This window comes from Numenius arquata, chromosome 1, assembly GCF_964106895.1.
Source record: "Numenius arquata chromosome 1, bNumArq3.hap1.1, whole genome shotgun sequence".
Lineage (NCBI taxonomy): Eukaryota > Metazoa > Chordata > Aves > Charadriiformes > Scolopacidae > Numenius > Numenius arquata.
In genome coordinates, this window is record NC_133576.1 from 69,031,409 (window position 1) to 69,139,578 (window position 108,170).

The 108,170-nt window shown below is 40.7% G+C and overlaps 1 protein-coding gene across 2 annotated transcripts; it reads left to right on the top strand.

Annotated features, from left to right (window-relative positions):
- Positions 1 to 47,995: 47,995 nt before the first annotated feature.
- On the top strand, positions 47,996 to 103,848 carry UBE3A (ubiquitin protein ligase E3A). Of its 2 annotated transcripts, XM_074144578.1 has the most exons (13): positions 47,996 to 48,305; positions 57,194 to 57,261; positions 65,168 to 65,286; positions 69,165 to 69,209; positions 80,155 to 80,465; positions 84,891 to 86,146; positions 93,888 to 94,032; positions 97,723 to 97,928; positions 100,045 to 100,209; positions 100,582 to 100,737; positions 100,833 to 100,906; positions 101,839 to 101,982; positions 102,196 to 103,848. In XM_074144578.1, exons 3-13 carry the CDS (start codon positions 65,267 to 65,269, stop codon positions 102,314 to 102,316), a joined length of 2,643 nt encoding a protein of 880 aa, XP_074000679.1. In that variant the 5' UTR covers positions 47,996 to 48,305; positions 57,194 to 57,261; positions 65,168 to 65,266; the 3' UTR covers positions 102,317 to 103,848. The 2 variants fall into 2 exon arrangements, with proteins under 2 accessions (XP_074000679.1, XP_074000755.1); XM_074144654.1 differs by lacking the exons at positions 47,996 to 48,305; positions 57,194 to 57,261; positions 65,168 to 65,286; positions 69,165 to 69,209; positions 84,891 to 86,146 and having other exon boundaries at positions 80,161 to 80,465; positions 93,892 to 94,032; positions 102,196 to 103,842.
- Positions 103,849 to 108,170: the final 4,322 nt, after the last annotated feature.

Sequence of the window (108,170 nt, forward strand, 5' to 3'; positions counted from 1 at the left end):
AAAAGTCATAAACCTGCTCCAGAGCTACCTAGATAGACAGACAGACAGATAGATAGATAGATCCCTTCTCTAAAACAGTATTTTTAATACAGTCATTCCTTAAAAGCTTAAGATGCATAAAATTCATTAAAATAAAGGGAGCAGAAGTCCATTGCCTTACACTGAATCCCTTGCCCTAGGCTGCAGAGCCAGACTAGGTTTATGGTGTGTGTTTGAGGCAGGCAGGACCCCCAACCTTATGGCATTCAAATAAGGTCATAGTGAAGCACAGGTCCCCACTGTGAGGGCACAGCCACCGGCCATCACTGCCCTCAGCTCAGCCAAGTGACTGGACTTGTGGCTTTTGCCTGCTGTGCTGAACAACCTCACCTCCCTCCCAGGAGCTGCTCTCGGCCAAGCAGCAATGGTTGCTGGCACCTCTGGCTCTCACTGCAGGACCAGCTCCTGCAGTGCAGCCCCCTTGCAGGTCTGGATGCAGGGCCCCTATGATCTCATCCTGTTCAAGAATTTTCATAAATCCCAAGAGGCATCTGGCTGTATCTTTACATGCCTAAATAGCCTCATTAATCTGATCAATGAATAAGGAGGACTTGCTGTCTGTACAAGTAACATAAAAGAATGGTGCCTCTTAGCATATTAAGCATTATTGAGTGCTCCTTGTCCTAACATCTGAAACGCCCAACAGGAACACCTGATGGGCACAGGTTTATCCACCCAATTTCAGCTACACCTGGCCTTGGCCTGGAAAAGCACAAGAAAAACACGAGTGCTGTTGGAGGAGGAAAATTTTCAGGTGAGTCACTGAAGTTCTGTGAAAACTAAGAAAGGGAAAAAATGTAACAGCAAATCCCTACAAGAATAGGTTTAATGATCTTGTTTCTCGGGCAATTCATAGATTGTGTCATTAAAAACCCCAGCCTGAAGCTCTGTTCCCCCAGCCCTCTCCTGGCTTTCTGCTCTCCTCTGCTTTCTGGTCCCTGTGTAAGGAGTATATATTTTGGTCAAGGATAGTGCTGACACAGTGGCACCTACCAGCTGTCCAAATGCTGGCATGGGCAGCTGGGCAAGCCAACAGCCCTCGAGCTGTGCAGCTTCAGCTGGGAGTCTGGCAGAGATGGAGATGCAGAATAACTAACATCGCTTTAAAGGAGAGAAAGTTCTTCTGAATTGATTCCCTGTTGTTTTTAATCACTAGCAGCATTTGCCTTTGTTTTTGTTTTCTCTTCCCTATCCCTTTTAAGGCCCATCCTACTCTCACTGTCATCATGGTCCCTACTGAGGACCAGCATAGTTTACAGTAAAACTTAACCTTTCAATTCATCACTGACAATACAGTGGTTAAAAACTCAAACACCCAATCAGAAAGTCACACAAAGGCTTGAAGCTTTTGAAGTTGTTGGCAGAATGCTGTGCTGATAAGATGTGGTGGGTTTACCTTGGCTGGCTGCCAGACGCCCACCCAGCCGTTCTCTCACTCCCCCTCCTCAGCAGGACAGGGGGAGAAAATAAGATGGAAAAGCTCATGGGTTAAGATAAAGACAATTTAATAAGAAACCTAAAAGCTGTGCACAGAAGCAAAACAAAAAGACAAATTTATTCACTATTTCCCATTAGAAGGCAGGTGCCCAGCCACTCCCTGGGAAGCAGGACCTCAGTACATGAAGTAATTGCATGTCATAACCATGATGTCTTCTCATTCTCTTCCTTTCCCTCAACTTTTATTGCTGAGTACAATGTAATATGATACAGAATATCCCTTTGATCAGCTGTCTCTCCCAACCTTTTGCCCACCAAAACCTACTGGTCTTTTTTTGGGTGAGGGGGTTGGAGAGACAGCCTTGACACTGCAGTCACTGCTCAGCAGTAGCCAAAACACTGGGGTCTTATCAGTACTCTTTCAGCCACAAACGCAAAGCCCAGTACCATACAGGCTGGTGTGAATAAAGCTAACTTAATCCCAGCCAGTCCCTGTAAGTAAGAGCTGCAAGAATCTAACTAGCTATTTTACAAAAGAAAATAAAAAAATAAAAAATAATAATAAAAAAACCAACCACCACCCTGCCTGTTCTGTAAACAAGCCTACTACAGAATAACACACTCCTACAACTAATCCAACTTCATAGGTGGTTACTCAATTCATTTACTTGCAATTTACGCAATAAAGTAGAACAATCTCCATAGCTGAGATTTACACATCCTCTGACATGGACATCTGGAAGTTGAAAAAGATCTTTTATGAGTCTGTGGGATAATGGTTCTTCTTGTACATAGTACACTCAAAAATATAGGTGGATTGTTTTCCTGTCATTTCTTTATGCAACAGCAACTACAAGCTGATAAGACTTTCATGTGGAAGGAATGTCCAACTGGAGAAATGACACAGAAAGGCTTAAACCCCACAGACTGTCACTGAATCCTTTTTCGCTCTAGAAGCATGAGTACCCGCAGAGCTGGATGAGCTCTAAAGGCAATCAGATGCTGTGCACTGGCCAGACAAGTCCTCAGGAGCACCACAGCTCCTCTACATGCTCAAATGGGATTTTGCACTGCAAAGCTACAGATGGAACAAAATCCAGCACCTTTCCCTGGAAAGGGGGGAAAAAAATCTCTCAGATGTAGTAAACACTGAGGACTTTGGTCTTAGTATAGACTTAGCAAAGACTGGCACTATTTTCTAAATAGCAAAGCCTAGCTGAAGCCAGATGGTGTACCAACAATGAGAAAAAAAGGCTAAACCCGGAAACGGCCTAAAACCATGGCGAGCAAGGCATAGTTTCACCTCACTTAGCACATTCATGCTGGAAACGCAGCATTTCCAGGTCTCACTGTAGCTGCCAGAGAGGCACTTCTGAAAGCTAGTCAGACCTTATGTTGGCTGATTTCCCTTTTGGGTTTGCCTATCCCTCTCCATCGATGATGGAGATGGCATAGCAGGGCAGCAGCACTGACCATGGATTCTGTCTCACTCTGGCACCTAATTTTAAGGCGTGCCAAGTCAGAGCCAGCCCACTGAGTGAGTTTTTTTCATGCTTAATTTCATCTTGATGACTAACAAATGAAAGCATGAGAGTCTTAAGTGATAGCTACTCTCCTTTGAACTTGGCTAATAGTGGGCTCTGCAATGAGCAAAGAAATTACACATGGGTAGTGAGAGGAAAAGCAGCAGCTCAAATTGAGGGCACTGCACCGAGGGCATGCTACATTGCTAGAACATTCACACACTGGAAGCTAATCATCAAAAGTCGTCTTAATCGTTTACCTTTGGTGGCCCTCTCAAAACTGAATAAATGTTCATTCACTGCCTGGTAATAGCTGACAAAGTTCTGGATACTGGAACAAAGCATTCAGTCCTATTTAGTTATATTCTGGAAAGCTATTTATGTCTATTTTTCTCTTTTTTATTATTATTAACACTGCCCCATTAAGAAGCATGATAATCATTTACAAACTAAAGAAGTGGTAAATGTGTCTGGGTGCAAAATTTATTAGTGAGAGGCTATTGCCTGGTGTGACAGAGATTGGTGTAATTCCTAATTTTTCACACAAAGCCTTACTTCCAATAGGGAATTGTTGAAAATGTTGATAAATCTTTGCTATGATATATTTAAAGGCTGTTGTTGAACACTGCAAGACATAAATCAGAGAAGGTGGTATTTTTAACTAGTAAATAAAAAGTAAATGAAAATATCATCACATAGATTTAGAGGGTGTTTGACAACAAGGACCTGTGAGTGATTTTTTTTTTTACTGGTAAGAGCTCTAGATGGGAAACAACAAATACTGGAAGTCCATATTGTGACCCTGCATTTCTAAGACAACACCCTGTCACCAAAACATGAATTATGGCCACCTCCAACTGAGAAAAATGACAGAATCTGGCACGCATCATGAATAAACATCCACTCTGCTCAATTGTAAAAGAATCTGGAGGACAAAGCACAAAGTGGTTTGGAAGGATGGGATCAGATGGACCTATTCAGAGAGCTTAGAGTCTGCCCTAAGCAAAGGAGAAATCTTAGACTTATGTGAACAAAGGAAAGCAAAGAAAATAAAAACAAAGCCGAGGATGTGCTGGCTGGAAAGCACCAAGCTCAAACTGTAAACAGAAATAATAAGAAGCTGCAATTTGCCACTATGAGTGAGTAGTGTCCATATTATTTTTGGATGTGCAGTGTGAGAATTATCTAATCTAGAAATTCCCCTCCTACCAGTAAAATGCAAATTTGACTCCACAGGCATAACCTTCAGGATGTGCAGCGTGGTTTTTCCATGTGTTGCAAATTGAGATTTAACAGCACCAGGTCAAGGTGCCCACAGGTGACCATCTTGAACCTCCCTTTCTTTTCTGTTACCAGTTTTAAATGCTGGAGCAACACTGCTCTGCAGCCCCTCTCTGACACAGGTCCACCTAGGGCACAGGGCTGTTGGGAGAGGAAGACACAGGATAATGTCCTCCTACCATTGCTCAGTCTGCACATGTGGCCAAGGCAGGTCTGGTTACCATCAGCATGCAGTCAAAATCTATCAAGCAAGACAGTCATTTTTACTCTTTAAAGGCATGCAGGGCAGCTTTCTCTGGATTGGACCATGCACAACTAAATTTCCAGTTCTGCTGGAATGTATCCAAACTACGGAAGTCATTTCACGAACACCTTTGCCATATGGGCTATTTAAGATGTTTAAAAACTAATTTGAAATATCAAGCTTTTATATCTTGAAGTTTGTTCTCAGGTCCTTCCTACGTTAAGGAAGGTGTTCCTTACCAGCAGGAACATCAGAAAGCATCTTCTGGAAGAAGAGTTACCTAGAACAGCTGAGCCTTTTGGTTCAATAGTGCCATAAGCATTAGACTAAGCCTAGGTTTTCTGCCAGGAAACATCTTGTCTGAGACATATATGTATTCTGATACACGTATTACATTCCAGAGCCTACAGTGAAAAGTAAAATTTGCCCTTCCCTATGGAAGATGGTGGATTCCACGCAAATTCCATGTTATTGCATTTTTAAAAGGGTCAAATACCCACTTTTTCTACTGCCATGCATTGAACTATCCAGCTTTTGTTGTTCAAAATCAAATTCTTCCCATGGAGTGGTGAAAAACTGTAAGAGTGGAGTCCCTTGGATGGAAAAAACTAATAAATCCCACATTTTTAGTAAGTAAGCCCAAATTTTTACTGTAAAGTCATTTAATAGCGCAAGGAAGGGTATAAGGCCATTAAGTCAGTGTAGCTGTATCTTCTGTTCTATTTTCTTCCTTTTTAAAATAAACACAGATAGGCTTTTTATTAGCACTGATTTCCTAGCTGGGGGAAAGGATGGGGGAAAGTTAAATTGAGTTGGCTTCATTAGAATGCTGTTTGCATAATTATTGAGATTATGCAGCTGTTACTATCTGCAGGTGTTAAGTGCTGGGCAAGACTTTTGTGTCACTACTATGAAAATTTTAAAACCCAAATTTTTAGTAGCAACACTGTGGACTTTTAAGTATTTTAGGTAAGGTTCCATTTCTGTCTATTTTTGGTCTACTTATGGGTTCACATGCTTGTAACAACTAAAATACTTCTTGTACTGTGACGCAGCAGTCGCAGCAGGAGAGCGAGGGACATTAATTCCTTCAATCTGCCCCTGAACAATGTATGACCTCTCTCTGTCTCTCCACACCCTTTGTAAAAAGTACTTTTATACTATCACCTCGAGAGACTGTGACCTGGTTTGACTTCTTAGCATCCACAAGGCATGGTACAGGCAAGGGGAAGGCTCAGAGGGGGCCATTTATTCATGTGAACGTTACAGGTTGCAATTAGCCTGTGCACTGAAGGAAACAAGCCTAACGCAATCAGACAGTCTGTCTGCATGCCCATTTTTCCTTAGCAACTTCTGAACACACTGGGCAATTTCCACTGGACTGGGGCAGTAGTAGTCTCAGCTGCACTTAATAGATATTTCATCAAGACAGGTGGTAAAGAAAATGAGAGAAACCTATTAATGATGGAGGAATGGCAGGAAGAGTTCAGCCATTTTTTTGTTTCATTTGGTAGCTTTGCCTTTATTTTCTCAGTCTCTTTCATAGCTATAGCTTTAAAAAAACATTTTACGTATTCTCACAGAAAACTGCTTTGTGAACCCTGCCGTTCACTTTTCCACGCCTCTCAAAGGCCATTTCTCCCCCATTAGTCCATTTTAGCTCTGTTTAGAGCCATCTTTTAAAAGATACTGTCTTGCCTCCCCTGTCAGGTCAGCCTCTGGTCTTCCCCCAGTTATGAACCAGTGTTCATAACTCCCCCCTACAACTCCATGTTGGATGCCGATGACCGCTGCCATCTGAAACACACCGTTGCTCCTGCCTTCTGCCCTTTGCTGAACACCCCTGAGATGGAGCCCTTGCCTCTCCCAGGGTGGCCCTCTCTAAGGCTGACCAGAGAAAAAACTCTTTTCTGAATCAAAATGTAAAGAAATCATAAGGTTTTATGGGTATTTCCATGGAAATGTTTAACTTACAGTCAAAACATGACATTTTCTCTGAAATTTTGGCCTGGAGTATTGCTGTGTTTCACGACAGCACTGATTCAGGAGCCTCTTTTTTCTGCTTCTGCTATGGGGTGAGCAACCAGCTAAGATGATCCATCCCACAGGACAACCCAGCCCCCCACATGAAGAAGTCCTTGAACCCTGGCTGTGTGGTCATTTCCTAGAACCTGCCTTTTGACACCAAAAATCTGCTGTGAGGAGAAGGCATTTTTCATGAAACAGTATAATTTAGCAAAGCACAAGCTTTCCATCAATAACACCTTAGATACTTTTTTTTTTTTCACACCAATTTCCTAGTCCCAAAACCTTTCCCTTGGGTCATTTTGAGGGAAAGGCATGAGGATGCACAGGAGCCGCAGGCAGAGCTGACAAACTGCTTCCAGCCTAACCCACTAACAGAGCCTGCATCACTTCAGAACAGTTAAACCCACTGCCACTTGCTTTAATTGAGTAGGTATCCAAAAGGAGTTTTTTTAAGATGCAGCAATGGCATCATTTCACAGTATGTTGATTACATTCCGGGTGAGATTCCTTCATCCATGTGCCTAAATGTGAGTTAGGGTGGGGTTAGTGCCACTGCCAGCTTTGAGATGCCTTCAGCTGCTGCTCCAGAGCGATCCGGGTCTCCCACTGGTCCCATGCCACACCTGCCAGTGAAGGTATCTCAGATACCTGTACTGAGGGGCCTGAATGAAGCCCTTGAACTCCACTGAGCAGAAGAGGGCTTGGACACCTGGTTCACAGCTGGCTGACCACATGTACACATCTAACTACAAATTGCTGAACTTCGGAGCTGAAGCCCATACTATGCCTTTAGTCCAATGCTATTTAGACCCAATTTGATGACATTGCTAATCTCCATGTTTGCAATGCTCTATTCTGAGTGAAGCTGGGGCCACAGCGCCCAATAGCAAATCACAGTCCAGTCTCTTTGGGGAGCCAAACTCTTCCCAGCACTGCTGGAGGAGCACACACTGCAACAGTGTGATGTTCAGATGCTGAGCTTCCCCTCTCCTCTTACTCCAGGTCTGCACCATGCCTAATTTACACCCCCGACACTGACAAATTCCTCTCCCAAACAAGGTGCTCTCCAGGGGCTGATCTATTCTAGTCACAGCAGAACTCAAGCAACAGAATATGTCTTCTCTAACTCCGCCAGACAAGCATTTTGCATTTTATGAGGGGCAATTTATAATGGCTCTCGGCTGAGCTGAGAGCCAGCAATCTGATTTCAGACAGGGGAAGACTCAGGTGATGAAGGAGTGCCTCATCACTCCAGAGCCTTAGAAAAATACCCAGCCACTTTCCAAGAAGAAGACTTTTGAAGTGCCTCACCCAGGTTGCTGATGGGTACCCTGACTTGGACTCTTTGCTCCCACATGCGTCTGGCGTTGGTCCCAGTATTCAGAGAGACATGCATGGGTGGAGAGTGACCCTGGACCCCAAGCCCACCTGGGGCATCGCCCTGCTCCTCCTGCCACCACCTGGCAGGGAGTCAGCCCTGGTCTCCTGGGCCACTTTGGCCCCTTCCCCTTTGGCAGTATCTCACAGGCATCTCCTCACTGGCCCTAAAATGATCTGCCTCAAATATTTTTTCTAACAATCTTGTCCCATTCCCACCAAAGTTAATGGGAGCACCACATGAGTTAAAGAGAAGGCCAGAGCCTGTGGCAAGAACCCAGCCCCATGAGTGCACACGGGCTCTACAGGGTTTGGGCACCCAACAACTCTTTTCCTTAAACCAATTATTTTATATTAGGCTTAATGAACAACAGAAAAAATAGCAATGGGTTTGGCCCACCCATGGTATGTTTTGCACGTCTTGTCTTCCACACAGAGTCACCTTCATTGCTGTTTCATAATGTCGGAAATCGAGTTTACTGTTAGGACATGCTGAGTAGATGAAGCACAATTTGGAGGAGAGATTGAAGTGGCTCCATAAGGAGAGCTCTCAGGCTAAGAGGAAATCACAGGTGAGGTTCCTCAAGGAAAACTGGTTTGGGGCAATCTCGGGGAGCATCTTAGCAATGGCCTTCAGTCTGAATGCAGACACATGTGTTTGGACATCAGTGACAGCTCAAACTTTCCCATCATTAGCTCCTTAGAGGAATAAAAAAATGCCTGGTAAGACTAATGTACAGGTGAGCCTCACCCAGCACAGCACCCTGCTTCTACTCACCCCCCTTCACAAGGAGGGACACCTCTGCCCAGAGAGGTGATGGAGTCTCCATCTCTGGAGACATTCAAAACCCACCTGGACAAGTTCCTATGTAACCTGCTCCAGGAGGACCTGCTTTGGCAGGGGGGTTGGACTAGATGATCTCCAGAGGTCCCTTCCAACCCCATATCGTTCTGCGATTCTGTGATTCTGTGAAATGCCCAAATCCTGTGCGGGGCTGCCAGGAGGGCCAGCGATGGGGAGCCAGCCCAACAAGCAGAGACCCAGAGAGCCTGGGTTGTTTATCCTGCAGAGGAGAGGCAGAGGGGGATGTGATTGCTTTCCTAGAAACGCCTGCCGGAGGGCAGAGGAGCTTCTCACCCCAAAAGACAATGCTGGCACAAGGCTAAACGCCTATGAATAACTGAGTCTGGAAACTCAGTCGGATCGAGAGGGGGGATTCAGCACCAGATTTCCCACAGGACAACAGGAGAAACAGTCTAAACTTCCCAGTCGGAGCCTGCTACGGTTACAAAAGCACAAGTGTGTCAGTGGGGTGAGCAGACAAGGGAGGTTAGGCTGGCAGGAAAAGCCAGGATTTTGGGATGGAAAAAAAATGAGCAGGTTTTCAGGTGGAGAAGCCCTTCTTCAGGGCATTTTGTTAACATCAGGAGTGCTCTGCAGATGGAAAACAAATGAGGGGCTGACATAAGCAGGGTAGTGCACAGCTTTGCCCTTTCCTGGTCTGCCCTGTGTGCCCCTACCAGTGTCATTGATATCCCAGCAGTAAGATGATTACTTTTATCTTCATGCTTTATCTTCTTTGCCTGTTTTAAAATGCAAAATCACCAAGGATTAAATTTGTAACTATACAATTGTGGACATTTCTGATGTCCCGCGTTGAAGACAATTATCCCGTTTACATCCCCGTCACTAGACCAGCAAGATCCCCAGCTACCCATCATCTTCTGTGTGCAGTGCAGCATTTCTGCTCGCTTGTCACTCTGGTGTCTGAGCTTCTTTATCGTAGTATCTGCATATCTCTGCAGTGATACTTCAGTTGCGTGCCAGGCACAGCTCTGCCATACCGCATGGAAAACAAAGCTCTCCTATAGCCTTTCTCCAGGCTGAAAAGTACCCCTGAAAGCCTCTAAAAGAGAATAAGGATGTAACTTGCTTCTAGTCGAAATTGCCTACTTTCAAATTGCTTATGGTTAATTTATGTACTGAGGGAAAAAAAAAGTACAGCTCCTCTGATATTTAATATTAATTTTGTATCTATATAACATCATAAGGACCTATATATTGAATAAATAAAGCGTGGGCAGGTATAGTCATGATTTAATCCCACAAAATTATGTCATGATTAAATCACTAAATTATTACTCATGATCTAAACCTACTAAACCCTGCAGTGCAGGAACATTAGCGAGCCCAGCTAAAGCTTGCGTCCTCCTACCCTCAGAGGTGCCCATTCACCTCATCGCCCACCCTAAAGCTGTGTGCCAGGTACGGCAGCGTGGCGCCCAGAGGCTGCTGCGGGCGCAGCTCTCACAGCAATGCTCTCCTCCAGGTTTACAGCAAATTTCCGTCCCCTGCCATCTTTATGAAAATAAACCACTCTCACTCTTATTCCCAAGTGGAAATGTTCTTCTGAGGTGGTGTATTTAATTTTTAAGTAATAGCCTGCGGTGGCTTTTTCCAAGGGCCCTATACTACTGCCTGGGAGTGGTTTTATTTGGTGGGTGAACAGTGACATCTGCTGGGAAAGTCCCTGGGAGGCGGACTGGGCCCAGCACCCCTACATCCCCTGAATCCCTGCATCCCCACATCCCTCCCTCCCCTTGTCTCACCTGCCAGTGGGGCAGACAGGACTCTTCCACCACCCACAGGGCTCATGAGCTGCACGCCATTCATTCAGGATAGGCACAATTAAGCCTATACATTAATTACCTGTCTGACTATATCAATGAGCAATTGATAAAATTCATGAGATTTGTATCTTTTTTTTTTTTTTTAATTGCTTTTTTAAGTGCTAAAGGTTGCATGCGTGTCCGGGGCCAGGGATGGTGGCACGCAGTGGCTGAGCAATCGGAGCTTCTACCCTTGCATCCCGCTGAGCATTTCAGTCCTTCATCTCTCTCCCACCCAGCACTCCTGTTTTCCCCACTGCCTCCCCTTTTGTTATATTATATTTACAATAGGGCTTATTTAAAAGTGAAATGTCCCAGGAGAATTGCAGGCAGTAACTGATAGTGAGGGCTGTGTTACTCCAGACACTGGGGTGCCCCTTCAGCCGGAACGCAGCGCATGTCTGATGTCCCATACAAATAGTATGATGTCACACTCTCTTTAAAGTTTTCCCTCCCCCCAAAAAAGAGCTTTATGTTAGGAAAAATACTATCTGCTACTTCAAGCGAAGCGCTGGGCCTGAAATGTGGCAAGCTGTGCACTTTATTGGTTTCTTTGGGGCATTAGCAATACACCTCTCCAAATTATTATGACATTAAAATGCATAAATGCAGGATCCAGACACCATATAGGACCTTTATTATGGTCAGCAGCCCTCTGACTGTATGATGGTGGCTAGGTGACTTTGCAAGAGCTCTGTCCCCCATTTTCCCTTTTTATTTCTGAAGTGCCCATGGAGAGAGGCCAATGGGTGCAAGTCCAGCACTAGGCACCAGAGATACACCTTGTATGTTCATTTAACTCTTCTGACCCAGTTTTCCCATGTTATTGGTAACACAAGAGCTATTGTAATTTAAGAGTACCAGCTCATGCTGATCATTATGTAACTTTAAAAAAGAACATCACTTTTGGTTTGAGCCTAAACACCTCCTGCTGAGGGGAAACTGAGCTGCTCACCATACTGGGCTGTTCCTTCTGGCATAGAATATGTTGGTGCACAGGGTGCTCACCTTCAGATGGAGGAAGAGGAATCATAGAGAATCATAAGAGAATCATAGAATGGTTTAGGTTGGAAGGTACCTTTAAAATCATCTAGTTCCAACCCCCCCTTCCATGGGCAGGGACACCTCCCACTAGACCCAGTTGCTCAAAGCCCCATCCAGCCTGGCCTTAAACACTTCCAGGGATGGGGCATCCACAACTTCTCTGGGCAACCTGTTCCAGTGCCTCACCACCCTCATAGTGAAAAATTTCTTCCTGATATCTAATCTAAATGTACCTTCTTTCAGTTTGAAGCCATTAACCCTTTCCTATCACTACATGCCCTTGTAAAACATCCCTCTCCAGCTCTCCTGCAGGCTCCCTTCAGATACTGGAAAGCCACTATAAGGTTACCCCAGAGTCTTCTCTTTTCCAGGCTGAACAACCCCAGCTTTCTCAGCCTGTCCTCATAGGAGAGGTGCTTCAGCCCTCTTATCAGCTTTGTGGTCCTCCTCTGGACTTGCTCCAACAGGTCCACAGCCTTCTCGTGCTGAGGACTCAAAATGCAGTGCACGTGAACTTGTTTTGCTGCAAGAACACATGTGATCCCAGCAGAGGGCAAATTTGCCCTCAGCTCAAGCTGACTCACGCCCACCACAGAGCCCCCATTGTCCAGCCCTCCCTCTCCAGATCTCCCTGACCTCCCACCCCAAGGCTCAGCTGCCCTCCGACCCCTCATCACAACCCCAGCAGAGATTTCCAATCTGGAGAACCCACAGCTCTGTCTCACCTCCCTTAGAGCCCTGCTAACATCACCCTGTTAAAATACTTCCAGGAATCATGTTTCTTTCCTTCTTCTGAGTGTGCCTGCTGCCCAAGGAAACACAATCCAAAATAAATATGCTGTTCAGAGAGAAGAGAAGCCCTTACCAAGTGCATAACTCAGCAAGTAATTTATATACTTCCCTCTGCAAAATCAAATAATGCCTTACAAAACCCAGGGCGTGAAGCTGGAGCTGTTCACCAGGCCATAAATCATGTGAGCAGAAGAGGAAGCGATGGCAGATTGTGTGCATGTGCCACACAGGTGATTGCCACCCTGCAGCTCCCTCCCACACCTGAGCACACTGGTACTCGGCATCCCCAGCTGAAGATGGATGGCATCCACTGGCCTCCAAGGGCTGAAGCAAGTGGCAGATGCTCCCTGATGCTGAGGAGGAAGCACAGGATCATCCCCCATGGGGTCCCCAGTGGAGGACTTGGGCAGTGTGCCACTGCTGGCCCAGAGGAATACAGCCTTTCCCAGCAGGCGTACGCTTCACCCAGATGTGTATACAGGTAATGTATCCAGAACGATGCTCTATCCCTGTGCTGCTGTCCACCTCCTTCCCATGCTGGTTGGGTTCGTTGCATAGGGTGTTGCTCATGAGGCTCTGGTCTTGTGGAGGATACAGGCAAAGCACGAATTTTAAATAAGAGTTTTCTGGAGAAGGTAGCTCTGAATGACTCCTCCAATTGTAGCCCCCGAGCCTTGTGACTTAAAGACACGATAACATAAGACAACTTACTTTTTTGCTCCATTTATCAAAACCCAAGCCAAAAAAAGACCTGGAGATGTCTCAAGAAAGTTGAGAAACATCCTCAGCGAAGCTACCGAGAAAGGTCTGCAACAAGGCAAACACAGCAAAGTGGGGTGAAATGTTCAAAGCTGGGAAGAAGCAGATGGGAAGCAAGTGAGGGACCTTGGGAGAGGCAGAGAAATAGGGGGAAAGGAAGACGTTGGAGGCACTGGGGAAGAGAGAGCCTGTGAAGGAAAGAAATACTGAAATAAGAGACAGTCTACAAGCTCATTTTTAATTTTCTTAACTTGGCAGGGTGTTTTTCACCTGCAGTTACATATGAAACTATAATTTTTAGCTAAAAGGAAAAAAAAATTAAACCCACCTGGCTTTCTGTTTGTGATCTAGAGAAGGAAACCAAAGATTTCCAAAGAATTTAAAGTAAAACCTTGCAAAAGATTCTTTGGAAAAAACCTTCATTTTCATATTACTCCTCTGTGACTCTTCCCACATAGCTGAGCACATTCATATGAATCACCAGTTTACACTGAAGGGTAAACACCCAGCTCGCAGCACTGAGAGGGAAAGCTGGGACAGCCAGAGCCACAGCCTTGCTTATTTTAGACCACAGAGCTGGAGCTGCCACAGGGGGTGTCAGGAAGCCCTTTGCCCCTCATGCACTGATACAGGGGAAAATCTGATGGGGACTCACAAGGAAAAGACAACTGAATGAAGCAGTTAAGGAAGCACCTGTAAATCAATGTTTTTGCACAGGCACGACTAACATCCCTTTCTGCAAAGTAATCACCATGCATATGTGAGGCAAAACCTGCAGTTTACAGCAAGTAAAATGACTGCTAAACAGCTCTGCACCAAGAAGGAGGATGAGTAACTGAGCCCCAGAGAACAAGTATGGATGCATGTGTTTGGGTGTGCATTCAAATTTAGCATACCGACGATAGCACTACTGCCAAGCAGTCAAAATCTTGAAGTTAGCACCAAAGAAAATGAGGTTTAAGAAACAGTCTGGGGAGCCTTTCTGCTCTTTGTGCCATTACCATATATACCAACTTCGTGTTTTCAAGCTTTTCCCACCAGCTAGGCAGGGTGGACTCTCTTTCGTACACTGAAACGAGAGATATGCTGGTGTTTCCTTTGATTCTAGCAGCTTTATAAAGCCAGAGCACTGTTAGCTGGTGACCAGAGAGTAAGAAATGGCAGGCTTTACTCCCTGTTAGAGCAGGAGTAACTTCACCAATGGACCAGAGAGAAACAGAAGCAATAAACAGCCTCCTCTGATCACGGACAAAAAGAAAACCCAAAGCAACATCATGTGGAAAGTGAAGTGGAAGGGTAAAATGCTGCAATTCTGAAACATGGTGTGAAATAGGGACTTAAATGTTTCTCCACTCCTCTGTCATAATTAGCAGCTCCGGAAGAGAAACCCCTGGCCAGCCACCCCAGACTATGTTGTGAAAGGAGCGACTTCTAAGGATTTATGTGAGGCAGCTGGGGTATTTGCACACTCCCGATTACATCTAACTTTCAATACAGCTTGGTCATGTTCTATTTTATGCTCTGCTTTGACATGTTTGAAGTCCAGAAACGAAGAACAGAAGTATATATGCTGGGATTGTAACAGGCTCGCTCTCTATGCTAAATTTCAGAGCTACTCTACTGCTGCTAAGCACTCAGGAGCCTGCCTGGTTGAAGTGAAAGCTCAAAGCTTTTTTTAAATTCATGAGCACTGGTTGTACTCACACCGAGTCTCCTTATCCATAGTTCACCACACTAAGAATACCTTGTCCCTGGAGTATTGTCCCTAATAGTAACTTGACATGAGTCCTGCCCGTGACACCCTCATTGCTCCCAAGGGGTTGCATTCTCCCAGATTGCCATGATAAATAATCCAAAACAAGCCTTGAAAGCACTGAACAAAAAGCTTCCCAGCACACCCAGCTAGCATAGACGCAGCTCAGGCATGGTGCTTCTGCGATCTTCACTGCTACAAGCACCTCAGCATTGCCTCGTGGTGTAGTACTCTCAGCACTACGGACGGCCTTCTGAAATACAGGGATTTCATCCTTCCCACAAGGAGAGGTTAGATAATGAGCTCCAGTCTTACAGTGACTTACTCCCACTGCAACAACTGCTCTTAGAAATGTTAACTCTGTCTGAGCGGACTGGATAAAGGGAAAGGAGGTAGGTAATGGTGACGCATGGAATCAAGCCTGGCTCTTGCACTAACAAGTTCATTTTCTCCCTCTCCTCTCTTCTGCAGTCTCCTTTCATAAGGGAATGGCCCAGCTGGACTGGCTTTCTTTTCTTCTTCAAAGTGAAAACTCACTTCAAAGTGAAGTTCCTCTGTTGTTGACATCCAAGCCACTTTTTTCCCATCTTAAGCTATGGGGCCAATGCACACAGAACATACCAAAGGAGCAGCAAACACTCTCCATTTTCTTCTTCACCTAACTTCAGAAGAAAGAGCAGGTGTGAGGAGCTGTGTTGGTATCAGCATCTAAGACCTTATAACCTCCTGGGAAGGGAAGGGAAGGGAAGGGAAGGGAAGGGAAGGGAAGGGAAGGGAAGGGAAGGGAAGGGAAGGGAAGGGAAGGGAAGGGAAGGGAAGGGAAGGGAAGACTTCATTAAGGGTCATTCTTTTTGAGTTTGACCAGTATGGGAAAGTCTCATTGGTCTCACTGCCACTATCAAACACGCACTTTATGTCTTCAAACTCTCCCCAGTCAACAGGCAGGGTAGACGCTTTCTTAAAATGAAATAACAGATACTCAGGCATTTGCTTTGATTCTAGCAACTTCTAAGAAGGCCAAATATTTTTTTAAAAAACAAAAAAGAGTAGGCAGGCTCCTGTTTTCCTGAAGCCAGGAGGATGGCATGATTTCACCAAAGGACCAGAAAGAAGCATTAAGCAGTCCCTTCTGATCATGTTTCTGTACCTTGTTTCTGCACCTTTTTTCTGCTGCCTTCAAGCAGTTCGACTGGTGGATTTAACTTCCAGCACTCATGAGCAGATGGTACTAAGGTGGGAAAACATTCCTGGTGTAACAGCCTATACGCTTTTCAACAGCTTTCATAATATGTGATACAGAGTGACACGGAGCTGCAAGGGGAAAAAAACTACCAAGCTAAAGGCAAAAGCATATGTGTAAGTGTAAGTTGCGGCTATCTGTAGGTAATGAAACAACACAGGAGTGATGTCCTTTCTCTTCCTCCACTCCCACTCAGGTGTCCAAGCACAGCCATGTATGATATGTCTGGATGTTCTCATGGCTTTCCAACTCCGGAGGTATCTCCAGAATCATATGTAGGTATGATTAATACATGTCCTTAACGCAGTTGGGACAGCAGTGATAAACAACTGTCAGATATTCTTAAAAAACAAGAATATCTTTTAAAAGTGCTTTCACACTCAAGATATGAAATATGAACTCACAATAACTAGAAATACACAAGATGTGAGCTTGCCTCTTATTAGTAGTGAATGATCACTTCTACAACAAAATAGAAAAAAATCAAAGTGCAGGAAGATTACATTTTGAGTTCACTATCAATGTGATAGAGATGAAAAATTCAGTCTATTAATTACATCATGCTTCTGGTGGATGAGACAACTACTTCATTTTAAGCAAAGCAATTTCTGTGTCTTTGACTACAGCTATTTCCCAGATAAGTGCTTTTTAAAACTGTTAACCATTCACTGACAGTAGAAAGATGGTTTGTATTTCAATAACAATCTCTCATCAGCAAAACAATGAAAAGGAATTGAATTGCTCAGTGCAATGCCATAAAATAAATGCAGAACAAAGCATTTTTTTAAAAATGGAACAACTTGGAACAAATTAGGGTAGGTATTCCTCCAGGAAATCCCATGAAGTTCAAAGTGAGTGTAAGTTGGTACACTTGTGTAACATCATCTATCAGTCCAAGACTGGAAAGAGATTCTTATAGATCTTACCTTCTGTGTTGGGAATAAGGATCAACTTTGAGTAGTACATAACCAAAATATGCCACCTCTCTTTCCCTTTTTCACCCTGGAGTCCAGTAACAGGAGTTAGCTTCATAGTTTATACCTACTTGGATATATAACTCACTGCAAGCTCCATGACTGGTTATCAGTTTTGCAACTTGTGCAACTAGTATGTCTCTTTTGATGACTGGATGGATGGTTTTACTGTGTTTTTCAAGAAATACTGGTTTTATGAATCACGAAGATAGTGTCTCTTTAAATATCTAAAAACCCTTTTTAAGATCTTTTAAAAATATATTGACACTTCAATACTTAGCTTGGTCTTTCCTTGAAGATGTATTTTTAACACCAGGCTCCATGTCAAGCAACTAATGACACAAGGTTCAGCTATCCTTGTCTGGTCAAAATACTAAAACTTCTTAGCTAACATATTCAACATGCTTTTAAAAACAGATTTTTATCTTTACTTAGACAACCCTGAAGAAAAAGCATATCATTAAAGAAACAAATAGTACTAGGAAATTTAGCAATGTTATAATTCATAATTTGTTCTGGAGTCATGCTCCCATGAGCTCCAGTTCTTCAAATATGAGAATGAGGCTAACCTTGATGGTTTTAGCTCCAATAAAACTATGAGGCTGAGGAGCATGACTAATAAACATACAAATTGCTGGCTCCTTCCATGTTAAAATGACGTATATAAAACAGAGAGTATATAGGGCCCTGGGCATGAAGCTTGCATCCTCAGTTTCCTGCCATTAAAGCATTGCTGCAGTAGGTTAGAGCAGAGCCTTCAGGCTGTTTTGGAGGTTGGAAGCTCAAAAAGTCACACATCATCATCATCACCACAATAGCAATAAGAGTAAGAGCAGCAACAACAGTCACAGATCCAGAGGGCAGCCCATGATGCCCAGCTCTGCCATGGGGCTGCCTCCAGCCTGCCCTAGAGGCAGCCAGCTCTGAGCCATCTGAACAGGACTGCTTTGCACAACCTGGTTTGCCATGGGGATGGCCTGCCCTGCATCATTTAGTGGTCACCTACTGGTTTGTCTGCACTAGTAAAATAGGACAGGCCGGGGGTCTCTGACACTGAGGCCAAACAGCAAAGCCCAGCTCTCCCCTGCGTGGCAAACCCCTCTCCTCCTAAAATCAGGGCGGCCGTATCCAGACTGCCTGGTAGAAAGTGTCTTTGGCGTATGCCGCTCTCCTCACGGCACCCAGTGTCTGTGGCTTGTAGTCAGTATGGGCCAAAACCATGCCAGTAACTGGGCTAACCCACCCAAGCAGTGTAGGGAACTACAGGCCAGTGCTCAAACTTATGCCCCAACCCTTAGGAGCACGGATGTAGCTCAGATACCCAGCTAATGGGCCCCTTGCCCCTTGCCCCCTTGCCCGATCTGTGCCAGGGAGCCTCAGACCCATTGCCTCATCTTATAGGAGTATAAAACTCACATGATATCAGAAAAGCAGAGCTGCCTCAGGACCACCAGAAGCCTGAGCTTGTGAGCTGGTGGGAAAACAGGCAGATCTTCACTGGAGTTAGGCTTTCCAACAGCTTAATGGTCCAGGAATTGCAGGCATTTGGCATGGCTAAAATATATATCCAAACTAGCCAGGCATTGCCTATACCTCTCTGTAGACATGTATGTTGCACTGAAGGGAATGATCCAGAGGGGAATGCAACAGGAAATGAAATAACCTGACAGCACTGTAGGAAGAAAAAAAAATTGACCTTGAAGGTCCAGAGAGGTAAGGGAAGCAGTGAAGAAAGTTCTCCAGATATTTTGAATCAACAACCATAAATCGTTAGAACAAAGTGCTGCGGCACTGCTCTTGATGTAAAATCTGGCAGCCTGTTGCCATATCAACACAGTGCAGGAGACTCAGAGGGAACAGCTTGAGCCATGAGCACAGAAGAAAGGCATCGGCTTTTTTTTTTTTTAATTATTTTTCCAAGTGAGCGTGCTGCTTGTGAAAAGTACCACAAATGACAGCTCCAGAAGCTGTAGGGCTTTACGTCTCTTTTCCCGTACCTGGCATTAGCAACAGTGGGACATGTGGCACCCAACCCACCCCACGCTGGTGAATGAACAGACCCCTGAACTACAGCTCATATACTATAAGTCTTAAACCTAACAGCAGTGATGTTGAAGAAAACAGCAGCTAAATGTCAAAGAAAAAGGTGTGAGAGCAAAGGCGATCCCTGTGGGTCTTTCAAGCTGCCCATGTGGAATAACATGTGGGAATAACGGAGCTGAACCCAAATTTTCCAAGAGTTGTTAGGTTCATCCCAAGCCACTCAAAGGGCAAACTGCTGTTACACATATTACCCAAGAAAATGTTATTTGTGTTATTCTGAAGGAATCTCCAAAAAGCCAAGGCAGGAATTGGGTCTCCACACCTACTCAGGTCTTAGTCTTTTTTTTACTCATTTAGCAGGATTTTCTGATGTCTTAGGTATGAGCCAGTGACAACTGATTTTTTGTCATGTAGACTACAATCCCTGCTGTAATCATGTACCTGGAATGAAAAAGAAGTAAGGAAGTATTTTTAAAGAAAAAGATAATAGCTTTTAAAATAAACAATCTGACAGCCATCTGATCATTCCTGAAATAGGACTGATCTTAGTCTGTCTGCCTTACTGCTATCAACCCCAGGTGTTCAGGTATTTCCCACATCCTTCCTTCAGGGGAAAGTTGTTGTAAACTGGGACACCAGCAGCTGTTGCATCCTACCAAAATACCAAAAATATTTTCTTAACATCAGTCATTTCACTCTACTAGTCAGTGCTGAGTAGCTGTCAAACCAGCTAGTATCATTTATTTCCCCCCTACCTTAGCCACAGCTGGAGAGCCTCGAAGAGGGCCTGCCTCCAAGCTTTGCTATGGCTGGGAGACCCCTGCCTGTGGATGCTGAATGATAATCAACCTGAGATGTGCCCATTAAATACTCTGGGTTCAAAGAACTATTTTTTTATCAGAAACATGCTTTACTGGAAAATGCCTGGCCAGTGCATGGACTGTGGCCACCTGTTGTCAAATCACCCTAAGCTTTGCCAGAAGTACTTCCATCTTAAAAGCCCAAATGTGCTATGTTTTATTTTTCCCACTCTTCAATCTTATGTATGAGATCAGTCAACAATACACACAGAAATTATTTTTCAAATAACGTGGTGTATACTCATCCCATTATAATGCCATTGTAAGTGACAGTGAACCATTGTTCCACAGGTAAGCGCAAGAAGGAGCAGGGACTCAAATAGGCCCAGCATCCCATGACTTCTACAATTCCTAAAGTCTGAGTCACATTACCCCATGGCTTTCTAGAGAAGCAAAACTGGAACTTCCATGAGATGTCTGCTTGATCTGATACACTCTTTAAGTATTTAACATCAGCTTAACATAGCACTTCAGCTAGAGAGTGAGAGAGGCTGTTATTTAAATAGTGAGTAAAGGTTTTGTCTGGTCTCAAGAATTAACTCCAGAAGTAACCACCAAAGCCTAACTCTTCTGTTGAAAGTTGTTGTGTTTTGCCCTCCAGACCCATGCAGCTCCTGGTCAAGATGGAGCAGAGCATTTGCAATTTCTAAGATGGCCTCAGGGGGCAACTGTCCATTGGGACAGGTTATGTACTGGGGGAAAGCTGTTTCACAATGTAGAAAACAGAGCTGCTCCAAAAAAAGGTGGTTATTTCATTATAGCACTTTAATAGAGCCCCTTTATCTTTAATAAAAAAAGTATGTGCACCTAATACACCATTTAGAATATCAACTACTTGTGCAGTGCAAAAATATTACTCTCAATTGCTTAACTAAAATACAGCTCAGCTCGCATATATGTGGTTTGTCTGCTCTCCAGTGCATGGACCTACCCCCTGAAAACTCAGATAAATATGCACAGGAGACAGGACCAAATTTCCCCAGGTCTTTCACACAGCAAAAATGTCAAACAAGTTGCGTTTTCATCAGCTGGCATATGTCCATAAACATATAGGCATCTCTCCAACGCTAAGTGAAGCCTTTAAGAGCTTTCTGTCAAATTTGGTGAGCTCCATGTTGAGTCACTTACCCACTCCTGTGTCAGTAAACGCCTGTCTAAACCAGGGATACTAAGAAAGCACCACTTACCTGTACGAAGCAGATCATCTTTAAGCTATGACAAAACATATCATTATGTTTATCCATTACTGATGTTTCCATTTACCAACACAGGGAGGCTGAGACACTCAGGCTTAGTGAGTTGCCAGGGCTTACCTAGAGCTATAGTTTCTAACCAGTGATGTGGGCTTCAGAGGTGAGGAATGAGCATATCACACCTGAACCATAGCCCAGTGCCCAAGATAGCAGCCCAATGCAGGCTCCACAGGGACTGGTTGGGTTCAGGGACATGGCTATGAAAACTGGGGGCCACTGTTCTGCTGGAGCACATGGACCCATAGGTCCATGTGTCAGAAGAACTTAAGTCTAAGGGGGTTATTTTGGTTTTAAAAATTATAATCTATTTACCTCGCTAAAAAAACACAAATGTTCCAAGAAATTATTATCGGAAGTCAAGTTTTCAGCAGACACTTTTTTTTTCTCCTAAGCAACTTAAATTCTTCTCTTCTTTCTTTTGAAACCAATGTGTGTTATGTTGCTTTGGATCTACACACGGCCAAAAGGCATGTGGAGTTTGACCTGCCACCTGCAAGCACAGATAATACTCCATTTCTCTCCAGTACTATTTTTGGATTTCCTTCCCTAACCAACCACCAAGTGACAAACTGACTGACAAACAGGCTTTTCACTGGAAAGTCAGAAACAAAAAACTATTTCATAGAATCATAGAATGGTTAGAGTTGGAAGGGACCTTAAAGATCATCTAGTTCCAACCCCCCTGCCATGGGCAGGGGCACCTCCACTAGAGCAGGTTGCTCAAAGCCCCATCCAGCCTGGCCTTAAACACTTCCAGGGATGGGGCATCCACAACTTCCCTGGGCAACCTGTTCCAGTGCTTCACTACCCTTACAGTAAAGAATTTCACTAAGCTTTGTGTAGTCTAAAACTCCAAACAGAGCTTGGGGGTGCCAATGATAAATTTTCAGGCAGTCAGCTGGGGCCAATCTTAGCCCAAAGTTAGCGAAGAGCAGCAATTTCAGAAATTAGCAAGCCAAGTGTTGCCTCCAACACCCAGAAGGAAATATCAACTAGACACACACTGCCTGATCTTTATCCCCAAAAAGTATTTGAACCCCTCACTCTGGTCCGTATTCCCAGACAAGATATTTCTGCTGGAGTTATGTACATAACCCAGGTCAGCCTTTTCCCATGAAAAAACAGGGAGGAGAAAGGACTTCCCTCAACCCTGTTTAGCAAATAGACAAGTGGCCTTTCCTCTAATATATTTAGGTTTGAGTATCTCTTTTATTGACAAACCACTTAACACAAAGAATGAGATCTTTATTGGAATAAAGGTTCAAAACTGGTTTGCATAGGCTAACGATTCATACTGCAAGCCAAAGGCAGAGGCAGACTCACCTCCCTTAGCTCATTTCCATCTCTCCCTTCCTCCCTCACCCAGGAGTGTGACCGAATGAGAATTTAGCCCATGATCCCCCGCTGGTTCTCACCAAAAAAGTCAGTTAGCACAAGGATTTTAAATGAAGCAGAACACAGATTTTAAAACAGAGAAATGCCTTGACTGCTCACAGGTGCAAGAGGGTACTTCAGTAAGTTCTTGCCCTTTCCTGGCTCTTTTTTCACATGAGAACTGATGTGAGAGACATGTTGTAGGAAGACCCAGAGGCTGGAGTGACTTGGTTTGCAGCAACGTCTATTCTGAGAATCCCTCGGGGCTTGGATAGGAGTGGGAGCCTGATTAGCTCAGAAGGCTCTCCATGCTTGAACATAATCCCAAAGTAGTTCTAGGCAATCCTGGGATGTTATGGGCAGGTACTGACAAACCTGGACCCGTTCCACTCGCTGGGATGGGAAGGATGGGAGCGTGGTGTGGATGGAAGCTGGCTCAGAGATGCTGGATAACTGCATTAACCCAGAGTTGAACCCGAGGTCTACTCTGAAAACACTTGGCTTTGCTCGGTACTAACACAGGTTTACGGCTTCAGAGCTAAACCTGTAAATCCATACGGGGCGGGACACTTTGCGGATTGACAGACTCCAGCAGTTTGGTATCTTTGCTATCTTCTGTCTTACACTGTAGGTGCCCAGAAACTGGGGCAATGCCTAAGCTGTGAAGGTAGCCCCTGAGAATTACCTGCTGAGTAAGAGCTGTACAGCACAAGAGGCATTTTTACAGGTGTGTATCTAGGGAAGGGACATTTTAAGGCAAGTCCAAGAGGGCAGCTGTTCGCATCCTGTTGCTGCTCAACTGTGGGACTGCTGAGCATTTTCTGTAACATAATCTGAGCAGAGGCCAGGATCCACCAAGATTAATATAGTTTGTTTCTTGACTTTTCTGAACTGTGGCTTAATGAAATAAATTGGAATAGATTGGACAGAGTTGGCTAAGTGCCCAACACAAGCCCGCCGTCACTGGGGGAAGAGTAGCATGCATCAGTATGAGAGGCTACAGGCTTCTGCTGCCAAGGGTTTTATTATAACGCTCCTGATTTACTGGGGTCAGGCTTGGTGGGTGTCTGACTCTGCAGCTCCATCTCTTGGCAAACATTAGGTAACGAACGTACTGCAAAGACTTTTCATGCAGAGATGCGTGATAAATACTTCTCAGTATAAAATACTCCTCATTTCCTTAGCAATAATGGAGGGACATAACGCTCACCTAAAATAGAAGAGGGAATTCTCTCGTGTACTTCCTTCAGTGTTTGTTATGTTATCAACTGTTGCCCTGGAAACAGAGTCCCCAAGTCAGAAACCGGCAATTCAGAGGGAAGCAGCTGGGGTTTTTTCAAATGTTTTAAAAATATATAATTACATTTTTTAACCTGTTACTATTTTTTGGTCATGAGAATTGCCTAAGAAATTCCGGGATAAGCATTTTTATTAATAAAAAAAAGTTTGGAATGTTCCTTTCTGATCAGCCACTTTGCCCCTGTGGTCGCTGATGTAATCATGAAATACACAGCTATGTTGTTCTCCTTGTTTGTAAGTCAGTATTTCTAATGAAAAAGAAATTCCCTGAAATTATCAATCAATTACTATTATTTGCTGCACTGTGGCCTTCTGCAGCCTGTATGACTGATGAGCTGATCAACATCTGTGCTTCCGAGTGAACCTTAGTGATTTATCCTAGTTGATGAAGTGGTTTTGCTGTAAGTACTGACTAGTCAAGCCAAAGATTTTGAGACTCACTAATAAATCATCGTAATTCCTTGATCTGACCTGGATTTAAAGTGTTTTAAAAATGGACAATACTAAAAAATACAAGATAACTCAAGTTATCTTGTAACAAATACAGATAAACTCAGGCTCTGGTAATGGAGAGGAATAAAATGCAGATATAAAACAGTCTTGGGCAGTCAAGTGACAAAAGATTTTTTGTTGAGAAGATTTGAAAATGAATAAGGAAACAGGAGAGTGAAAATGGTGGGAGGCAAAAACTTTTAAGTAAACCAGGAGAGGAGCTTGGATGAGATACCAGCAAAGCAAGATGCCATCACAGATGAATGCAGCGTTTTCAAACAGAAGATGGTGCTTTCTGAGAGGAAAAATATGAACTACATCTTCTGGCTTCTAAATTTAACTGTCAAGAGTCAGAAAAACACTCGGGTGTCACTGTAGGCATTTTGTCAGAGACGTCTTGCAGTGATAAAAAAAGGAATAGTTAGGAAGGAAAAAGAATGGAACAGAGAGGCAATACTGAAAATATTTTTTATTACCCCAACTTAGTGCATCATGAGCAGTTGTGGACACCTTGAGAAGGACAAACCAGAAATGAAATGAGTTCAGAAATGACAATGAAAATAATTAGAGACATGAAAAGCTTCTAGATGAGTAGTAAAATCAAACCTGTTCACTTCAGAGAAGGGAAAAGATAAAGGTGTTTAAAATAATGAATGGCACCAAAGAAAGTGAGTCCTGTTCATCATTTCCCATCACACATAAGCAGGAAGGCATCTGCTGAAAATAAAAGGCAAAGGGTAAAAAGCAGTAATTTCCCACAGCATACAACTGGCTGGTGCAGTTCCTTCCCACCAGAGGCAACCGAGGCCAGGAGTTTCGTGCATTAAAAGGGAATGGAAATGTGCATGGAAAAAAGAGAATACGTTAAGTGCTAAAAATAAACTTGTGATTTGATTTTAATGGAGCTTATCTTCCAGCATAGGCTGCAGGACATAAAGCAGTCTTTGAGGGTGGGTGAAGCAAACTTTTTCCCCTCAGAGGAGATTCTTTTTAACTACCTTGCTCCAGTGTTTCTCAGACCTTTCACTGCCGGACCTGACACTTCCTACATCCCCGGAGAGGTTCCTGGAGCAGATGCAGAAGTGGCTGGTTACGGAGTAGCACGTCCTGCTCTACTGCACCAGCAAATGGAGAAAAGCTGGGAGAAGCTAAATGTGACCACGGGGAGAGAAAAAGAGACAGAGTTTGCAAGAGCGCAAAAAATTAAAACCAGCCCCACAGTTTGGATCAGTTCCTAAGCAGCCAAATTTTCAGGGAGTGATACTCCACTTGGAAATTAGCAGGGGAAAACACAGAGAAGCTCTGAGCACAGTGCTTTTCAGGGAAGATTATTAAACTGAGAGCAGCCATTGAAGAAAAATTTCACTGGCCGTGCAAAGCAGAAGAGCCGTGAGTAACCCGGGAAGCACCGAGGGCAGCAGGAGATGGCAGTTGCCTGAGTGAAACCTGGAGATGGTGTCTGGAGAGGAACAAAGATACTCCATATTTCCCTAACCAGTCTCAGTTTCACTCCTGTATGATCACACACGGTAACTTATACTCACTCCATTTATAACTTTTATTGACAGTTTTCCTATGTTGTTGCTATAATTGAAACACACTGTAAGAACAGATACATTCATTACATTTTTTCTTAGTGGCTTGGCTAAAACTGAATCTTTTTTGACTTTTTTTGAAGGCATGAAATAGAACGATAGGACCAGTTTTGGCATATGTGCCATATCCCACTTCTTTCAGCATACTCTGAGTTAAAATTTGCAGCAGGCCCACTGTGCTGCTCCCAGGGACTGTATGAACAAGATGGGATGCTTTACCACTTCTGGGGATGCCAAGCAGGAATCCTTCTCTCCCCATTGCTTACTGAGGGACTCAAAACAGGCCAAACACCTAACCTAGGAACAAAGTTTGTGGCTGAAAAGAGGTGGTATAAAACACATGCAAGTTTTCAGTACTTCAGAAATGTTCCAACTTCTTCCTTGTTTCAGCATGTTTTGAGAGATTTTCTCTCTCTTCCAAAGTAGCACAGGTTCTGAAGTCTGCTATGACTTGAATTTAAACGATACTCTTGTGTGTGTAGGGATGGAAGTTTCTAACCAGTCATTTTTCCCCTCACAGCATTGCTTCTGCCCCACAGTTCTTATTTTTGTGATACTTAAACTCTGCTTCTCTCACCTGATCTTCTAATGACTCTTCACCTCCAGCTAGCTTGGTTAATTGCGCAGTCACTCTGTTCGCAGAATTAAGTGTGACATAGGTTTTTATGAAACTAACTTTTTCTTGAGTAGCATTTCCAAAAGCCTACGTGAAAAAATTCACTTGATGCCTCTATCTACGCATTATGTGTGTTTCTTTTTGCTTAGTAACTTGAAATTCCATTGCATATGAGAACATTCATTGTCAAGCGGTTTTCCTTTCCCTTAAAGGTATGTAAATCATTACTTGCTACAAGTTCTTCTATAAAGGGCAAGCTACTGTTCTGAGAGCCATGCACTCTCTCTGAGATTTCTCCCATTTCTGCATAAGAGTTCACCCTCTGAGCACAGCCAAAGAGGAGAGCCAGGCAGACCAGCAGGGAAAAATAGCCAAGCACGGCCTGGGAAGAATTTTACACACTTCTCTCTGGTCCCTCAATACGTACTGACAAAAGCAAATACAGCTGAGAACACCATCAACCTGATCTGCTCTTTGATTTTAATTTTTTTGTATAAGGGGGCTGTTCCGGTACACAGATAAATTACCAGAAAGTTGATGAGGTTTTGCAATAGGCAACATAAACTTTGAACCAGTGCTTAGAATGGTTGGCATTTACATACATACAGAGATATTTTGCTGTCCAGAACCGGGCAGGGAATATTAACCAGCTGAAATACTTATTCACAGACCTTTCACAATCCGGTTCTGAGTCTGCATAAGACTTTTCAAGACGATCAGAGATAGGTACAAGGATTTCAGTTAAAAAAACTGTAAAGTCAAAAGTCTTTAAGCAGCTTGGAGAGTATAAAACTTTTTGAAAAGATGAAGAAAGTCAATGAAACAGAAAGGACAAGCTTGTCTATGTGACCATCTCCAGCTCAAAATTCTCTGCTGACCCCAGTAAGATACAGTGTAGATTTAAAACAAAAAAAATGAAACAAGATGAGTCTGATATCTTCAGCCTCTGCAATGGCATCAGCTGGAATTGCACAGATGCTCTCATATCACTTGGTTCTGCATCCCTGCTCCCCATAGCCAGATGATGTGCTTTCCTGAGTTTTTTTGAAGTTCAGCTGAGACGGGCAGCTTGAGTTAAAAACTTAATCCAGGGAAGACCAAAGTGACTGTGGCAGAGTGTGAGCATGTGCGTGAATTCTGAAAGGAAAAGCAGAAGTAAGATCCCTTCCATCACTGCTCATCCTTAGGTTTGCCTCCCGGACACCCCACTCAAAGACTTGGAGTTGGCCTTGGGTATACAGGTAACATGGAGCAGGGGAGGGGGGGACTTTCTTCCCTATCCATGCCTTTAACAAGTAACAACTCCTCCATCTGGACAGCTTGCATCTGAGTAAATAAATGCAGCTCAGCAGTTAGGGGACTGTGGAACTTGGGAACTAAGACTTCAGTGAAACCCATCACATTTGAAGGAAATTAATTTGCTTTGCCGAGCCTACTTGACTTGACTTTTCTGAAATAGAAAAATTGACCAGCTAAGCCAGAATGTAAATTTACAAAGTGATTTGGAGAAACTAAAAAGTACTTTTGAAAACCAGAAAGAAAATAACAAGAGGGAAAATTATAATGTACCAATTAAAGTGGAATTAGAGTTGACCGTGCTAATGCAGGATTCTTTTTATTTCGTTTTTCTAGGAGTCTTCAAAAATATTGAAATTTAGTGTCAGCACCTCAGATGGCAGCAAGAATGACAACAATAATAAAAAACCACCAAATTTCAAATAAGCAGGAGAAAAAGTCTGGTCTTTTAGCTTTTAGTCACTGTATTAATAGTTCATATTCATTAAAATTCATAGCAATTTCAATGGGATCATAACTTCATTGCATTTTTTAAAATCAACAACCAGTAGAGTCCTATGACAGTGCCTTAGGCTCATGAAAGAGGCTGATAGGAGTCAAAAATACGTTTGCATTTTGTCAATGTTAGCTGCCATCACTTCCACTTCTGAATCAAAACTAGCACATGTGCACACACGCACGCATGGATATACGTCCTTATATATTTTTCATAATTACTTCCTTCCTCACAAAAAAAAAAAAATATGGTGGTTTTGTGTTGTTTTACCATTTTACCAATGCAGAATATTAGTAAACACTGAATTGGTTCGCCCCTGAGCCTCAGTAAGGCAGATTAAGATCCAGCAGAAGAAAGAGAAGCGCTTTAAAGTGATAGTTTGTAAGAGAATCATGTGCAGCCTGTTCACAGATCCTAAAACAGGCTTTTGGGATCTCAAGGTTATGCACATATTTTGACAACAAAGAATTCAACTCTGAAAAAGAAAGCCCACACCCTTTAAGGATGAAAGAAAATCTTACAGCTCTGTTCCTACAAAACTGTTTGAAATGGTTAAAAAAAAAAAAAAATATATATATATATATAAAAATAAAGACAAAGGCTCGAGCTTCCCAGTGTGACTGCAGCCAGCCCAGCTGCAGGGCCAGACCTGGAAGGACATACAGCTGTCTCAAAATCTGGAAGGAAACAAGGTGTGCCTGGCATCCTTAACCCAGGAGCTTTTGGCTGTCCCCGTGGCCCCTCGCCTGCTCCTTGCACCTCGCTGTGCCTTTCAGACCCACCACAACAAGCCAGCCCCCAGCAAAAGTCCAAAGCCTCATCACCTCCCTGCGCTGGGCAGAAACTTCAGTCCTGGGGCTTTTGAGGGAGCGGCAGCAGCTCGGGGAAAGGGAGGGAAGGGGGGAAAGGCTGCTGTGTCAGTGTATAACGCTTGGCATCCCGTTGCAGGGAGTGAGACAGCAAAGTCGGCTGTGGTCGAGCCTAATCCTCACCAGCAAGGGGGAGAGCAGCAAAGAGAAAACTGGGGGGAAAACAGCAGGGTTTTCCCCTCAGCAACACTGATACTTGAAAGCATAAAGATATACATTATTTTTTTGGACCGTAGAGACACTTAGCAGAAGCCAAGGATTATTAGTGCGGAGGAGTTCGGAAGAGGCTGTAAGCGCTTTGGGAGGATCCTAAACTGAGTGCGAACCTAGTAAATCACTGATCAGCTGTGAGAGGGAAGCTGCAGTGATTTATTTTAGCTGAAAAGTGTTTTTATAAGCTTATAGGCTTCCTGGGACCTTTGCTTACTGCAATGACCATCATTGCGGCAGTGTTCAAGGCACCTGCTGTCTTCACCTCCTGCTTCTCTCTGCAGAGGGTATGACACAGGCACTTCTGTTTTCAATGCTCATGATTATTTTGCCTGAGAAACTGAGTGTGAGGGGACTTAAACCCTCTTTTGGGAGGCTCTCAGCCCAAAATAAATAAAATAATAGCAAAATACACCAACTGAAGCTATCAGAAAGGCCTCCATGATTTCTACCTGTGCTTTCTGAAAGTTCAAAGCACTGTGGACTCAAATGTGCATGCCCATCTGGTGGGATGGCCCAGCCCCACAAATCAGGACCCAGCTGGTGACCGTCAACAAAGAAGGGAAACAGAAATTACAGGCTCAAAGACAGGAATCCAGAGAGGGGGCCCCAAAACACCCACATGGCGCCTATTATACTGCAAAGACATCCAGCAGTCACCACCAGCAGGAATCCTGCCCAGATGTGTTAAGCAATTCCCTACTGATATAGATTGCATCAGCTCTCTGGATACAGCTAAATCACACCAGTGATTTTTGCTGTCCTTGAAACTTTAAAATACACAGTAAAAGCTTTTTTTTTTTTTTTTTTACCATTGTTAAAAATCAGATCGCCCCATATGTTTTATATTTTCAGTTCATTTGCTGGGATGGAGAATACCTTTGGGCAAAGTCTTTGTTTCCTTAAACTTAACTCAGCTGTACTACCCATACAGATGAGCAGTTTTCAGAAATAAGGTACAGATAAGCCCAGCAATAAGTACAGACTATAGTTTCTTTGCCGTGTAGATGGTTTCTTTCCTCATTACAGCACAGCCTTTTCGGTTTCAGTGTGCTTTGTACCCAGTTTATGCAGTGGTTCCCTGTTTCTTCAGCACTCCTCAACCTCAAAATTAGGGTTAGGCGGCAGCGAAGCTGGAAGACTGCTCTGACCACCCCTGCTTGCACACATTGCTTCAAATAATCTCCTGCGTAGAAAAATCCCTCCCAGTCAGAGAGCGGCTTCCCTCCAGTGGCAGCTCATGCAAAGGGATTTTGTGAGGAGCCAAGAGAACCCCACCCCCCCCCACCCCCCCCCAAAAAAAAAACCCTAGCCACTGTGCATCAAAAAAGAGAGTGCAAGGTCGAAACAGCACCTGCCCTGTGCTGCCTTTCTGCCTGAGAGAGGAGGCAGCCCCCCTGCGCGCAGGGCGCTGGGCTGGGGAGAGTGAAGGAGGCAGGTGCCGGTGGCGGCACGGTCACACAGGCATGCCAAGGGCTTTGGCCATGTCCAGCTGCCACCCTCCGCGTTAACTCTTGCTCCCTCGGAAGGGACGGGAAAAGCCAAGCCTGGAGAGGAGCCGGCAACAACAGGGCTGTCTAAAAGGTCACCTTGGAAGAACAGGGTGTTCTCTTGCCTCGGCCCCCTGCCTGCCACCCACACTCCCTCCCCACTACCCCTCTGACTCCCACATCCTCCCCAGGCCTGCCAAAGGATCCTACTTTACACATCTTGCTTGTCCTTCAGCAGCCTTACCAACATCCACAGCCTCGGCCCCAGCAAGGTCTCCTCAAAGTGACCATCACATGCCAGATGCGCTCCCTTTTGCCTCGAGCAGCATTTCTAAAGCTTTGGGATGCTTCAGGCTGAGCATCCCTACAAGCACTGTGTAAGGAGACATCTGATTTGGATGTGGAGTGGATGGGGATCAGCATAGTGTGCAGGGTCTGGGGAAGGCAGGGAGCGGATGAGAACCAGCAGCTGAAGCAGGAAAAGGCAAAGAAGACAAGGAGGGCAAAATGGGGGACACAGGTTTGGAGGCTGGCAAGGCCATGAGGGAAAAAAAACATGCAGGGGGAGCAGAAAGGGAAAACTGGGACTGGCTGGGTAGCAAGAGCGTGAAATAGCAAAGCAGGGACTGGTGTTGAGCAAAGCAGCAGGAAGAGCACTGTATAAATAAAACATGGTACAAGAAGCACAGAAGTCTGGGGAGAACCAGGAATGCAGAGAAAGGTGAGCACATGGCATCAGGAGAGAGCAAGAGGTGCAAAGCAGCGTGCAAAGAAAAAGTAGAAAGATTACATCAAAAGTGTAGAAAGATTAAAGCAAAAGCTTCTGTGTTTGGGAGCTGAGAGGCATTGAGACTGAGACTCTCCTGTTTTTGTCCTTCTGTCCAGAAATGCCTATGAAAGTTTCTGACAACGCATCCCAAAAGCCTCAGCCACCCGGCACAGGGCAGCTGGCAGCCTCTCTCTGTCACCTTCTTCATTGCGTACCTGGGATCAGTCCTGCAGGGAAACCTGCATTTTTGTCCTGGATGTTGGTATGTCTGCAGGCATCAAAAACACGATGAATCCATGTGTTTTCTTTGCTTTTTTGAAACCCAGGCTCCCAATCTTTATTCCATTTTGCCACAGCTCATAGCATCATGTAATCCTGTACAGAGAATATGCATTAGGAGACAACTCACCAAGGACTCTGCTCCACTGACCAAGTTTACTTCTTTTAAGAGAAAAGATTTCAAATGAAATATTTAGAGCCAGTGCAAAAAAAACAAAGATGTTCCTCTTAAATTCAAGCACATGCAAGGAAAACATCCTCATTTTATTTTTCTGGAGGAAAAAACAAGAGCATCTCACTTCCAGAGTGACACAATCATACTACCCAGAGGGGTTTCCAGGTAGAAGCAAAACCCATAAGTGGACAACTTAATTTTCTTGAAATGGCATTATCCTCAATAAATGAATAAACTTTATTTTTCACCTCAAACTTTCTATTGTTAATCTGTAAAGCATAGTAATGCTACCTATTCATCTCTTCAAGATGTTATGAAAATAAAGCTATGTGAAGCAGTCAGGTGCTGTAGTAATTATCATCATAGAAAAAGGCCAATGAGGAACCAAAGGACATTGCCTCCAGAACAGGGTTTAAATCATGCATGCACTGTATTTTTACCTTAAGACCCACATAAAATGATGAGGGGGGAAAAAAACACACTGAGGCAAAAATGCTGCAAGAATAAATACGTTGTGTGCTGATATAACTAGAGGCTCCACGGTTCACACAGGCACCTTCTTTCTGACATCTCCTGGGAGATTTTAGGTGACCTGGCAACCAGAAGAATGTTTTATTAGTTAATGGTTTTTGTGTCAAACTCTATTTGATTTGTCTTGTATGCATAACTTAGTCTCTCGCCAGGATACCTGAGAAAATTATGAATTTGTAAGTTCTTTTTCCATTAGAGTAGGTACCGCATAAATATATCTAAACCATACCATATACATATGCACAAATACTTAGCATAAAACCCTTCAATTTCTGTTCTAAGCTTTGTGCACAATCTATGGTTTTTGATCTGGAAGACTTTCTTTTTTTCAGCTTTTTGTTCCACCCTATCTTCAGTAAAAAGAAATGCTTCCTAATCACAAGACATGATGGAGCTTGCTACATTTTGAAACAGCACTATGCTTGGGTGCTTAAGAGCATTTGGCTTTGTGCTTTGCATCTAACCACCAACGCACCCAGGTGAGCTGCTATTGGACAGGGACTTAATCCCTGTCATGTTTAATCACTACATTAAAAGATTTAAAGACTAACATTAAAGGCCATTCAATTTGGGCACCATAGACTTAAATGATGGAGTTGGGAAAAGCCACTTGGTTTATCCAGGCAAAACCTATTTTAAATCTTTGAGAACGAAAGCCAGGAGAGCTGAGATGGAAACTCCTTCCCTGTGACGCCCCCTCCCCGTAGCTCAGACATCCATCCTGATGCCCTCGGCCTTCGTGCAAGTTTCACATACGAGGTGTTACTTGCACCATTTACTTTAATAGCTGCAATAAATAGTTAGTTCTGGCCCTCTTCTGTTCTGCTTGACACCAGTAAGAATGTTACTAGGTTGGTGTTGAATGCACTGAAAAATCCCATTCCTGCTCGGTGCATACCTGTCAGAAGCAAGGGTGACTCATCTGCTCCCCAGTGCAGAAGACATGAGGTGGCAGTTTTACATTCCCTCAAGAATTTGACGCCAAGTGTAAAATCCTGCTTGAATCCTACATTGTTTTGGAATGTGATTGCTAGCAGCAGAATCTGGCTGTTTCTGCCTGTCCAGTCAGCTAAGGAGTTAGAAGCCTCTCTTGGAGGTGTGCACTTTGCTACAATTCCCCAAGTGCTGTTACTCTGTGCTTAACTCAGATCTCAGGCAGCTGAGAAATAAAAGGGAATGGAAGGTGTAGCTGCATATCCAGGTTTGTCCCCTGGGGCCATATTATTCCCATGTTGCATAAACTCCATTGGCTTTCAAGTTCAGTTAGAATCATAGAACCGTTCTGGTTGAAAGAGACCTTTAAGATCATCAAGTCCAACCGTTAACCTAGCACTGCCAAGTTACCACTAAACCACGTCCCTCAGCACCACATCTACATGCCTTTTAAATACCTCCAGGGATGGTGACTCAACCACTTCCCCGGGCAGCCTGTTCCAATGCATGACAACCCTTTCAGTGAAGAACTTTTTCATAATATCCATCCTAAACCTCCCCTGGGGCAACTCGAGTCAGTTTCCTCTTGTCGTAGCAGCTGTTACTTGGGAGAAGAGATTGACCCCCGCCGCCCTACAACCTCCTTTCAGGTAGTTGCAGAGAGTGATAAGGTCTCCCCTCAGCCTCCTTTTCTCCAGGGTAAACAACCCCAGTTCCCTCCGATGCTCCTCATAAGACCCCTTGCTCCTCTCCAGACCCCTCGCCATCTTTGTTACCCTTCTCTGAACACACTCCAGCACCTCAATGTCTTTCCTGTAGTGAGGGGACCAAAACTGAACACAGTACTCAAGGTGGGGCCTCACCAGTGCCGAGTACAGGGAGCCAATCACTTCCCCAGTTCTGCTGGCCACACTATTTCTGATACAAGCCAGGATGCTGTTGATCTTCTTGGCCACATGGGCACACTGCTGGCTCATATTCACATGGCGGTCAACCAACACCCTCAGGTCCTTTTCTGCCAGACAGCTTTCCAGCCAAGCTTTCTTCCACAAGCCTGTAGCGCTTCATGGGGTTGTTGTGACCCAAGTGCAGGACCCAGCACTTGGTCTTGTTGAGCCTCATACCATTGGCCTCAGCACATCAATCCGGCCTGTCTACATCCCTCCGTAGAGCCTTCCTACCCTCAAGCACATCAACACTCCCTCCCAACTTGGTGCTGTCTGCAAACTTACTGATGGTGCACTCAATCCCCTCGTCCAGATCATTGATAAAGATATTAAACAGAACTGGCCCCAATACTGAGCCCTGGGGAACACCACTTGTGACCAGCCACCAACTGGATTTAACTCCATTCACCACCACTCTTTGGGCCAAGCCATCCAACCATTTTTTTACCCAGCAAAGCGTACACCCGTCCAAGCCATCAGCAGCCAGTTTCTCCACGAGAACATTGTGGGAAATGGTGTCAAAGGCTTTACTGAAGTCTAGGTAGACAACATCTACAGCCTTTCCCTTGTTCACTTGTCATAGTCACATAGTCACAAGGTCACCTTGTCATAGAAGGAGATAAAGTTAATCAAGCAGGATCTACCTTTCATGAACCCATGCTGACTGGCCCTGATCACCTGGTTGTCCTGCATGTGCTGTGTGATGGTACTCAAGATTATCTGCTCCATAACCTCCCCTGGCACTGAGGTCAGATGACAGACCTGTAAGTCCCTCCTTGTGGCCCTTCTTGTAGATGGGTATCACATTTGCTAGCCTCCAGTCAACTGGGACCTCCCCAGTAAGCCAGGACTGCTGATAAATGATGGAAAGTGGCTCAGAAGTGCCAGCTCCTTCAGTACCCTTGGGTGGATCCCATCCAGTCCCATAGAATTCTGTGTGTCTAAGTGGTGTCGTAGCTCACTAACCATTTCCTCTTGGATTATGGGGGCTTCACTCTGCTACCCATCCCTGTTGTTCAGCTCAGGGGACAGAGTACCCTGAGAACAACTGGTCTTACTATTAAAGACTGAGGCAAAGAAGACATTAAGTGCCTCAGCCTTTTCCTCATCCTTGGTCACTATGTTTCTCCCCGCAGTTCTCCAGTCCAAATCCAGTACCTTGCTTTGATTTGTCAAGTTGCTTATGACTCTAGTCCTCTAGATCTGAAAATAAATCTCTCCGCATTTTCAACCTAGCAATTCATCAGCCAGAGAACTCTGATGCTACATATGAACTATGGGGCAAATGCAGTGCTTTCTACACTGTGTCCCAAAGTCTCAGTCCCTCAATGTCCTGATGAGGGGATTGATGGAGGCCACCACAGATTCTTTCTTGAGTTTCTTACAGGTTTTCTTCCAGTAGAAACCAGGGTAGGAAGTGAGGGAGGAGTGATGCATGCCAGCTGTCTCTCCAATGTCCTGTCAGGGTGCAGGCACCACAGCTCAGAGGCATCCTCATGGCTGCCCAGATAGATGCCTCATGTCTCAGAGGATATAACATTCAAAGTCCCTTTCCCTGGCAAAGACCAAGTTTAATCAACTTCAGAGGATGCTTTGAGGATAATTATTTGTTTAACCAGACCACTTCCAGAGTGTTATTGAGAAGACCAGAGAGCTTGAAGGGCATTTTAGTCCTTTAGTTTGTAGTTGCTTACATGTTGCGCTAGTTAATTTCGCTGTTCAGTTTACATCTGTGTTAAGTGCAAGTATATCTGGAGGTGGTATATAGATGCATCAAATAAAAGAACAAAGTAATAAAATTAATCAGCATATTGATTCTAACCATATTCATACAATATAAATGCAGGCTGAAATTCCAGCTGAGATGGACACCTGAGATGTCTTGCACTGAGTAGAGAGAAAATACAACATTATAAGACCATCATAAGGAACTCTACTGAAGATACAAGACCTTTTTAATTGTATTAATTCATATATGAAAAATCAGGTTTCAGAACTCAAATCCTGAGACAGCTCAAAGAGAATTTGGGTCTACAGCAAGGTTTCCCCACATTAAAATTCCTCTTCTTGCAAAGAATGGTACAATGGTCTGAACCTGCAAAACTTGCCTCATATGACCTCTCCTGTGAACAACAGGGGCTGTCCAAAGCCTCTCACATTACTTTCCCAAGTGGGTAAGAAATTAGTATTGTGATAGCAGTGCATACAGCATCTTTATAATAGCTTTATCTGCAGATAAAAATTCGATTTTCACAGACAACCGTACAATGATCATCACTCTTTCCAGCTACCAGAACCTGGCACAAACTTCCAGGGAACAACTCTGTTTCAATAATCAGCTTCCGCCAGCACCTGTGGAACAAAGACATCCCTCCCTAATGCTTTCCCTGCAGCCCGTTTATCTATGCTGCCTTGACTGAAAACATTTTCACAGCCACAAAGCTAACAATATCACACATCTTTTCAAACATCTAGTCTTCCTCATATGGTAAAAAAAAAAAAAAAAAAGAAGAAATTGTAAAACAGCAGACTACACAGTGATAACCACTGATGTAGAATCTACATCATATAAGGATCTTATCAGTTAAGGTCATTCCTTATGAATGCTCATTTAGATTTACAATGCCTCTATATAAACAATTAGCAATTTATTCCATTTATCCCCATTTTATGTTAATAATATGTGGAGTCATTCAAACCATGTAACTTTTTTTTCAATTAAAAATAAGCCACTGTTGTTTTCCTACCAATTCCTTATCAGGATAATAAAAATTGTCTTTGTCATAGGTGTATGATATACTGATACAGGTAGGTTTTAATACTCCAAAACAGTCTTTTCAAATGTTAGCCTTTATCAGACATTTGCCTTGTCTTTTCATGCATCAACGTGCACACGCACATGCACGCACACACAGATAAATACAAACAGAAAAGCTAAGGAAAACAAAATACTTTCTAGCCCAACCACTGCTAGCAACAGATACTTGAAAATGAAACAAATCACAATCTCAGTACACAAGAGAATTATTTGCTCAAGTCAGGGAAGACTTGCCTAGGATGTTGCTTAATGTAAATGTAATAACTTTGTAGTTCGAATACTCCATCATTCACATGACTTGCATATAGTCTGTGGCTAAAACAGCATGGAAAACGGGCTTCTCTTGTGCTAAGCATTATTTTTTTAATTTAAGGAGTGGAAACTGAAATATGAGCACAAAGGAGTCACCAATGGGTGTCACTCTGTGAGATCTCTCCAGTTCTGCCTCACCATAAACACGTGTCTGTGGAAGGAAGATAAAGGTTGCATGCCCTCTGTGTCTGTGATGGGACAACATGAGAGGTGTATTCTTCTTCTAAGGAAAATTCAACATAAAGTATAGAGCTGTTGTTCCTTATGTATTCCTTACCCAAATTTTGCAGATTGCCACAGTAAGACTGAAGGATCAGAGCTTTACTTGGTATTAAACTTCAGAGCTCATATCTAGTCCTGAGTGTTTTGACACTAATGTTGATATTATTTTCAACTATTTTCAGTTCATGATTTTACAGATTTGGCATTACTTTATTTGGGGGGATGGGAGGAGGGAGGGAGAAGATTTAGACATGATAGCCAGTGTTTCAGCTAATTATGTCTTAATTAGTAATTAAGCATATGACACACAACACCCTGTATGAAAGTACTAATTCTAGCATTACAGGCATTATAGCATTAGAAATCACTCTACAACTCTAATTCCAGTTCATAAATGATTACAAGCACTTACTATGCTATATAACTCTTAGCTGAGGATCCTACATGCTTATAACTAAGCTTTTGAGAAGCCTGGAGTCTTGGCAGAGAAATCAAAACACAGTACTCGTTCTCAGGGCAAAGATTTTCTTGTGTAAATCTTGCTTCCAGGTTCAGTAGGAGTGTTTTTATGGGTAAGGAAAAAAAAAAAAACAGAGGGGGCTACTTGCTACATTTAGAAGCTCATTTGTTTAATTGAACAACGGAGAGCATAATGGTGTCTGTAAGCATGGAATCAACAAAAATTATAAGATGAAAAGGGAAGGATGTTCCTTCTGGAGTGTAATATGCCAGCCTTAGAAATGTCAACGTGGATACTTTAATGAAAGATAAACCCCCATCCTAAACAATGCATCTTACCACATTTTCCCTCATTCTGAGGGACAGACCCTTCAGCAATTTCCAGCTGTTCACTCCAAGCTGGAGAGGGTAATTTGTTCCTTGAAGGAAAAATTCCCATTCCAACACAGAAGTTCACACTGGTGATTAAGTCTCAAAGATGCAATTCTTATGACTTCAGCTCCAACAGCACACCGATTTAAAATTTACTGTACCTTTTCACGTCCTTTATGGTTATTACCGGTAAGAAGTCCTAAATAACCGATGAGCATCCAGTCTTGCTCATACAGAAAGAACAAGAAACCGAAAACCAGCAGACTACATTGTGACGTCCATTGTTACAGAATGTACATCATATAAGGGTCTTACCCTTGGAGTTATGCCTTGTGAGTCCTCATCCAGCTTTACAATGCCTTTATGTCTGTAATGACATTGATTTTGATCAATTTAGAAGCATGCAATGGCATTAATTTTCAATATCCTTTTTAGAACAGTGAGGATACCAGCTGAGGTACTTCCTAAATCAGATGTCACTTGTGAAAAAGCATACAGGAGCTCACCCGCTGCTTCCTTTCACAAAAGTGGTGTCAGTTCAACCTTTCAGGGTTACAAAATAATCCCTGGGCACAGAATCACATCTACTCTGTGATTTTCTTTTAATATTTCTTTCCGTAATTGTAAGGCTGTCAGGGAAGTTGTAGGCTTACACAAAGGAAAACGTGACAAGAAGTCTCTATTAACGTTTATTGTATCTGTTTGAATCTGATTCTCATGTGCATGAAGAGCATGATATTTCTTCTTCAATGTCTCTAAAAAGTGTGAAGTTGCTGGTGTTCATTTTTAAGTGCTTGCAATAAATGACCGCTATAGGTTAGAAAAGAAACTAGTTCAAAGGAGCTTGTCTGATCTTTAGCAACACGGTAATTTGCTCACAAGCTTGGCCTTTTCCACATAAGTAAAGTAAAATCAGTATTTCACATTTCACACAGATTAAACACCAGCCTACAGAATCAGCATCAAAAGCAATAAACTGTTTCATACCTGAGCAGACTTTCTGAGAGACCAGAGAATGAAGATCCTGTTTAAAAGATACTTCTTTTTAGTTCAAATGAGTTCTGCATCCAGACAGCTCCAGTCATCGTGTTTGAAAGAGAAGAACAATGGGAACAAGGAGCTCTGAAGTACCTTGGTAAAACTCCAAAGTCTATTTCCATCCCAAGGACCAAACCTTTCAGTTTGCCTTTTCAGGCAAAACCCCCACGTATTTCAATTGGATTTTCCTCTGTCACGTAGGATTTCACTTTCTCAGTGACACCTGGATTTCTTCAGCATGACAGACAGAAAGCACTATTTTCTAATATTCCAGAATGTAAAATTAAGAAAGCAAAACTGTAAAAGCAAAATCACAAGTGCAAAGAAGGTCTGTTACTGTAGATCTATGGTTGGGCAGTGATGGATTGACATGTGTGGGATAGATGCTCAATGCTTTTCCAGACAAAACACTTATTGAATGCATTTTCTGGGTACATAATGGCTTGGATGATCTGTTCTGTTATACGGGTATTAGCAGTCCAGAGTATATTTCAGCTCTGGGGTCAAGAGGTGTGACCTGGCCGCATGCCAATGTCACATGGGGCTGAGACCGAGATTATATAGCAGTTTCCACAGAAAGCCAATGCAGACACATGGGTCAGATGCAGCCTGCAACACGTTCTAGCAGGACCCCAAGCACAAAAACTACATGCTCCGGCAAATATTTGTAGGGCGTATCCCAATCCTATGCTTCCTTGGTGAGCTTGGCACTGGGGATAGTGGTTGTCTCAGAAGACAAACAAGCTATAGTACTTTTAAACTCTGGGTTCAAACACAATTCATCCCCGCTTTGGTACTAAATTAACATTTTCATCCTCTTCTCAACTACAGCCTTCAATAGTCAATGCCTCCCACGTCCTTTTCCTTCTGCCCCCTCTGACACTCCTCGGAAGTAAGGCAGGGAGCAAGACCCAAAACACAGGAATTAAATTTCCACCTAATACTAAAACCAGGCAATTCCCTGGGACAAGGCATTGTGAGACAGCTTAAACTCTCCTTCTTTTCCCCCACCCCCTCTTATTTCTGTGTTTTCCTGCAAAGGGCAGTCAGCCAAGCATCTGGTGTCTATATTCTGATGAAAAAAATATTGTGATTTGTATAATCTTATCTTTCTGGTAAGGACATACTGCAGGGTAGGTCCCACCAGCTACAGGAGGTTGAAGCTGGTATAGCTGTTTCTGAGGCAGCAAGAGCTAGAGTAAAACGAATATTGCTGCTGAGGAAAGGAGGGGAGCCAGACTTCTAACACCTGAGCTAAGAGAGATTGGAGCTATGGTTGATGACTTTACTTCTCAAGCTAAATAAGGTTTCATCTTTAAGCAGACACCCCTCGGGAATGCCCTCTTTTTCAAATTAAAACCTCCCCAGACAACAGTATTACTAATGCAGCTGTATAAAAATACTGGGTGTGGAAAGCTGCATATTGTACGCTAATTACTTGAGACTTCAACTTTTCAATTATGTCATGATGACCTTTTAAAAATCATTTATTGACTGGAAAAAATATGGATAGCTGGTTGGACCTGATTTCACCAAGGTGCCGCTGCAGTGCTAATAACCAAACCATACTTTGTATTCAAGGAATGAGCTGTTTACATAGGAAAGTAATTGTGACATTAAAATGCCAAAGGAAAAAAAAAAAAGTAAATTGAATTTGTCACCCTGTAGTATAATCCAAGGGTAAAGTGAGTTTCTGGCATGAAATAAGTTTCTCTTGGAAAAATAGAGTATCTCCTCTTGAAAGCAGTATTACCGATTGGGCATTGTGCGGTCCCTTGTTTTAGAAAAACATGTGCTGTGTTGGCGCTGGGACTGCTTGTCAGATATTTTTTTTTAGCCATGTCAGGTTCATAACTGCAGATGCCTGCACCCTTCCAAGCATTATTAAGCATGTCACATTAATTGCACAAAGTCATTTTGCTCTGCTCAGCAAGTCAGACTTCTATATATATCTTGGAAAAATAATGTAGGCATGTGGTCAGAAAAACAGCTGTCAGTCAGGCTTCTCTTTTACAACCGAAACAACAGTTAACCCAAACCTCCATAGCTATGTGATGCAAGGCAGTTTCAGCTGCACTGCGTGCTGCAGAACATACCAAGATGTCCCCGTGAAATCTCTGAGTAAACAAAAGCACTGCTCCTAAGCATCTTTCACAACTACAGCAACTGGTCTCGACTTCTTCCTGAAACCAGACACCATGTCAGGAACCAGGGCCAGGCTGCGAATGTAGAAAAGCGCGTGATACAACACAGCAGAGAGAAAAAGGCAGAAAAAAAATGGGTTGGAAATCTCTGCAGTGCTGGCATCCTCACGACACAGAACCAGAAAGAATGCAGAATGGCCAAAGAAAAGAGTGCTTCCAGTTTATCTGCAGAGATGACCAAAGGAAATACTGTGGAGACCTGCAACGAAGCACAAACCCCTCACCCCACGGGGAAGAGCAGAAATGTCTGTATTCTGCTCCTGCAAGAAGACTGGAGGAGGTAAGTGCGAGGCTGGCAGAAAGATGGTACACTGGACTTGGAGATGAAGGGGTGCACGAGCTGCTTCTCCTTTCACCCTATTTCTTTTCAGAGGCCATTGTTCTCGGCAAAGCATTGAGGGAAACAAGCCTCTTCCCTGACAAGCTTATTTCAGCAAAACACAGTGTGAAATCTCCCTCAGCTCTCAGGGAGGAACTGAAACACCCTCACCCGATCAAAATTAGTCTCTGAGCCAGAAGTGTGAACTGCTTCAAGATAACATGAACCTCCACATCACACCTTAACCAAGAGACCAGTTCATCTATTTGTGTGGGGAAAGAGGAGAGCAAGTATGCTTCTCAGGACCCAGAGTGCATGCATGGCCCTTCAGAAATGCCCATGGAAAAGTTCAATCCTTCAGGTTAAAATGAAGAGCTAAAGGTAAGTAAGTAGCTCAGCTCCTAGAATGAAATCTTGAAAAGCATTCTCAATACTATGTTCACTGATCACTCATCACCTTTTCGTTCTCCGATGGGAATTTAAGTTAATTGGAGGCATACCAGACATAAGTGAATGTCGAGTTTAGCCAAGGAACGAAGTAAACCTTTCAGAGTATTGCTTGCATTTAGCTTCTGTAATTTTCAAACTAATGTTTCTGTCTTGGGAAGAAAAAGAGCAGTAATTTGGTAGAGTTTAAACATTCTCCTTGTTATTCCTACCCACCAAAGCTAAGACTGGTTTCAGACATTAAAAATCAACACTGGCAAAAAACCACACCTGTATAAAAACACATGGGAGGTGGGAGGACTCACATATGGATCAATTCCAAAGGACTTTCAAAAGTGAAGTGCCTGTTTCCCTATTTCTACCTGCTTTGCTCATATCTGGCTCCACCAAGAGTTTTACCACAGCTCTCAGCACAAGGAGGGTCACATTTACTGTAAGTGGCAAAGGGCGCTGTGGCCAGAAGGGGTTGGACAGATTTTGGGGGCACATTACTAAACACTTTAAATTAGTTAACTCCTTACTATCATGACAGGAATGAGAAGAGAAAAGGTTAGAAGTGACACCCACTTCAGTTGTGACCTGCCTTCTCCTACACCCAGGGCTGTAGCTCAAAGCATCTTACTCGTCCGCTTGCCTGGCCATGCAGCCTCCACCACACTGTTTTAGATTCACTGCCTGCTTAAGATAAGATTACACTGTATTAAGCCAACTGACTTGCAGTCCCTTACGGACAGCCTTAAGAGCTCAAGTCCCCCTGTCTGCGTTGAAAATGAGGAGGTCTGAGTAAAGAGTGTTATCCCCACCTCCAAATTTCTACCAGGGAAAAAGAGAGGAATGGAAGAGAGGACACACCACCACAGTCCATCATCACCCAGTCACTACAGGGATTTTTTTATCTCCCAGTTGCCCAGACTAAGCTCTAACTCAGAACTTCGGTATTTCATTATATTGCTGATAATCTTTTTCCCTTCCTTATCTTTTTATCTGCAAAGGGAGGCACAAAGGTTTCAGCTATCAGCAAGTTGAAGCATTTGGCTTGGCTCCCAAAGGCTCCTAACACTTCAGTGTACTCCTTCTGTCCAAAGAGGATTAACTAAGGTAGATTGCTCACAAAAAGATGCCTATCATCTAAGGGGTTACACCTACAGAGCTTCACAATCTAGCTTTCACTCACATAATTATTTGAAATCAATACCAAAATAAGTATTATCAGGTCATTTGTATTGGGGTTTTCACATGAAATGAGAATAGGACACATGCAGTGTTCTGTGTGTGTTTACAAAGATGTCTCCAGAGAAAACGATTTTCTACAAAGATCTGAAGTGAGATATCAACATCTACTGAAATTAATATGCAGCAGTCTTGGCTGACGATGGCATTTGTCCAGCATCACAAGTAAAGGGTGAATGAGGCTGGAGATTCTATTTTTAATGTCCTTTTCCTCCTGCTGGAAACCACTGCCTGTTCCACACAACTTGTGCATGAGGCAAGTTGTATTTGTTTCCCTTCAGCAGTTAAAAAAAGACACTTGTTTCCAAACGTTCAGATGCTAAGATTAGATTTTCTGCAGGGCTTCCACTTAGCGACCAAGTTATTAGCTATAATTGTTGATTTTAACGTTTTCACCGAACATTCCTTCAGTCACACAAGTGAAGCATTTCACTGGAGCCTGCTTTGTGGAGGGGATCGCTGCAAAATACAGTCTCACCACTTGTTCTGCTCAGCTGCACGTCCACACCCAGGCCCTAGAGCTGCAGCAGGGATTAGCGAGGAAGCAGGGAGGGAGTGGTGGCTTTCCCACTGGGAATTCCAATCAGATTTCTCCAGATTCGGAGTCTGCCCAGCTAGGCAGATCCAGTTGCTTTCTAGCAGCTGGCTGTAGCAATGTGAAGTAGCTGAAAGCACTCAAGGCAGCAGAAGCATTTCTCTACCCTAATATCTGAGCACTTCAGAATACGTAACATACATAAATGAGGCAGGAAAGTACAATTAATCCCTTTGTAACAGAAACAACTTGGGCACACCGATGGACACAGTTAATCTACAGCTAGTCAAGCTACTTCAGAGTGAAAAAAAGAAAGTTGCAAGCACATGATATAAAAACTAAGAGTGATTTAATACTTCCCCCAAAATAGCAATTTATTCCCAGTAGAATCAAAGTGGAATCCATCACGCAGCTTGGTCACCCGTGCAACACTGCTATAGAGCAATTTGCTCTGGGTATATTTCTTAATGTATTATTCTTTGCATGTCCACAGCCCATGCGATTTGGCCCACACCTCCTCAAAGCAGAAGGAAGGCTGGATCTTTTCATACCTGTGTCCTATTCTGAGAATATCCTTTCCATATCTCCAATGCAATCCAGCCAATGCAATACACAAACCCCAGCATCCACACCAGCTGGATCCATCCTGCACATGTCCTCTGTCTGCAATCATCTGCCTCTTCCTCATGATTGCATTGGTTTCTTCAGAGGAAAACCCATGATGTGTCTAAGCAATATTACCTCAGAGCAGTAATGGGCCATGAGCTGCCCGTTACTAACCAGGGACAAGATCTCAGGATCGCAATCATAGTTCCATGGGAAAAAATGCACCTGATGCTCAGCAAGGGCCAAAAAAAAGACCTCTAAACCAAGTGTCAGCTACTATTTGGAAAGAGAGAGAGGTAAAAAAGAGCACCATTGTATAAATCCACAGTGTCCCTATCTTGGATAGTTTGAGTAGTGCTGGTCCCTTCTGCTGTAAGAATACAAGAAGATGACCAAATGCCCTGGTAAGAGTTATGGAGACAGTTTCCATGCAAGCAAGGATGGACTGGGATATATTCAGGGAAGGGCTTTAAAAGCATCATCTAAGCATGCAGTGATAAAATTGGGAAGGCCAAAGCTAGGCCAAAGTTGAAACTGGTTAGGGATGTGAAGGGCAGTAAGAGCATCTGTAGGTACATCAGCAGCAAAAGGAGGACTAAGGAAACTGTGGTGTTGCTGCCTAATGGGGCAGAGCACCCAGTGGCACAGGACACGGAAAAGACTATGTCAGTGCTGTCACTACCAGCCAGGTGGGGTCTTGGAGTCCCAAATCCCTCCAGGTAGTAGCAAAGCTTGGGGGAGAAAGGTGCTGCTCACAGAAGAGGAGGATGAAGTTAGGGACTACTTAGACAAATTGGACATATGTAAGTTCATGGGATCAAAAAGGGAGCAACCAAGCACACTGAGATCTGGTCAACGTCATTGTGAGGCCACCTTCTGTCATCTCTGAATGATCGTGGTGTTCATGGGAGGTCCCTGAGGGTCGGAGGCAAGGAGGATCTGAGGAACTTATGGGGGAGCAGCTTCACCTGAAACTCTGGGAGATTATTTCCAGGCTCAGCCAGAGCAGGAACATGACTGGGAAGAGCCAGCATAGACTTACCAAAAGCAAATCATGCCTGACCAGCCTGAGCCCCTCTGCGATGAAAAGCCTAGCTCTGTAGGCACGCAGAGAGCAGAAGATGTTGCTTACTCAAACTTTAGCCTGTGATATGCTTCCCCATAGCATCCGCATAATCAAGCAGGAGGTACGGACTGGACACGTGGGCTCTGCAACAGAGCAAGGGAAAAGCAGCGAGAGAGTGCACCTTCCAGATCCAGTTTTCTCAGTATTATTATTTCTGAGGTGACAGGAAAGCTCATGGCATAATAAACTTTGTCCTGGATCTGAAATTTTAATACATTGAAGTTGGCAGATTTCGCTGCTGCGTGGGAGGGAGCCTCCAGATGCAGAAGTCAGCATTCACTCTCAGCGACTATTTTTAGATGAATAGCGACGTCCATCTGAGCGCCGCCACGCACCCTGCTCTCAGACCACACCGCAGGAGAAGAGCACTTCATTAAGTCTTAATATTTCAATTACACACCTGCCCACCATATTCCTTGTGAGTACCAGAACTCCCTGTGCTGATTTATAAGGATGTGGTCCACTGGTCTCATCAGCTACTATTACCCTGTAGGTCTTCCAAAATCCTGCTAAAAACTGTAATGCATCCATCGCTTCTTAAAGATCTTAAAACACCCATTTCCTGGCCCCGGAACAAATACTTGGCTTCAGTATCACGCTTTTGAGGATTTACGTTTATGGTTTTAACAGCTTATTTTAACATCTAAGAACTTCTCATTCTTCCAGATTATACTTACAATAAATATATTAAAAAAAAAAAAAAAAAAAGTATACTTTCTGCCAGGGTAGAACTACCTCTATTTAATTCCCTTTATTGAGGGATAATACAAAAAAGATTTAGATCTGCTTTCCTTTTTCTTTCTACTTACTCCTCCTCCCCCCCCCCCGGTTGTAGCTACACATTTTTAATGCCTTTAAGGAGCCAACGTGCCAGAAAGTCGAATTTTGCTCACGTTGCCCAATTCCGAAATTATTCGACCCAGCTGCTTCCCACACCAACCTGCCAAAACGCAAATTTTACTTGTCTTTTTAAACTCCCTCGAAGCAAAAAAAAAAAGATACAGATGCGCCCCGCATATGCCCACACGTCTCCATACACCTGTGTGCCCCCTGTGTGTACGCATGTGCTCACGTACATGTATGTGGCCATACGTACGTGCACGTGCACACTTACTTATGTACGTGGGCGCGCAGCGCGCGACCCCGCCCGGTGGGAGTGTGGGGGGGCGGGCTCGCCCCTCCCTCCCTCCCTCCCTCCCTTCCCCCCTGCCCCCCTTCCCCCACTCCCCCTCCCCCCGCGCACGCGCGGCCCCGAGCTCCGCCCTGCTGCCCGGCGTGTCACCGGCTGGCGGAGCGCCGCTCCACAGCGAGGGGAGCCCTTGCCCCGCTGCCCTCTTCCAAGATGGCGGTTCCCGCCTCACGCCTGCAAGTACGCAGGCGTCGCTTCGCCTGCCTTCCGCCGGGCGCCGCGGATGAAAGAGGCAGGAAGGAACCGGCCCCGGGAACTCTATGGTTACGCGCGGTGGGTAGCGTGGCGCAGCCGCCTCATCCGCCCGCCCCTCAGGGCCCCCCCCCCCCCCACCCCCTCCCGCGTTGCACGCCGGGACACAGTGGGTCCTCCTTCCTGCCCACCCCCGCCCGCCGACAGTCCTCCGAGCCTGCGCCGCGCCGATATCCGCGTTGCTCCCAAGATGGTGGCGCGGGGCTCGGGCTGAGAGCGAAGGAGTTCGGCGAGAGGAGGCGCTACCCGCGGGCCCGGCCCGCTCTACTGCCCCGCCGGCCAAGGCCGCTTGCCTCTCCCTTCCCCGCCCCGCCAGGCCGCGGCCCCGTCTCTCTCCGCCCCGACGGCTCCACTGGCAGCAGCAGCAGCAGCGGCGCCTCCTCATCCTCCTCCTCGCCTGCGGCCCGGCCCCGAGCGCGGCGCGGCCCCCGCATGAGCCCAGGCGGCGGCGGCGGGAGCGACCGGGAGCAGCAGGCCGAGGCGCCCAGGTCGGTAGGCGCTGCGCTGCGCAGCGCCCGGACCGGGGGAGAGCCGGGAGCGGGGGGATGGCGCCCGTCTGACGCCGGCCCTGAAGGGGAGGGGGCCGGGAGGCGGCCCTGCCCGCTTCCCTCCGCCCGGCAGATCCCACGCCTGGGGTGGGGGAGGCGGCCGGGCTGCGTGGTCTCGGTGGTCCTCTCCCTCCTCGCCGTCAGGCACATGGGTGTGGGGCCGCCCCGTCCCTCCCCAGAAGCGGGAAGGCCGGGCGAGCGACTCTAGGCTTCAGCCCGCCCCCCCTGGGGAAACGGGGATTGCTGGGCGACCTTGGGTGAACCCACCCTGCCTCCGCTTCATTTTGCCGGCTCGGCTCGTTGCAGCGGCGGTGCTCGCTGCCCGGGGCTGCTGTGGACACCGAGCGCCTCGGTGCCTTTGGTGTGGCCGGCTGTGGCAGTCGGGGAGGTGCGGGTATGTCAAGCGCTGCGAGGGGGCATAACTACTGTGCAAGGCCTGCTTAACGAAGTAGGCATGTTCACTTGTTGGTGTTGCCTTCTATCCGGTCGGAAGAGTTGGATCTGCTCACCTGTGAACAGGCTGTCTTGCTGATAAGTGTCATCTGTCACTCCTGGCTGCAAGACTTGCTTGGTTTCAGTTTTTCGGTGTACCCCCCGTATTTGTTTTAAAGGAACGCTATGGGTTGTTATGGTTCACAGTCGATCTGTAAATCAGATGTCTAAGATGATGTGACACAGTCATTCAGAAGTTACTACTGCTTAGGAAACAAAACATGTTCCACAACTCTCCTTTAAGTGGCAAGAACCTGTAATCTGTAGAGTTGTAGTTACGCTTTTTTTTCTATAGTTAATGGAAATATTTGTTTGTGTTTCCTTCTGTGTAAGCAATGTTTTAATTCTGAGACAAAGCCCGTGGCTTGCACATCACTTCAGGGAAGGTCCCTCTGTGTCTGTATGGAAACTTCCCTACGTCAGTAGGAGACTGTGCAAACCTGAGCTTCTGGGAGAATCAGCTTGTCAGATTAGTTTTACCGTCCCCCTTGCATGTCTACCAAAAAGTTCTTCAGTGGGAAATTGCACCTGATTTTAGCTTTGATTTCCAAAGGAAGTAAGACCTACATGTTTGTATTGTCAGTTTATCTTTCCTTTTTTTTTTTTTTTGACTGGTTTGAAAGGGAGAGGTTTAAAAGATAAGATTAAGTTCCTAATTCATGCAAATAACATCCAGTTAGAGATTCCCTGCTAAGGGAGAACCTGAACTCGAAGTTTAACTCCACTGTTAGACATCTATGACTGGGTGGGAGAGTAACGGAGATGGTGAGAGAGGTACCTCTTGATAAGAATGAAAACTGCTGGAAAATGGGCTTTACAGTTTTCACAAACTGCTTAGTTTGTGTGGTGGCACTAAATACTCAATGCCCTTCTATTTTGGAAACAGTTAAAGGTACTTTTTTTTTCATTTGAAAATACTGTGAAACTCAGTGTAATGAGTGTGTTGAGTTGAAAATATGTGCATTACCAAATTGCTATGGATATTCAATAGTTTTGCTCACATACATTTACAACAGATGCAGTGTGCAGTGTTTATGATGTGTCTTTGTAACAATAATGTTCTGTCAATTCAATACAGACAAACCTTGGAAGAAAAGCGAGACCACTACTTGAGTTTACAGTGCCAAAAAATACCTTTAATTTAAATTACTTCCATACAATATTACAGATATTTCATCTCTCTCTTAAGAATACCTTCCATTCCACCCGAAATGCTTGCTGTTTAATGTGGCATCTTTCACACTGGCATTAACAAGCTCTTTTTCCATTTACCAGAGTTGTTTGCTATTTCACCTCTCTGGAATATCCTGAGTATCTCCCAAGAATTTAGAAATAAAAGCACCAAGCTAGATTGCAAAATAGATAGTTTTATTGGGGGTTTTTAGGGGTGTGATTGTGTGACTGTGTAAAAAAACATGATTGAAGTAAGGGCAGGCTTGAAAAAGCAGAGATGTTTTAACTTTTTCACATCAGTGAGTTCCAAAGCCTATATCTCTCAGTCCAGGTCCTCTTCAGAACTCTAACATCATGTGTTTTGTCCTATTTTTAATAGCAAACAAAACTTTTAGTTTTTTTGTAATTACTGCTGCTGCTTAAAGGCATATGCAAATGATGATTCTTTTGTGAATGGAATTTAAAACTCTGCATATTTGTTAAATTCATGTAGGGATATTCTCAGCTTGTTGGAGTCTTTGTTAGAGCACCTTGAGTTTGTACCTGTTCTCATTGACTTGAGAAGATAAAACAGATTCTCTTTCTTTTCATTTAACTTCACTTTTTGTAGGAGAAAACCTGCTTTGGAAATATGACATGTACCCTGGTGTAAAATCATGCGTATTTCATTATGAATATGTGCTTTGTTGACATGTTCTTCACTAGTTCGTTATGAATTCACAGGTTCTACTTAACCAAATACATAACTGGGTAGGGGAAATATCTTTGAGTCAAGTTTTAATAGTCATAGGCAAATTTAATTGTGAACGTGTTTAAGCATATAACATTTTGTATAAACAATAATTAGTGTAGTACATGATATGACACGGAACAAATTTAGTGTTTACACTTTTGTAAATATGTATCATCTTAGTTTTTGCTATAGGAAAGATAGTGGATTTTTATTTATTTTTTATGCCTCTGCTGCTTTTGGTTTTAGTTTGCTTAGTGAATGTCCAGAGAGAATTCATCTCCTTTTAAATGCAGGAAATGTCTTTCTTCTTCCCCACACCAGTGTATTCATACACCTGCAGGTAAAAGCCACTAGTTCTTAAAAATAGAGCATGGAATTGAGGGACAGGAGGAGAGAATTCCTAAAGTATGTAGGCGTGTATCTCATTTCCAGTATCAGTCTTAATTTCTGGTACTGTGGGCCAGGTCTTTGCTTCACTTTAGTTAATGAATTTATATTGATTTTTAAACAAAGGAGGTATGTTTTCCACTTTTACTGAAGTATCCAGCATATTTTGGGTAGTTGTGAGTTTTATAGAGAAGCAGCGTTGAAAGATTTTCTGTCATTAATCAAGTTCTCATTTGTACGTGGAAGGAGAGGGGTAATACATTTGCTATTGAAATGTGTAACAAGTAATTTAGAATATGATACTTTTAAAAAAAATAATCTTTTCTCCTCCCTTCCTCCCGCCCAGTGCTATAAGCTTTGCTAAATAGTTGATTCCCAGACACAACAGCAATGAGTAAATCGCATGTTTGAAGTGACTTTTGTCACCTTAAATGCTTTGACCTTAACATTTATTGCATTAACTTCCTGTATTTACAGGCAGTGCCTGACAGCCTTGTAAGGCTGTATTGCCCATAAATGAAAGTTTGAAAAAAAGCTAGTTGATACAAATAGTAATGTGTGTAACATATCTGGTTGGTTAGCAGAAAGTCAGCAAATACAGTGGAAAGGTAATATTTTGTCACGAAGCAACACTTCAGTAGCTATACCAGCTGGTGAGACATTTCTTCAGAAAAATAACCTCATATGAGAAATATAAAAAAAGATAAAATCAAATAAGGTTGAGATCCAGGATTCATGCTTAGCAATGTAGCATGTGAACAAGTAGCACTTGAAATTGCTGTTTTTGAATAGTTCCACCTTCTTGTGGTTAGGAGTGACAGAACTTAGTGACAACAAAATAACTTACTGGTTGCAAAATTACATTATAAATTAAATATTACCATAGTGTTCTGTCTCACAAATACTCTTATGAATGAATCTCTTAAAGGAAGCATTAACTACTTCTTACTTTTAATAGGTTGAGCCTGCTTCCCTGTATTATGCAAACTGCTGAATGGAGGAAGGGGGCAGAAGTCAGTCTTTACCCATACTCCTTCCGTTACCATCCTGCATGGTTCTTTACCCATGTTTTACAGGGTGGTGAAGAATTAGGAGAAGCTGCAGTTGTTCAGCTGAGTGGAACTAAATGGGTGGCTTCCCTCTGGACCCTCACTTCACTGTCTTAGGTAAGAGGGCTGACCTGCTTCTTCTGAAGCAACTTGCATTTCTTAAGAGGTATGTGTGCTTTAAGAGAAACTTCTAGTTAGTAAAGCAGAGGTTTGGACTCTTTACAAACATGCTCTGTGTTCACATACTTTACCTTTAAGAATCATGCCTATCTTGTGTAGTATGTCGATAGTGGGACTGTACCAGAGGTGAATTACAGCAGTGATGTTTTAGCACAAACTTAAATTAATATACCAGTTGGCTGCTCAATATGGAGAGTGCTACTTTTTTTCATGTTCAATCCTTGTATGCCATAATTTCAAAGCTGTGGCCTAAGTAACTAAATAATGCAAAATTTAAGTGTCTCAAAAACTGTAAGGCACAGTATCTCAGTTTGAAACCTGATGGAAGTTTGGCCTTGGTGGCCTTGCTCCCACCAATGGGATCAGAAGCAGAAAATCATGGAACCTGCATTTGAGTTTGGTGATTGTTGCATAATTGTCTATCAGTGATTAGTCTGCATTATTTGCTTTTCATTCTGGAGTCCCATGAGGACTGTGACGGGATTTCTGCTGACTTGACCAAGCTAGAGTTCTAGGGGTGAAGCTAGTTCTTCATCTCTACTTCATAGAGGAGACCATGCTCTTACTTGCTTTGGTGCACCCCTTTTTGGACTTGTTGATACTTCCTTACTAATCATTAGACCAGAGAAACTGGTGACATGAGGGGATTAGAATGACAAACAAACAGCCCCTCTCCCTTACCTTTCGGAGCTGTGTGCAGGGGAGGCACGAGAGCTATCTGTAACATGTTGCCAAGCTTGTGTGGTGCTGAGAGATGCCAGACTTGTCCAGGCAGCCAGGCTCTGGCACTACTTGTGTACTCCTGCTCTGGTATGCTCTGTGGGACCCAGGTTGGAGCAGCTGCAGTTCAGCATGCTTGGGGTGTTAGAGGGTGGTGAAGTGGCTCTTAAAGGAGCTGAACTTCTAAAATGGGCTGCAGGTCAAAATGCTTCAGCAAGTGCTACCGTAGTTGTAGACTATTTTCTTATAGAAAACTAGGTTGAGGGAGGGTGATTCTACCCCTCTGCTCTGGTGAGACCCCACCTGGAGTACTGCATCCAGCTCTGGAGTCCTCAGCACAGGAAGGACATGGACCTGTTGGAACGGGTCCAGGAGAGTGCCACAAAGATGATCAGAGGGATGGAGCACCTCTCCTATGAAGACAGACTGAGAGAGTTGGGGTTGTTCAGCCTGGAGAAGAGAAGACTTCGGGGAGCCCTTATAGTGGCCTTCCAGTACCTAAAGGGGGCCTGCAGGAGAGATGGGGAGGGACTCTTTATCAGGGAGTGGAGTGACAGGACGAGAGGTAACAGTTTTAAACTGAAAGAAGGGAGATTCAGGCTAGATATTAGGAAGAAATTCTTTCCTGTGAGGGTGGTGAGGCACTGGAACAGGTTGCCCAGGGAAGCTGTGGATGCCCCATCTCTGGAAGTGTTTGAGGCCAGGCTGGATGGGGCTTTGAGCAACCTGGTCCAGTGGAAGGTGTCCCTGCCCATGGCAGGGGGGTTGGAACTTGATGGTCTTTAAGGTCCCTTAAAACTCGAACCATTCTATGATTCTTTTGCATCGTGGTTAGTCCTGTGTTTGAGCTCACTACTCTAATGTTTAAAATATTTTCATTTTACAGTATGGTATTCTTCATTGTCTTAAAAGGTATCAAAAACTTTCACAAAGCTAGATAATGCTGAAGAGATCTATCACTACTTCAGAATTTCTATTTCCAGTGTGATGTTTTCATCTTTCTTATTTGTATAGTCATATTCAGATAACGATTACTTTTTATTTCATAGTGAAATCTCATGTCTAAAGTCTTAGTGGTTAATATTGTGGTTTAATATGTGTATATACACCCGGTTTTATTTTTAGAAAGTCCAAGCTATACTAGCATACACTGGCTGCAGTAGCAGCACCTAGGTGTATTTCAGCTGTTGTAGCAAAACTTGCCTACTGTGGACCATAGAAATACATACTTACACTCCATACAACCTGCAAGTCCCATGAGAGTTCAAGGTCACAGGAGCTCTTAAGAGAGTGTATCACTTCTGTCAAATACTGGTATTTCTTGGTTGCAAAGGTTGAGCTGTTTAAAGTGGTGATAAATACTCTATTTGCACGGTTCCTATGACTTGAATGTCTTAGTGAAAGAAGGATGTTTGTGAAGACTTGGTTTTTTTTATTTGGCTAATGTTATATTAAGAATGTCAGTCATGGAAGAAAATTATTCTTATTTGAACTTACATATTTGAAACTGTGTGAGATCATCTATAATCTAGGTAAAATACCTACCGTTTTCTTTAGGGTAGTGCACTCAGAAATTTTTATTCTACTACTGTCTTGTGACAGTGAAAAAAAAAAGTGGAAAGCATTGTTTAAGCACCTGATAGAGGTGACTTCATGATGTCTTTCTTCAGGCTAGACATGAGAGTTGCAAGCTATTTTTCATAATTTATAATTAATTTCTTAAATATTTTGTGGTTCTGTATGCTACAGTTTGGTTAATTCAGTGTTTTACTATCTTTGTTAATACCCTTCAGTGTGCCTTAAAATCTGTTTTTCATATTGAAAATGTATGACAATTGTAAAAAAGCAGCTCTTTTGGTTCTGGTCATGTGACAGATCAAATTTCTTTATGTTGAGTGGAAGCAATAGTGTTACCCATGCTTTTAGTCACATTTGCCATTGGCATTTTTTTAGGCAGATGTGGTTTAATGCTAATTAATAAGTATACTAAAGGTGAGTGTTGAAGGACATCTGACTTCATGAAATTATTTTCATTCCTTTTATACAAGCATTACAGATTCTATATTTCATTTTGTTGTTGTTCGTGTAGCCTTTGATCAATTTTTTTTAGTAGACTGCTGAACTCCAGCTCTGCCTTGGTGATAGCTGATGGGGGAGATTGAGGAAGGAGATCTGGAAGTCCAGGAGCTTCAGTTTTGTGCTGTTGGAGTTACTTGCTCTTCTGCTGATAGTGACACGTTACTAAGCAAATCCCCTGTCTCCATCTCCTCCACTATGGTCTTGTTTTATCTGTAAATTGTACTGTCTTAAACTACATAGCTTCAGTTATGTTGGGAACCTTTGTTTTCTTTTCTCTTCTTGCTGGACAGTAACAGTAAGATCCCTGATAGATGTATTTTTGATAGATTTTCATGCTGTACTTTGTACTCTGCTCATACTCTGGTGCTTTTGTACCTTAGAGGAGAGTGAGTGAATTTTATGTAGTTGACACTGCTGTGCGTGTATGTGAACAAATACATACATTGGTGTTTAAGTTAGAAGTCGTGTGATACAAGGTGTGAAAATACTGGTCAGATTTGTCAATACTTTTAACCGAGTTTGCCTAATGACATCATGGCGAATGAAGTATTATTCTTTAATAGATATTCCGGATATCTATTGGATCCATCTATGGAATAAGATAGATATTTTGGATTTCTGCTGTTGGTATGGAGTGGAAGTGCCACCTCCAAACAGGAAAATCCTCAGTTACTGTCTCTTACTGTTCAGATAAATTTACTGTCTCTTACTGTTCAGATAAATTTATTCTTTTTTTTTCTTCTGAATGTTAGTAAAGTTTTATTGACGCAGTTGCATAACATTAACTCATTAATCCTAATTGTACATAAATCCACATAATTATCATAATTGTTTGTTGAAATAGCAATCTTGTTTCATGAAACAGGTAGGGTGCCCTATTTGACTTTTTTTCTTTAAATGCAAAAAAATTGTGTACAAACAGTTAGTGCTGTAGAGCTTTGCTGGCACATCTGTGTCAGTCCAGGATTACCCCACTTCATATCCCTGATAAAGAATTGGGCCTTTGGTACTGGATGGCTTCTCTGTGGTTTGACATCTTTTAAGACAAACCTGAAAGTGGTCTTAAGGTAACCAGATCAGGGTTTCTTTCATGGAAGCTCTGATCTATATTGGAGATCAGCCTACATCAGCTGCATTAGATTTGTTTATTCTTAGTAGAGTTTTAGAACCAAGAAATTAGGTATTAAATCTTCACAGTACTGAAATTGTGATAGCTTTTTGTGATAAAAATGAGTAACTTTTTGCAAAGTAATTACTAGATTTCTTTAGTGATAAGCCTATATGTCTGTTTCTGTTGCTTTTCCCCCTGAAATTAGTTGTGCTTTTGGGTGTTTGAAAATGTTTGGAGTACATTTTAGTCAAGTGTCCTTTTTTAATTATGGCTACCCTAAAAATGAACCGTTTATAGAAAAGCTTATCAAACTTCAGCAGTTTTGGGCAGCCAAGACAAAGATGTAGTTCTGTCTGTGACTTGGTGTTTCTGTTTTGGTTTTGTTTTTAATTTTTCATTATAAATACCAATGCTTTTTTTTTTTTTTTTTAAAGAGGGGTGGGGTGTGGCAGGGAGAAACCTTGCCAGAATCTTCCAGAAGAAGGAAATGGGTATTTGTAATGAACTATATGAATGGAATTGTAAAATTCTATGCATCACTAGAGAGGAGAGAATAAGGAACACTGTGTGTATGGACTTTCTGCTTTTGTAGTTTCCCTAACATAGTAAATATTTTCTGTTGTGATTTTTATGGGAAGTATCATTTGGTCTGGGAATTCATTTGATTTAGTTTTAGGTAGTCCTGCGAGGAGCAGGGAGTTAGACTTGATCGTCCTTATGGGTCCCTTCCAACTTGAGATATTCTATGATTCTATTCTATAATTCGAAGTATATGTTTCCTTTAGTTGCAAACTTGTGACTAAGTGAATGGCCATTCTTAAATGTATCGGTTTGAAGTTGCATTGGGTTTCGGATTGGTATGGAGTATAGTGCAAAAACTGAAATGTAATGTTTTGTATTATAGGTACAAGAACTGTAGAAGTCCACTTTAGAATTTGAAAGAACAAGTTTCTGCAGCTCTGGAAAGATATGGTATGTTATGTTTTCACTTATATTGTATGCTAATAATCATAATAACAAGTATTTATACTTTTATAAATTCAGGAAGAAACACACATATTCATTTTTCCCATTTTTTTTTGACTGTGATCTCTGTTACTTAGGCATAGTTCTGTAGAAAACTGAGTTTCTGAGAGAAAATAAATACTGACCATACAACATTGAATTCCCTTTTAATTTGTTTTACAAGCTCAGTATCACGCTGCTACCATCCATGTATTTCTCCATGGATTGGATAAGAATCAGTGCTGTTTCTCAAAGTGGTTTTTTTTTGCTTGCTGCTGAGCATATATAGTGAAGCTTGTACAGTTTGTAAGTATGACTTGCAAAGTAAGTTCAGAACTACTAGAAAAGTTAAGCAGTCATCAGTGTAAGTCAAATTTGCAGATTCAAATGTTAGGAAATACAGAAATTTAACCATCAGTAGCAGTGCTAACATGAGCCCATGGCACATGGTATCTCTTTTTGTCTAGGCTCTTAAGTGTTGAGCCAGCTTAAAAATGTTGTGCATTAGAGCAAGGTTGGAATGTTAACTTGTAGTTATTTTAATTTCCATTTTCAAACTTTGTTCTGGTGTAGTCCAGTGGAGATACCTGGTAGTATGGAATTACTACACCACTTTTAGTGTCTCTTAAGATCTGTAGTTCTGCAAGTTAGTACATAGAGAATTTTTGAAACTTTTTGCATTGCTGTATTCAGAAAAACAATTATTGTTTAAGTTCATTTTTCTACCATATTAAATAGGTTTGTTAATGCATATATAAAATTGTACGTAGTTACTTCAACAACTACTTCTAAGCTATATGTGTACTTTCTTTTTTAACAAGTTAAAATGTGGGGAAGAACTCAGTAACTGCTGATACAGGCTTTATACCCTGTATGTTTATGTCTAGATTTTTCTTTTGAAGATACTTAACGTAAGAACATACTTACAAGTGTTGAAATCTCAACCTTGCAGAAGGGTTGTTGGGTGTCTTTTTTCTTTTTTTTTTAAGTTCTGTTTTGTAGGAAGCTACAGACGGGAGCTAAAATGATTAGTTCTAAGCTGAAACTTTAAATAAAACATCTGCTAATTAAAAACTGTAAATCTCTTAAAAAGCCATAATGTAACATTATCACAATCCAGATGTTCCTGAGAGAATTATATAGATTGGTCCTTTACTCTAGCAGGCATCTGGCAGGTAGTGTATATTCATTTTTGCACCCACAGCACCACTGGGACCACCCACCTGCTTCTTGCTCTCCAGTTTCGGTACTAGTTGTGTGTATGATGGCTCTTCTTCAAACCTAAGCTGTTATTTCTTTACTGCCATTATTTCTGCTGGCTGCTCTTTTTTCTGAATGTTGAACTGCTTGCCACCGTATGTATGCATAGTCTTTGTAATGGTATGTGCTTCATAAATTGATGAACAAGAATTCCCCTCTAATCTCCCATAACTTGAGCAATGAATACTAATGGGACATCAGAAAAGCTGATTATTATGCTACAGAATTGCATGATTGTGTGGTCTTAATATGAACTATGTATAAACAAACATGCTGGTGATCCTGGAGAACTTGGTGAACAGAAAGGTACTTTACATGGAAGGCTGTGTGGAAGATGGGTAGCAAAAGAAAGCAAAATAACAAAGCATAAGCAAAAGGACTGATGGAATAAAAGTTTAAATATTAAAGCTGAAGAGAAACTGTAAAACTTACCTGTTGGGAAAATAACTTAATGTGATACCTAGCCAGTAAAAGGAGAGCTACTAAAAGAAATTTAAATACATGATTGGATTTCACCTCCTGTTGTAGGAGGGGCTTTCCATTCATAACTGTATATCATTTTGGAGAGAGCCTGAAGTAGCAGACATAACTGAGATAGCAACACATGGTTCTGCTGCAAAAAATAAGTAGTGGAATAAATACCAGCTATGGTCTAAATGAAAAATGCAGAAGCTAAAGATAATTCCAGGTTCTTTCCCTCTTACAGAGGTCAATAAAGTACATCTATGATCTAAAACCAAAAACAAGTGTTGAAGGGAAAATCTAATGTCCAGCATTATGGGGGCAGTTGTAGAAAATAAGAATAACGCACAGGCCTTTAGCTTTGGGGTGGGGGAGGGAATGGGAGCAAACACTAGACTGTTTTCTGTTACTATGTGATGTCTTGACATCAAGGCAAAGTAAGTATACAGATATTATAGGATTAAGCTTTTATATAAATCTATAGTTGATCTCTGTATATTGAGACGTACCAAATTCTACCTTTATTAAACTCAGTAACTTATGTTTTTACTGAAGGGCATATTCCAGAATGGAACCAGCTTTAATTTGAAGATAGTAGCATATTCAGATCCCCACCCCAATATTCAAGTGTTAATTTGTCTTCCGCTATCCTGCATGCTTGTGTTCCTACTCTAATTTGAATTTGTCAGCCTTCAGTTTTCAGTCATGTGGGCGCTTTATATGTTTTCTTTTAATTGGAGGATCTTTTTTTTGTGCATTCTTCTTGTACTGTGAGAGGACTTAGTTTCTTCCAGTGTCCATGTTGATTAGCTTGATTAACTTTGAACTTTTTCCATTTTCTAATCACAAGGCACTTTCTCCTTTCTTCATGCTGTCTTTATGGCTCTTTTCTGCTACTTCCGGAATACTTTTGAAGAATAATGAATAATTGGAGAACTGGGCTCAAGTTTTGAACATGTCTGAAGTACTTTGTGCAGACCTTTCCAGGAGCTCCTCATGAGTCATATCTGTTGTTCTAGCTGTAATACTGGGAGCATGTGTGTGTTTGCACATCCGTTGTGAGTGCCTTAATCACTTCAGGTTGGCATTCTTCAGGGTAGAACCCGATTCTTTTGGTCTTCAAACTAGGTGATTTTGCATTTGTTGTTATTAGTTGAATGGCAGTGGAAAAAAATTTGCATAGATGCCTTATTACTGTTTTTTTGCAGCTCTGTTAGGATTTATGTGATCAGGTTTTGTTAGTGGCTGTTTTATTTTACTTTAGGATCATTGATAATTTCACCTGCTATTAGTTGCATGAAGAAAATTTCTGGAATCTTATGTCTTTTGATGGTTTCTGTGTTGGAAGCCACATGCAGGCAATAAAAGCAATTGAAAGTTTTAAGTGTGCTTATTACTTTTTTTTTTTTTTTTTTGCAAGTGACATTAAAGATTGAACTTGTGGATTTGGTGAATATTCTACTGTTTCCTCCAGGTCACTTGATGAATCAATCTCAAGTTATAAAAGGCCTGTTTGCAAAGGCCTGTTTGCCTATTACTTGGCAGTTTGTTTTTGAAGTAATAAGCTAGCTAGGGTAGTTCTGAGGGCATCTTTTACTGTACAGATGATGACTGACCATTTCGTCATGGTACTCCAAAGTTATTTTGAATGTGTATCAAGTTTGAGAAGAGAGTTAATTCTTGGGAGATTCAGAGGAATTCTTCAGAATACACACAAACACTGTCTTTAGTTGTATCTTGACAGATGGTTATTTTTAATTAAGCAACTCCAGTTCTGGCACTGGAAGGTAAGGAAGATCATGGTACTTCTTTTGTACAGGTGAATCACACCTCCACTTTCATTAGTTCACCTGTCAAAAAGAGAATCTTAAAAAAAAAATTGGATCAAAGATTGCTTGGGTGGAAATTTAAATTATTAAAAATACCACCTCCCAGGGGACCCATCATTTAGTAAGGTCAATACGAAGTCATAGTTTAAATAAGAAAAGCATTCCTTCACTCAAGGGTCTTCCTAGACTTCACATACTTGGTGTCAGCTGCCAGATGGCTGTGCTGTCACAGAAACCGAATACCTGTACATCAAACAACATAAGGAAAATAATAAGTATAGGAAATCCATGTAAGTGACAACATTAAATGATTTGTTGCTGAAAGTTTTTTGGCTTTGTTTTTGATTGCTAACAAATAGATACTTAGGTTCTCCATGATATGTCTTTAGATTCTGTGTTTTGAATCTGAGGGCCTCTTCTTGGCTCATGTTTGTGATCCCAGACTTTCAAGATTAAATGAAATGCAACAAAGTTGGTTTTTAGCCCCTTTTTATGCATCTGAACTTGGTTTCTGGCGTCTTGTTCTTTCACTGATTTATTTTCTCCCTCTTTTTCAGTTGATAGGAACATTCTTTTCAGAAAATCTTCTCTTTTGTCACCTAGGAGAGATGGGTGTAGTCTCAAACTACTGCATAAGCATTATTTATCCTATTACTTCTTGATGAGTGCTACTCCATGCCATACAGGGTTCTTCAGATACATAGTTTGAAGACATGGATCTTGTGTATTGTCTTGCTAATTATAATGGGTTGCTGCAGTCCTGGTTGAACTACCTCTTGTAAATAGTCACTAGGCAGATGTGGATGTGTCTTTACTGGAGCCTACCCAGTCCCAAAGAGCCTGTAGCAGCCATCTCAGGTTTCTCATATTCGACAGGCACAAACTGCGTTTGATACCTTCAGCTGCTCTGTGTGTCTGTGAAAACCTAAACTGTAAGTCATGCTAATCATGACATGGAAGACCACAGAAATCTGTTTGAGTAACTCTGCTCTAAGAAAAAATATTTGTTCTGGGGCTGCTGTTGCAGGGTCCTACCTTCTAGAAGGTAAGTTATATCCTGAGATGTTTTGTAAAGGAATTACTGTGACAGAAAAGCAGCTGTTTTAGGTCAGTTTCCTGTTCTTCATAATCCCCTTTTCTAAGTTAGTCTTTTCATCAGTGTGACTTCCCTTTCCCAATCAAGTAGTGTCCTTTGACTCTCTTTACCATTTTTCCTTTTCCTGCCTTGTTTGGATCCAACAGTCAAAATGTCCTTTGTTCAAACTAGGTTCGGAATAAGGGATCTTTGATGGTGGTCTCCTTCACCACCCACCCTATGTTTCAACGTGCTGGACTCTTTGCCAGCAGACGGTGTTCTGCTGGTGCATGAATGAGTAAGGTTTTCTAAAAAGTGAATTCTTTCATGTGTGCTAGGGAATCCTTGCCAATCATATTCTGTCCCATAGGAGTAGCAGAAAGAACAGGTGGGGAAGGTAAGATGAGAAGGAGATAGAAGGGGAAATGATTTCTTGCATATGGATTGTTGAAAAGTAGCATGAGATTTTTAGACCCCAGTACAGTAAATCTACTTTTAAGGTGCTTGTAACAGATTTGAAATGCTGCAGCTACCTGATTCAAAGCTCTGATCCGTGATAAATTCAATTTGTAAGTACAAATTTCACTACAAAACTTAGATGAGTTAATTTCAGAGTTAAGAGATTCATGCCCCTTCAGGTACTGCCTCTCTTAACAAAGCTGCTGTAGATACTATGTTAGGTGGTGTGATAAATCTGACTAACGGAGTTGGATCTGTGTCAGACCTGGGCACAAACTTGTCTTGGCCGTGATTGTGGAGCTGCCACCTCAATGCATATTCTTTAACATTCCACGATGTGATGTTTTTTTGAATGCAGCACGAACACTTCATGTGTTCTTTCACTGTTGACCATCATGTTCATGACTTTTCTCCTCCCATGTGAAACAATCTCGGGAAAACCCTGTTTTACTAAGGTTGTTATCAGCCGGTTCTTCTAATATGCTTCCATTTGAATAGAAGAATACTGTAATTATCTTTCGCCCATGTTCTGGGTGGTATAGGACACAAGTCTAGGTAGGGAGTGATTGATTTGGCACACTCCAGAATGCAAGCTGATACTTCCAGCAGTCAGAATGTGGGTTTCCCAACCAACAGGGTATTAGAGATTACACCACTGTCCTCTTTGACCAGCATACTAAAAGTTACTTGGACAAAGAGCTAGAAGGAGTTTTAATTTCTAAATGCGTTTTTACAGAAGCATTTCACATCAGTTCAGAAAGCAGCAAGAATTTAGATTTAAGTTAAAGGAGAAAGCAGTGCCTTAGAATAGACCTCTATTTCTTTAAAGCTAATGCTTGCCTGAAAGTGGACATTGTCAGGTCTTAAATAATCAGAATGCCATAAGCAGTGTTTTAAGGCTTCTTAGTGGGGCATCAGCATCTTGGGTTTTGCTGTTTGCTTTTCTGTACAGCTGATGGTCAACAAACATTACTTTGAAAATCTTTACCCTGTTTGTCATTTAATGTTGACAGATGAGGAACTTTTCCAACTGACTCTTATTCATTGTACTGTGTTCCTGGCATTGACTCAGTTAAACTTTGACAATTTACACCTGTAACAGATAGGTACTAGAGAACCTCTGTTTTGTTTCAGAGGTTTTCAGTAGCCTGCTTCTTTTACTTTACTTATGTCAACTGCACGTTTAGATCAGAAGACTAAAGTATTACTGATGTTAAAGTAATTAAATAGCACTTTTCCTACTTCAGGGAATTTACTCGATAAAACTAATAAGCATCATCCTGAAACTAATACAAATTTTGTTCCATGGCAGAGTTTGTAGTAGAATGGCAAAAGTGAGCAGGTTTTCTGACAAATTTTAGAAAATTGTGGGCCTTGCTTACTGATCAGTGATTTCCTATCTCTGACAAGTCAACATATACAAATTAGTATTGAGAATGCTTGATTGCTTATCAAACCTAAGACCTTACTGAAAGACTCTTGTAATAGGCTGGACCGAAGCACAAAAGCTGTCTTTACTGAAACATTTAAAGCTGCTGGATATGCTCTGTTAGTATTTGCACCAGATCGTTATGACTGCGGGTGTTGCAGAGAGCTGCGGGTGTGCCCTCAGTAGCTCACTATCCTTTGTGCACCTTGCTTCTGTGTGAGGCTTCTGCTGCATGGCAACCTACCAATGTGGGGTTTCATCTGGGTTAGAGCCAAAGGAGTAAACTTCTTGGATACTTAACAGGGATCTGTCTTCATAGCTGCTGGCTGTTTAGAGAAAACAAGACAACTTTTCATTAACACTTCAATTTTAATCAAGACTTTATATTAACAAAAAGTGAATAATGCTGTTTGTGATCTGACTCTCCATCTGAGGCCTTTTTTTCTTTACAGTCTTTGTCCAGTGCACCTAGGAGCTTGGGGTGGGAGAGAGAATGGGGTGAATTGAGTGTTGAGGGTTATGTTTGGAAATATTTTTATCAGTTAACTTTAGTTTAGAGTAGATAATAGCAGTAGGTAAGAAACTAACTGGTTCCTTTTCAGCCATGGAAGTAATCAGCTGGGGTGGTCCCAGGGCGCTCTGGGCACGAGTATTGCTGAGTGATCATTGGCTGCCACCTGCGTGACAAAGTAAAGGACCAACCCTTCAATTTATACCAGTGGAGCCAGATCACGGGAAACAATTGACAGGTAAAATACACTTTTGAAAATTTAAGGGAGAGGAGAGAGACACTTACATGTGGTGTAAATGGAGCAAAGAACCTAAAAGATTGGCCACAGATAGCAAAGGTTGCTCCTGTGAAACTTTTACATAGTTTTAGCTTGCTTCATTTTGGGGAGAGGCACACAGCAAAGCACAAGCTACATGTTGCTTCCCTGGAAACAAGGAGCCTCATTAGAAAAGCAGTATTGAGTTGTAGCAGGGAAACAACTGACGGAATTTTATTGGAGTTAGAAATTCCGGTTCATATTTACGCACATGGTTTCAAATCTTTGAATGCTTGTTGTCTTGGTGTTGCGTGCTTTTCACTGGTCCAAGAGATGGGTTTTGGGGTTTTTTTTAGGGAGGCCAAAAATAAGTTGGTGAATTCTCGAGTTTACAAGTAGAGTGTACAGTAGTGAGTTACTCGAAGTCTTAGAATGCCATTCAAAAAGGAATTAATTTTTGTGCTGTAGGTCTTAATCTTGCAGATAAAACACTTAGCATCAATATTTTTCTTCTGGTTTATGTTTTTTATTTAGTGGACTGGCTGAAAATAATTTGTAAGGACTTTTAACTAAATTATTTTTACTTATTTAGAGTTGTTAAGCTTATGCTTAGCCCAGCGTGATACAGGATTGGTGTGACAACTCGTTTTTAATCAGTGACTCAAAATTGTGATCACCCTGATGTCACCGAATGGCCACAGCTTGTAAAAGGTAAGCATAAAGCATATAGTGTTTTTTCTCAGGATCATTTTCAGTATAATGTTTATTTTAATAAGTATTTCATTTGTATGGCTTGCAGATAGTTTTATAAATAGTATTAAGGTATATTGTTTGTTTAAGATAAGTCAGCTGGCAAAGTTGACTTACTCTTTTGCTTAGAGTGATTACAAAGCTCACTTAGCTTGTCCCTGCCTCATTTTTTAAAATATGAGCACTGTGGTGCTCTGTGGTATGCCTCTTAAGAGCAGTACTATCACTTAAAAGTCTCTGGTGGTTTTTATTGTCATACTGACATTCTGTATAAGTTGTTTATAATTGTTTATATATATGTATAAATTTGTTCCATTTTTCTTAATGTATCTGTTGAGGAGGTTTGATGTTAAAATTTCTAGGCTTGCATACCTTTACTTTTCTCTCCTAGGGAGGTACAGTGGAGGTAAAAGGAGTGGCTTGCAGAATGGAGAAGTTGTTCCCTGTGTTATTGGAAGTGAGCCATCATTTGAATTTGCTAGCTCATACTGCAGTATTCAGATTAGTTGGTGTCTTGTGATCAGTATCTACAATCTAATTCAAAGCTGAAATTTGTAAGAGCATTTGCCCTGAGATTTTCTCTGAACAGAACTCTTGTTTCAGATTTTAAGTGCAATGAAGGGATACCTTGCCGTATTATACAGTTGTTTTTCAGTACTGTTGCCTCCTCAGAAGAATAACAAGGTATCTTGTTTGTAAACAACTGGGTATTGCAGAATAAATAGCTTCTCAACAAACAGCTAGAATTCCCATAATTGGATTGATCTTCCATGTTGTTTTAATGAGTACTGAAAGCTCATTTTATTTGGTACTTATATTGTCATTTGAAACCTTTTAAAATCTGGTTACTAAGTGCATAATGGGTTCTGCAAATCACAGTTATGGTAGGTCTGCTCATGTTATAGAAAACAGTAAGTTGAAGGAATTTCATCCCTGTTTTCCGTAGAACCATTTACCTTATAGGACCAAAAATTTTTTGACTCAGCTAGGTTTTATTTTTTTCTGAACTTTCTTGAAACTGTGTCTCTTCTTATATTGTTTGTTTTACAGAAGAAACATTTTTGCGAAATAGCATGCACTGAACTGCGCTGACTGTTCAAAGCCCAGTTAAAACTCATACAAGTGATAAGGATAGGAAAAGACTTTGGATATCCTGATAGCTATGTTTACGTGTTTGTACTACAAATCACCAGGCTATCTTTTTTACATGCTAAGTTTAGGTGCTGATCTTCTCTTTTTCTGTAATTTTTCATACTGCTGTGTATTTTAAAGGCTAAAATTGATTCATACTCATGATGTTTTTAACACCACTACTTCATTTGTATTTTCATAACAACTTAAAGCACTACTCTTACCCAGAGCCTCATTGTGTTGTATTTCCTATGACTAAAACAAAGATAGCAACCTCCTCAAGCTTCCAAGATCTTTGCTATCAGTTTCTGAAGTCCTAGCTGTGAATAGAGGAGCTAGCCACTATGAATATAAATACTCTTTTTTTCCACTGTTCCTCAGGTTGTATGGCTTCTAGCACTTTTATGCTTAGGTGAATAATTAGGGGGAAAAAAATAATTGAGGTTCTTTTCTCTCTGCTAAATATTTAGTGACTTATTTTTGTCACTGGAGTTGACAGGAAATGAAATTTTTATTTGTTTTGCTGTTGAGCGTTATTTTTGTCAGCAACTATCTCATCAGTCGTGAACTTTGAGTAGGGGAATAAATAGAGACCAAATTTGGGTAGGTTTTGTCATTTTCCAGTTAGAGGTTATTTGCATTTTAAGCATGAGTATAAAGTTAGTTGGTTCAGAATTCCATCGTAGTGTCAGTTGAATTTTATAACTTGGAATATAAACAAATAACTTCCTGTGTTCTGCATCATCTGTTGCTGCATAGTATCCAGCTAGCCTAGGAATTTTAAGTTATCTGCCAGAAATGCTTTCTAGGCACTGGATCTGTTAACATAATACAGTTTGGTAAAATCCAGAAAGTTACTACGATCTGCTATGTCAGTAGAGGAACTAAGATTTTTAGTAGAGAATTTGGAAGATAGTGCAGGCTTTAATAGGAGGGACCATTCGGGAAGGTAGTACAGTGAAACAAAGGAAAAAAGGAAATGTTTCAGGCTACAGGTGGTGACTTCCAATAGCATTTAGAATAGTATAGATAGTCATATAGTAAATTTAAAAAAAAAAATCAGAAATTCTATTTCTATACAGAAAGATTATTTTTTTTTTCCCAGTAAAGCTATGGCAAAGCTTAGCTGTGCTGACTGAAGTCCTCTAGCAAACTCTGTGGAAACCTACAAAGTGAGTTCTATTTGCAGATTTTAGCTCACTTCTGTTTTGAGAAAGCTCTGTCATGAAAGGCGCATTTGTTCATGTAAGCTACTGAGTTATACTGCAATGGCTGTGCTCTATTTCCACTCCTCATGCAGTATATCCAGCATGGCAGTTCTGGTCAGCTGTACCAAAATCTATACCCAAGTGAAGGTTGGATAAGGTTCTTCAGGATATTATTTCAAGGCAGCTTAAGGTGTTCAGAGTCAAAACTGCTGCATTTGTACTGCCTGGTATCCTGGCTTGTCTGGCTACAAACTTACTGGGTAGGGGGAAGTCCTGAAGGGAGGGAGAAAAATGATCTGTCTAAAAATAAAAAAAGAAAAAGCAAACACTTGAATCAGTGCTGGTATAAGGAAGAAGATGGGAATAAGGAGGAGCTAAGCAGCTATAATTTAGCCTACTTAAATTAATCATAGAATCATCTAGGTTGAAAGGGACCTTCAAGATCATCTAGTCCAACCATCAACCTAACTCTGACAAAAAAAAAAAAAAAAACCCCCAAAAAAAAAAACCAAAACCATCACTAAACCATGTCCCCAAGCACTATGTCAACCCGACTTTTGAACACCTCCAGGGATGGCGCCTCAACCACTTCCCTGAGCAGCCCATTCCAATCCTTGATAACCCTTTCAGTGTAAAAATTCTTCCTAATATCCAACCTGAACCTCCCCTGGCACAACTTGAGGCCATTTCCTTTAGTCCTGTCACCTGTGACTTGGGAGAAGAGACAGACCCCCACCTCTCTACAACCTCCTTTCAGGTAGTTGTAGAGAGCAATAAGGTCCCCCCTCAGCCTCCTTTTCTCTAGGCTGAACAACCCCAGCATAATATGGCACTATGCCCCTTAAATTACTTTAAATTAAGTCAAGGAAGTTGGCATGCTGAACACAGGTGCTGCTTGTCTATTCAAAAATGCCAGGCAATAACACCTGATTTTGAATATTACTGGCTGACCTGGTGGCTGGAAGGAAGAAATAAGAAGCTGCCTTCGACACTTCTGCTCTGTGAGATTATGTCCATAAATTCAAGTAGAGAGACACATGACATTTGTTTTGACATTCTGTTGAGATCTGCTTCGGAGCTGCTACTTAGAGTCCAACTGTGCCAAGAATCTGTTAGTAACAGTTGATCACTGATGAACTTCTGAGTATACATTTTGGTTACAGAAGTGGTTATGAAGAATTAGCCCAGAAGTGGTGCACTATGCAACCTGAATACGGAAGTGCTGCCAGCAGAACTCTCCTCTAATGGCTGCTGTTGCTTAAGCTGTGGAGAAACAGTGCTGTCCTTCTTAGAGAAATTTGACTTAATTGTATTGTCAGGTTTTATGCTATAAACTGGCTTTTAGAGTTTGGTCAAAGATATTCAATGTGCAAGTACATAAAAGTTAATGCTTTTAGTGGGAATAATACATTATCATCACTTTCCACCTTTCCTAACTCTTCGTATTGTAATGATTTAAAATAACAAACAGTGCTTAAGGTTTTGTATCTGTATTTGCAGATCACCAGGAGAACCTCACTCTGAAAACATTGAAACTAGCCGAATGTAAGTACATGAGTGGATGAGTTTGGTATATCTTGTTTAAAAATGTTCTGAACATATGTAACAGTTACTCTTGCACCCGCTTAAAAAAGAAGACAAAAGCTGAGTAGAATTGCAGAATCACCTTAGAAAATTTCAAGTTAGTAACTTGCTATGGATAAATAATTTTAAGCTCCTGTAGAAACTGTGATGATTCTTGTTTCTTTTTTTTCAATTTTTATTTTATTGGAGGGTGAATGGGTTGAAGGCAAAGTTCAGAGGTTTAAGTTAATGTAAACCAGTAGATGGTAGCATAATACAGTGTCAGAAATCTTCAGGCCTATAGTCAGACTTGACAGTACGGGTGTAATTTCTACCTGCTGTTCGCTAACGTCTTGCATGGGTTTGAAGACACTTCAATACTAAGGCACAATACCTGCTAATATCTGTTTTAGCAGATGGATTGCTGAACTATGAAGCAAAAAAAAGTCTGACTTAATTTGGCAAATTTATATACGAGTTACTTCTAGAAGCAGAAAACTAGCTTTCTTTCACTAGACAGTATTCATGCAGTATTTTGCTCACAGTTGTGAACTTTGTTTTGGTCTGTCTTCTTTAGTCTAGAAGCCAAGATTAACTAGAAGCAAGATTGTGATAGGCTGAAATGTTCATTTCCATTTCAAATTCAGAAGTGTTGCAGGAATAAAAACTTTTTTCTTTTTTTAAAAAAATGGTACTATTTGAGACATTATTCTTCTGTTAGCAAACAAAATTCTTTTCTAGCTATTCAAACTGTCCTGTCATAGAACTAAAATAGCAAAACCACAAACTCTGCTTTTCTGGCTCACGGCACAAGTTCCAAAATAATAGAGGGAGCATAGCCTAGTGGTTGGGGTACTGTCCGAGGCTTCTAAAGACCTGGTTTCATTTCTCTTCTGCTACAAAGTTCTCTGACCTTAAGCAGTCTCCTCCACACCCTTCCCCCAAGTGGTCTAGCATTTTATGTGCTGTGGGCTGAATGCCAGTTTCAGGATGTTTTGCAGGCTAGGGACATGGTGTGAATTGCTCAAGGCCTTTTCTTGCCGTAGCTGCCCAACTTGGGGAGGAGCAAAACTGAGGTGAGCCCTTCCATGTTGGACTGCATGCCTAGCCTTAAAAGTAATGAGAAAGAAACAAGGAACACTTTTCCTATGTGTTTTTATCAATTCACTGCAGTGAAGTGTTTTCTTGCACTAGGAGGAGCATTTTTCCTGGGACAACAAATTTGCTTTTGCCTGTCTCATGCCATCTGTTACAGAAGTGCCATCTCACTGCTATCTTAAGAGTACAGGTTGCAGGGATCCAGATGTGAAAGGTGACTGGCTGTCGCTTCATGGACGTGCATTAGAGACAGAGGTTGCAGGGCAAAAACCCTGCCATGGTCTCTTCTGCTCCAGTAGCAGCCCCTGCTGCATTGTGTTTTATTGTTCCTGCAGGAAGTTGTGTTCTCTTGTTTCCCTGGCCTAGCCAGATGGGGCAAATCTGGCTGTAGACTGGCTGTAGTCCACTCTGGATATTGTCAGCTTTTTACACGTTGTAAGGAAAGATGTCAGAAACAAGGATCTTAACTGGTGTGAAACAAAGACTTTATAAGGACCTATGATAAATCAGAAAAAAAAGGCAGTACAACTATTTTTCCTTCTAGCAGTTTTAATTTTTTTCTGTTTTATTCTCCTTAAAACTAACCTTAAAAATAATCTACACTAGCAAGCTTTCCTGTGTGAAAGCTGAAGTTTTTTGGGTTTTTTTTGGTGCAGGTCGATGGTCAGAGTTGCCCTGACTATGTAGATTTCAGGTATCTGTCTAAAATAGATGTAAACCAGTCAAGCTGTAGGGATTCATATATTTCAGTAGTATTTGTACAGTATTAATGCATGGCATACTTGCAAAACTAAATTTTTAAAAACTGTATCACAATGGGATGTGTACATTACCTATTAAGAGGGAATTTCTGCAATCCTGCTGCATGGTTGCTCTTGCCACATAAGGTGGAATGGCAGGCTGAGTAATACAGTGTGACTGGCATGCCTAGTGTGTAGCTAAAATAGTTACTATGTTATTTACATACCTATTATTCATTAGGAAACACCGGGAATTACACAAGTGTTTTGTTATTTGTGCAATGAATGGTTAAGTTAGTTTTGCTCTGGCTGATATAATTGCTTTATTTGTTACTGTAGTTTGCATTGCAAAGCTTTATACCAAGAGCATAGTCACATATGTTTCACATGTATGAATTTAAGTAGATAAATAAATAAAAGGTCTACAGACTCTTTCAGTCTCTTACGCAGCAAATTCTTCCATGGATAAGTCTTGCTTATCCCAGGCTTTTCAGTTCTGACTCTATGCGTGATGAACATCTCTGTTCTAGCTCAGAGTTAGGAGTCTCTTTTCCTTAGCATTCATTCAAGTCTTTGAATTTTTAAGGTCAACATCTTCTCTTACCTGCTCCTGTCACAGGTCTGCATTAATTTTCAGCTTCAATTAGTATAACTTTCTTAATTCACTAAATTACATAATTTTTATTGTTTACATTAACAATAATTGTATTCTTATCTCTTATCAGTTCATGTATTTTTACTCTGTGTATTGTATGTTGTCACATCAAGGCAAAGGTTTGGGTATTTTGATATGACGGCTTTCTGTGCGTTCATCTCTCCTCTTTTCAAGGATGGAATGCTTTGCAATTTTGAAGCTTCTCCCCACCCCCACCCCCCATTTAAAGTGTTGTTACAGTTACAGTTGATGTATAGTCATCTCACATTGGAGTAGATTTGATATCTGGTTTGTTTCACTTGAAAAGAATTGCAAAATAAGAATTCTGCAGCAGCCTCAAAACATGCCAGAAAAACAAATTACAACCATTTCAAAGATATACAGTATTTGTGTAAGTATTACTGTTTCTTGATACATGCTTTCAGATGCCATCCTAGTGCTTCCTAGACATCGAATGCTTTAAATTACTTTCCTGATAGCTGATTAGCATAATGTAACTGTGGGACGTGCTGATCATGGCCTCTATATCAAATCTTGCCACATATAGGAATTTTTGTAGCATTTGCTGCTTGGTTTATTGCCATTCTCAGAATAAAAAGATGTAAGAAGTATCTTTATGTACACCTGCAGCCTTGCGCTGTCTTATACTGTGATCTGTCTAGGTTGAATTTAAAAATTTCTTGGAGCCTCTTGGAATGCATTATTTAGTCAGGCAGTGATTCCCTTGAGGAAACTTCATCAGTTAATAAGACTGCATTGACTCTACTCAAGAATTACTACTGTCTTAAATTTAGCAACTACTTGTTACAATTAAGTGTCTGTTTTACCTTTGCTTCCGAGAGCAAAGATGAGGTAAATTGACCAGATTTTACAATGATTTGGAAGAAAAGGAATTCCAGATTTTGCACTAGAAAATATAACTGAAGCAAATGTATTATAGACCTTGGTTCCCATGGAGCTTGGAGGTTGCTGTAATTTTACCAGTTAAAAATAAACAAAAAGAAAGCTTAAAGAGGAGGTATTTGTCCCTGAATCTGTCTAGTCCACGTACGCTAGACTGTTCTTAAACTGGAGACTCAGGGGTTTGTCTTGCGATCCATGTGATTTGCACTTAGTCTCTGCGTGATGATGGTCATTCTTCTAGAATAGTGTCATTCAGAATGAAGGTATAGTAAAAGAATGCTACCGTGGAAACCTAATTTTGAAAAAGTGTTCTGGAGTTTTTAGTAACTTGAAAACAGTTGTGTGGTTGTCCCTTTCCTGTACTTGGCCTCTCTTCTTGAAGTTATACAAGGAAGAGTACAAGGTTGATCAGCATGTAGGTATCTTCTCTGCAGGTTGGTCTTATGTGTTGCAATGGTCAGCCCTCTTCTTATATCAGTACTTTTATCTGAAATAGTGTGTCTCTTCTACCATGCTTTCTACTGTAACGCTCCAGTGGTCCAGAAGTAGATTATCGGAATCAGTGTCTCCAGGTTACTGTCTATATCTTTTGATATCTCACTGCAGTGTTAATCTCCTTTCTTTGGTTGGGCTACTGATTAGAATACAGTGTATAAATTTCATACTTGACGAACATAAGCTTGTTCAGTGGAGAGCAACATGAATTTTTATTGTGCTTGCTTGAGTGCCAGGACTTTTTTAACCAAGGGAAAGAAGGAAGGTACCAACATGGAAGGTACTCAAGAATATGTATTTTGCTTAACGTTTTATAAGATGCTTGTTATTTGTCTTGTCCTGAATATAAAAGACAGACTGAAGGATTCCTGTAAGTAATATGAAGTTACTGTCATTTAACTTATTTCCAATAAACACAAGGTTGCTCTTATTGTGGCTTCCTAGCCAGTACAGAGATTTAGAGTTTATGACTCCTTACTTGATAATTTAGAATAAAATTTGGAGAACTGTTGAAATGTTTTATGTGTTTAGATGCGATTATTCTTTACAAGTTTAACAGCTGATAACAACATTGCAATTTTTTCCTTTAAAGTATTAAGAATAACAAATTTTTTCAAAGACAGTAAGATATTGTAAGTTTATAGTCAGTCCTAAACTTAGTAATAAGTTTATTCCAGCAGTAATTCAAGGTACTTTTTCTCTGTAGTTAAATAAATTTATGGGCATTTTTTAAAGGCTATATTTCTCCCCTTGCCTTTGCAAAAGGCACTAATGCTGTAAATGTGAGCATAGTATTTAAAACACAATCAAGTATGCCTACCATCATTACCATTTACATGTGTTTGTTGCTTCCAATAATTGCCAAATAATTGTTGCCCGATAATCAGTTATTTAATGGCTTCAGGCCTGTAATGTTGGGGGTGGGGTGTTGAAATTGGATTTTTTTCCTGAAATTGTTTGGGTTGAAAAGCCAGGGTATAATTGATGCATTATTCATCTCTCAATTTTTTGTCTAATTGAATGTTGGAGGGATCACATAGGTGACAGGGCACTGCATGTCGCCTTAAGAAAGACAGATAGGAACCAGGGCATGAAAACAGTTGGTCTGTGGAATGACGTTTTCTCTCTAGAGTCCTGGAGCTAATAACCTAGGGAGGAAAGGGCAATAATGAAGGGCGTTTTTCTAATAGGACTGTAGCAAGGTAATTTGTCTGTGAGACAAGATTAAGAGATACGTGCTGATCACGTTCCTGACCGTGTCTCTCTAACTATCTTTCTGCATTGCTTCTTTAAAGCCAGGACAACTCTTCTGTTCTCAGGTTCACCCTTCCTGAGGAAGTGCCGTGCCTGACTTTGTCAGCACATGACGTTCCCGGAGGCACAGTGGATCTAGAATATGTGGTGGGGAGGGGAGGAGGAGGTCCCTTGGGTGAAGCCAGTGTGGTCCAAGGGAGCTCACAGCCTGTACCCCAGCTATGGGGGCCCACCGCACTGGAAAGAACGAGGTTGGAGAATGTGAGCTCCATGCATGTGTACATTTGCAGATGTATGTTTGCTGGGGTACCAGTGGCCAAGACAGGCTGAAGGTGTTACAACAGTGTTGGAACAGAGGGCTGTGCTACAGCTCTGGGTGGAGCCTTTGGCAGTTGGATGTGCAGGCCACTTCAAAAGGGTCTGTGCAGGCAGTGCTTTTACTGGAAGCTTGTCTTCTCTAGCACTGCTGTTCTTGCTCTTAGCTAAACAGTCGCAGGAACCCAACATGCAAGGTTTGAAACTGAAACTCTCAGAAAGCAATAATTAACTTAAAGCTGTCCATCCATAACCCACATGGTTTTAAAACAGTGTTTGATCTACTGGTCATCTTACTTCCACAGTGTAGTATAATTGTTGCAGGTGTGTAAGTCTCTTTTTGCTTCTGTCTGTTATGGCATATACTGAAAGTTGTTTTGCTATTAGTGTTAAAGAAAACTTGTCCCTGTTTTTTTTCCTATCCAAAAGACAAACATAAATGTTCCTCTCATTTCCATGAACATTAATACTTTTGTTGGGTTTTTGTGTTAAGAAAGAAAACAGCTTTTGAATGCTTTGGCACTTCTCAATTCCTAATAGTTTTGTTAAAACAGGCCATTGGTAAATTTCTATTTACTAAAATTGGCTGTTTAGAGCAATGTGAGACTTCTGTGTAGAAATACATGTAAGTTGTTGCGTCCCAAGCAGAAATCATTCAGAAATATGTCATTTCATACTGATATTTCCAGACACGTATGAAGTCTTCCTTCATATTTCTAAAATTTAGGTAAACTTTAAAGCAAAAATTATGCATCTATGCAGATATTTATAACTTCAGGCAAGTTTTGGCACTTGGATGAAAATTTCTTGCTCTGAGGAATTATACGCTTCAGGTTTTTCTAAAATTCCTTAAATGTTTAAACATCTGATTTACTCTATTGCAAAAGTTTCCTTTATATAGCATTTATCTGTATTTAGTTTAAGGTATTTGGGAAATGCAAATTAGATACTGTTGGATAGCAATTTTGAAATAGTGCATTCAACCCCTTGTTCTATATGTTATTTAGACATTAAAAATTTACTTTACAACCCAAAAGGCTGCCCACTGCACCATTGCCAAAGTATCTAGGAAAGCAGAGGCTGTGTATGTTTCTAGTGATACTCCACAGTCTGGGGGGTGTTTCAGTTACAAATGTGAAGTGCTTATTATCCGGCTTTTTATTAGTTAAAGAACAACTAAAAAGTCAAAAAGTGATCTTTTTTCTTTTAAATTCTACAAAAGTAAGTCAGTGAATGTACTGAATAGAGCCACGAAGATGATCAGAGGGCTGGAGCCCCTCTCCTATGAAGACAGGCTGAGAGAGCTGGCATTGTTCAGCCTGGAGAAGAGAAGGCTCCAGGGAGACCTTATAGCAGCCTTCTGGTATCTGAAAGGGGCCTATAGGAGAGATGGGGAGGGACTCTTTATCAGGGAGTGTAGTCATAGGACAAGGGGTGATGGTTTTAAACTGAAAGAAAGGAAATTCAGACTAGATATCAGAAAAAAATTCTTTCCTGTGAGGGTGGTGAGACACTGAAACAGGTTGCCCTGAGAAGTTGTGGATGCCCCATCCCTGGAAGTGTTTGAGGCCAGGCTGGATGGGGCTTTGAGCAACCTGGTCTAGTGGGAGGTGTCCCTGCCCATGGCAGAGGGGTTGGAACTAGATGATCTTTAAGGTCCCTTCCAACCCAAACCATTCTGTGGTTCTAATATTAATAAATGGAAAAATGTGCTTGTGAAACTACTGGATATTGGGGAAGGAAGATGTTGCCTATTTTAGGTGCGTCTCCCCCTCACTGAAGCAGTGTGTCTTGCTTGAGGAGGTTATACAAGGCCCCCTGGGTGGGAAGTTACCCTTAAAGCTTAAGGATATGCCTGTGATATATCTGTGAAATGTTTACAACTGCACCCATACCAGTGCAGTTTCCTACCGGGATGTGCAACAAAAGTGTGTGTCTTTGCAAACATATATGCCTCAGCTGCACTAGAACGTTTCTGTACTGATGTACCGTAAACTAATCATTGAGTTTATAAGAGACCAGTTAGTCTTTACTAGATCCCTGTATAGGAACTTGAAGGGAGCTGCAGTCATCGCTGTATAGCCTGAGCTAAGAATAGAAAGAGGGTTTGTGTTACTTTGCTTGAAGAACAGTTTTAGTTTTCTACATACTCAATGAGCAGAGGAATGTACAAAGGGATCAAGTTTTCACCTTTGGAGAACGGAGAAGGTATGCTACTTCTTTTTTTTCTGAATAATATGTGGGCTGTTGGCACTAGACAGTGACAGTAATCCTTCAACTACTGCAATGGGAATGTGGTATGGAGTATCTTACTGTTCTGTGAAATCAGACATTGACTTACTTGGAACTGCATTCTCTGTAAGAGCTTTCATGTATGGACCTCAGTAAGGGTAGCTCTTGGGGAAGGCTCAGTAAATTCTGTTCTACTTTCTTAGGTCTGTATCCTCACCTTAAGTCTTCACTTTTTTTTTTTTTTTATTTACCTCAATAATTTATCTGAGGTGATGTCAAAATTCTGCAGAATAGCTGCTAGGGAGAGGTGGGGATGGAAATTCTAGTACTGTTGTACATTGTATTGTTTCCTTCCATATCAACTCAACATAGTTAGTTGATTAAAAACAAAAAATACCTAACTTTCAGTCAGACCTTCCATATCTAATAGAATTTCACAGAACTTGAATCAGTGAGTCTGCAGCCATGAGTCAAAACAAAAGTGTTTGTACAAACGGCAGTATTGTAGGCATGGCACAGTTTGAGAAGTAATTGGTAGCTAAAAATTGGAAGCAAAACCTTGAGTCCTTCAGAAGTTAACTGTTAGAGACAAGTCTAAGATGAGCTTTGTCTCCTGGCATTTCAGGTATGACCTGATTAAAGTAGACTGTTGTTTAAGATAGGTGTTGTTAATATATCAGTATTTACACAGTGAAATAACTTTATTGAAAGTAGATGTTACATCAGCTAGCAAGGTATAGTTTCTTCTTTAAAACTAACAATTGCTCCAGTTTGAAAACTGTTCTCTCTTCTTAGGGAATTGGTCAGCTTTTCACAATATCAACTTTTCACAAGATAATTTAATCTGAATAACAGCTCCAGCTGCTTTAGGTAAATAAATATACACACACCCCCAAATATATATATCCATATATACACACTTAGAACAGCTGCGAGAAATAATCCATATAACCAAAATACATCCATATATAATCGTAGGTATATTACATAGGTCAGAAAACACCAGAATTATGGCCAAAAAAAGTGATCTACGTGTAGACTGCAATGGAGTAATAAGATGGAAGGAAAACGCGATGAGGAAGGATAAAGTTAAAATGAGAACATGTATATGAAATAACTGCCTCTTTGTATGCACTTCGGAAAACATGATCGGTGGGAGAGGGAGAATTAAAGGAACGGGAAGTTTCAACTTGAGTTGGAAAGAGTTTTCAGGAAGGCATCAAGGTAATGCATAGGAGAGATTGCCAGAGGAGTAAATAAGGAGTGTGTTGGTGAGACAGGTGGCCATAGCTCAGGTGTAAAAATTCAGTATTAACAAAGAAAGGCTTTCATATGATATACTTAACTGCTTACAAATGACAATATTTTGCACTCCAAATCTGAAGGTCTGGAATGATTGAAAGTCAAGAATGATAAAAGCATGAAATCTTGGCATTCAGAAATAAATGTCTGAAATCACGTACTAGTCTGAACTATTAAAAACTGTTTGGGTTTTTTTAAGTCTCTATTCTAAAAGCTAAACTATGAAAGACAAGATCAAAAAACCCTTATATTTTTATACATACATGCAGAGAGACAGGCTTTCCTAAGTCCACATAGAAATATTGGAGAGACTAGAACTTTTTCCTTGGATCATAATACAGCTATTCTCTGTTTATGCAGTAGTGGTTTTGATGGTATTACTGGGACTGTTTGGTTTTTTTGGGGGTGGGTTTTTTATGGTTTTTCACTTCCATCTCAAGGTGCCAGGGAAACCTTTCTTTTCAATGTGTTGTGGGTTTTTTTTGTCTTGGAACTCACTGGGACGTTTGGAAGGTCAGCTGGACATTGAGGTAATGGTTTTCTTTGTAAGAAATGGTTTTTGTTCTCCAGGATCATGAGATCTTGAAAGGTGAAAGGCAAGGAGCAAAGATGTTATTGCTGAATAATACACACCTCAATAGTTACTTTCAGAACTTGAGGATGTTTTCCCTTCTGAAGCAGCTGCATTGAAACTCTGATACTTAACCAAACAGTATTAAAAGCTAGGTGCAGCAAGTGCTGAGTATTACCAGTGGGTCTAGCACTTCTTAAGTTCTTAAATACTTGTTTTATGCAGAACTGTGCGTGCATCAACATCTGAAAAGGCAACTTTAAGTTAATATCACAATTTCTGATGAAAAACTTGCTTCCCATGTTCTAACCTTTATAGTACTGTCTCACTGAAGTTAGGTAAAAACCTGCATGTTACCCCTAGTCAAAATGTTTGAAATGTTTCATAGTTGATATTTTTCATTAATAACTTGTTTTCTTAAATGAAGGGAAAGTTTGGAGGTTTCTTTCCAAAATGTGGTGAAATATGGTGCTCTTGGTGCTGCATGCAGCTTCTTTAGTCCCAATTACCTGCAGCTTTCTGGCTATTCCTTTACCATTTGCATGTTTCTGTAAAAGTCTGTGGGTATAGATAGTACTGAACACATTGACTTGAATAGTGATACCGTTGTAATTCTTCAAAATACATACTTGCCGTGTATAATTGCTGGAGAAAGGGGAGGATTTGGCAAATACCTTTTTTGAAGAACTATGTACCTTGTTAAGCTGGAGAGAGATGTTCACCCCTGAGCTCTTCTTTAGTCGTGGTTTTGTCATCAGTTCAAGCAAGGAATATTTTTTCCTACAGATTTAAACAGACTAAATATCAGTTAACTTAGTCATCTGAAATCTTGTTTAAAAACGGTTTATATTTTTAAAGGGTTTATATGCTATTGGTGTAGTGTTGATAGTATTACTAAATAAATGCCTGAATCATTTGTATTTCATGCCTTTTCCCTCTGTCAGTGGCAACCATACCTCAGTACTATACATCAGACTCAATCACCTGTATGAGATCAGTTGTTTCACTTGCACCCTTGCTTTGCATCTAAATTGCTCTCTTTTTCAGTGACAATTGAGATTGTTCAGAACTGAACAAGATTGTGTCCACTGTAACACCAGAATGTAATGCTGAAAACTGTGCGTAAACAGGATTTACCTTTCACTTACATAGGACCCACAAATTAAATTGTGTGTTTAAATATATTTATATTTGTCAAGATGAGAATCCTGCATTTGAAAAATCTCCTGATGTGTTCTCTCTGATACAGAAATCTTGTGTTTCAGTGCCTGACTAATCTCTGCCTTGCTGATGCTTTTGAATGAGCTTTGTATGTGAAAGCTCTACTAATCCTTGTACTTACTGTTTGAATGTTTGCTACAGGAAGCGAGCAGCTGCAAAGCATCTAATAGAGCGCTACTACCACCAGTTAACTGAGGGCTGTGGAAATGAAGCCTGCACGAATGAATTTTGTGCTTCCTGTCCAACTTTTCTCCGTATGGATAACAATGCAGCAGCCATTAAGGCCCTCGAGCTTTATAAGATTAATGCAAAACTCTGTGATCCTCATCCCTCCAAGAAAGGAACGAGCTCAGCTTACCTAGAAAACAATTCCAAAGGTGCCCATAACAATTCCTGCACTGACAGAAAAATGAACAAGAAGGAAATGCAAGGCCCAAGAGATGACTTTAAAGGTAAGATGTTATTTTAGAATTTTCCTAAAATAAAACACGTTTAATATGCACGAGTGTAAGCCTATGTAATTCACTGTGGTGGTGTTCTGCTGACTGTGGTAGTGTTCTGCTGCCTTCTTAAGTAAAATGCGATATTGGAAAATCAAATATGTTACTATGGACTCTGAAAAAATGGCTGGATTAATGCTGAACATTGATCCCAAATCTGGATCTTTACCACATCTCTGTTAAAATCCATGTGCGTTTGTTGCTTTCTGAGATTACTGGGTTTGCAAATATGGGGAGTTTTTAAAGTGCTGTTGTATGGCTCTTAGTTTTGCTAGTTTCATAACTCTTCTGTAGTTAATGAGTTACAAAAGTTATCTTTTAACTAATTCCAGTTTCTGTGTTAAGAAACTTAACATGAACAAGAATGATACAGCGGATGATAGGCAGTAGATCTACTAAACTAGAAAAAGTTTAAGCCGAGTAATGAAATACAGTTCTGTATGTCTCTTCTGACTTCTATTTAGCTTTTCAAACTCTCTAGAATAGTAACTACATACTACAAGAATAACTTTGTCATCAAAGCCCATGCTGCAAACAGAAATCACAAGCTAAATGAAATTAAAGCCATTAACCTTTGAGCAGACCTTTTTTAAGTATCATTGCAGTAAGTGGTATAAACACAGAAGTTCAGGTTCACTCATTTTAGCTAAAGGAGGTCAAACTGTTTACAGCAAAGAATTAAAAAGGCCTGCAAAATCAGCAATAAAACATAGCACTGTGTTGTAAGGGATCTAAGATGCTCCAGTCAATACCTGCATCAGTTTGTTCTTTATCTAATGCAAGGATAAATTTATCCCCATATTATTTATGATCTGAGTAAACAAAGAGGCAAACAGTAGGGAGGGGAAAGGGCAGCCATGTAATGTTAGGCAGGCAAGAAGCACATCAGGTCTGTTTTGTGATCTGTCTTATAAGTTTTGTGTATTTTTAATGGAGATGTGCACGTACAGGATTTTCTTCCTTCTCCCTGACCCTACCATCCTGTCTTCCCAAGATAGGTTGAGGACATTCTTAGATATCTATCTTCAGAGACAGTCTGCTGTCTAAAGCAATGACTCAGACTTCATCTGTTGCAGCATCACAAGTATTGACCTGTCTTGTAGTTGTATGGACAGAGCATGAATGCATTCTTAAAGCCCATTTGAGACTCTTAGTTACCTTTGGGATTGGATGATGTCTAAGGAAACTAAAGCTCTGAGATTTTTTAGGTCCATCTGCAGCAACAGTTACTGGGAAGACTGCAGTTAAGTTTAAGAAAGCCAAGGAAAAGGATGTGCAGCTTGCTTTTATGCTTAACATTGGATTATAAATTCTAAATAAATTGAAAGAAATGCCCTTTAGAAAATTATTTAAATTTCTTTTCTGTAGTGCTAAGCCCTAAGACCTTTGGGGGAAAAAATATGTCTGGAGGCCATTGTCAGCATCTCAGTAATATCTCAGATGGCAGTCCAAAAAGAGGAAGGAAATAGAGAAATTGCAAATATATAAAAAGCCTGGCTTACAAACATAGTTGTATAAAGAGCGCCATTTCAAAATCAGCATTATGATTACCTGGGAAGCTATTTTCAACTTTGATCACGAAAACATTAAATTGGTAACAAAGAAGGTCAATGGACAGGCAGTGAGCACACAATCATAACAAAGCTTCCATAAGAGAGAACAAATTTATTAATTATCTTTTCATTAATTAGGAAGTGTCATTGGCAATATATAGATTACGTACAGCCTTTTTCACAGTCAAGAGTCGCTGCTAAAGCTTTACTTCATGTGCAGATTTGTCATGGAGTATTACTGAAAACAAGATCTGAGAGGAGATGGTTTACTTCACTGGGTCGCTTAGTTGCAATAGAAAGGGTAAGAGGACAAGGCATGTAAAAGCTCCTGTGTTCAGACACAAGTCAGCTAAAATTGACTTGAGTTAGAAGAAAGCTTCACTTACGCTTGGTTTTCTCCAGCTGTTCTCACTGCTGTAACAAAATGGGGCAGACTCTTACGGCAGCTCCATTAAAGGATGGTCATAGGATATGACGTAAAACTTTTAGGAAACTGCTGATGCTAATACTAAATATTTTAACTGGAAATAGCACATGGTTAGTTCCTTAAATACTATTAACTTCAAAAGGATGACTGGGGAATTCCTATTGTAAGTAAGGAAATCTGAAATGTGTTATGTTGTTAAATTGTCAACTTTTGCTGATAATTTTTATGGTATGAATAGCCTTTGCAATCCAGCGTCAATGAACTTGAGTTTGTCGTCCTCATTTTGAGGAGCTATGGCATGGAACAGCATCTGTATCAGCAGTTAAATTTAGGCAAGTTTGCTTCTTGAGCATGCAGTGCAGCAGATGAAAATATTATGAAAGGATTCAAGCTTAGTGCAACATCTCCTATTTTTAATTATGTTGGTTTTTTAACAGGACAGTTTTTAGTTTTGAAGCTTTTTCACTGTCTTCATATTGGTTGGAAGTCAATTTCAGTAGCATGACATAAGCTTAATATTTCCTGTGTTGTATGTGCTCTAAGAATGGCTTGGGGGCTCTGCGAAAGTAATAGGTTGTCTGTCTTTGCATCATTTTGTTTGTATTTTTAATTTAATGACTGCTTGGAATGAATGTTAGTGTAGGCAATCACATTTCAAAATACTTTAACATATAACTGTCTTTATTAAAATTATACACTTGCTTCTTTCAGCAGAGATAGTTCTAGCATGGTTGATGAATACAGTGCTGTGTATGTTGTAGATCTCTAGAGATGCTATTAAACAGATTCAGTTTATGTTCTAAATTGTGTGTCACTTTAGAAGAATCTGCTTAAACTAGAACATCTTTTCAGGGTTTGATCATGTGGTGATCCTATTCTAAATCATCACCTGACGTGAAAGCACCTGTGGGTTCTGTTTGAGAAGTAGCATATAAAGATATAAATAATAATGTTTTCTGCTGCTCTTTTCTAAAGAGTAAGGAAGATTTTAAATAACAAATGAACCACTGTTAAGGTTTAACCCAGCAGGCAGCCAAACATCATGCAGCCGTTTGCTCACTTCCCCCCTCCCCTCGTTGGAATGGGGGAGAGAATCAGGGGAAAAAAGTAAAATTCATGGGTTGAGATAAAAACAGTTTAATAGGACAATGAAGGAAGAGGAAGTAATAATTATAGAAAAATATACAAAACAGGTGATATACAATGCAGGTGCTCACCACCTGCTGACCAATGCCCAGCCTGTTGCTGAGCAGTGATCACCGATTCCTGCCCCCTGGCCAACTCCATTTATATACTGAGCGTGGCAAATATGGTATGGAATCTTCCTTTGGCCAAGTTGTCCTGTCTCTGCTCCCTATCAGCTTCTATAGGATGCCAAAAAAGTCCTTGATTTAATGTAATCATTATTTAGCAACAACGAAATATGTGTTATCAACACTATTCTCATATGAGATCCAAAACACAGCAGCTACTAGAAAGAAAATTAACTCTATCCCAGCTGAAACGAGGACAGTAACAAAATTTCTTGTTTCACACCAGGGGTTTGGAGGGAAGGGGGAACAGACAGGTATTTGAAACCCATGCAGATCATGTGTGTAAACCAGCTTGTTCATCTGAATAGCAAGTTGATGAGTATACTCAAGTTGTTTATCTCAGTGAGGCCTAATGTACTTAATGTACAAAGAAATAACCCTCATGCCCAACTGTGTGTTTGATTTAAAAGGCAGCATAAATTTCTGAGCCTGTATTGCGGGGATTTGGGGATTATTTTCAGGCATGAATTGAATATAAAAACAGTTGCAGAAAGCATTAAAAATAGAAATAAGAAATCTTATATTCCCGTTAATATACAACAAACCAAATTATTGAATCTTTTCTTTGAGATCTGTTTTTAAGGGGGGAAGAATGTGTGAAGTCCATCAGCATGTGCTATGTTTGAAAAAAGAGGTTGATACAGTGGAGTTTGTGTGTAGTTTAATGATTTATGCATTAACTGTGCAGATTTACCAGAAGACTGTATTGTCACACAGTCTGACTAGTGAAGTCTTTTAAAGTTTACACAACTTACTGATTGATTTATTTGCACTTGTTTATATGATATAATAATGTTAAACACTACCAAATGCAGTTAATTGTCTGCAACAGTTTTATCATAGAGCATGTTCTCTGATTGACATCCATGAATAAAATGTTTTAAAAAATCATAGTGAGTGAAACCACGATTCATCATGTTAATGAAATTATAAAGTATCTGTCTTAAATTTATCCATCACTGACACTTTCTTTTGAAGTTTTCATGATGATGTAATACACAAATTCCTTGAGTAGAAAAAATTAGAAGTATTTTCTCTTTTTAGTTTTTATCTTAGTAAAATAAATATTTTTATCTTTTTATAGATGTGACTTTTCTGACAGAAGACAAGATATATGAAATTCTTGAACTATGTCGAGAGAAAGAGGATTATTCCCCTTTAATCCGGGTGATTGGGAGAGTATTTTCTAGTGCTGAAGCATTGGTACAGAGTTTCCGAAAAGCCAAGCAGCACACCAAGGAGGAGCTCAAATCTCTTCAAGGAAAGGATGAAGATAAAGATGAAGATGAGAAGGAAAAAGCTGCCTGTTCGGCTGCTGCTATGGAAGAAGATTCAGGCGCATCGTCATCTTCGTCATCAAGAATAGGTGATAATCCACAGGGAGATAATAACCTCCAAAAACTAGGCCCAGATGAAGTGTCTGTAGATATTGAAGCAGTCAGACGGGTCTATGATAGATTACTTTCTAACGAAAAAATAGAAACTGCCTTTTTAAATGCACTTGTGTACTTGTCACCTAATGTGGAATGTGACTTGACTTATCATAATGTGTACTCTCGGGATCCTAACTATCTGAATTTGTTTATTATCGTTATGGAGAATGGCAATCTTCATAGCCCAGAATACCTGGAAATGGCTCTACCGTTGTTTTGCAAAGCAATGAGCAAACTACCCCTTGCAGCTCAAGCAAAACTGGTCAGATTGTGGTCTAAATATAGAGCAGACCAAATTCGGAGAATGATGGAAACATTTCAGCAGCTTATTACTTACAAAGTCATAAGCAATGAGTTCAATAGTCGTAACCTAGTGAATGATGATGATGCTGTTGTTGCTGCTTCAAAGTGCTTGAAAATGGTTTACTATGCAAATGTAGTAGGAGGGGATGTGGATACAGATCATAATGAAGAGGAAGATGAAGAACCCATCCCAGAATCAAGTGAACTAACTCTTCAAGAGCTGTTGGGTGAGGAAAGAAGAAATAAAAAAGGTCCTCGAGTGGACCCACTGGAAACTGAACTTGGTGTTAAAACTATAGATTGCAGAAAACCACTTATCCCTTTTGAAGAATTTATTAATGAACCACTGAATGATGTTCTAGAAATGGACAAAGACTACACTTTCTTCAAAGTAGAAACAGAAAATAAATTCTCTTTTATGACCTGTCCCTTCATATTGAATGCTGTTACCAAGAACCTGGGATTGTATTATGACAATAGAATCCGGATGTACAGTGAAAGACGCATAACTGTGCTCTACAGCTTAGTTCAAGGACAACAGCTCAACCCATATTTGCGACTTAAAGTGAGACGTGATCACATCATAGATGATGCGCTCGTCCGGGTAAGTCATACAGCAACGTGGAACATAGTTTTGTTGGTTTTGTCGGTTTTGTCTAGTGCAAACTAGTGGGTTTTGACTAACTGAAAAGGACTGTGTGCGAGTGCAATGCTTTATGTACTAAATTTCCTCTAGAAGAAACTCAAATAGCTTTACGGTATTAAGTTTGAATTCTAAGTGTCCTGCTGAAGATTTGTACGTTCCGTGGAATCACTTCTACTCAGAATGGTTGCAGACTTAGATGTTTTAAAGTGTCAAATAGTTCTTATTTTCCATTAACAGATTCCATGCTGTTATAACTCTTAATGGTGAGAGTGACCAACTTCTGTTTCAGTACTTTTTCTTTGTCCTCTGGACTCTCTTGGATCATCTGATATTAGGGTTATTCAGATGGAAGTTAGAATTAAAGCCTTTCCTTTGTCTACTTTTCTTGTGGACTTCTGAACTTCTAGATACAAAGCATGTGAAGTGACTGAATTATAAGTAGAACTTCTCGCTTCTCTAAGTGTTGTTGGAATTTGGTGCAAATACTGATATGGCTGGGAAAGGAGAAGTAAGACCTGAGAACTGTGAGAGCCGCCTGTTTCTGAATATGCTGGCTTCTTACAGTGAAACTTAAACATTTGTTCACACGTTTTTGGAAGATGGGAATTATACAAGGTACGAATTATACAGAATATTTCACAGTAAATTTTTTTCATAAATACGTCCTTTAATTTTAGGACTCTTCCTCCCTTTATTTTTTGCTTAAAGCTGTTATTTTTCAGAAGCTCATTTTTCTGTGTTCTGTTATTAAAGCACAACAATGTTTGCAAAATTTTAAATTTAACCACAGCTTTAAAGCTTGTTGCTGAAGAGCCAGGCAGGTATTTGGAGAGACTCTGGGGAAAGTACCTCTTCATGCCTCTCAACCCAGCTGTTACTTCTAGTTACATTTGATGACTTTAACTGCTACTGAAGGTTAATAGTGAGAGCCTTAAATGAACTCCCACCTTGATTTTTTTTTTTTTTTTGTGTGTGTGTACCTCTGAGTTTCCAGATGGGTTAGCTGCTTCATGGGAATTGCTGATGATGTGACTTAGTAGGCAAGACCTTTGTCTCCAGTACCAATAGGAAAAATAGAATTGCAATGCAGAAATGGCTTCTGTCTGTAAACCAAATTTTGTTAGGCAAATGAGAAATATACTGTTCTAAGATTAAATCCTATTGTCTACCAGTTTTCTAATTCAAGAATACTCCCTGTAATTTCACTACCTACCAGACTTGCAGTTGTATCCAGTTATGTTTTGTTACATTGATGTAATAGAGGTTATTTCCTTGACTCTGTTCAGCTTTGGGATACGTAAGTACTGGAAAAAGGGGAGGGATAGTACTATCTCTTTAGGAGGAGATGGACTGAAAGAGGATAAGAGCTAGTTTTGGGGAGACGTTTGTTTTAATGTCAGTTCCCAACAGAGAAGCAGATGTTCTTCCTCATGCTGATAAGGGGAAGGAAAATCTGTAAATATGAGAAAAGGCATTCCTCTGTGTATTTATTATTGTGGAAGGAAGTTGAAATCCTTGAGGATAAAAAAAAAATACATTGCTTAGAAGCTCATAGGCAACATCAAGTTGGTGCAGCTGCTATATCACAATGTCATCACTGTGCACACTTTTGGTCTGTTGGAAATTCAGATAATCTAAATCACATTAAGCTCAAACATACTGATTTAAATTGTGATGCACTTGCAACAGCCCTTGCACAGCCTAGCAGTCTACAATTACATGCCTGGGCAGTTGCCATGGATCCTCTTATGGCTGTTAATTTAAACTGTCAGAACATGCTAAATTATGGTGATCTAACTCTGTCAAAGCCCCAAGGAGAGTAAGAATTCTAAACTGTTTATTCTGGGACAGAAAATAAAGGAAAAAGATACACTTGTTCAATTTCACAAAAGTGGCAAATAGATTATATTCGGTAAAGTGTGATGAATGGAGACTCGCCATCCTAGCAGGGGGAAGGGAGTTGTATGTGGCATTTCAAACAGATGTAATAAGGTAGCTGTTGTGAAATGATGTAGACTTAGAGGAAATGGTGTTGGTAAATATGGGTAGTGGCTACAGAAGTCACCTTGATATGTTTTAACTGATGGTATGAAGTATCAGTGCTCAAGGAAGAGATTTGAAATATTCCTGAGGAAGTGTTAGGAGTTAAAGGTGCAAATGAAACAATACAATGTCTCTGTTTACTATAGTGTGCCTATGTCTCTCTTTTTTTCATTGTTTCATATTGCTTTAACATCAAAATGCAATAAAAATACATTTGGAGAGTTCAGAGTCTCTTCAGAGAGACCGTAAAGTCCTCTTAACGTTAGAAACGGTGATGGAGAGGACATAAAAGATGGTATGGAGAAGCTGAATGGGAAATACTGGTTCTCTCAACTGGTAGCACCAAGTCATATTATCAGGAAGCAGACTTAACATGAGCAAAAGAACATTTTTTTTTTTTCCTACACAGCGTACCTTAAAATTATGAACATCGTTGTACTGAACTTGTAGCTCTTGATGAAAGATCCATCAAAAGGTTATGGGCTTTACAGGCATTTTTATGTGACCTGTACACAAACCCCAGGAAGTCCTAATGCTTAAAGTGACTTGCTTTGTCTCTGATTGTAGTCAGAGTTTGAACTGCAGGTCAAGGATGGGTACTGTGTGTTTCTGTAGCAACACCCACAGCATCAAACCTAAGTGAAAACTACGCTGTATGAGTTTGCCTCAGCGATGGTTGTAGTTTTGGGTGCAGTATTGAACTTTGGAGGTGTCTTGCCTGAAAATTGTCAAAATATCTTGCCAAGATAATAGTCTTCAGTAGTAAAAGCATATTCTTAGATGTGTTCAGTGACAAAATGTTTCCAAACATGCTTAAATTACAACAAAGTAATTATGATTACTGATACTTTTACTCTTGCATTGCATTTTTTACTTCTGAGGTTTGAAAACCTATAGACCTGTTTGAATTGTAAGTAATTATATACTCATGTCACTAGACCTGTGTCTTTACAGAACAGCCACTGCAGACTTTTTTGGCTATATATAACTGATAATTTCATGGTAAAAGTATTTTCAGAATATTGATTAAAATGAGGTGGAGATGCTCTTATTCATATTCTCCTTATTGATGTTGGATATTCTGCAAGCAAATACATCAATCAGCCTTCATAATTTCTTCTTGCAAATGGACTAAGTATGGGTCTTTCTCTGCTAATTAGTTGAGCTAAGTAAGCTACCACCAAGCTGTTTTTCTCTTATCAATACTTAATATTTAAACTTTTAGAATTCAATATGTGCATCTTCTCACTTTTTGGACTTCATTAATACAAATGTGAGCACTGGTAAGTGATTTTTTTATTATTATTATTATTACTGTAGGATTTTTTGTTTTATGTAGAATTTGAAGCAGTACCTCTTAAATACCTGTGAAGCAATAACTTGTTTAAAGTTGCTCATAAAGAGAATCATAGTTCACCCTGGAACAAATGCATCTAAGCGAAAATTTTATTTACAGAGTCATTATTCGATTTCTTTGCATGTATGAAACTTGCATCTGAAACTTTTTTTTATTATTGACATGGACTTAAAACATGCTTTCTTTGTATTATATACTTATTTGTATGAATGTTAGTCTGAAAAGTCGGTGGGGAAGTGGGGTGTTGGTAAAGGGCTAGTCCCCACTTTAATAAAAGAGCCCTTTCGTTTGGGAGTTGGCAGCTCAGTTTGCAGTTTTTGAAAGCAGTTAACATGCTTTTTTTGTGTTTAACAGGTTTCTTTTAAGAGGTTAGCTGTGCTCCTGCTGAGTCATGTTGCATGGATGTGTGGTAGTAATGAAAGGAAGCTTATCCTTAAATCACCTCTTCTGCCTTTTCATCACCCAACAGCTATTTCTTTCATCCCCTTCCTCTGAGTTTACTCTTCGCCCCCTCCTTTTCCACCCCACCACCCTCCACCACAGATTGTATGTGGATTTGCTCTCAGGTAGCAGTAATTTAAAGGGTGTGAGTTACGACACGAGTTTGACAAATGAAAATGTGGTGGACTCCTTCAGTAGAGTCAAGTCTGGCTGGTACTTGCTCACAAATCGGAAACTCACTTTGACAAATTTCACATTGAATGTAGATGGCTGCCAGGCGGCAAGCCTCTTCTGCTTGTAAGTGACTCTGCTGAATACATTGATGAGCTAAAACTCTTAAGTGGCAACTGAAGCCAGTAGGCAGATTCTCTCAGTACATTAGCAACAAAATACTTCAGGAGCTTTGAGGTTCTTTTAGACTAAATCGATGTGTATGTGTGTTGAATTGAAAAATCTAGGCACTAGTGTGCTTTGGTTGCGTGCAGAGTATGTCTGGCTATGGTGATGTATGCACAAACCATAAAGTACAGCTCGAGAGGATGCTTCTTAGTCACTTCAGATAGTACTTCACATGCCCTTTTGCAGAAAATGTAGTGACCGACTTATGTCATGACGTGTCACTGGTACTTTCAAACTTGTATTAGTTGTGTTTGTGTCAGTTTTGCCTTCTAGCATGGAAAATGTTCATGCCACTGCCTTAAAGAGAACTTTTATGTTCTATTGCTAGAACTTGAGGGGTTTTTTTGATCTATTTTAACTGAATAGAGATTAGATCAGTTACTATCAATTTTAAGAAGGTGAACAAACTCTGGTGTTATCTTAAGCTTTTAAATGTTGTTATATTTCTCTCATTCAATGGAAGAATCCTATTTTTCAGGGAAGAACAATGCTGTTCTGTAAGCAAAGTAAATCATACAATCTCTAATGCTGTGGCACAGTGTCATGTTTCAGCCAACAAAATACAGATATTCTTTATAACAGCATCTCAGCTTTCAGCTTTTCAATTCATAGATACTCAAGTTTTGATGCTGCTGCTTCAGAGATGCTACACACGTGCTTTCTGGGAAGTCCCTGGAAAATGTAATGATGACTTCAATCTGCTTGGCCAGTCAAACCATCATGACAGGGACCCTATTAGCTTCTAAAACTTTGGGAATTCACACACACATAGATTGGGTTCATCTAGAAGCATCTCTGTTGATGTGAGACAGCTCTGATTTTTTTTAAAAAACAAACAAACAAAAAAAAAACCAACCAAGAAAGCAAACAGCTTTAAATAGAAGTTCATACTTTCTTGCTACATAAATACTGCTGCAGTTCTGCTAAAATTCAGTGCCTCTCTACTATAGTGGCTACTGCTGTATTTTCCACTAAATTCCAGTTTTCTTGCGAAGCATGAGCATTGAAAAACACGAATGTTCAAAGGAGCAGCTAAATCCGCAACCTTCAGTTGAGCAGCTTAACAACATTGTCCTGGTTATAGAATCTGCTTCAAGGAACATTAGGCTTTGACTCAAAATACTGACTTCTTGCTAATCCTTTATCTGACTCCCTCGCAGAAATCAGCGCAGTGTTCCAATCTGCTCAACTGGTGTTGCTCAACTATAAGTGTTTCCTTCCCCTTTTTTAATACCAATTTTCTTTTGCATCACTCATTGTGCCATAGTTCTCAGTCAAAAATTCATTTTGAAATAGTGGGGGTTTTAATCACTTCATAAATATGAGCACTCTCCTTAGTGTAAGTGTATTTCTATAACACAAGAAAGCCTTTACACTATGACAAAGGATTGCTGTCACAAAAGAAACACAGAGGCAATACTTGCTTTCTCAGAACTCATCAAAGTTCATAAAACTTGCAAAATAGTAAATTGTTGGTGGTAAATAGTACCAAGTCATGACTGGGGAGAAAAAAAACAAAGCATTATTAGTGCCAGTTGTAAGCAGAAGGAATTCAAATAGGAGAACTTCTTGAACTTATAACTGTACTCACGGGCTTAAAATAAATGCTGCTTCTCTGTTGTTAAAAAGTCTCAGTTGTATATGGAACGTGGCTTAAGCTCCATTGTCCTATTCAGGAACAAAATTTTTTAACACATCTGTAAGATGCATAATTTTAAGATTTACGTGAAAGGCAATATGCAGAACTGCACTGTTACGGGAAACGTGATGAGAGTATCAATGGGGGGAACAGCAACATGGTTTTGCTGCAGAAGTATTGTTGATAAAATACAGTGAATTTCAAAGACTAAATGTTATTTGATCTCCTTAGTGGCAAAAATAGTTCATTGCAAATTAAATGCAGTAGAATACCAAATGCTTTAGGTGTAGTGCATACTAAGTTTTCCAGATAATAATGTAATTTAATATATATCTCAATCAGCTAATCTGACTTGCTCTTGTAATTGAGGTCTTCATGGCTTACCTCCATTTTTTTAACTGAGCTTTTTAGGCTATGGAGTTAGACTCTCTTCCTGACATTAGTTTTCCATACCAGTTAGTGCAGTTCTTCCTCCACATGCTCCTTTTGCACGAGGACCTTCAAAGTCTTCAAACATGTTATGCTGACCAGCTTAGCTCTGTCACCCAACTGTCCCTATTGTGCTGCTTCCAACGTGGCTGGCTGACTTGGCCTTTCCCGGGAGAAAACGTATCTCGCTGGTGGTGTCATTTTATGAGTTATTGGTGTCATTATTGCTGCCTTTATCCTCTCTGTTCTATTCCTTTTTTCCTTTACACTGCTACAGTAAAATTCTGGGATGTAAAGGATGTGTTGGCATGTGTGTGTGGATAAGGTAGGGCAGGGAAATAAAAAGAAATGGTTTGGCACGTTAAGGACACCTGCTGGTAAGTACAGTTTGTGCTAGCCTGGGTTAGAGGCAAAGCTCACCAGTAATACGGTCTTGGTAGAGGAAAGTACAGATCCATCTGTGCCTTACTTTACTGCTATTGAGTTTTCTTTGTCACATAGGTATGTTTAATGTAATCATGCTGCACAGGTTTAATCAATATGTTTATGCTTTTGTATTTCTTATCAGTTGCAAAATATTCTTGCATAACTTTTAATTTGCTGAAAGGATATATTTTTGTTGAAAGAAAGTGGAAGACCTGTAGTGGCCTTCGTATAGACATGAAGCCCTTTCCTATGAAATGTCAGAACTTCTATTTGACCTTAACAGAACATTCACTTTCAAGGAAGCAATGTGGTAGATCTGTTTTAAGGCATTCAAGAAATAAGAGCAAGAGGTTTCTGAGACTTCTTCATTAGGGTCAGGAGGGAAGGAGATCAATCTGATTGTAATATTAGTGTCTTTTATTTCTGGGGTTTTTTTCTCCAACTCCTTGTGAGATGCAACTACTAGTTAAAGGTTTGTTTTTTGTCTTCCGCTGTAAATTATCACATGAAGGTTTTGAAAACATATCTTTGTAATCCCTTTACAAAGCCATTAGTTGTCAAACATGTAGATCAGACTGCGGTCTCTTTTCAATGTCAGAGCATTGTAATTACCCAGTAATACATCTTGTTTTCATACTGTTTTCTGTGAATTTTGTGCAACACAGTGCACAGTGCTAACTTATTTAAAATAAGTGCTTCAAAGAATAGAAATGGAGAAGGCTAACAGACTTAATTGGCTAAAATATCAGATCTGTGGTAAGTTTCTTGCTGTGTTAATCCCAAATTCTAATACGTGCTTAGAGTGATTCAGCATTACGATTGGTTTCTGATATTTTACTGATATGATTTACACTTGCTTTCTTCTAAGGTTTGGAGGCTAGTTTTTATTTCATTATTTGATGCTCAACTGACTCTTCTACTTAACAGATTTACTAATGAAATACTTCTATCTGTTCACTCAATAGCTAGAGATGATTGCCATGGAAAATCCTGCAGACTTGAAGAAGCAATTGTATGTTGAATTTGAAGGAGAGCAAGGGGTAGATGAAGGAGGTGTTTCCAAAGAATTTTTTCAACTGGTTGTGGAAGAAATCTTCAATCCAGATATTGGTATGTGTTCTAATAATTTACTAATTCAGTGGATTTTTCCCATGAAAGGTTGGACCAGATGATCTTTCAAGGTCCCTTCCAACCTGAGCTGTTTTTTGTTTATGCAGTGCCTTTCTACATCTGCTGCTGCTTCTCTCTGAAGTTGTACAGATTTCTTGGTGATCATGAGAATATTTGATCCATTGAGGCTCACTATGTCATCATCAGTCATCTTAGTTGTGTATAGTTAGGGAAAGCTACCATTGCTTTTTTAGGTATAAATCAGTAGCATAGGGTTTCTTTGCAGGGTTACTTTGTTCTCTTGCATTTCTCCTCACTTTGCTTTGTGATTAGCTTCTAGAATTAGTAATCAAACCAAAGAAGAGCAGCTTTGGCAATTAAATCAGAGTAGGACTATGGTGAGTTTTTGAGTTATTTCCTCCGCTTCCTCCAGCTTAAAAAATCTGATAGTCTCAGTTCTTCTATTAATTTCATCCAAAATGGATATAGATCCAAAGTGAGGGAGTAATGTCAAATGTATTTGTAGTTAGTTAAGAACCAAGAGTAATATGATATACCAGAGCCAAAGTTTTTTTTTTATATCTGTGTTTTAACAGTCACATTTCTATCTTAGTGTTTTTTCCCTTGCTCCCTACACCAGTCTATACTTCATCTTTATACATGCAAGGACATGATGCTTTTAATATGCAGCTTGTCCGCTGCTCTGAAAAGGTTAAAATGTTTTAAAATGTTACAAATACTTTCTGTTAGAATATAAATGAGACCTACCAGGTTACTGTACTGATTTCATAGTTTGTGAAATACGATGTCACATTGTAGCTACTGTAATGGCTTCCATTTAAAGAAGCTCAACAGCTTATGGCCATTAATTAATTTGGGTTCATTGAATCGTTTTAAAAAAGAAGGCTGCTGTTCTTGGGTTCATAGCTTAGAATTGTTGAAGAAAAACAGGAATTCATTTTGACCAGGTTCAAGAGGAAGTCCTCAGAATCAGTAACAGAATCTGAACCTTGGCAGTTGCCCTTCACCATACAGAAGCCAGTTCTTGTAACAAGTGATACAGATCCATAAATAAGTCTTACTCACTCTCATTAACTTGGAGAGATTTGGAATCTGAATTAGCAAAGTTACTTGGAATAAATTAGAGTATGGCAAAATAAGGAAGTCGGTACTTTGACTGTCAAAGTTGTATTTCCAATGCAAAATGCATTCTTGACCTGAGTTTATCTAAACAAGAGTTGTGTGGAGTGACTATATTGAAATACTCCTATTTAGTAATTGAAGTCTGATCTAGCTAATATCCAGCCAGTGTATATACACTCCCTGCGTGTAAAGATGGGTAATAGATTAGATGTGCATGCATGTTTTAAATTTTACTTCTGTATTCAAAATACAAGCAAGTATGTATACTACTTACATTCATATCAACTTTGGGGAAAAAAAGGCATTTATTGGCTTTTGGCAAAATATGTAGCTTTCATTCACAGTCATCTTTTCTTTTGCATATATTAATATGCACTGCAATGTAACAGTTTATACATCATATATACCAAGTGTGTACCAAGTGTGACTTGTTGATTTGCAAACACTTCCTTTACCAGAGAACATAAAGGAAATCCTTTAAATGGAATTTAAAATGTTTGTGCTCTGATATGTATGTGTGGAGTGATATTTATTGCTGTAATAGTTTCTTTGCCATTACATTTCGAGTATTTTCATATTAAACTACCTTAAAGTTTTACTCAAAAGAGACAATAACTCAGACAAACTATTAGATTTATGACCAACAGTCACCATGATAGAAGGAATAACTGTGCATAACACTCCTAGCAACACTATACAATTGCTTGCCCCTTATTGCAGCTTCCAGTTTCTTCTAGTGTTTTATTATGATTTTAATGTACTATAGTCTTAGTTTTGGTCAGTGAATAAAAATACTGTATTTCACATTAAACTGTTTCCAGGTGTGGATCTAGGTAAACTGTTAGTCCTTCATTATTAGACATTTGCTGGAGTTGTTTGTTTTGACTATTGTAACTCCTCCATCACCTTCCAGAAAGCACAAGTCACTGGTTTTATTGCGCCAGTAATCCAAAAGTTATTTCAGTCAATTCAGAAAGTGGAATGCAGGCTTCTATTTAATGTTTCTCCTATATACGCTGGTGTTGGTCATCCATTTCTGGTTTCTAGTTGCCCTGCCTGATATGTTGTCTGTTATTTGTGTTCTCCTCTAATAACTGACCCTGTCCTAGTACCTTACTAAGATAAGTAATCTTCAATTCTGGGGAATAGCCAGAGTCTCTGAATGAGTTTGCAGTTCATTTCCTTACATTGAATGAGAATTCAGGCTTTATTACTTGGCTGAAAGTGACATCTTACTTTAGTCTTACGAGTACTTTTGTGGCTCTCTTCATGTGGCTCTATAATCAATATGTACATCTCCATAGGTTGTAAATAAGCATATCTTTTAAGAGTTGACAGGTAAATCCTTGTGGCAAATGTAGTTCATGTTGTTGACCACATGCATCTAACTTCTGGTGTCTTGGGAGGAAAGAGTCTGGGCACTTTTCCTTAGGTTCTGCCTGGAAATTGTGGGACTTAACTGTACAAGCAACAGGTCACTGGGACTATACTTGTCCAGGGTGGTCTCTCTCTCTACCCTTAAGTCTATGGGGTTTGCATTTATCTTGCTTCAGTATCTAGTCAGGTAAGCAATAGATTTTACTGTGGGGACTCATTTAAATATTTTATAGCCTGTACACAAACTCTAGTTTCATAAACAAGAGTTAATCTAGTGCCTTGCTACAGTGAAAAGGGTAAGGGACTCTCTGCCCTTCTCTTGTCTATATGCGCTTCCTCCAGCTCCTGGCATGTGCCAGTTCAGCTGGTTTTTGAAGCTTTCTGTGGAGGTACTCACTCGGCTTTTGAACTTGGCAGGAAAAAAATTGGTCACTTGAAATAATGAGCTGAGTAAGATGAAGGAGTATGGGAACAAAGCAAAACCTCCCCCTTTCAACAGTGACAAACTGTTAAAATTGCAACCCCTCCTGTGAAACAACAGTCCCATGTTACATTTTCCCCTCAAGTTAGGGTGTGCGTGACAGCTGCAGCAACAGTGGACCTTGTCAAGTACCTTTAAACAAACAGGCAAAAAATTGGTTAGGTATCTAACTCTTAAGGTTATATATGACGGTTAATCCCCGCTCTGTCATCATAGCTTCTAATCCAGTACTAGGCCAGCATCTGATGGAACTGGCCTGGAAAAGCCTTTGAAGAAAGGCTATCACTTTATAGTTCTTCAGGATTATTTTATCCACCTGGTTTTTGATTTGTGTTCTTTTCTTGCGCTATTGTATTTATCAAAGTTGCCATCTGTGTTGACGATGTGCTGCTGCTTCCTTAGTCATGGAAGGGGCAGGAAAGATTGTGTATGTACAGCTTCAGTGGGCATTGCAGGATGTCGTGTTGCAAGTCTCCTGCATGCCTTTAGTGGTAATGTGAGTAACAGTATTTTGAGCTGCTCCAATTACCCCAAGGTAAGTAGCTTCTCTTTGCCATTAAATTCAGTATAATGTTAAGTAAAACATGTTTTAGAGGCATTGTAATGCAAATGGATTTATAATGGTATGTTTTACATGTCATTTTTATTGAAATGCAACCGTAATTGTTCAACATCATGTTTTTTTACAGGGATGTTCACATATGATGAATCTACAAAACTTTTTTGGTTTAATCCGTCCTCTTTTGAAACTGAGGGTCAGTTTACACTGATTGGCATAGTACTGGGTCTGGCTATTTACAATAACTGTATACTGGATGTACATTTTCCCATGGTTGTCTACAGGAAGCTAATGGGCAAAAAAGGAACTTTCCGTGATCTGGCAGACTCTCATCCTGTAAGTTCATGATGTTCTTTCAGTTTATTAATGCATTTTCTGTGCAATGACTTAATCTAGATTTAAATACAACACAAGATCACTGTCAGAAGTAGAAGTGAAACAACCAGTGACTTGTGTTGAACAGTCTGTGTTTGTTAAAATAAATTCATAAGCAGTAAAACCTCTTATTACATCTGGTTTGGAGGAGGCAGAATTGTCTAGTCAACAATTAGAGCTGGGTATCAGTAAAGCATTGTTCTGTTTTTTTTACATACTGCCTAAATTGCTCAATATCACTAAGCACTATTAGGCATAAACTATTACTAATGGTATCTTCCCAAAGTGACTTCTAAAATTAGGCTGTTTATATCTGTTCGTGCAAGTAGTTTTTTACAAAAAATGTGAAAGTAACAGTAGACATAGAATAGTGTGATGCTCCTACTGGTGTTTGTCTAAAGCAAAAGAAATGAGGCAAACTTCATGATCAGTGTCTCATCTTCACCCACCCCTCCCCTGCCAGTGGCTGTACAAAACCACAAAGCCGTGCCCATGCTTTTGTAGGTAGAGCATAGAAGCATGTGTGCAGGATGTCCTGGCCCTGCTCATCTTCAAAGAGAGATCACCAGTAGCTTTTCCTCATGCTGGCTGGTGTGAGTTATTAGTATGTTTCATTTCATTTCAAATGGTGGGACATTTCCCTTTTCATAAGTAGTTATGCAAAACTTCAAAAAAGATGAGTAAAATGATAGTGTTTAAAAAGAACTTGCCTTTTATTTTTGTTTAACCAGAAAATGAGGTATGTGTAATCAAAAAATAGGTTATCCAGTTTGCTTTGGATGGCTATATATAACAGCATGCCAGTTTTGGCCAGTTTCTCTGTAAAATGATGTTGAGAAATTTTCGCTTTTGGTTTCCTGTAATTTTTATTACACGTTCAAATTATTTTATGACAGAAAAAGTGGATTTATTTCTGTGGAACAAGGCAGTCAAGGCATTTTTAAATTTTTCTCCCCTACTTACATTTCTCCTCTGACACCTACGCTGACTGACTTGTTTTAAAATAATCCTTTTTAAACTCTTTGTATTCTAATATGACTTAAACATTTACTTCAGAGCTTCTCAAACCAAAAATGAAATCTGTAGTAGTAAAGCCTCCCAATGCTTTTTCTAATACTGTAGAGCATGGAGGACAGGGTGTTCACCAGCCCTCACCACCAACAGTTCGAAATCCAGTGATTTTCAATGCAAGCTATTTTTAAAGGAGTTGTGGAAGAATCAAAAGGATATAGATAGTGAGAAGATGAGGCTTACATGTAAATTTTCAATGATTAAGACATTGAGGGGAACTTTATTATTTCACTCGAAAAATATAGTTGCACTCCATTATTGTTTTTACCTTCACTTTGCTTTTTTGAGTCCTACACCTCTGTCTCAGCCAAAGAATTGTTCCCTTTCTGTATAGCCTTTGGTTTCCAAGAGAGTCTTGGGTTTTTCTTAAGGCATAGCAGGGAGGAAGGCTGGTTGCTCCTTTGAATGGAGCAAACGCTTACAGGTAATTTGAGATTCCACTTGGCAAATTATAACCTAACTTGTGATATTTTTTGATGTGTGTTTTCTTACTTTAATGACTGCCCCATCTGTGTTGCTTCAAGATTACTTCCTAGTTTGTTTGGGTTTTAAGATGCAGGAGATAAAGGCCTACTGCCTGAATTTTATCTGATATAAAATACAACATTTTCTTTGGTTTTCAACTTACTAGTGTAACATGTTCTGGATGCCAAAAGTAAATACAGTTTCAAAAGAGTTAAAAAAAAGATGTAATTAGTGCCTCTTAAGCTACAGGTCTGACCATTGCAATTAGGAAGATTCCTGGGTACTGGTAGGCTCTTCTAAGGGAGCTATCACTTATTACCATGTTTCTTTTTTGCCGTTCCTTAATATCTGCTATTGTTTTTTTTTTACAAACACTGAGCTTAATATACCTTTGTTTGGATTGTTAGGGGAGATCTTAGGTGATTTGTGTCATAGAATGTAACAACCCGTTTTGAGGCAGATGGTTTCACGTCTTCTGGTGTTACTCAGTGAAATCTGTTAAAACTTATTTATGACAGACATGTATTTCTTATTCTCTTAGGTTCTTTACCAGAGTTTGAGAGACTTACTAGAGTATGAAGGAAGTGTGGAAGATGATATGATGATAACGTTTCAAATATCTCATACGGATCTCTTTGGCAATCCAATGATGCATGATTTAAAGGAAAACGGTGATAAAATTCCTATTACAAATGAAAATAGAAAGGTATGATTTTTTTAACATCTAATTTTTAGATACTCTGTGCAGAATTATGTAGGACTCTATAAGGTTTGATCTCACTTATAATTTGAGTGTAAAAGCCTTTTAAAATTGCTATAGCACAGTGTAGTTGTAAGCAGAAAAGGCTTCTCTTTTAAAGAAAGCATGGATACGTGCATACATTGCTTCTGGGTGTGGTGTTTGACCTGTTTGAGACATGTTTAAGACTTGTTCTTTATTATTGCTGAGTAGAAACTGGGCCCAGATAATCTATGTGGAATTACAGAATTAAATGTATTTCGGGGTCTTGTATCTTTGGGAGATACTTCAAGAGGCATGTGAAGTACTAAGGGGTTTTTTGGGATTGTTTCCTTGCAGGAATTTGTCAATCTGTATGCTGACTATATACTCAATAAATCAGTAGAAAAGCAGTTCAAGGCCTTTCGGAGAGGATTCCACATGGTGACCAATGAATCTCCTTTGAAATATTTATTTAGACCAGAGGAAATTGAATTACTTATTTGTGGAAGTAGGGTAAGAATCCTGAATTTACACCAGAAAAAGCGGAGCTTTTTTTGATCCTAAGTATATAATCAGTGGTCATTTTTTAAACTGTCATCTTCTTACAGAATTTAGATTTTCAAGCACTAGAAGAAACTACAGAATATGACGGTGGCTATACAAGAGACTCTCTTATAATTAGGTAATTTTTTCTAATTTCTGAAAGGTTCAAAGCACTTTACATGCCTGTTTCTTAATAATGAATTTAATATCGTAAGATTTAGTATTTTTTGTAGTAGTGGAGATGCAAGTGTCTTTTGTATAATTTCACTTAACCCACGTACTGTCATTAGAAAAGAGCAGATAGTATAAGCATTGTCTTTAGCTTCCAATGAACTTTGGTAAAGCTTAAAAGGGATTTTTTTTTTTTTCCCCTGGGTTTTTGTCTCTCTTATACCATATGGTTAAAAAACACCCAGCATAAACAGGGATGTCTCAATAGATTACCATTGCTCTGGTGTTGTTTAAAAAATAAAATAAAATTCACAAACTGAGTTGTGTGAATAGGTCGCATGTGTGGAATTTTCTTCTCTAATTGGAAATCTAAGTAAATTCAATGTTTTTAAGAGGGAAAATGTTTTTAATGTTTTTACCTTCTTGTCCCCTTTGATTAGAGAACTCTGAAGATAAGGGTCAGAAAAGTGTGCATCTTCGGTCCTCGAGACTTTGCCAACTACTTAACTAGTTTCTCCTAGGGTAGAAAACCTTTGACAGCAGCTGCATTTCTTTACTGTGGTGTTTAAGAAGGTGGTAGAAATGGACAGTGTAGTGGAACCAGTATAATTTCTTAGGAATAATAAAATAAAGGAGGAATATTTGCAGATCACTTACCAGCGGAATTATCATTTAAAAACATTTAAACTGCAGTGTGTTGGTAATATTTCTGATTTCTACTTCTGAATCTCATCCATTGGTAAACGCATTACTGTTACTTTTGGTTTATGAACACAACTTGTAAACTGATGGTAAGATTGATTAAAATTACTAAACCTTCAAAGTTAATTGCTTTTGAACGTCTGATTTATACCAAAGAAAGTTTTAGTTTTACTTATTTTTTGATTTCTTCCTTGATAGGGAATTCTGGGAAATAGTCCATTCATTTACAGATGAACAGAAAAGACTATTCTTACAGTTTACAACAGGCACAGACAGAGCCCCTGTGGGAGGTCTTGGAAAGTTAAAGATGATCATAGCCAAAAATGGCCCAGATACAGAGAGGTAAAATAAAATCTACATTGTGCTTGTTTGTTTATAAATGGAAGCAAGTTCTGTGCTTTTAATTTATTACCTTAGTTAAATCTTAAAGTTAAATCTTTAAGCAAGGTAGATTCTCTTTAAATTCATTCTTTTGGATTTGTGAAATAGCATTGTATTTCTTTGCATGTCCTGCGTGTTCCCAGATCTGAATTCATCTTTTTTGTTTTCCCACAGGTTACCTACATCTCACACATGCTTTAATGTACTTTTGCTTCCGGAGTATTCAAGCAAAGAAAAGCTTAAAGAAAGATTATTGAAGGCCATCACATATGCCAAAGGATTTGGCATGCTGTAAGAAATATAACAAAAGGGATTAAAAAAATGATGGTGATGATGTCCCTGTCCAAAAAGGCCATAAGATAGTGAGCTACAGTAGTCACCTGTGTTTGTGCCTCCCTTCTTTACTGGGGACATTGGGCTGGAACAGCAGATTTCAGCTGCTTATATGAACAAAATCTTTATTTTTTCTTTTAGCGTGAAAGTGTTACATATTCTTTCACTTGTATGTACAGAGAGGTTTTCCTGAATATTTATTTTAAGGGTTAAATCACTTTTGCTTGTGTTTATTACTGCTTGAAGTTGAGCCTTTTTGAGTATTTACAAGAAAACAAACTGTACTCTCCCAAGGAAAATATTGCCATCATTTGTAGACCATGTAACCTTCAAGTATGTGCTATATTTTTGTCCCTGTATCTAATCAAATCAAGAACTGTACTTTTTGAAGAGTTTGCGTTTGAAACTTGAAGTCTTGGAAAACAGTGTGATGCAATTACTGCTGTTCTAGCCCCCAAAGAGTTTCTGTGCAAAATCTTAAGAATCAATAAAGATGGAAGGGAGAACTTGGAATGTTAAATTGCAGCCTTGAGAACTTTACTTTAGTCACAGCACAACAATTAAAATTCATTTCACTATATGTTGTCTTCACATGTCTTGTAATAAACTGTGTTTTTAATTAGGAAACATTTCTTAGCATATGAAAGAGTAGAAATTTTAGTTACTTTTTTAAAAAAGTTTACTGGGGAAAGTGCATTTTCAACTGAACAGCTTTAGAGTAGGGAGTGAAGTGTTTGGAAAAAAGATAGGAAGTTTTTGCTATATTATAAACAAAGCATGTGGAAGTGCACTTAAAATGAAGTTTATTCTTAATTGCCTATTATGTTGACATTTTAAATAGACAATCCAAAGTCTTCCCTACGTGTTATGTCATCACCGTTTATTTAATGAATCGTCGTTCCTACTTATCAAGGCACATGATCAGTGTTGCAACATAATCTAAAGGGATGGCTACTGTATTTTAATCTCATCTAACAATAAGCAAAATTGAACAATATTAAACGTAAGGCCTACTTCATGTTGTACACTTCCAACCATTAAATAAACTGTTAGAAAGTAAGTACTAAGGTTATGTTCATCTACTACATAAAGTATTCAGTAGGTTTTTGATTTAACTCTACAAATCATATCAGAAATAAATCCTTTACCTTTCGTAGTCTGTGTTTAATGTTAATTTCTCCTGTTGCAATATATGATAAAGGGATTATGCGTTTTTAAGAGAAGACATAACTGGCATATCTCTTTTACAATACAAGCTGCAGCGGATGTGCAGAGCTGAGCTTGTGCCTTGACAATTGCTATAACTGACTACTACTGATCAAACCCGTGACTGTGGAATTGGCATTAAGAGGCATAGTTTTGAAATAATTGGAGAAAAAAAAGATGTCTTTCAGGACTATTTTAATAAATTCTTTCTAGTAATAGAAACAGACAACTGTTAATGTAACTACGATGCTGAATAAAACAGTGACCTTTTTTCACCATGGTTCAGTGAAAAAGAAAACAAGTGACTTCCTTCCTTTGATAAATTGGATATTAAATTATCTGATTAGAAAACGTTGTAGTACAGCATAATTTGAGGGTAACAGGTATGTAAAACTTGCCAAAAATGAACTGTAAAGATGTGGGATCTGGCTGTGTTCCCCTCTCAAATCCCAGCTGGTGAAGACAGCCTGGATGTGCGAACTGAAGCTTGCTGGGGTGGGAGAGGTGCTGGCTGTCTCCTGGTCTTGGATCTCGAGGTGGCACTTAGGGCATGCCTTTTAGAATGTCTGCCTCATTGCATGTCCTTGAAGAGGAAAACACAAGATACCCTACACCTATCAGTAGGGCAGTTGACAACATTTCTCGCCAATTTTCTTCAGGTTTGGTGCATCTTTTGCTGTAGGTGGTGAGATCAAGGTTTGCCGAGTATCTTGAGGTGTTTTGTTACAAGTATGAACCACATTGTGATACTGCTGTGTGGTATGTACTGCATCAATAGCCTAATACTGTTAAGCTGTATCCATGTAACTTATTTTATTTTGATGTAGCTATGGATGATGGTTATGCCCAATTGGCAAGTGTATAAAATCCATGTGGGGTTTTTTTTATAAAGGTCCAAAAGCTGGGCAGACAGCATAATTGGATAGCAATACAAAGCTCTCTCACTGAATTATTGACATTGTAAATATGCTTTTTCTGTCTTCCTTTAGTATTAAGATTAAAATAATATGTAATTCTATTGGCCTTTAAAAGCATAAGTTGTTTTTCAAGGAATCATTCTGAGGTAAGATACAAGTACTTTATATTTGACAGATTTCCCATTGAAATGTATGCCACCTTCCCCAAAATGCTACTCCACTGAAACCTTATCTTATTAGTGATGTTATAAATGTGCTAATTGTCCAGCAGCAGCAGTTGATAAGGCTTAAAATAAATCTTGAAGTCTTATAGCTGCAAGCTGCCCTTCTGCCCTGCAGAAGTTCCAGTCAGTCTTCTGTTGCTTGAAAGGTTTGTCAAAGTGGAGAAAATGCTGTTTAAGGGGTTTTTGGGTTTTGTGTTTGTTTTTTTTTTTTTTTTCCTAGGCTCCAGGCACGCCCAGAATGTCTTTCACCCTCACTTACTCTTTCAGTAGCGTTTACCAAATTTTAGGTCTACAGAGCTTACCTCAGAAAGTTAGGTGTACTTGCAGGTCACTGAAATACCTCTCTTGAGTCAACCAGAAGACTCCTCTTCCAAGGTAGCAGTCTGATGCCAGGATGCTGGTGCTCTCTCCTCAGGGTGTCCTTAATATGTTAACAAGAAAATATTTTGGGCATCTCAGCGTTGTCTCATTTGACAAGTGACAAATGCCTCTTTGAGCATTTCCTTCTGCACCCTAATAGACTGCCAAAACGTTTCCAACCTTGGTGTGAAGGAGACATCAGGCTTTTGTCTGTATTTTGTAGTAGCATATGCCTCAAAAATGATGGTAATACAAGAAATACTGAAAGAATCAGCTTAAGAACTGAACAAATGCTATTTTTTTCAGACTTTATTAGGAGTGAAGGCATAGTTTTGTTCAGCTCTAAAGGTACGTTAGCACGTGACTGCATGAATGAAGCATCACTTTTTTAAAGATGAAGGCTTTTGTCACTAAGAAGATTTCAGGAGCCGCCATCAGGAGTGAGCAGAGTTCTGCTAACTAAGGAATACTGTTTTGTGAACCTCTAACTGGGCTTCCTCCATTCGGCAGGCAGTGGCCTGAGATGGGACTGTGGCAGCCGAGGAGACCCTCTCCAGCCCTGTGCTTTGGGGAAGGCTGACACTGGAAGGGGCTGGCAATGAGCCTGGGGCTCCAGGCAGCTCTGTGTTACAGTAGTCAACCCATGCCATGAGACATCCAACAGTGGTCTTCACTGCTGAAGCAGGAGCTTCATACCACATGTCCCACCATGCAGCTGTGATGTATCTGCTGGGCTGAGCCTCCAGGTAGCCCACAGTGTGTGCTACCTGGATGCTTGCCCAGGTTTCTCCTCTGTGGAGCAGTGAGTGGGGCAACGCTTTACATGCTGCTGATGTGCAGCAGGAGGACAACCCCTGCAGCATCAGCTTTAAGGTGCTTCCCTGGCCAAGTACCTCCAGGTAAATTTTTAAGCCCACCAGGGGATTAAAAATTTCTTAAATTGTCTCAAGAAGTTTCAGGACGAAGATGCTTCCGTTGGGTGGAATATTTGAGCTGTGCCACCTTATGCAGAAAAACACCAGCATGCAAAGTGGAGCAGGAACTTCTTCCAAGTATAGCTAGGCAAAATCAAGCCTTTCCTGACAAGGGCTTGGTTTATTATGGTTAGTCTGGGAATCACAAGGATTTGTGATGTTACCTACAGTTTCCATTTGTACTTGTGCACAACTTAAACTTTCAGAATTGTTTAAGTGATTGAAGTTGTCACCAAATTCGTAAGACCATCAGGGACTTGAAATTAATTTTATTAAGAAATTCAGTTTTATACTGTATCGTAGAAGGGACACTGCTTTTGAAACAGAGTTGATATCAGCATTTGCCTTTAAACAGGTCACTTCTTATCCAGATGAATGCAGTTGGAAAACCTATGAAATAACGGCATGTATTTTTCTCCAGGGCTCCACCTAAATAGGTTTTCAGCTGTTGATTTTTATTCTTTTTCATTAACAAAATGAAAAGGGTGTCTTGCTGCTGGATTTCTCTAAGCATTAATTTTAAATGTTATTTGCTAGCATTTGGCTGTGTGCTGCACAGCTATAAGGTTTCTGTCTTCATAGCTTTGCGGTCATTAAACCACCAAGTGAGGGGCTGGCCTGCACTCGGATGGCTTCCCTGCCACTGACACGACGTCCTGATGTACCACCTTGTTACTGAACGTAGGAATCTCCTTCCTCCTGGTGTCCCAGAAGTTTCCAGTGTCTTCAGTTGAGTTTCTGGTAAGTGGCACCGTGGCCAAGCTGCAACGGCACAGCTTATTGACTGCAACTACAGACCAAGTGGACCAGGGACTGCCCAGCCTGTTGAAAGCTGCTGTGACTGAATCCATGGGGAGCAGAAAAAGCAACTTTCCCCTTGATGTGTCTATGAATCGTGCCTCCTGCAAGCTTTCCTCTCTGAAGAGCAGAAAGTGGGCTATGGTAGGTGTTGGCTTGGGATCCCTGAACAGAGGGAGGGAATTCCACAGGCATATGGTTGCAAAGAGAAAAGGCTTGTTGTGATCTTTGAAAGCCACAATCAGTCTCTTTTTTTTTTTTTTTTTTTTTTGGTCTCCTTAGGAAAAAGTAGTATTTCTTTCACTTGGATGCAAATTCCCATTTCTCTGAAACCTATTGTCTGAAACATCGGTCTCTCTTTTGCAATGGCTGGCTTATGGGATGGGCCTTGGGCAGGAGCCGGCTGGAGAAGTCACTTGTGTTGGCTGCTGCGGGGAGCAAGTAAAAGGGTGCGATGTGAGAGGAGGGGATGGGTTGGCAGAAAAAAGCAACTAGGTGGGAAGAGAAGCAGTTGGAAAACGCTTTTTCACTGAGAAAAAGCCTAGGGAGGATGAAGGAAGTGGAGGTGTGGTTTGGTTTTATGTTTTTTAACTGAAAGGCTCTTGGGAAGACAAGGGGTGCTAGGAAGGTAGTTTTAATTGCAGATGTGCCGTTTTGCAACACGCAAGCGTGGTTTTGTTCTGCAGTATTTGTAGGACACAGGCAGAGGGTGGCTCTGATAAATAATTGAAGACTACCTGGAACACTCGTGTTTATGGATGTCTGTTGCTCAATGTGTATCCTGCTTCAGGGTTTCTGCGTGGGGAATAGACTGTCTCTAAGAGACAACACCATCAGAGACAAAAGTAGAGGGTGGGAATTGTTATTCTATTTTAGGATATAAAATGGCATTAGGAACTGCTATATTATCTTTCTGGGGAGCTTTTTGAGTAGTTTTGAGCCTTAAAAATGAAGGCAGAGCCAACTGTGGAAGTCGGCCAGTGGTCGCTGGAATGGGACTTCTGTCCTTTGGAAGGACACAGAGCACAACTAAACTAGACCACTGCTCATGCAGGGATGCTGCTGCTCATACCGGCTTGGTTGACAACTAGCACTGAGCAATGTCAAGTGAGGATAAAAACTGCAGCAGCTTGAAGATCTGTGACTGAACTCTTGTCATGCGCTAAGCTGACGTGAAGCCTTTCTTCTTGGTGTCGCCGAAAGCTCTGGTGTACATTTCTGCTGTGCCAGTGGGTTCACCTACAGAGAAAAATCCCTTAAATCTAGCTTCCCACTGCCTCTTTTTGCTTCCAGATCTGTATAGTATAGCAGTGCAAGCAACGATGCTCACAGGTAAC

Excerpts from the sequence above, each read along its gene's own strand:
- UBE3A (XM_074144578.1), top strand. The coding sequence starts at position 65,267 with ATGGCCACAGCTTGTAAAAG. Across the intron at positions 86,147-93,887 it reads TAGATGATGCGCTCGTCCGG|CTAGAGATGATTGCCATGGA; the intron begins GTAAGTCATACA and ends TTCACTCAATAG. Across the intron at positions 97,929-100,044 it reads ATCTGGCAGACTCTCATCCT|GTTCTTTACCAGAGTTTGAG; the intron begins GTAAGTTCATGA and ends TTATTCTCTTAG.